At 40.9% G+C, this 123627-nt stretch overlaps 3 protein-coding genes across 6 annotated transcripts in view; 1 reads left to right on the top strand and 2 right to left on the bottom strand.

The window, feature by feature from the left end:
* tom1l2 (target of myb1 like 2 membrane trafficking protein) overlaps positions 1-11592 on the top strand; it is a 15426-nt gene extending 3834 nt beyond the window's left edge. Inside the window, exons 5-16 of one of the 4 annotated variants that reach the window (XM_034859893.1) lie at positions 323-457; positions 593-739; positions 1563-1679; positions 1803-1936; positions 2764-2815; positions 4297-4305; positions 5673-5841; positions 6295-6421; positions 6687-6762; positions 9132-9191; positions 11112-11148; positions 11267-11592. In XM_034859893.1, the coding sequence (XP_034715784.1) occupies positions 323-457; positions 593-739; positions 1563-1679; positions 1803-1936; positions 2764-2815; positions 4297-4305; positions 5673-5841; positions 6295-6421; positions 6687-6762; positions 9132-9191; positions 11112-11148; positions 11267-11415 (1212 nt within the window). In that variant the 3' untranslated portion in view covers positions 11416-11592. Of the gene's footprint in view, positions 1-322; positions 458-592; positions 740-1562; positions 1680-1802; positions 1937-2763; positions 2816-4296; positions 4306-5657; positions 5842-6294; positions 6422-6686; positions 6763-9131; positions 9192-11111; positions 11149-11266 lie in introns of all 4 variants that reach the window. The other 3 variants (XM_034859894.1, XM_034859892.1, XM_034859895.1) reach the window with 3 other exon arrangements.
* A 9031-nt stretch (positions 11593-20623) lies between these two features.
* Positions 20624-22937, bottom strand: foxl3 (forkhead box L3). The gene is made up of 3 exons (XM_034861049.1): positions 22688-22937; positions 21670-21838; positions 20624-21100 (listed from the first exon to the last, which is right to left on the bottom strand). Exons 1-3 carry the CDS (start codon positions 22792-22794, stop codon positions 20627-20629), a joined length of 750 nt encoding a protein of 249 aa, XP_034716940.1. The 5' UTR covers positions 22795-22937; the 3' UTR covers positions 20624-20626.
* Positions 22938-31665: 8728 nt separating this feature from the next.
* Positions 31666-80621, bottom strand: fam20cb (FAM20C golgi associated secretory pathway kinase b). The gene is made up of 11 exons (XM_034860581.1): positions 79306-80621; positions 78872-79047; positions 75509-75587; positions 41232-41324; positions 37674-37789; positions 36012-36192; positions 35485-35594; positions 35265-35346; positions 33725-33784; positions 33366-33516; positions 31666-32729 (listed from the first exon to the last, which is right to left on the bottom strand). Exons 1-11 carry the CDS (start codon positions 79815-79817, stop codon positions 32613-32615), a joined length of 1677 nt encoding a protein of 558 aa, XP_034716472.1. The 5' UTR covers positions 79818-80621; the 3' UTR covers positions 31666-32612.
* Positions 80622-123627: the final 43006 nt, after the last annotated feature.

The raw sequence follows: 123627 nt of genomic DNA, 5'->3' as shown, positions 1-123627 counted from the left end.
ATTTTGTGTAAAGCACTTTGAATTGCCCTGTTGCTGAAATGTGCTATACAAATAAAGCTGCCTTGCCTTGCCTTGTTGTAATGGCCCAGTTTAGCTTTAACCTGCCTATTGGTGAGAGTGAGAAGCCAAATGCTTTGTGGTTTGCTGACAACGTAGACAAGGCAGACAAACAGAAATGATCAGAGCACCGGCCTCTTTTACTGTTCTGACATCACTTGCTTTGTTTGCTGTGTCAGCCCTCCTTTCACCAATATTTTGTTTTGTCTGTTAAGTCTCTCCCTCCCATTCCTATTTAATGGCCTTCTTGCTCTGTCTTTACCAGGCATGGGCTGATGCGTTCAGGAGCAGTCCAGACCTTACAGGTGTGGTCCAAGTCTACGAGGAGCTAAAGAGGAAAGGCATTGAGTTCCCGACGTCAGACCTGGAGACCCTGTCACCAATAAACACACCTCAGCGGGTACAAGCATTATATGAAGCAGCTGAAATGTGTACACAAGTTTCTGTTCAAAGACCAAGCAAAGTGTGATTATGTTGCCAGATATTTTTTCCCTACATACTGTTGTGTACATTCTCTACTTTCTGTTGCTTTTAGTTGGCATCTGCTCCAGAGGGCGAAACCGCCCTACATAAATTGAGCACCATTCCTCAGCCCGCACCACATGTTGTCCCACCAGCATACATCGCCCCTCCTGTCCCCAACACCCTCGCCTCTGGATCCATTAATCCTTCACCCGAACAGGTATAATGTTACTCCCATAAACACACCAAAAATGATCAGTTTGGTTCAGATATATATTGGACAAACCCTGTACCACCTTCAAGTTCCCTCACAAGATCACAGGCGTATTTACCTCTGCACCTGTCCAAACAGACCAAAGGAAATGATTAACACTTCAGAGTTTGATTAGATTAGATTAGATTCAACTTTATTGTCATCACACATGTACAGGTACAATGCAAAGAAATACAGTTTAAGAGAGTTTAGAGAGCCTCCGAGCCGCAGCTAGTGAAAGCGCCACCACATGCCACATTGAATCCCCTAAGCCAACGTTTCCTAATCTTTACTGTTTGTGTCAGCGTTAAGGTTGCTTTGGAGGGTAGCCATTAGTAGAGTTGCAGAAACTAGATGTTCCAGCTGTTTACACATTACTGTTTATGTATTACTTTTTGCTGACAGCTTTAGCTGTTTATCCATTGTAATGGCTTACTATTCAAACAATTGATACATCACCTTTTGCTGAATATTCTTAATTAATAACTGTTTATTCACGCATGCAACGGCATATTACGCATGGTGTTGTATGTATGTGTTTTGTTACAACTGATTCAGGTTGATGGGAAATTATGTGTTATATTACCAAAGGTTTGTAATCCCTTTTGGCTTTTATTGTCTTTTTAATCAAATCACAAATTTTTATTTTTTAGATGACTAGAATTTTGAATTGAGCTTTCCATGTACCCCGGGTTGGGATTCACTGTCCTGAACAATACTGTCGGTTGCAAGTATATTTTTTAATGATTATTTGGTGTAAACTAGATTAATTTACCTCTGTGACACCCAGATTAGCCGGCTGCGCAGTGAGCTGGACATAGTTCGTGGAAACACTAAGGTGATGTCAGAGATGCTGACTGAGATGGTCCCGGGACAAGAGGATGCTTCAGACTTTGAGTTACTACAGGTACGTGTGCGTGCATGCCTGTGCGTGTCCTAAACATATTTAACTTCTCCGACAAGTCCAATTACAATTATGTGTGGCTCAACAGTATTGCTACCTTTCTTTTGTGTGTGCATGTGTGTTTAGGAGCTGAACAGGACTTGTAGAGCCATGCAGCGGAGGATAATGGAGCTCATCTCCTGTGTTTCCAACGAGGCAGTGACCGAGGAGCTGCTGCATGTCAACGATGACCTCAATAACATTTTCCTACGCTACGAAAGGTTAGAACACACAGAAAGATGCAGACGCATGCTGTCTATTAGTGTTAAATATTTTTTGTGAGTGTAATAAATGTATAAAGTACAAAAAAACATTTCATTGCAAATAGAGCTTTCTCTTCCACAGACAGCACTTTTTCGCAACTGCTTGAAACGCCTCATCCACATTTCTGTTTGAAATTCCTCAATTTGTGATGTTGTTGACAGAGAAAGCACCCAGGTTTTTACAAGCGATGCCTATAGGTGCTGCCTGAGCAAGCACAACCTGCCCATTGGCTTGTTCGATTTTGGTTGACTAATGACAACATAGTGGGCCAGCTGACCAATCAGAGCAGACTGGGCTTCTCAGGAAGGTGGGACCAAAGCTCAGACCCAGCGTTTTCAGACAAAGAAGCTGCAGCGATGGGCAGTATGAGAAACGGAGGTAACACTTTACTTGACGGCATCTACATAAGAGAGACTGTCATGAACACATGACACTGCCATGGCACAGTTATGACACATGAACAAAAACTATAACTCTAACTTGTCATGACAAAACCGAATGACACTTCCTAAAAGAAGCCTTATGTCATAAATGTTTGACTTCTTTATAATGTTTATGACACGTTCATGACAGTGTCATGTCACTCTTATGTAGATACCTTCAAGTATGGTGTAACCGAAACATAATGTGTTTTTGGAACATCATAGCATGTAAAGTTATTCTAGTAGACCCCAAGAGTACAGATATGTGACTGAAAATGAGTGGACCAGGTGGCTCTTTAAATTCACTTTGAAATTTCTTTTTAATTTGTCATTTGTTTGATGTTGTCCTTTCGTTGTCTCAGGTATGAGAGGTTTAGGTCCGGGAGATCCTCAGCTCAGAGTGTCAACAATGGGGTAAGTCACCAGTTAGTAACTCAGGTGGTTAAAGACCCAATGTTTGAATCACACTTCATATTCCTGGATTACATGTCGGAATCTTCTGACCTAGTTCTGCCATGTCATGGTGTTTATTTTCTGCTCATGTTGTCTCACTCAATAATCTGGTCGGCACCTTTCAGTGTCCGTAATGTGGACTCGCATGTTACCTTGCCAGTCAGGCTTTACTGTACTAAACCTTTCCCGACTTGACATGACTTACCAGATGTACATGCCTAATTAAATGGAAACCACACAAAGACTTTCACTATAAAATGCAAACCAAATATCATTTATTTCCATTTTTAGTATTCATTTTTGACATCTTGTCTTCCATTGTTTTTTTACAATGCAGTCAGGGCAGCAGTCAGGGTGCATTTAGGTCCTGTCCAGTAGAGGGAAACATTGACTGTGACAATACAGTAGTCAAAGCAAAATCATGGCATTTTAGGTTATACTGGAATCGAGCCAATTGAATTTAAAGATCCGTTTGTGTCGTCCACTCCAGAATGAAATAGAATCAACAGTCCAGTCACAGCTTTAGAGCAGTGTACGCCAAAAGACTTGACTGCATTGGTAAAAAAAAAAAAAAAAAACTACACTGAACTAAATTATAAATTCAACACTTTTGTTTTTGCCCTCATTTTTCATGAGCTGAACTCGAGATCTAAGACTTTTTAGACAGCATGATTATGGCACAGGTGTGCCTTAGGCTGGCCACAATAAAAGGCCACTCTAAAATGTGCAGTTTTACTGGACTGTAGAAATAAGCCCTTTGTGTACATATAAAAAGTCTTACATCTTTGAGTTCAGCTCATGCAAAAACAAAAGTGTTGCGTTCATTATTTTGTCATGTAGATCATGTAGAAATCTGTTTTATTTTATTTTTATGTTTTATTTTACTTTCTTTGTGCCTGATTTTCTTTATCTTTTGTCGAACACATGAGCCTCACTGTTTACTGATCAACTTCCCTTCTGCATTCTTCTTCGAACTGTACTGACATACATTCCTGCCTGTCAATTACTCAAACCTATCAGTGAAAAAACAAAGCGCTCAACATGTCTAAATCTAGAAAAAGGGCTCATTTTATAAGGCAACACATTTTGTCGCACCCTCTACAGGTTCATGTACTCGACAACACACTCCTGCAGCTGCTTACAGTAGAGGTCTTTGTTGCTTCATGCCTTTTGCCGTTTTCCTGTTTCCATCTTCATCTTTTTTTGTGTTATACACCAAAATCTACATGGACCACAAACATTACCCGGAATGTGATGAAAAGCGTGAGGCAAGAAAACTCTGCTGGAACATATTTACCTCTCCATAGTGTTTCCAGTTAATCAGGCATGCCTTATCTTCCGTAGTTATCATACCATTACATTGTGTCCCTGCCCGGCCATGTTAATGGTATTCACTGTCTCTTCCTTTCTGTTCTTTTCTGTTCCCCTGTTTCTGTGGCTAGCTGAGACAGGCAAGTATGAAAATATTGTCGACCTCCCTAAATGACCAGCGTCGCCCCACAGCAACTGTTGAAACATGGCTAAATAATATGGGTTCTCCCTCCACCAGTATCTGTCACCCCATACGGCATGTTTTGACTATGCAGCCCCCCCCATGAATACAGCCAATGAAATGCTGAACCTGAGGGTAGACTGACAGTGACACTTTAGCTTTAAGATGGCCCCAATGTGAATGTGTCGTGTTGTGTTTGCGCTGTCTCAAACAGACAGGGTTTAGGTTTTGCAAAATGGTCTTGGTATTAAGGTTGCATTATATTGACTCAATATTGTTATCGCAATATCCCGTTACGCAATATTTGATCAAAAGTGTTGAGATGAGTATGCACCATTTTGTTTACATTGTGGAGCGCTGCGTCCCGTCCGTTGGCTGTGGGGCTTATTTGTGTTCGATTTAGAGCCCGCTTGAAATGCTATAATGATCATCATTTCATTGGCCAGTTACTTTGCCCCTGGCACATGTTGGTGCACGTCAGCGCACGGGTCCCCCACGTGAATAACCTTATGGAGAGATATTGATAGAGACAACAGCACGGAACGAATCAGAGAAACAAAAGAAAAGTTGCGTCCTGTTCTCTGTATTTATTTAATTTTGTACAACCAGTAAAACGTGTCCTGTTCTATAGACTTGGTCATTATTTATATATTCATGTTGTACCAGTCGAGTATGTCAGTTGAAATAAACCTTGTGTTGTATTTTTTCATGTGTTTTCCCATAAGTTTTGTAATTTGACATATGTTTGAAAAATATTGAAACTAGTATTGCAATGTCACATATTGTCAATATTGTGCAACCCTACTTGGTGTATTAACTCCTCCAGAGCCCAAAGATTCAATCTTCCCTCTTCTTTTCTACCTTCTTAAGGGGATAGTTTTGTCCTTGGATTCCAGCACTTTTATAGTTAATAACAACATTATCACTAATTGGTAGACACCACTTTTAAAACTTATACATGTCTCTATTGTAGAGTAATATTCTTCGGACCCCCTTAAGAAACAGTTTTTTTTAGAAAAGTTACTTAATTTCCTGCTACATTTTCATGCTCTCCTGAAGCTGACCATGTTTTCCAAGATTTACTTCTTCGTATCATGCACCCTGCCCTTATTTATTTATTTATATTTCCACCACAATTTTTTTTGTTTTTGTCTTTAATTTTTTCCCCCAGACACAGTCAAGGAACTACTGTATAAACCTACCTTTCCTTAGCCTTCCACTAAAGGATTTGCTTTCACTGCTCATGAGCCAGAAACCCTAAATCTCAGCTCAGCTTCTACATTAAACAAAAGCAGTAGTGTGTCTCATCAGTTCTTTTTTCACCAGGTCCTGAGTGAGGCTACAGAGGACAACCTCATAGACCTGGGCCCAGGCTCCCCGGCCGTGGTCAGCAACATGCCGAACGCAGCCCCCACCAGCTTGCCTCCAACCATCACCGCCCCAGCAGGAAGACCCTCCTCTCCGGCCACCTTGGCCTCCCGCCTGGCTGGCCTCGGTACGCACACCCTAACTCCGACACCAGCCAAGATCTGGCTCTGAGATAACCAAAATGCTTTCTGATACAACATATTGCAACCGTCAACAATTATAATTGGCTTAAAGTACTTAAATTACATTTAGATGTTGTATGGCCAAAAGCTGTGGAGAGTTGGTTGACTTTCTGAACAAATGTAAGACACCAATATGAGGAGCTTTTCCTTAATTTGCCTGCTGGCTAGTTAGCTATGTACTAATAAAACCAAACTGAGTCTCCTTATGCTAGATGGTGAGGTTGCTAGGCAACGTGCAGAGATGTCAGTAAGCCACTGCACCTGGCTTCTGGTTCCCAAGAAATAGTTCCAGCTAGAAAGAATGAATGAGAAGAATGAAGTAATACTTTAGCTTTGTAGTTTTTGCAATGGAATTCTGTTTTTGTGCTGTAGACAATCAAGTGTATTTTTCCCTCCAGACATGGGCGCTGGCAGTGTGAGCAGCACCTTGAGCTCTCTGTCCAGCTGTAAGCCGCCATCTGTTCAGGATGACTTCGATGTGTTTGCTCAGACCAGGACTGGAGCTCTGCCTGAACCAAGCAAGATGTAAAGACGCATTGATTTTACTCAACATTCTTTTTTTACGCTTAAATGACAGTTTGGTCTGTTTTCACATGCAGATTGTAAATTTATTTTGTTTTATTAGAAACCGCAAACATTTTGACAATGAAAGAATAGATTATTAAAATGGTTGTACATCAATTTTCTTTCAACCATTGAATGGACTGATTAAATTCAGCTCTAGTCATATTTTCCACTATGAAAAGAAAAAAAAATGTTTTAAAAGTCCATCTTCACCTCTTGGTTTCAGCACTACAGCAGCAGACAGCAACGCCTCTGACAACCTTCCTCCCACTCTGGATGTCCAACAGCCGACTGCAGGAGCGGTGAGTCTCAGAGACAACCTTAATGTCCAGTGTGGGCTAGGATTTTCAGTCTGTGTTTCCATAACCACTCACAGAACATTTGGAGTGTGTGTTTGTATGTGCGCCAAGCAGTTTAACAGACATTTTTGCTCATGCCTTAACGTGCGCTGCTGGATGCTACTGATTGCTAATGGCTCAGTTAATTGCTCTAAGCGATGCCACGCGTTTTTTATGCTACAATATTTGATGTCATATACGGAAAAAATCTCACTCTCCGCGAGCTGCCTGAGCAGAACACGGTCTCTGTAGACAGACCACGCTCCACAAACACCAACAATGCTTTGGGGGTTAGGTCACAACAGAACAGAGGAACGTCAAAATATATTGACATTCTGATAAATACAATATATAAAAATTCCCACTTAAGATATGAAACAAAGTCCTTTGAACAAAAGCACAACAACAAAAAAATAAACGATTACAGTGTTGCCAACAGAGACGTTGTAGAGCACCCTCTTGTGGATAAACTATGCAACGCAAACACTCATTACATGGTTGACAGTCTTTTTTTTTTTTTTTTTTATGAAATTATAACGGACAGTCAACCATGTTTTGATTGTTGGGGTTGCATAGTTTTTTTATTTATTCTTTTTATCGGCCATTATAGATGCCGATTCTGATAGTTCGGGAAATGCATAATTTCGGCCGTTGATATATCAGTCGGGCTCTAGTTTTAAGTGTGTGCAGCTTTGTCTTAACCCTGCTAACACGACTGAACTGTCGAGCAGTAAAAGGAATAAACAGCAGTCAAACGTTGTTAATCAGTCGGTGGGGTGGGGATCACCAGAGGCCTTGTCTTAAAAACATTTTAAACATTATGTCCCCAAAAGGAAACATTGGCCACTTTATTTTTATTGCCGCAAAATTGGATTGTCAAGCAGACAACCTGACCAACACATATAAAATAATAGATTGATATTTGCCATCTGTGTATCAATACAGTATTGCCAGGGAAAACATCTATATCTATCCTAATACTATGCTCTATTGATTCCCACTGCTACTAATCGGTTTGTTTTGTGTGCTTTGTTGGTTGCTGACTGTGCCAATTGGTCAAATTAAATGATGAAGTTGGTATTTACTGGCTGAAGCGACCTGCCGTGCCGTCAGATATGCTGTTGCTCACTATATTCAACTTCACCAGCTTTACACTGCACCCCCATCTTAACAGGCTTGTGTGATGTGCTCTTTTTTTGTGTGTGTGTGTGTGTAAGTGTAAAAATTGATTCTCCCTCACATCGACGGGACTTCTTGTCTTCATTCCATTTCTTTATTTTTTCCTTTACGAAATAAGTTTAAAGCTACATTGTGTAAGAATTGCTTCCATCTAACTGTGAAATTGTATCTGACAACCAACTGATTACTTTCAACCCCCTCCCATTCTGAGCACATTTAAGCTCCTACGGTGGGCGAATGCAAAATGAGCGTCTGTAACAGTTCCTTCCAGTGTAACAATAGTTTTATGTTATTTTGGTACCATTTCATTGTTTACATCAGTTCAGGTTCCCAAACAGATGCAAGCTAATGTTAGCAATGCAATGTTTACAGCGTAGCAGAGAAGCAACGGAGGTTTGTGTGTTTAATATATTTCTCTGAGCGGTATGATCAATGTCAATAAAACCGAAATTAGCTCAAATTTTCTCCATTGTTTACACGCAGCTGTTCTAGCAATAGCTGGTCTGTGTTACAACTGCACATGACGTGAGTCTGCCAGGGAAATCAGGACACATGACTATGTTTCTGTTACAAGGTAGATAACCCTTGTTCATCATTGACGCGAGTAAAAGTATCCTAGAAGTTGTTCTGGCATTATGGACAACCATGCTTTAGATAGCAAGTAGCAACTGTAAAACTTAGAATTTACACAACTAGGCAGAATGACCTTTTAGAGAAGAAAAAAAGGCAACTTTGGCGTCCCTTTTAAAATCTTTGCTCCTTTAAGATGCTCTAAACAATGTCACGTGTGTTTTAGGCTACATGATTTTGTTGTCACATGAAGCAAACATCTCCTCACTATCCACCAAGTCGGTCGTATGTGTTCTGAATGACTCTGATTGGCAGATTCTACGCTTACGAGAATACTTTGATTAACTGGTGGAAGTAATTACGCATGAATGAGCACAAATTTGTGAAAGAACAAAGTTTTTTTGTTGCTACTAATCAACTCAAACAGTTACACAATGGAGCTTTAAATTGCATTTGAGTTAACACTGAAGTTCATTTAAATCATATATTATGTTGTTGGGATTTTTTTTTCTTCTTTCTGTTGTGGCATTGATGCCACCGCTCCCCCCCCCACCCATCCCCCTGGTCTTGATGCTGCTTCGTAGGGTGTCGGAGGCCAGTCCTCTGTCATGGATGACATAGAGGAGTGGCTGTGTACTGATGTGGTGAGCCCATCATGACTTTTTTTTATTTCTGCCTGAAGTTTTCTTTCCCTTTCTCTTTCCTTTTTTCAATTCGTTATGTCCCCTTCTCTCATTTTTAAAGTCTTTGTAGAGCCAGAAATTAACACATTTCTCTTACATTACATTTCCTCACCTTTTGACCAATCACACATTAATATCTTACTTCATTTTAAGTTACTAATGGTGTGTTGTGGGGACAAACTGACTGGACTAAATTGTGTAAAACATATTTTAGCCTCATGAAATAAAGAGTAGGAAATTTAGAATATTTCCACTGCTTTACCCTGCAGTCAGAAGGCCCTTTTCCAAACTGAAGCTGTTATCATCTATGCTTTTTTCAAAGCCGCCAGACTTCAACCTCAGACTTTTACGTTGCAGGACACAGGAGTTGCTTGTCTACCACTGCCTTGATCCGTTAGTTAGTGTGTGTTATTTTGTGACCTAGGTGTTTTTAAAAAGGTTAGGAACAAGCAAAACTAACAAACTAACCGTCGAGGCAGCAGTAGACCAGCAACTTCTTGTTTGCTAGGTATAATTTGTTGGAAAGAGGTTTTTCACAAGGCAAAGCAATGAAAATATTGTAAATATAGTACTATGTACTTAAAATGATTTTTTTTTTTTAAGTGGCTAAAATATGTTGTATTTGTGCCGGTATTTCAGCCTGTTTCTCTAAACTGGGGCCATCTACTGCTGGTAATAAATTATAGGTAAACGATTGTGGATAAATTCCTTCTACAACCCCACTTCAAAAGCTCCAAACTATCCCTTTAAACAACAAGTGTGTCTAGCCTAAGCTTAACAAACATTTTAATGTGACAAAAGAGAAGAAAGGCATGTGTAATATTGTTTTTGGGGTCCAGAATGACTCCAGCTGTTTGAGTTGGGAAACAACTCGTGGTTTTGTTCTGGTATTTATGGTATTTTTCTAAAAATACCAAATACCCAAACATGTATTTCATAAATAAAAATGGGTATATCCAAATCATTTGCACAATTGTGGGTGAGTGGTAATGACAGGTAAGTGGCTCTTTGTTATATAATAAAACCAATGAGTGTGTGTATATACCAAGGATTGACCGATACTGGTGTTTCAAGGCTGATGCCGATTATTAGTAGTTATTGAAACCGATAATCGTTATTTGGAACCGAGTAAAAATTAAGATTTTGAGATGTACCAAACTCCCGCCACAAACCTTTGTTTCAGTTTTCAGATAGGGCTGGGCGATATGGAGAAAACTAATATCACAATATTTTTGACAAAATACCTCAATGTTGATACTGCAACGTTATCGTAGTGTTGACTATTGGTGTTTTCAAAAAATATTTACACAATGAGATTTTTGTTAAATTATCAGCAGTAATGTAGATATATTGACTAAGTGGGTAAGGGCAACTAATTGAACAGCTAGAGCAGTTTGGTAAGACCAGAAAACAACATCATTTTATTTTTTATTTCATTTATTCCATATTACAATATTAAGATATCCATAATCTAGGACGGTATCTAGTCTCATATCACAATATCTCTATAATGCCCAGCCCTACATTCAGATAGTGTTGTCTGATATCAAGTCAGACTCAGTGGTGAGTGAAACCGAAGCAACGGGACAGACACAGAGCTGTAGTGCCCCTTTTAATTAATTAATTAACCTTAAGGGTTATCAGGAAAATAAAATGCTGATACAGGAAAATCTGCAAACTGCCAAAAAAAGGGATAAGTGGCCAGGGCCGATAATCGGTCTATCCCTAGTAGCTACAGTACAGGGTGTGTGGTGGTTTGGGGCAGAAACCAGGATCAGAACTGGGTTTGCGGTGGTTTGCAGTGGATTAGCTTTTGTAGAGTCAACTCCCTGGTGTGACAGTGTTGTCTTTTTTTTTTTTTTTTTTTTTTTTTTTTACTAGATAGGAGATGACGGTGAAGAAGGCGTGACAAGTGAAGGTAGGGCATCATCAATCTCTTCTTTTTTTTTTCAGCTTCATTTTGAACACCTTTCCTCAAATTCACATTCCCTTTCCCCCTTCTTTTTGTTTTACTTCCGATAATCCGATGCTCCCAGAGTTTGACAAGTTCCTCGAGGAGAGAGCCAAAGCTGCAGAGATGGTCCCCAGCCTACCGTCGCCCCCAAGTGGCGAGCCCGGCGCAACGCAGGGAACCCCCAGCCGCAAGAAGCCAGACAGGCCGGAGGACGCTTTGTTCGCCGTGTAGACCTTCCGCATTCTGACCGCCGATCCCCAGCCTAAGTCCAGACCAGCCGAGCAGCATCACCTAAGAAAAGACACTAAAACACATCCACCTCCGTTCTGATTCGCCACTATTCAGTTACACTACAGAGATACGTACATGCTCTCCTTATAAGAAGGGAATTAGTCATGTTCTTTGTTAAAGCAACACTAAGGAACTTTTCCCGCTTCGGTCCCAGTACAGGTTGGAAGCGGAATCCTTCGTTACTGCTGTCGTAATTTGTCATTTAAACTGCAGGTCCGTGACCTGATCTGGCAAACTTGCATTACGTAACGTAATGGACGCTTCCAACCTGTGCAGGGGCCGAAGCGGGAGAAGTTCCTCAGTGCTTTGATTTCTCACAAGGTAACACTAAACAAATGGCTTCATTTCTTGAAAAGCCACCAGACGATGGATCTCACCCACGTGATGATCGGTGTCAGAGACTATAAGGCAGCCTGCCCCCCCCCCCGCCCCGTTCTGTGTGGGTAAAGCATCTCGTTACGCCTGTTGGGGACTCCAGTGCGTCATGTTGCAGCTAATTTAAAAAAACAAAAAAAGTTTTATAAAAGAGAGTTCTGCTATGCTTGTCAGTAAGGACAAATCACTTTCTTACCCAACGCCCTTAAAGCATGCATTAACACGACCAGAGCAGCTCATTTAAGTCTTAACATTTAAAGAAACCCCAGCAGAGGCGTTCTCTTTCTCTATTCAGGACATGCCCATCACAGGCTGCAGCAGTGAGCATACCTACGAGGAAGTCGTTTCGGTGTTTGTATCAGTCCCTTTTGCAAGTCAGTCCCGAGTTGAATTGTAAATCTGTAAATGGCAAATGTCAAGTTTATCAGTCGTGTGTATATTTAAGCTACAGATGTATGAAAGAGATGTTAATTTAATATAGATATTTTTCTCGAGAAGGGTTCATCTTCCAGCTGCTTTGACGACAGGGATGTACCTCACTGGGCTCCGGTTTCTCACAGGAAAAGAGAAAAGCATTCATCTGATTATCTACAAACACAGATTTTAAAAGGAAGAAGAAGAAGAAGGGAATGCAGTATTTGTGATTGGCATAGTTGCGCAGCACACCCACAAATGTGTCTTTTTACCCTCCTGTAGGTTTCTCTTTGACTAACGTAACCGCAGTTGTTATTGAGATTATTTTGCAGAAATTTTATTCACCTCAAGCTGCCGTTTGAAGTTATGCAGGTAGTTGATTCCGTCTGCTGAAAAAATGCTTGCTGATTATTCCGTTCTTTGAATATTCCGTCTGATTTATGTAATCATGTTTTTACTGAACACACATGATGCTTTGTGTCATGGATTTACATGGGTTGAGTTTGCAGCGAGTGGTAGTGTTCTTTTGAACAGAATCCCAGTCCGAGTTGGTCTCGCTGGTATCTGAAGAGACACACACGCTGTGATTGGCGAGTTTTTACTCACTGACTGTAAGTCTGAACTCATGTTTGTGCTGTATTATTTCTGTCCTGAGATTGACTTTTGAGGACCAACATTGTGCACAGAACAATCTTGGATAATTTGGTTGTCAATACATAATTTGGTTCTGTCTTTGATTTCCAGCTTAAAGGGGTAGTTGGGATATTTTGAAGTGGGTTGGTTTGAGGTACGTGTCCATTGTCAGTGTATTTATTACAGTAGATGTCAGTGGGCATGCTACCAGTTTGGAGAAACAGGCAGAAGGATGTGGAAGCGCAATGTTTTTTTAGCCACCTACATTTTTTTTTTTTAAATCAGTTTAAGTGTATTCTATATTTAGAACAATTTGACTTCTTTACCATGCTGTCAGACAGCCCTTTCTGACTGGGAACTGAAGCCGTTATCTGTGCTCTGTTTAAAAGTCTTCTGCTTCCCAGAATTGGTTTGTGTGTAGTCAAGCTACTCCTCCACAGCGCTGCGGAGGAGGGTCTGGCTAGTCCACATTCCGGGATGGGAGAATAACGTGCTCTGGTTTATTGGCATTTCTTTAAACCAATCACAATTGTCTTGGGCAGCGCTAAGCACCGAGATATCCCGCGGTGGCGCTGCAAGATAGCCTTGCGTACGTTCAAATGTTGTTTTAGTCGTGCAACAGAAAACTCTGATTGAAAGGAGTGAAATCCGGCGCAATTTACAATAAAAACAAAGCAATCCCAGAAGTGGAACGTCAAGAATATAGACTAGTTATTGTGTTACACACTAGTTAAGTGTGTTATTGTGTGACTTTGGTGATCCAAGCTAGCCCCTTTAAAACCACCAAGGTGGCTAAAATACATTGAGCTGCTGCCGCTGTCCACAGCAGCACGTTTCTTTGCTTAAGTGCCGGTCACCATCTACCGCGGCTAATACGCTGACTTAGCAGTACCTCAGACAACCCCACTTCAAATAATCCAAGGATGTAATGAGAATTCAATATCACACTACAAAAGCTGTTGGCACCTTTTTATATTTGTGCATTTTCCACCTCCACTTTTTTTTCATGCTGACATCTTAAAAGGCCTGACCTTTCAACATGACATTTGTTTTCAGAAATGAGCCGGCTGCAGACACAGCGCTACAAATGAGACATTTTACTCCGTTGACGATAATAGATGCAACATGTTACACAATCACGACAAGCTCCAAACAAGCGTGCACTTTGACAAGCGCATTACCTTTTCAACCTGTACTGTAAATCAGCTAACACTTAGCCAGATGTAATTAAAGACAACTGTAAGGACATATTTGGCGGGGGAGGTGAAATAATTGATTAAGCACTATTATGTTTTTGCCTCCAGATCCATATTTTAAATCTTTTTCCAAAATAAAGAAGGGAAATGTTAAAGGGAAAGAATGAGAAATTCTCATAATGGTGTACGATTTTGGTAATGGAGTTCATTTTTTTTGCTTCAATACATGGCTAATGTATCTTATGTTTTATGGTTATGTGGATATTCTTGTTTGTTGAATGTGTTCGTACAAGAAGAAATATGGACATATAATACCCACCACTGATTCACAGCTAAAAAGAGAATCGCACCAGTTCTCTTGTTTTGTCTAATGAAGGATATATATTTTAATAGTTTCACTGCTACCGACTAGCACATGACAAAACAGAATCGATAACTTAATTTAGACACTTTTGACAAAGCATCAACATTGTACATTTTAAAAGGATATCTAATTTCTCCTTCAGTTTCCTTGTTTTAGTAGTCAGCGTGTGTCTGTCAGCTGTTCTGTAACGCAGGACCGTTTTATCACAGTTGATATAGAAAAAAAAAAAAAAGAAGCCTCTGTGTGTTTCTAAGAATACGTGTTACTCTCCTGTTTGCTACCACCCAGGATCCACCTGGTTTATATCGGTGTGAGCTCTGTCAGTGATTTGTAACTGAATGTCAGCATACCGGCGAGTCATCAGACCAGTTCTGCAGAGGAACAGTACGTTTCTTTGTACATCACTGGATGATATGAAAAGAGATGCTGATAAGAGAGACTGTGTTGTGCGACTGCTACTTTCCTGAGTTGCATCATCTCCCATTTCTTTTTGTGTTGTTTGACTTATGCATGAACTCTAATAAAACATTAGCAGTGTGTCCTCATCCGTTGTTTTTTTGTCTATATTTTGCAGTCTTGTTTTTTTTTCAGTATGTAACTAATTATGTGCTGTCCTCTCCTTGGTGTACCATGCCCTGTCTGGCTCCCCCTTCAGATGGTAATAGCTAAAGCTGACCTGCAGTAAACCCTCTGTGGATGCCAATGGGCTCCACACCAGGGGCTTCCCCATTGGTTGTCTGGAATCGCCTCATCCCACAACATGGGCCCCTCACATTCAGCCTCGGTCACTGGAGCGTTTTTTCCTGGTCAAAAAGGAAGGGGTGTGTCTGTTGGACAGTAGACTGGTATACACTAGTGCACAGGATCCCTGTTTGACTCAACGTGCTGCTTTTAAATGAGCAAGTGCCTCATAATCTCTTCAAAGTCACACTGCTCAAAAGAGGTGCTGGATTTCTCTTCAAGAGGTAAATAGATGCTTTTATGTTTTCAGGTTGTTTTTTTTAGAAATGTATTCTATTTCTTTAGGATGCACACTTGTTTGTGTGTTTGTGTGTGTGTGTGTGTCAGAGTGAAAACATATAAAGGCAACACCTCTGAATTTAGACAGTTGTCATATTGTAGCAAACATCACTTTAAACCAAATATTCTGTTGCAGAGGCCTGAGCGTGTGGAGCTGTTGGACTCGCAGGAATCTGTTTTTTGTTTTACTAAGAGCAAAAATATAGAGGATCCAGCTTTTCTCATGCTTCCACTCTCGAGATTCCAACCCCACCCTGGTGTTTGTAACCCCCCCCCCACCACACGCAGTTAGTTGGCACACTCTGGTGGTTCGACTACGTAGCCTGATCCGAGGGTACATTAAGTGGAAAAGGATCTGGGATGATTAGAAAAGAAACTGACAACAGACAGCAGCATCCCCATAAAGTACCCCCCCCCACACCCCCAACAAAAGGAATCCAACAACACCAGATTACAACATCTACCAAATGTACAGAGTGAGAGGGAAACACTGGCCAGAGCTGTGGTGCATTGTAGTTGCATTGCATGTAATGCTAACAGTGCAATGGGGCTGCTTTGCAGCACAGAACTCGGTCGTGGATCAACCATGAGCATCAACAAGCATGATCGAAGCATAAACCAATAGTGTACAACTGACATTTGTCACTTAACATAAGAATTCATCAACATTGTAAATACTGTTGTAATGTGAGGGAATACACAAAGTTACCCATGTATTCTGACTACTTAGATTACTGTTCCTTTATTGACCGTATAGATCATAGGGATAACCTGTCAATATATGTCACGGGAGAATTGCATGGCTTTTATTAGATAGTTGAAAGTGGATGGATGATGCATTTAGTTGGTGCTTAATCCTCTGAAGCTGTTTGAATCACCCCCGGAACTTCTCTCTTTTTTTAAGTTTTCAATATGTCAAGAGGAAATATTTCCACTCCTGTGATCCAACTACATCATATTTTTTCTACTAGCCCTATCTACTGCCTATCTAGTTATCATTTTTCAGTGGTGGAAAATCAATACATACATTTACTTAAGTACAGTTTAACTGTGACTTTACTTCAGTATTCCCATGTTCTGTTATTTCATACTTCCACTTCACTACAATTCTGTCTAACTTAACTTAATAGTTTCTTTTCTTTGCAGATTCAGATTAATTATATAGAAACATTATTATGATGTATTATTATTGTTATTACTATGGTAAATTCACAAGCTACCTAGCAGTAAATACAGTATTTAAATTCAACTTTAAATTATTCAGCTTTACCAGCTAATGTACACGTTAATACATCAGTATTTATATATTTGTACATTATTTTGAAATGCACAATTCTGCATAATGAGTACTTTCCCTTTGATTAAGTGATATTTTGCCTGTATTTCAGCCTGTTTTATTGACATGAAATGTATCGCAAGGTGTTACTGTTAGTAGAGTAGTATTTGGCTGCAGCTGATATCAAACAGTGGTTCAAGGGTCAGATGATGGCCCTCTGGTGTAAGAACCATAGACTGTATTTATTAAGAACCTTTCCTGAAGCTTTAGCACAGGTGAAGTGTTCAATGAGAACTGACAAATTAAAGCAGATATCTGACAGATTTCTGATTTATATTTTCATTTGAATGGCAAGCCCTTTCCTTTATTAAATGTCCTATTTTCCATTTTCTTTGTGGAGAAACCCCTTGTGGTATTCCTAGCAGGGACGTCCCTCTAACAGGCCAAATGTAAACAAGTCACCCAACTGCCATTGATTGACATGCCGTGGTGATTTTCTCATTACTGACCACCACTTGAAGCCATTTAAAGAAATAATAGCGTATTCCAGCCTTAAAGTGCATACTGGCTGTATACCTGCAGATGTGTGAATGTCAAAGGCCTCAGGCTGTTTCACTGATCGTCATTAGCTGGAGGCTCATACTGTCTTTCCGATGTGGATCATTCATATGCTCCTCCAACCACAAAGGAAGAAAACAACACTAATTATCATCTTCATCGCCATAATCCTCACCACAGCCTCAGTGAAATCCTAAACAAGCACTCAAGATTAAATTACCTATCTGTGTTTATAATTTACTTTATATTAACGTTGCAGATCAATGGTTTCCCAATTTCCTCCACCTGTGATGTTGCTGTTTCTCACCCAGAGCTGCTCATGTTACCCAGCAGTATTATAAAATCTCAAACAAAACACATTTCCACACTCCTATAAATGAGATATTTTACAGGAAACGTAATTATAAACAATATGTGTGAAGCATTAACTAATAATGAAACCATACTGATGAATTTAGAAGAGTTATTTTAATGGAGGCCATTCATTGGGGCACTGTGCCAGTAGCTACAGTCTCACATATTCATCAACAACATCATATGTGCATTGACTTTTCGGGCCTGACTGGTGCTTTGCTTTCTCTTTAGCTGCCTTAAAGGACCCCCGTAGCCTTGGAGCACTTTATGCTAAGTTAATTTACCCAAATATATCCGCGGCTTCACGGCAGCAGCAGCCCCCGCTATTCAACATCAACAACTTTGTTAATGGAAACTTGCTGATCCATAAACGTTTGTGCCGTCGCAGACGTTTGCTGGGGGGCAGTTCACAAATGAATGTTAAAAACCCCGCAAATCGATGAGGGGCATTTGCAAAGGAGGAAAAAGGTGTGTTTAATTATAATTGCGTCAAAAGGGTTTGTGTGTGTTTGTTGGGGGAGGCACTGTTGTTGTAGGAAGGGGCCTCTGTATTTAAATAGGGTCACATCTCAGGCCTCACCTTGCAAGTGTTATGCTATATTAAATGCCACTCATGTTAAGTGCGTTGAAACCCTCCTCTGATGTAGTCAAGACATAATATAAAGGTTAAATTGAAAAATGTCCCTTCGACGGCATAGGAACGCGCCATGATTGATCTCCCTTGTACAGGCAAGTAAATGTTAGCCAGACCTATGTTTCGTTAAGCCTCTTTTAAAGTGTGTGAATATGATTGGTTATAATAAGGAGTGACTGGATCAGAATTTAAGTGTCAGTCAATCAGGATTTTCAAAAGGTCATTGGAAAAATTAACAAAATATTTGCACAAAGTGGGTCTGAAACGACTGATACATTTAGAATGAACCTTTTTTTTTTTTTTTTACAACAGCAGATATGTCATAGTAGCAAAAGCATTACATTACCATGGCTCTGTTCTATTCAAATGTTCCAGTAAGCCAATGGCAGGAACAGCTGGGCCCAAATCCATGCTCCATACATTCTAAGATTGTGTGTTCAAATTGGAAAACTGACAAATTAAACTAGACAGTATGCACACTAAATTGGATTTTACTGTTAATGGACACTATTCTTCCACAGTGCAATGCACAAAGGACCAGGAGCATCTGGGAAAAAAATGATTTGAGTGCTGAGAAAAAACACTGACTTTTTTGTAATTACATGCCACAATCTAATGTAAACTATACACTGCTTGTTATACTATGGAGTTTAAATGCCGTCAGCATACTCAATTAAACATAAAGTCAAGTTTTTGTTTTCTAATGAGCCATCACCATCATCTGCATCTAGTTTTAATTTCTTTCTGCTGTGAGCAGCTCCTCCATTCATGTGTGTGTATTGCAACGTGGGAGAACTACATTACCAGCATACCCATGATCAGGTGTGTTTTTTTAGTGTGCATACTGTCTGTTTTGCGTGAAACCGGATTAGTATGCAGGATGGAGACACAGTTGGACTGAATGAATGACAGCATTGCACATCCTCTACCATTTCCTTGTAAAATAAATTGTAAAATATGTTTTTTTTAGTTTTAGTGTTTTTTTAACTGCTAAAACGGTATACTTTGATGTAGTATGCAGCGTACTGTATAGTATGTTGAATAAGAATAATGTTCTAGGGATTTGGGATGCACAGAACCCTGGAAGTGGAGCAACTGAATGGAATTCAGACATCATTAATTCCATGCTTTACCTAGTGTGACATGTCAATAAGGTCTGTTGCCAACTTTGTTAGAAAACACTTGCAGAAAGAGAAAAGGTAAGCAGGCGTCACGTGAATAAACACATTTTGATGGTTGTTGCTCCTACTGTGTGTGATATTACACTTTGAATTGTGGGAAAACTACAAGGACGTCAAGCTAAGTTGTAAAGCAAATAATTTATTTTTTTCTGTTGAAATTGTTTGTCATTTTTAGAAAATGAAAAATGTGATTTCAGTATTAGTGCTTTTATATGGATGTCTGAGCATCCCTGTGCAGGATGGCGGATGTGCGAAGTTTGACACTGCAAAGTTGTCTTCACTATAATTGCATTCATCTGCGGGAGGACGAAACAGGATGTGAAGGTACAAGAATGACTTTGTGACATCACAGCAACCATCGGGAGCCAACCATGGTCCATTATGTAACTTACACATTTCAATATGAACATTGGTGAATGGACTTTTCAGTGAAGTAGGACAAAAATATATTGGCACGTTGAAAAGTTCTGCTTTTCTCAATGAGGGAAAGGGAAAAGATAGAATTTTAGTTTTTTTAGAATGACATATTTATCGAGAAAATTTATATATTTTTTGTTTTTGTTTGTTTCTGTTCAGAAGGGGATCATTGTCCAGCTAAACTCGTTTGTCTTGACATTCACTAAACTAAGGTAGGAGAAATAAAATGAGAACGTACATAGATACACACATCATGTTCAGGTTTAACAGGCGGCCAAATGAATAACGGAAAACCATCTGAACAAAGTCTTTTTTTATGAAGAACAACCAACCAAGTTCTGATCTGATGATAATCCAGTGACACTTGTTTTGCCTGATCAGAATTTGAATGCATTTTTAAACACGACATACGTGTGCTCACAGCTCCTGTGTATATACATATAGAAAACCTAGTCTATGTCAGCACTGCACGGACAGTAGATTGAGAATATGAACGCTTTACTGTATTCTTCCCTCTAGTCTTTTGACTGTTTTCCATCTATACCATCACACAATACTGTACCTCTATACTTTCTTCCTCATTTATGTTGTCATTCTTTTCAAGTCATTAAAATTCCTCCTGTGGAGTTGTTTCCTCTGTGTTTCAGTGTCCTTACAGTATTTCCCATTTTTGGACACCGACAAGAATAAATTAGACTGAATAAATTCAGTCTCTGCTTTCCTCTGTTCTTACAGAGTCCAGAAGTGCAGGTTCAGATGCTGTGGCTCCAGGACATGTACGGGAGGTCCTGTGGGGCCTATGTGAACGGGGCCGTGGGAGGATCTGAACCCCGGCAGGGGTGGATCTGGAGTGGACAGGATGTAGTCAATGCTAAACTTGATCTCTGACTCTGGTTTGCCCTGCTGGGTGGGGTTAGGGTTGAGGTGGTTTTGCCGGGGGCCGGGCCTCGGCCTCTCAGGGTTCAAAGGGCAGAGGGTGGAGTCGGGTTCCGGGTGCCGAGCTGAGGGTACGTGCTGATTACTGTGGCTCTCCAAAGGGTGGAAAGGGGTTTCTCCTGAATCACGTAAGCCGATTTTCATGTTCCTCCTGCGCCGGCGACGCCGAAAATTGCCGTTTTCAAAAAGGTCGAGCATGGATTCACAGCCGGTGGCATAAGTCCAGTAGTTTCCTTTTCCCTTCTCATTGCCCTCTGCCCTGGGAACCTGTGGGAAACATCAAAATCCTTAGTAATGATTAAGAATGTAAAAAAAGAAATACTATAATGATTTTACTGTGTCTGGTGTCTTGTCTTGAGTTAAGTTCTGCATTGTGCTCTGTTTTGTTGCATTTGTTTTTGCTTCTGCTGTTTTGTGCCAGGTTTTGTTTTACTTGTCTTTCTTTTTGTCTTTTTGTATTTTAAAAAGTCTTTTTTTACATTGAGGGTAAGGGACCACAGATGAAAATTAGCTTTGTGGCTAATTCTGGCATTTTTAACCCATGTAAAATCATGCTTATGTTGATTTGCCCTTTCCCCTTTTCATAACTAAAAATAAACTGGATTGAATTTCTTATTATTATTATTATTAAAAGTAAAAAGAACACTACCCTACAACAATCTACTTGTTTTCTACTAGATACAGAGCTAAAAAGATTTTTTTTTTAAAGGGAAATAATTCAATTAATTAATAGTTTAAAATTGATTCCTTAAGTCAATTGTCCTCTCACAGGCGTTTGTGCCTATATTACACTTTAATATCCCGTTAAGGTGAGATCATTTCCCCGTGTGCCCTACCTTGATGAAGCAGCTGTTGAGAGACAGGTTGTGTCTGATGGAGTTCTGCCAGGCTCTTTGGTTGGAGCGGTAGTAAGGAAATCTCTTCATGATGAACTCATAGATGCCCGACAGAGTAACCCGCTGCTCGGGACTCTGCTGGATGGCCATGGCTATCAGAGCTATGTAGCTGACACACACACACACACACACACCTTCATCAGCCAACGCATCATGCAGGCTCGTGACCTTCATATTTTGTTGACATTCATGTGAAAAAATGTTAACAATTGCCAAATCTACCAATTATTTCCCTTGAATATTTTTTCTTTTCTTCTGACCTTATCAAAACCCTGTGTGTATACACACACACATATGTATATATATACATATGTGTATATACACATGTGTGTATATATATAAAACAGAACATTATGGTTAACGTAGTGAAGATGGAATGGAAGGTTTTGAATATTATCTTTGAACAGATGCATGCAGTCACAGGAAACAAGGCTGCTGTATAAAGACATATTTACATTTATATTGTTTTACAACTCTAACAAAAGTCTGTGAAATAATCATGAAAATCAAAATATGTGAAATGAAAAGATCAACTGGATAATAACAGAAAATCCAACAATAACAGAAGATCAACAGCGCACCACTGAAGGGAAACAACACAACTTACCAGAAATTAAACCACTGTACAAATTAGTCTCAACAGTACACTTTCAATCTAACTGCCTCCCTCTAAAAGCAAAGTATTAGTGTGAGTAGTTATGTTTTGAAAACTACTTTATTATACAGAATGTACATGTTGTGTACACCGGTAAAACTACAAAAAAAAATGTTATTTTGTCATAACTTGAGGAGGTAAAAAAAAAAGCACAAATCAAACGGAAAACACATTTGAAAAGAAAAATAGAAATACAATTGCTGTATATGAAATGTTTTAAAACTTAGTGGATGTGTGTGACGCACGGGCAGGCAAAGTTACATTGACAGATGAAGTTACGTTCAAAATGAACATGGTCCATACCTGTAAGCGGGTCTACACATTTTCTTCTCTTCGTCCGTGCTGGAGGAAGGGTATCCGTCTCCATCGTAGTTAAAACAGTTGAAGGGGTAGTTGGAGTTGTCAAACATAGCTACACTTTGAGGAGTTGGATGTGTGATCCGAAGTGTTGGGCTCGTCAGAGTCTCCTGGCCAAAGCCCAGCAGCAACCCCCTGTCCTGCTGCTCTGCTCAGCAAGCAGCTGACACCCATATCTGAGCTGTGCTGCTGACGGCTGCCTCCAGCCCCCCCACTCCCCTCCACCATCAGGACCACCTCTCTGACGCCCACATTTCACATTTCACATTCACAAATCTCCTTTTGTTTTGGATTGCTGGTCTTATGTTTACTTTGTCACCAGCTGATCTACTGTATGTCATCTTTCAAATGATGCTGTTTTGAGCAGACAATACCAACTTTAAAACCGTAATATGCTTTAATCTTACATTAAAGTGCATTAAACTCCAGCATTTAAGTGTTTACCTAACTGAAACAAAAAGTAGGCAATCAATCCCGACAAAAAGAATCAGTGTTAAATTATTGCCAAGGACAATTATTCAAATATTTTAGACGCTGTAATTGTGCGACAAGGCTTCATTCTCTTATCTTTATAGACCATGTTTTTTTTCTTCTACTGAAGAGCTATTGTTTGGTAAAGCACCAACCATCACCTACAGCTGTTTTGTAGAAGAAGAAGAAGAAGAAGGAGAAGGAGAAGGAGAAGAATGTTTTCCCTCTGAAGTGTAGATCCAGCCAACAGGAAACAGCCAGTGGGCTTCAGTGCATCAAAATTGCCCTCGGCCAATGTACATGTAGCTGTTGGGCTGGTCAGGCTGAGCAGGTTACTTTGTTCCCTTTCATATCTGTATTCTCAGCAGTTTACATCAACTCTGGGCTGTGGGGGCTCTTGGCCCTTGTTGAGCACTAAATTGAGGCTGTGTTTGGTCAGTTTCCAGATCCTGATCCGAATCAGACAAACTCTTTAAAAGCAGCTCCACAGATTTAACATCGCACTTCTGAAATGTTGTAATACTCACAATGGATAGCTGATGCAACAGAGCCAGAGATACTGTTTTTTTTTTCATTTCACACTTTCTTCTTCCTTGCAAACTTGACACCTACATTACCCACAATGGTACTTCAACTAAAAGACTGGGGATGCAGGTCTGTTGTGCTTGTAGCTATTAATGTAGCCTTGAGACGCTAGCATCAAGCAGAGATGGGGAGTGGGCTACAGAGGTCTGCTAAACTCCACACCTTCAGTTAAAAAAAAAAACGTATAGTCTTCAGCCACAATTGCCGCTTACTCAGATGACGTGAGAAAAACCTATCAGATTTCAGGTAGCTCCTTCCGAAGCAACAAAACACTTTATTTCATTTTGTTTTCATGCATACCTGCACCCCTCCACACCTGTAAACAGCCACTGAAGTAAGATCAGAGTGCTTTTTAACCTTGACTGGACTAAGCTTGGCCAGGCAGTCTCACAGTAGCAGCCAGGTCATCATTGTGCTGGTCAGGATTCTGGGTGGTCTGCTGGGCCGCCTTCATATTTAATTTGGCCTCTTTTATAGCCTAATCTCTCTAACTGTACTTAAAACAGCTATCCCCAAACCAACAAACAAAATCCTTTGCATCTTTGTGTTCTTTTTATCACTGTTAACTCTTTGGTGTGTGTGTGTGTGCGTGTGTGTGTGTGTGTGTGTGTGTGTGTGTGTGTGTGTGTGTGTGTGTTTGTGTGTGTGTGTGTGTGTGTGTGTGAGTGTGTGTCCACGCTGGCAGACGTTTAGTCAACAAGGGGAAGTTTTGTAGATGCTATCTATAATGCTCTATAATGGCTATAAATTGTTTCCGTGTCTATGAAACAGGGAGATGTGTATTTTGAAGGGATCTAAACGAGGCAATTGGAGATCTCCCGTGAGACAACGGAGGCCGGGGAAACAGCCTGAGGTCTATCAGGCCTCTGTGTGTGGCCCCGCTGGTGCAGGAGGAGCCTACAGGCGCTACATCTGTCTGCACAGAAAACATTAAAGCTATTCTCTCTTTGTTTCTGACAGACTAATGAAGCAGCTGAAAGGTCAGCGCTGTCCTACATTTTAGGTGCAGAACCAGATTTCTTTTTTTTAAGTGGCTTTATGCAAAGCTGTAGTGCATGTCGAAGCATAAGAGCAAGGATTGACATCAGTGTCGTCTTGCATCCATCTTAATGATTTTTTTCCTATTGTCTGACTGTATTAAGTAATAATTTGAGGAACTTGAGTAATAATCTTTCACAGCACTTAACACTGCACTACAATTTTAAGAAATACGCAAAATTCCAAATGATTTATTTATTATGTCTTTATTATAATTAATAATTTGACAGCTACAGTATAGCTTTCTTTACAAATTAAGATTTGACATAACCAAAATGTGGTGACTTTAAAAAATATGATGCATTTGTTTGGATTAAAATACAAAATAACAGTAGCCTGTACAATACCTGAAAGTACAACAGAAACACTCTGATGGAGCAACAAAGATCTAACAAACAGTGTGAGTGTTTTGTAAGTGTTCATACTTGTACTGAGTTGTACTTGTACTGTACTGTACTTTTGATTCTTTCAAACATAAAGTCATAACATTAAAAAAGTGTTGAAAAATGTCAAAGTTCAAACCATAATAAAGTCAAGTAGTATAGTATGTTGAAAAACTGATATAGTACAGTATGTCTACCAGCCCTTATGGAACTGGCTCTTAATTATGCTGTTGTAGTTTCAGACTGCCGGGGGACTTCCTTCCTTTGACACACTGAGCTCCTTTCTCCTCTCCCTTTCCATATGTGTGCTTCCATGGTCCAGAAATGCTTGTTACTAACCTGGCTCTGGGGAGCCTATTCCCCGGAGCGCTGATGTTTTCTGTCCCCCAACAGCTTTCCTTGAATCAGGGTGGTCCCTAAATCATGGTTGAAGCTTTCACCGTGGTCCTGCTCCACGCCCTGCCATGCCCTGCTACATCTTCCTGCTCCACCCTGTGATGCCCTGCAGTGCCCAGCAATACCATGAACTACTAAAACTACTATTTCTAGTCATAGTTCTATTATCTTTATTTTGCCTCTGTTCATCACCTCCCCAACCGGCATCGTCAGACACCGCCCACCAAGAGCCTGGGTCTGTCCGAGGTTTCTCTCTAAAAGGAAGTCTTTCATTGTCACACTAAATGCATGCTCTTGGGGAAATTACTGTAATTGTTGGGTCTTTGTAAGTGTTGTGGAGTGTTGTCTAGGCCTGCTCTGTTTGTAAAGTGTCTTGCGATAACTCTTGTTATGATCTGACGCTATAAATACAATGAAATGAATAAAGAAAAGTCATAAAAAAGTAATACTGTGGCACGTTGAAAAAAGATTTAAAAAAGTAATATTATTAATTGTTGAAAAAGTAAAGCATAGTGTGTCAAAAAAAATAAAATAATAGAAAGTCATTCTAAAGTACATTTGTACCTGTCGGCATTTTGCCAAAAACTCACAGAGGAAGACTGAACGCAGGGACTCCTCCCTGCGTTCAGTCTTCCTCTGTGAGTTTTTTCCTTTCTCCTTTTCCGTGTTTCTGTTTTTGTTAATAAATTCTCAACAAAAATCTCTCTTCCCTTCCTATCTAGCATTTGGGTCATCAATTCCCTAATTTGTAGCAGTATTCTAATAAAAGTAACAAAAAGTCATAGTAAATAGTATGTCCAAAAAATGATTAAAAAAAAGGTTTAAAAACAACTTTAATTGATTTTTATTAGGGTAAAAGCTTGGAAATGAAAGAATGCAGATGATTTGATCAAAGGTCTTAAGAAGGCAGTTTTACTGATGTGAAATATGCAGGTGACGGTCACATGATCAGTTCCTCTCTCAGCGGGGTCAGCTGAACAGTCTGCTGACCACTAAATACAGACATTTAAAGTGATAACAAAATGTGCCCAACCAGCCAGTTATCTACCTCGACCACCTGGGCTCAATGGGATTTCTGTGTTGTTTCTTTCCTCCTCCGCCCATGGGGGTGTAAATTTAGAAATTCGCAAGTTGATGCTCCATGGACGATGTTGTAAATTCTCAAGTTGGAATTGACACGGACAGCTTTTTAGAATCACAAGGTTGAACGTTTTCGTTGTTGATCACTAGACCATCTTCCACTCTGATGTACAGACGGGACCAGAAACTTTTACTCTGTAAACCTCCGGACGGACACCTAGTCCGTCAAAGGAGTCATGGTATAGTATGTTGAAAAAAATAGTAAATAGTATAATATGTAAAAAAAAATCATTAAAAGTCATAGTGCATTATGTTGAAAAAAATGTACAGTCATAGTATAGCATGTCGAAAGAAAGTTATAGTATAGTATAAAACAATCTAAAAAAGTCATAGTATTGTAAGTCAAAAAAATTGTAAAAATCATAGTATAGCCTGTTGATAAAAGTCAACGTATAGCATGTTGGAAATAGTCAAAAAAAAATGTATGGTATGGTGTGTTGAAAAAAACGCATAGTCATAGTATAATATGTCAAAAACGTTATAGTATAGTATCAAAAAAAATCTAAAAAGGTCATAGTATAGCATGTCGAAAAAATCATAAAAGTTGAAGTATAGCATGTCAAAAATTGACATGACAGTCACATTACAGAATGTTGGAAAACGTTACAGTTATGTATGCCACAAAAAAGTCTTCAAAAGGTCATACTAGGGTATGTTGACAAAAAGTCATGAAAAGATCATAGTATAGTAATTTGAAAAAAATTATGGTATAGCATGTTGAAAAAACATGAAAATTGATACTATAGTATGTCGAATAAAATCAAAAAAGTCATAGTATAGTATGTCAAAAAAGTCAGTATGGAATGTAAAAAGATGTAAAAAAAAAAAAGAGTCACAGTATAGTACGTTGAAAGTAACATGAACTTTGTGTTAAAAACATTTTAAAAAGTCAATAATATGGAATGTCAAAATATTATAAAAAATTTCATAGTATAATATTTCAAAAAAAGTCACAGTACACTACATTGAAAAAAGTCATAGTATATAATGTCAAAATAGTCAAAGTATTGAATGATTTAAAAATTCATATAAAGGTTATGGTACTGTATGTTCTAAATTGTTAAAAAAAGTCATAGTATAGTATGTCGAAAAAGTCATACTATAGTATGTTGAAAAATGTCATGAAAAATGTATATTATAGTATGTCAAAAAAGGTGATAGTACATTATGTCGAAAAAATCATTAAAGTCATATGTCAGCCAAACAACATTAGGCAGGGTTTGAACTCCATCTCAACATCCCCAGTCAGTGTCCTTAACTTCCACTCTCAAACCTCCTGACTGACACTTAGTATGTGGAAAAAAGTCATAATATAGTATGTAAAATAAATCATAAAAAGTCATAGTACAGTGTTTTCAATAAAAGGTATGATTTTGTTGAAAAAAGTAACAAAATAGTTATGATGCACTGAATCAATATGTAATACATTGTAGTTCGTCGATAAAATCATAAAAGTCATAATATGTTGAAAAACGTACTGGTAAAAGTAAGTCATAGTTTAGTGTGTCAAAAAAAATCTAAAAAATCATAGCATAGTATGTATGAAAATAAAACCATAAAAAGTCACAGTATGGAATCTCGACAAAGACATAGTGTACTAGTATGTCAAAAATGACATGAAAAGTTATGGTATAGTTTGTTGAACAAACAAAAAGTAATCATAGGTTGAATAAAGGTATAAAAATGTTGTTGTATAGAATGCTGAAAGCATAGAGTAGTATGTTTTAAAAAGTCAGTATATTATGTTAGATCTTTTTTAAATGGCTCAGGTGCTGCCCATATTCCACCGGGGGGCCCTGATTCTACCTTCCGCTTTCTTTAATTGGGCATTCTTAACTCGGGTGGATTTATGGAGACGATAGTTGACCTTTGAGAGGTTAACCTGTGCTGCCAACCGCCCAGGTTTCCCACCTATTTTTCTACCACCCCACTCTAATATAGCTGGCTGGACCTGGCCCTGAAATAGACCAACAGAGAAAGGCATTACAGAGGAGAAGACGAGGTCAGCGTGTTAGGTTGGTCTGAACTGAGATCAGATAAGCACCTCATGGCTCGCTCCCATGACGAGGCCTCCTTTGGCGTCCTGTCTGCGCCAACCCGGCCTCCGTGATTACAGCCCTTAGTTCTCCTCTGGTCCCTCTGATGCTTGTCTCAGACTTCCTCCGTTCACAGTCCGCCTGTGTGTGTGTTTGTCTGCGCGCATTTGCGTGTGTGTGCACGCATTTATGTAAACCAACAAGTAGCTTTTCCGGGGGCTGTTCTGCAAGGAAAGGTTATCAAAACACAACAGTGCACTTGGAACTGTAAACAGGCTTGTGCACAGAGCTGGGGCTGAGGGCCATTTTCCTCTGCACTGTACTGCGCAGCCATCCTCACTGCCACCATTCTCTGGTGAACCAGAACCAGAAGAGGCCTGTAATCGCCTGCACGCAGCAGCCAAACCACCAGCCACTCTCCATTAGAGATAATAACACTGTACAATGAGATAACCGTTGTTGTGAACTGGCGCTTATAAATAAAATTGAATTAAATTGAACATGTTGACATCCATGTGCTGCATTTTTCACAAAATAATGACTTTTGCTAATCAAATGCTTGATTTCCCATTATTTTTGGAGGACATGAACTCCAATTTCCATGAGCTGAAAAACGTTACTTATCTTTAGTTTGTACAACCAAACAGAAAAATGGCTCTACTTTTCAGTTTGAGTTTAACGTTTTTTTTATTTTTTATTTCCGTTAATTCTTTTACTTGGTTCAAAAGAAAATAACAAAGAAAACAAAATAATTGACAAAATCTTATTATTATATATAATTATCCACAAATTTGACAATTTGATTGTGATTTCTTCAAATGTGAAGCCCCCTCATCACTAAACAGTGTGTTTTGTTTATTATGACGGATTTGGATGTTTGAGCTTCGCAGTGCAGGAAGATGAAGACGAAGATGATGAAGGTTTTAACATCCATCTATTGAAGGGGAAAGTTTCTCTGAGTTTAGGGAATGTACATAGGAGATGATTTAGTGACATCACAACTAGTTTAGTGCCAATCGTGGTCCAGTATGTAATTTACATGATGTACAAACTTGACTAATTAAAAAAACTCTTCAGAAAACAAATTACTATTCAAACTTGGTCAAAAAGAAGATATTAAATACGTGATTGTCAAAAAATTGACTAAATACAGAGAATTTTTATAACAGTTCCTTAAAAATGAATAAGAAAAAAAACTGACTCTGATGCAATATTCACAGGAAAGAATCTGCTTAAAACTTCATCCAAATCACTCCTACAGAAACTTCCGGCAGTTATCATTTGGGACAGTCTTGCATTGAGCACAGAACGACGGTGCCACTGCAAAAAAAGCCTCGGGAAGGAACTTATTTTGGTGGAACCTGTACGTTTAAAAGTTGTTTAAGTCATGCAACAAAAAACTCAGATTGGACAGATAGTTTAGCTAGCTGCCTGGATTTATCCTGCAGAGATCTGAGGAGCAGGTAACCAGAGTCCTCGGAAATCCACCGGAGTTTAATTACAAATTACAACACAAAGAAAAGTGGTAACGTAACGGACATCTGGTCCGAAAAGGAGGACATACGGCGGAATTTCCGGCGGCAACGGAGCAAAACCGGAAGTGGAAGGTCACGGATACGGACTGTGTCAAATGCACAGCTTATCAGTTCTTCTGTGCCATTATTGGAAGTGCATTAAATATAATATGAAATATCCATAGTATTTGTCACTTAGTCAGGCGTTAGTCAATTTAGTCCCTGATAAAACAGGGGCCATAAGGACAAAGGTGGGGACCCACTGCTTTCAAGGGTAGATGTCCCATTTTACATGTCCAAGTCAATTTACTAGTCATTAGATATACTATGGCTCCTTCCTTAGGGATGTCAAAGTCCAGCTAACCCCATTTAACAGCATCCTCTCAATAGTTTCCTCAAACACTCAATCATGAATGATTTCATTTCAATATATCGCTTTACAGGCTGTAAGGACTCTGTGGTTGAACTACTGTACACAGATTATCTCCCAAGATGGAAAATGAAAGATGTGTATTAAACAAATATGATGATTAAAAAAATCCGACACACAATATATTTTCTGCCTATTTTTGTTTTATTGCACTTTTACCATGATGCAAAGAACTGAAATAAAATTCCACTTAAACAGAGTTGAATAAAAAAATGAAGCATTTTCACTTTAGGAACATCATCTCAAGGTTCTCCGTGGATCCACACACACACACACACACACACTTACACACACACACACACATACACACACACACACACACACACACACACACACACACATACACACACACAGTACTGACCTAACACAGGACCATGGAAACGCTGACTGTAGAATAGAACCCTTAATGGAACAGATGGAGTCAGCACACACATATGTGTAGACCTCCATGTCTCACCTGTACCTGGTACCTGGGAGGAGTTGAAACCTTTCCGCTATGAAACCAGACATTCAAGTATTTCTATCATTGCACAGGCACTAGATTTTCCTACTGTATACATTAACTTTCAGCCAGCGACTGAATCGTTAACAGGTAAAAGCTATCAGCTGTTTTGTAATGAATGAAATATACATCCTGAAAAATAATCTCTCCACAACAGCAACATCTGTACATCAAATATATTACAAAGAAACAATAATATAAAACTATAAGCGTCACATTTGGCTTTTGGTACCATAACTTTAACCTCATATCTGTTGCACTCAAACTCAGTAGGATGAAAATGGGTCAAATGTCTAATCAAGACTTGTGATGGCTTCATTAAAGCAATTAGAAAGCGAGTTTGATACTTGGAACGGAGAGGGCTAACTTAACAGAGAGGCACGGACCTGGCAACTACTTTTCCTACATGTGCTCAGTTTGCCCTCTAGGGGACAAATGAAGAAGTGCACCACTGTGATGTCAATTCCACAGTTGCCATTGTCAACAGAAATGGACTAGTATTCATCTCAAAGAATAAATATGACTTTTAATAAATACTCTCTCAAGTAACATTTATGGGCGAAATTAACAGACAAATCCAGGAGTAAACCTGCACTCCAATAAAAATGTTCCATCTTGAATCCCAATGGTAGAAGCTCAGCAGAAATCAAAGAAGAAATAAAAGACACTATGCAATAAAACATTTTTCAGCGAATCAATAAAACACTTTTTCATCATTAAGACAACAGGAAATCAACCTTCACCTCCTCCTACTCCACCACCGGGAATGTTCAACCGAAACACTTGCAATACCACTGATACGTATAAACACATACTGTAATTCAGCTTGTGAAGAGAGAGTTTGGGGGGTGGGGGGGTGGGGGTGGGAGGATCGTTGGGAGGCTCTTTACAAGTCCCTCAGAATTCACTGAATTCAAAAAAAGGGTCCTAAACAAGACAGAGAGAAGGCGTCTCTTGCAAGACTTTCATGGTTTGGTAGTGCTGCGGTGGGTCCGAGTCAGGGTTGGATATTTTAAGGAGTCTAGGTGAGGCGAGAGAAGGGGGTCGGTTCAGTTTAGTTTGTAACCCGGCCCCAGATCCATCCAGAAGTGTTTGACATCACCTGCGAGCATCTGTGCCGTTCAAGTCATTGCACTTGTTTGTCAAAGACCAGTCCTATCCAGCAGGCTTCCGCTTCCAGACAGCTCATAATAAACCTCAGGCAGACGGGCGTCCCTGGCAGTTCAGCGAGAAAGAGAGAAAATCAAGCCCTCTGAAAGGTTCAGTCCAGATGGAGCTCCTCTGTGTTACAGGATGTCAGTCCAGGTTTAAGAGAAAGACTGGATCTCCTACGCCCAGGAAGTCAGTCCCATCCAGCCGCCAGCGCCCCCAGACAGCTACCTTCGTCGCGGTCCGGTGTGGGCGTGGTCTGTCCCATGGTGGCCCTGCAGGTCGTCCTCTACAACGTAACTGTGGCCCTCCTTCTCGATGCATTCAGACAGCACATTCAGCACCTAGCCACAAGGAAATACCACCAGACAAGAGAAAAGGCATAGGTATTGAATCGAGAAGAAATGGGTTTGTAGTCAGAACACAAGGTCACAGAAGGTTTAAAGAGGAACAATGAGTGACATTTTATCCCCCGAAATGTTTAAAGGAATAGTTCAACATTTGGGTTATTTAATTTCTTGCCAAGAGTTCCTAGAGTACCTTACTCTCGGCAGGAAAGTGACCAAACACAGTGCCGCAAAGATGAATCGTTTAGTTGTCAACTATTAATTTAATTGCCAACTATTTTGATAATTGGTTTGAGTAATAAAAAAAAATAAAAAAGGAAAATTCTCAGATTCCATCATTTTAAATGTGAATATTTTCTAGATTATTTACCACCATATGACAGTGAACTGAATACAATTGAGTTGTGGTAAAAACAAGACATTTGAGGACGTCATCTTGGACTTTGGAAAACACTAACAGACATTTTTCAGCATTTTCTGACATTTTATATATCACTCAATTAATTCACTATAAAAAAAACGTTGCAGCCCTAATACATAATCCCAAAACTTTGAACTATTCCTTTAAAGGTTTGAATAAAAAATAAAAAAATCCATCAAGGCACCCTGTATATATGAGTATGGAGCACTGACCTGGCGTAGTCGTCGGTCCATGGCATCCAGGTGTGGCTGGATAAGGATGGGACTGAGGCGGTCCCTCACTAGGGATTCTGCCATGAGCGTGGACAGCTTGTATTCTTCCTTAGCCAGCAGCTGCAGGCGCAAGTGGGTCGACTTTCTTACCCTGCAGAAAGAGCGCAGCGAGGGGGGAAAACAGTCAGTGTGGCTGTATGCACATATACCGTATGCACGGCAACACTCACATTGGTAAAAGCCAACTGATCACATGTAAAACCCTTCTTCTTTTCTGCACAGAGATCAATAGATCAATAAAGCCCCTGCATCCTTCTTATAAAGCAACATGAAAAAAACACCAGCAAAGAAGACCTTACCTGCAGCACTGGGTCAACGGCACCAGAATGGATGTCTCGTCATGGGAGTGCTTTCCAAAGCTAGGGGGGAAGATAGAAGCATCCATGGTTTAAAAATATTTTCCTCTGTTGTTGAGCAATTTGCTGTTTGCCTGCAACTTTGATAGAGTCTCGGTTTTGATCGGTGATTCAATTCACTTGATTTTTCAGTGCTTTTTTTGCTCACATGTAACTTCAAAAGTGCATGCAAATAAATGTGGGGTGGCAGTAGCTCTTGTGTAAGGATTTGGGAAGGGAACCGGAAAGTTGCCGGTTGGAGCGTGGATTGGTAGCTGGAAAGATGCCAGTTCACTTCCTTGAGCAAGGCAATACCCGTGTGTGTATTTCAGACCTGTGGGTAATAATTATACCAAGCAGAGGGAAAATGTGAACTTCCTCATGTGGGATTAATAATTTTCTTTCTAATTGATTTACATGCATAATAGTGTGCGGTTTTTATAAAATGTTCAGCAAATTTCTGAGAAATCAATCAACCAATCAATTAATTTTATTAGGTCCAATTCCACTGAAATGTAATCCTGTGAGCTCCTTCAACTTGTGCATGATTCATCACAAGGCAGCGTGTGTGTGTGTAAATGTAAAGTATTTATATAGCACTTTTCCAGTCTTAACAACTGCTCAAAGCGCTTTTACATCTACAGGAAACATTCACCATTCATCAGATAAACATTCACACACATTCACACCCCGATGCGCAGCACCGGGGGTAACTCGGGGTTCAGTGTCTTGCCCATGGACACTTCGACAATGACTGAAGGCCCGGGGATCGAACCACCAAGCTTCCGATTGGCATGCAACCGCTCTACCACTGAGCCAACAGCCGCCCGTGTGTGTGTGTGTGTGTGTGTGCGTGTGCGTGTGTGTGTGTGTGTGTGTGTTGATTGTTGTTGTGAATACTGGCACTTGTTGGTCAGCGTGCACAATTTAATGAGATATTCCTTTAAAAAAGTATTTTTTAAATGCTTTTTTAATTATCTAGATATTATCAGCCATTGAATAGGTCAAACTCAAAATTAAAATGTTTAGCATTACAAATGTAAGTTCATTAGGATGACATTTATTTTATTAATTATATACTGTAATGTATTGCCCCATTCACTCCCTATGCATCTATAACTTATTAACCTTAATGTGTTGAGTTTTCAAATGATTATAAATCATCCAGTAAGTCTGCAAGTCACCATGAGCAGCATAGCAAAGGTATGTAGGTAGGTTTAATGCTTAATTGCATCTTTATCAATGAATTTAGGCAGTATTTAATAAAAGAAAGTGTTATATTTTGATGTCGTAGACGGCGTCCTAAATGATTCAAAATTTCTGAACCTTGAGAAACCTGCACATCATGGATTTGGTTTTATAATTCTCTCATTGGTTGTTATTTGTATGGAGGTATACACTACACAGGAACCAAGCAGCGGAATAATGAAAATAGTACAGTTCTGAATGACAGTTTAAAAATCTTTGCATTATAACCTCTTTGAATAACAATGCAGGGGCTCACCCTCTGCCGTTGTCCAGATGGATGATAAAGGTCTCATTTCCAAACTTTTCAAACGTCTCATAATGGTGGCGATCCATGTTTCCTGTGTTGGAATACAAGTAAACAATTCAACACATATACTGCAGTCCACCTACTGTGTGTTTTATGCTGTGTTACCCAGTATTCTCCATTGTTGACCTCTTAAACGGTGCTTAGACCACCATGGGACATAGCAACTCACCCATGAGGAAGTCAAAGATGGTCATGTCCATGATGTCCAGCAGTCGTGTCCCACTGTCATACGGTGGAGTCTGTTTGACTTCCTCGCAGTAGTCCGGGTCCACCTCCCATCTGAAGAATTTAAAAATATCACATAAACATTTTGTACACATTTTTTAATTCATTAGAATTCATGCGTCATCAAAATCCAATTTGTTTCGCCTTTTAACATGTTTTTTTTCCTCCAATTTTTTCTTGATATGATTTTGGGAAAATAACAAGATTGCAATTAAATGTTTTCTTCCGTGGCATAATCTTTACAGTTTTTTTTTTCTATTCGGATGCCAGACAGCTTTACCTTGATCTACGTGATATTACACACACTACAGATCTCTTGCTCAGCTCTCATGAGTTATTGTCCCTGACACAGCGAGTGTAATAAATATCCTCTGAAAGCCGGACCTACAGGAGTCAACAGTCAATCCCTCTGTGTCTGCTTCATTCAGTGAACGCAGCACTGTCTGTCTGAGTGAAGGGTCAATCTCTTACTCTGCCTTCTTGCGTTTGTGGTAGGAGCGTCTCCACGGGTTCCTCCAGGTCTTGCGTTTGGCGAGGGCTAAGTCTGGGAGGAAGGCGGCCAGAGATCCTTCTATCTGGTCCGGTTTACCGCACAGAGCGTGCTCGGTAGAGCAGTAGTACGAACACTCTCCGTAGAAACACACGTTGTTAGCTGAGATTTGGGGAAAGAACAAACATTAACACAAAATGACTTTTTCTAAAGTAACTGTTAGATACATTCTAAAGTACTACTCAGTGTTAAATATTTTAAAGGTGTCCTGCCACACGTATGTCATTACTTTGTGGTAATGTCTGAAGTTCTACCATGTACTCTGTAACATGTTTGCCTTGATTAAAAATTTAAAAAAAAAATGCCTTGATTACCTTGTTTCAAGCCATTCTAGTGTGGTATAGAAACCCGGCAGGAAGACTCAGCTCCAGTTGTGCCAGTTCTCATTAATATTCAATGAGCTAAGCTGATTGATTCTGATTGGCTAACAGCTATCCAATGCTATCAGCAGCCTTTACCCAGCACAACTGGGCGAGCTCATGAATAGTTATGAGCTCATGCAACATGACATCAGACTGACCAGCTTATGTTATTGGCCTGATATCTCTGCTTATTATTTTTCAGTGGCTAGATCTGACAAAGGAGGTAGCAGTTCATTTTTTTACATTCACGACATAACACAAACACATATGGACGTAACATATTTTAAAAAATGCAAGAAAAAATGGTTTTGTGTGGCAGGGCACCTTTAACATGACCAAACGCGGTTTCTGCCCTTTTGAAATGCACACCACATATATTTAAGGGCCAGTTTTCACAAGATTAAAATTACCTGGAGACATTCAGTGACTTTTATTAATTGCTGAGTTTTTCAGTCATTTTAATCCTGTGAAAGTTTACCATGTGTGTAATATTTAAAATGTAAACGTTACATTGCTAATTAAGTGCACTTTGGCACAAGCCAGAGTCCCTTGATAATACTAATCCCATGCTAATTAATATCCCAGTAATTCAGGGCACAGAACTAGCTTCGCTCCACATTATGAAGAAGGCAACTGTTCATTTTTGCTCGGCTTTGACTTTTGCATGATTATTTTTGTTGAAGACTGCACAGATAGATAGATAGATAGATAGATAGATAGATAGATAGATAGATAGATAGATAGATAGATAGATAGATATTAATTGATCCCAAGAAATTAAGGTGTCACAGCAGCAAAATCAGTCACACTGCACAGAATATAAATATAAATGAAATACTAGGAAGAATACACATACATACAATACACATGAAATAATAATAATAGGAATAAAAGAAAAGAAAAATATTTGAATATATACAGGATGGGAGAACAAAATGTGCAACTGCTTAAATAATATGCTAAAATGTAAATTAACCAATTGTTAGATAGCATTTCATTATTATCTTTTCTTCTGAGATCACCACATAATCTTAATATTTGTTGTAAAATGGTGTTCGTCCCGCAGTTTGGGGGTACACATAACAGGAACAACAAAAGAGAACTGAACTGGCATTTGTGCAGCATTTTTAGCAAATTTTTAATCTAATGGTATATTGATTAAAGTTTTCTCTTCTAGATGTGTCTCTTAAAACCTGATAACGGCCCTATTTCAATTTGTACCTGGTGAAATGAAGAAGGTCCTCCAGAGCTTTTTGTCTCGTGTGACATCTCGGATTTCCTTTGTCATGTTGACAAGCCTGCCGGCCACAGGAGGGACACGGCGGAAGTCCAGGATCCTACAGGACAGAGACACATACCGAGGGCTTACAGTCTGTCTTTAGAATACAGCAGACGTTTTCAAACAGTGGCTGTGACACACAGCTCATGGAGGCAATTAACATACTTTAAGCAAACTGCTGCTCAAAAATCCCACTCAAATTTAACCACACAGACACGACATACATATTTTTAGATACAGTTTGACTTACACTTTTATCATGTATTGTAAAGGCCTGTCACAAATAAATGACTATAAATCAATTAAGAAATTATAGAAAAATACACTACATAAAACTCAAGAACTTGCTTGAGAATTATGACATTTTTAAGTGTTTTAAGTAATCCACTCATAGCTATCTGTACAGCCATAGGTACATAGCAAAAACAGCAGGAACAGCTAATAGATCATTTGGCATACTTTTAATGGTGCCAATTTGTCAATAACCTCGGTTGTGCTTTATTTCCCATAATTATAGAAAGTTTGAGAGTGTAACTGTAAAAGATCACCTAAAGAGCTATTTATGTGCTTAACAACTGTCTGTAGAGTGTTGGAACAAGTATGAGCTGCTTGTAGATTTAAGAAGAAAAGAAACATCACCCCAGATGGGACTCAAACCCACAATCCGGGGCATAGGAGGCCAGTGCCTGATCCATTCGGCCACTGGTGCAAATCCAGTATATATCTATGCTCATGTAATTCACTGTCACTGCCAACAGGGGGCACTGTGACACAAGTCATGCCTTGGCTGTTACAGCACATGGTGGTAAACCTCTGTGGGTTTTATGGCTACTTTTCTGCATCAAACACATTTTTAACTTCCACACAGCTTTCTGGTTTCATGTATTTCGAGATGTAGGTTACACTGAATGATAGCGTGACTGTCTTCCTGTATGCGTGCCACATGCCTATTTTATGCATGCGTGGCTCCTGTTGTCATTACCACCTGGCTACAACATCAGCACAGGTTCTTTAAAAATGTATACCCCCTGACAACACCTAATGGCCTAGGCCTGAGGACAGAGAGAGACACAGAAAGAGAGAATGAGATTAAAGATGGAGCCAGTGGAATAAGAGGAGAGAGAGAGATAGACGTGGTGGAGAGAGCTTGTCGTAAAAATGATGCCATCAAGTAGAGTGGGGGCGGGTGGAATGAGTCTCTTTCCTCGGACACAGGACGAAGCGCCGCACTTCACCGTCTGGCCTGCTGGGCCTGGGCCTGCTGCCATGCTATAGGGAACAGCTAGGGCTGGCTTCAATTCTATTCATCACTCACACTTTTTCTTCCATCTTTGATAAACCCTATTCCCAATGTGGCCATTTAAAACTTGAGTTATATTCAGGATGGGACAGAGAGGCACACTAAGAGCTGCGCGTGAACAACAGTGGGAATCATCATTTCATATATTCCCGGCAGAAAAGAGTACAAGACACCAGTGGGAATTCAGAGCTATTTTGTTTAATATTTTAAGGTCAGATCAGTCCTTGTATGTCTTTATATCTGCTGACTGCTTGCTCTTTTTTCCCCACCTAATGCAGCAACACCAAGTGCACATCCCATTTAAATCCAATCACATAATTAATGATGCTTACAGCGGTGTAGCCTATATAAGAAAAGACAGTGGCTCTGTGTCTGTGTGTCTGTGTGAGTGATGTGTGCACACGCCGGTGCGAATGCTGCTTTTACAAGAGCCTGTGTGTGTGTGTGTGTGTGTTTGTGTGTGTGTTTGTGTGTGTGTGTGTGTGTGTGTGTGTCTGTGTTTGTGTGTGTGTGTGTGTGTGTGTGTGCGTGTGTCTCTGTGGGTCCCCTGGGAGGCAGTGTAGCCTAAGCCTCTGCACCAGCAGCAGCAGCAGCAGCAGCTCTAATTTAGAACAGACAAAATAAGAGGGAAAAATAAAGCAATGCTTTTGGCAAACCCTGCCTGGCTTATATTTAGAATGGGCACAGGGCCTTTCATGCCTTTGGTTTTCTCCTCTTCCCCTTAACCCACACATATGCAGGGAGTGTGTGTTTTTCATGTGTGTGTGTGCATAGAGGAGGACCAGATGTGTAGCAGACTGGTGAAGAAAGCTGCTGCTAATGCAATTGCTGCTGAACTGTGTCATTGTGCCTGAAGGAAAAACAGATACAACATCCCTACCTGCTGTGGCCCCGGCATGTGTGTGCGTGTGTAGATGTGAATGAACACGTGTGTGACCTCGGTATAATCAGCAGTCTCACTACAACACAAGCCCTCTGCTCATAATACCATACATCTACATTGATGTCAGCTCGACTTTAATAGCTACACCGGCGCTAAAACTCATCTCTTTTTCTGGTCGATCAGAGAGCCTCATGAGGTTTTCTCATTTCATTAAAGTCTCTGAGGCAGGCCGGCCAGCCGTTAAGGGTTAGCCTTGTAAAGGCAGTGAAGTCAGAGAGCGTGGTGGTTAGCTAAGCAAGGAGGCTGCAGTCATTGTTCAGTCAGATGCTAGCTGCGGGAGGGCGGCATTCATCCTCTATGACTCACGGCCTCTCGGAGCTCGCAGCCTCTACTGTACAGGCTCACACTGCTCGCTGTGTTTGAACGAGAAGAGTTTCTGAGGGTGAAAAGGAGAAGCACATGTACAAACAAGCGCAGAGAAAATGTGTGTGAGTGCATGGAGGTTAATGCGCACAAGAGAAATGGGTCTGCCAGTATTCACACACATGGATCTGTGTTGCTATATTTAAGGAGGACCTTGCTGCAAACACATCATCTTATCACATTAAAGCTGGATAACAAAAGGGGACCCAGTTCTAGCCTGGCATTCTGCAGGCTTTTTTGTTCCTCCTTGGTGGTTAATGACCTGACACGATGAGAAGCAAATTAGCAATCAGGGAGGAACACAAACCTGCAGGACAGCGGTCCTCCAGGATGGAAAGAGGCACTTGGGCTTGAAGGAGTTAAAGCACATTCAGGAACATCAGATTTCTTTTGGGGGGGGGGCTTGATTTAGTTGATATGTTTGTAGCGCCGGGGCGTATCTGGACCGGACATCCACTGCTGCCCCTGAGGGTAATTTAGCCACCATGCTTTGACAAGGAAGAAGAATGTGTGGAATAAAGATTATATCTCCGCTTCTACTGCATCAATTTTGATTCTTTAAATAAATCTAAATCAAACTCATTCCACCGTAAGTCCAGCAGTGTTATATGAGGGCAATTCTAAAATACTAAAGTTTAAACCAAAAAGCAGCACGGTAGAGGTTTGTTCACCTGAAAAATGGCCCTAAAATCAATGCAAAACAACAATTTTTGAAACCCAGGGTAGCCAAGCTCACACTTTTAAAGGGTATTATTGAAATTCTTTACAAAATTCTTTACCCCTTCAGCTGGGGGGGCCTCTGGCTACAAGATAAAACAGGCCAATAACATGGCAACGTGATGTCCCAGATATCATGTATCACACATCGCTGAGACTGGCACTATGTTGACTTACTTGTCCAGATGAAAGGCAGCAATCTCTGCGTTGTGTCTTTCAAAGTCAGAGAAATAGAAGAAGTCTGGTGGGGTCTCCTGCTCCCGGGTCTGCCTGCAGAGGAACAAGGAAGGCAAGCATAGCGGTCAGGTTTAACTGTGAGGCAAAGCAGAGGTTTTGACAGTCAGCAATATGCAAAAGGTTCTGTGTTAACCTGACAATGCAACATATTAATAGACCTGCTTTTACAGAATAAAGCAAGTAGCGGGTATGCAAGACAACAAACAATATGGTTACAAATTGATATTTAGGTGCACTGGATTTAAACCAATCCATGTCTTAAACGCAACTTCTAATTTCCAAAGACGGCTCACTGCAGAGGTGATAAACCACTTCGGCTTCACACCTGTGTACCTAATACGGCGAACAGCGTTTGTGAGCAATAACGGAGACACAATAAACTTGTGTCCTTGCCTCAGAAAAATGCCCCTGTTCGGAGTTACTGTGGGTGTTTTGTGGGGCGACAAGAAGCGGGGACAATCGGAGGTCAGAGACTTTCTCCTGAAGAGCCCACTCCTGTTCTCGATCTGTACCTATTTCTGTCCAGCTCTGATCCCTACCCAAAAAACTGCTGTCCACACACTTTCTGCCTTAAAGCTCTTGCTGAAGGGAAAAGAGGATCTTAAAGTCTTAAATCCCGGAGGTGCTGGAGGACGGCCAGGACGGGGCAGCACAGTAAAGACATACCGGGGTGAGGAGGTGAAGTCAAAGGAAGTGGAGGTGAGAAGAGTCCCTGAGATGGTGCTGCATTTAGAAAATTCATCTTTGATAAAATACAAGGTTGGCAGTGAATTCCATCATCAAATTGCTATCTTTTGTATATTTGAGTTGTTTTTCCTTTTATATGCACTTCCTTCTCTTTGCTTTTTTTATTGACAACAGTAAATACTTTCCAGGAAGGCAGCTGAGTGTAATTATTTGGACTGCAGCCTCTGCCATTTCTGCTTCAGCTAGTTGAGCGAGGATGAGAAGAATGGAAACTATCTGGGCAACTTCTCTTTCTCTACTTCTCTGTCTATTCCCTCCGGATGCTTCTCTCTGTTTATTTCGCTCAAAAAGCCTCTGTCTCACCTCCTCTGCTTATCCACTCTCCCTCACGCAGAACTGCTTTCTCTACTTTCATCTTAATACTTTATATCTGTGTGCCTCTCTCTCTCTCCCCGTTCCATCCATCGCTGTCTTCCTCAGCTGGCTGGCTGATTGTAACTCCACAGCTGCGTGGCTGACATATGCACCAGTCTTTAACTAACCCAACATGGAGCCCAGAAACACACTCATCCCCGATCTCCCTGCAAGCATTTGACAGACAGCCACATGCAGATGGATGGAGGTTTGACCAAAGTAAACCCAAAATTATATTCTGATGCAGTGCATTTTGTGTTTGCACTTATCAGAAAAGTAGTTAGATCCCATTTTCGCAGTAGACTGCTACAATCAGCATCAACATTTAACCTTTTCCTCTTTTTTAAAATGTCTAAATCTCAGTCCCATCACCCCTCTCCTGCTCATCCCTCACTTCCACACGGTCATTGGCGGTAAAGGCCGAGCACCGTCTGTTGATTGTATCGCTCTCTTCTCCTTGCTTCAGGGAGACTCCTTCCACATCAAGGGAAAATGATACTGCCTTTGAAAGCAGAGAGAAGTGTCTATTTTACACCAGTGCAGCTCAGCCCCAACAACAGGAACAGCATCATTCAGTCCAGCATGTGAAGTGACTACAACAGTTTAATCGAAGGGGACAGCTGAGGCAGGGCCTGAAGTTAATTCCTGTCAGAAACAGTATAAGGAAATTATTCTTTGGGCGAATAACGCAGTGAAGCTATTTGGAGACCAGAATGATACTCATGAAATATTTGAAAGGTTATGAACACCAAGTTTAAGAAGCTCTTCACTCTCCATTAAATGTGTTTTTATCCAGTTGACGTTGGCTGGTGTATGGCAACTTTGAAGGAATAGTTTGACATGTTGGTAAATACACAAATTAGCTTTCTTGCCGAGAGCTAGAGAATAAGAAAAACACTCTCATGTCTGTACGCTAAATATGAAGCAACTGCCACAAGTAGCGTAAAGACTGGAAACAAGGGGACACAGACAGCCTGGCTCTGTACAAAGGTAACAAATCCTTTAGCACCTCCAAAGCTCACAAATTAACACTTTACATCTTGTTTGTTTAATCTGTGAGAAAAGTGAGGTGTAGAAATGACAACTTGTGGCGTCTTTTTATTAAACAGTGTCTTTTTGTGCAACACTGGTGCAGTGGTGATTTAGTCAGTCAAATTGTTATCAAAAGTATTTGCTCAGCATACATGTAGTGACACCCTGGATTTACATGAATACCCTAAAAGCCCAATCATTTTTGTTGTTACCAAAAATAATAATAATAATTATGTTATGTGTTGGACTATTTCTTAGCGAGCAGGGACTGTCTTGAGTCTTGTAGTCACTTTGAAGTTGCTAGGCAACCAGTGGAGACTTTTACAGTAATAAAGTGAACCTTAGAGGTGCTGGACAGATATTGTTCGGACAGAGCCAGGCTAGCTGTTTTCTGTCTTTATGCTCTGCTAGGCTAACTGCTAAGGGCAGATTCATGTTTAACAGATAGATTCAAAAAAAGCTGTATCAATCTTTTCATCGAACTCCTGGCAAGAAAGTGAATAAGTGTGATTCCTGAAAATGCCAAACTATAGCTTTGAATTAGTGCCTGACTCCATGATTGCAAGCAAATCTTAAGTGAAATCTGCTCAAAACCCACAGGATGATATAACCGACTTGTTTTAATATGACATAAAATCAGAAATAAGCAAGGCATGTACATTCTTGTGTAAACCCTCCATGGGCATGATCTCCTGCACTGTCTGTCATCATCATGCATTGTAAAATAAAGATGATATAATCACAGTTAGATAAAAAACGTACAGTTATATTTACGTACCACAGACAAGATGTCTAATATTGGAGCTCTAACTTGCCAGCTTTTAATGACCGTGCTGACTGTACTGGAGCGTCGTCATGGAGATTTCTTGGGGAAAAAGCATGAGCAAATATTCTGGTGCAATGATTCATGGCCGTTGAGCTTTAAAGAAATCCAAAAGCATACTTCACATAGTCCTACTACATTGCTGTCTCTATAGGGGAGAGCACCACAGTAAGCTGCTTTATTCATGCTTCTACTCTTAAGCTCCAGTACGCACCAGAACACAACTCAATGAGGCGTGCATGTTATGTGTCACTGTTTTACAGTGAATCAGTGATTGCTAATATGAGTGAGGAGCATGTGAATTTTGCATTTTAGACAAACTTCTTGGCATGTTTACCGGCTGCACCGACACTCTCCTCTCACTGCATGCCAGCCAAGAAGCAGGAAGGCTGGATAATTACCTTGATCCATATCCAATTCAAATGTCAATAAAGTTATTTAGAGCATGGCACAATGCCCCCCACCCCCCCCCAAAAAAAAAAACAACACCAAAAAACTGACAGGGAAGTAAAAACAGAGGAAGAGATAAAGTGTGACAAAGTCACTGGAGTTTTATGGGGAAGATTACCAGCGACAGTAAAGAGGACAAACGCTACAGTAAAACGCCTCTTAGTGTTCAAATAAGCAGCTGTTATGCGTTTATTAACATTATGTCTGAATTCTCTAACAGCAGCACCTGTGTTCATCCAAATCTGAGCCTGTTCTGATCAAGCAAACCATTAGAGGCATGTTGTTGCACGGAACCTGCGCTGCTAACGCAAGGCTGGGGGAAACATACATAAATGTATGACCACATTATAAAGTCTATAAATGTTTGAGTACACAGTATGCACTGAGCTCAGAGAGAACCGAGACGACAGTGGTTGCTCAAGAGCTACTCGTCCCTTTCACACTGGACCGCCTGGTTAGGCTTAACCTTTAAAATATTTACAAATCACAGCTGATTTATGCTGAATGATAAGTAGATATCTTGCACCAGGCTGCCAAAAAAGAAGCATACATTTATTTTTCTCCTCAGCAAGGCATAGTAGAAGTGCCATGCAGGAAAGCTGCGTTTGGGGCCTCTACAGAGCTTTTCATTACTGTATGTAAGCACAGAAGATATAGCGTGTTTTTAAAGGATCGGTGGTAGCTCTATAGCCGGCTGTCTACACGGACATCAGATCCTTCATCATCGGCAGCAGGTGAGACATACTGAGTCGAGCATGCCCAGTGTGACCCTGGCCTTGCTGTAAACACATAGTTTACACTGGGTGGCCAGACAGTTTCTTGGCTCCTCTCCACGCTCCGAGGGGCCCCGGCAGCCATTGGGACAGCGGAGGTCTAGCAGCGAACACACAGAAGTGTGAGAATATAAGGGAAATGAGAGCGGTGCATCTGGAAAATCTCCCTGTGCACACAGTGCAGAGCTGACCTCTGCAACACCAGCATAAGAGAGAGAGAGAGTGAGAGAGAGAGAGGACGGAGGGAAAAAACGGAAGGGACATCTCCTTTTGCTCTATTATTGACATCAAATTAAAGAAAAGAAAAAGATAGTTCAACTCAAGCTGCAAATAAAAATACACTCCAATTCACTCTGTCCAAATAGACATCTGGCGTTGGTCACTTGGATTTAGGCAGATTAAAAAAGTGGTGAAAGATTGTCAAGAGGCACGTCGTATTGTCCCTTATTTTGGTCAAGCACCAAAAAGCCAAGATACTACATATCCTATAATGCAACAAAATAGCTTTCATAAGACTTGCCCTGCCTGGAAAATACCCATGTCTTTCAAACTCCATGCCCGTTACTTAGCCAGGCTTTCTGTTAAAGATGTGTAGTCCTCAAACCTAAACCCAGATTATCCTGGTGATGTCATCAGAGTCATTTTCAGATTTTAGGAAGCTCCTCCAGAGAGACTAAAAAATGACTCACCTTAGTAGAGTAGTAAATTGGTGGGGTGCTCCTCCCTGCTTACGGTAATTCCATCCAACAACATGTGACGTTAAAGCGTAGCGTCTTATTCACCTTGCTAGCGGTTTCATGTCTTATTATACATATTCAACAAAACTCTAAATATGTACAAAATGCTTCTTTAGTCAGTACCAGTGGCAACAAGTGATCCATTGTGAAGCGTCTAAAAGTTGTGAAAGCTCAGCATTACGCACAAAGCAGTTTACTGTGAATTCCTTCCACACAACTGAATATTATTTTCATTCTCTTTTCATCTTGTTCACGGTCCAACCTGTTTACTTTTGAATAATCCTCACTCACGCTCCAGTATCTTTCTCCAGTATTCTGTTTCATATGAGCTGAATTATGGAAACAAGGCATCACAATGTTTCATTTGAATTTACAATAAGAGTGAATACCCAAGGTGACGAATAAAAAAGTATCAGCGTGTTGACAGTGCAGTCGGGCGAAGCATGGCGGAGAGATTTATCTAGTTTCAAAGTCAAACTGCCAATCGATCACCATAAGCCTATAGCCACAGTACAGGCCGCAGCGTGCACACTGGAGGACTGAAAAGATACGCTGTAAAATATAGAAGGACAAGGGCATCTTCCAGCCCCAGCGGGTCCCCACCAAAGGGCTGACTCCACACACTTGTCACACATCATCCGTCAAACCCACGGGCATGGCAAAGAGTGCACGCCCGCACACACACGCAAAAATGACACGGCTATACCCATACACAAATATAGGGTCATACTGCGCGCGCACGCATGCACGCACACACAGCAGATTGTAATAGTTTTTTAAAACCCCAACAGATGGGTGATGAGCTGCGAGGAGGCAGGTGAGCATTCAAAGCATGAGAGGGTAAGATGGTGACTCCCATCCATGGGTCAACGAAAAGAAAAAGAAAAAACGCCACAGGGGGACTTGAGATGCGACGAGGGCGGTGCATTGTTTTATCTAAAGCTTGTGAAGGTTGACCTTTTGAGCATTGACATTTGATAAATTGAGAAAAAACAAGCCCTTCACAGCACATGAGACAGGCGTACCTGCGTGTTTGCACCAGACGACACGCGTGACCGTTTACCTGTGTCGCTGCTGTAACCCTCGGCTGTAATCTCACTTCTGCATCAAGGATTTGGCATACAAATGTGAAAGATTGAGAGTTTATATATATATATATATATATGTCCAGTACATTTATTTAGAAGTAAGTGATCTGTTGATGTTACACAGAGATCTACACAGAGAGGCATAGTTTTTGACTGTGAAATGATAGTATAAAAGTGAGACGGAGGAAAGCAAGAAAAGTTAGCAGGAACTAGAAAGAGGGAGATAAAAGAAAGAAAGGTAGAGAAGGAAGCAAAGACAAAAAAGAGAAGAAATAAAGAAGGACATAGAAAAAGAAAGAAAGAAAGAAAGAAATTGTAACTGTTGTTGTTGTGACGGGTTAGTGAAGGCTCCTCCCTGACCACAGCAACAACACAAAACCATCCATTCAAACAAAAAGCATATCCGTTAAATGCTTCATTGATTATCACCTATTGCAAAGTAATTCTTCATTAGATGCCTACAGTAATATATCCCCAAACACTAAACACAACAGACAAAGAGTTTAGCTGAGCAATGACGGTTGTTTCAAAGGCTTTTTCAAACCGAAAATTTGAATCTGCAAGAAAGAAAAACACATATTTATTGAAAACATCAGCCTCTGTCTTTAAACGGTAGTGTGCGTGCAGCCATAATGGGGAAAAAAGCACACAACACCCAGGGGCTTTCAAAACAACCTTCACACCGGGATCCAGGTGTGTGTGTGTGTAGTTTGGGTTACGTGTGTTGCAGTTTCTGAGTCGTGTGATGACTGTCATAGCTCCCCGGGGCACTGCAGTGCCATCCAGCCTCCTCCTTCTCCTCTTCCTTCTCCTCCTTTACTCCCTTACCCCTTCAGATTCTAGGCCTGACATACAGAAAGACAGCTGTTTCCTTCTAGCAAAGCTTACTCTCTTTCTTTGACACACACACAAACACACACACACACACTATGGAGAGACAGATTAGGGTAGACACAAGAGAGAGCAACAAATAGGAATATATAGACAACACATAGACACATTCTCACAAACACACATTGGTGATAAAAGTATAGAGAGCTAGGATACTGACAACTAAAATAACACACACAACCAAACACACCCGTTGTAAAAACCACCATTACGGCCTTCTAGAAATTCTCCATGGACAACACTTTCGTATTCATGTTAATTGCACCCCGCATCTGAGACCAATTCATGGACATAACCATTATTCACATACACAATGTGTATGAATAAAGATAATAGCAACATAATGATTTATGCAATGGAGAGGATTTTAAAAAGAAACTACATCCTTTTTCAAGTCCAGCCTGCAAGTCCTCGAGGGCTGCACCACGTAAATGAAGGCATCCTGAATAAACAGGCAATGCCTTCACAACACAACAGACTTTTTTTCATTTTCTTTTAATCTGGAGGCACTTCAAAGAGGCATGTGCTTCCGTAAAGAATAATTCCTAGATGCAAATCATTGACCAAAACACAGCTATTTGGGGTGTCAAGACACCATGAAGAGTGTTGGCTGTGGAAGAAGGATGTTCAACTAGACTGTTATTGAGAGGCTTTTTAGATGATGGCAAGAGACAAGGGACAGTAAGGGGAAATGTGTGTGTGTGCCATTACTCTTCGCATTAATCCTTTATGGAGAGACACGCCTACATACAAGCATGTAAACACACATGAAACCATCCAGCCGCCGCTTCCTCTCCCGCTGCATGAGCTGTTGTCATTCGGCCTGTTAATATCCGTTGCAGATAAACAGGCTACAAAGATCAAGCCATCATCTCAACATAATCTGAGACAGATATACTGCAGCAGGACGCCTCGTCCCAACAGTAAATATGGCACCACCTCTGATCTCAGCAGCTCTATCTTCCTTACGATCTCTGTAGGGAAAAAACCATCAACCCCCCTACGTCTCGCTGTCTGATTCTCTCTACGTACAGATCCACCGCTCAGAAAAAACAGGAGCATGCCAGGCCTGATTCGGTTTCTTCCTTTTTGGATTATATTTTTTGTGGTCTGACTGGGCGGAATGAGAACAGCATCTCTTCTACATGAGAGTAGACAATCACCAAGGCACTTCCAGGAGTCATCCTTCCAGTGATGGAATATTTCCAAGGAAATTTCCAATCAAATTTCATTTCAAATGCATTAAAGCCAGCAGGAAACCAGGAAGTTAATTAAATTGTCTTGGATTAAAACACAATTACAGTAAGCATTACAAAACGCCTAATGCCATCCCTGTACTTGCAGGGTTGAACAGAGTGAGACATGGATGGATGGATGGGTGGATGAATGGGGGGATGGTTGGATGAATGGGTGGATGGATGGATGGATGGATGGGTGGAAGAATGGGGTGATGGTTGGATGAATGGGTGGATGGATGGATGGATGGATGGATGGATGATAAAGAGACAAGAGCATTTCTGCTTAGCCTTTCAAATATTTCGGAGATGAAATCCCATTTTTCATGCACCAAACCAAGAAATGACACATGACACAATGAACTGTTTTCTAATCTCCATTTCTAAAGCAGAGGTGGATTACACATGTGTGTGTCTCGGTGAGCGGGAAGGGGAGATGATGAATTTCCCCGTATGGCATAAAAAGATGTTCCTTAATCTGCACCGTTCATTCAGCGATAAACAAACAGCATCGATGTAGAGCTACCATCACAGCTTCTAAGGAGAGCAGCACGCAGGGCTGCACATTGAACAGATAATCACGTTATGCTATACAATTATATGGACTGTGAAAGTACCTATAGAGAGCTAAATAACGACTTGGAAATATATATTGTGATACATGGGTTGAACTTTCACATCTTAAAATGAGCTAAATTAAGAAAATAAGACAACACTGCAGTTATGGTTTGCACAGTTTGAGTAAATCTGAGATTTTTTACTTTGATTTAATTTCATCATCAACCTGATGACTTTCACTCCTAATTCCTTTTAAGGATACAGTTCCAACTGTACTTGTTTTGATTCAGAATTTGAAAAAAAGTATTCAGTAGTCTGAAAATGAGGGTTTGAGTTCCCTCATCTTGAAATCATTGGGTTTTTTGAATGGGTTTTGGGTTTTTGCCACAGAGCTTATTTTATGCAAAAAAATCTAAGGCGATAACTTCCGGTTGGCTAACACCATAGTGGAGGAGACTGTAATCAAACTGAAAGGAAACAGTTAGCTTAAAGATACAGTAGGTGACATACATATTTGATGAAACTGACCCTTTGTTCAAGTAGAACTACATGAAGCAGGTAATTAAAAAACTAAATCCAGTTCCTCTGGCATCATCAACAGCCTGTAGTGAGACTGTGTGTCAATTACTGCTCATGCGCACACATTCATTCTCCCTTGTGGGGGGAGGGGCTTAGGAGGCGGTTTGGGCTTTAGCAGAAAAGGGGGGGGTGGGAAGTTATCGATGTTCAAATTCTTTGGTTAAGTCCTGGATCTCCACAGTCTGCCTACAGCAACTTTAAAGTGATCCATTACTTTTTTTCGGCCATTTGTCACAATGAAAACCAAATGTTCCTAAATGATGACTACAATTACAGCTGCAACAACAACAATTTCAGATGACTGATATTGCAGTTGACAAGGAAGTACAGTGAATAAGACTGTTTTATAATGCAGACCTATAACGCAGTAGTAGTTTTCTACTACTATAAAGCAGACCTTTGGTTGAACAAGCTTTTCTCTGAGGCAGAAACTATTTGATTGTTCAACCTCAATGGAGGAGAGAAAGCTGCTACTGTGTTATTATACAGCCTCACTCCCTTGATGAATGCTAGACATGTTTTGATCCGAGTTATTTATTTGCCGAGCTAGCACTCTGTGGTGTTGGCTGTGCTCGTTTAGGTTTAACTCAAACACTGAGATTTGCTGCCTTGAGTATTGTTAGATTAATTTAAAGTCCGACCTGCTGCCATCACATTCATATTTTCTAGTGGTGAACGACAAAAGAGTGTCAAACAGCAGCAACACGCTACCATGGTTTACGACAGACAGTGAATGCGTCATCACATTTAATTATCCACAACTGTAATTGCTGCATATTTGACTTTATTGGAAGTGCTTCAAGTGCCAGTTTGTAAAAATAGCCTCCATTCAGAGTAAGAATCTCTACTGGATGATTAGGGGACAGGCTGGGCTAAGACTGATTGCTGTGGCCTTTCCAGGGCTATTCTGGCTGTGCTGAGTGTGTGCCTTCCACTCAACATTGATCTATCGACCCACAGTCCAGTAAAACCTCAAAAGGTGAATCTCATTTCTAAACGCACACACACACACACACTGTCGCAGCCCATCCCACGCATACACACACACAAACACACAGACTAACAAGCATGTTGATTTTTGATGACAAGATTGATGTAGCCTCTCTGAATTCTCCTAGCGTCTACAATAGCCAGCCACTCTTGCTCTCCAGTGCGTGTGTGTGTGTGTGTGTGTGTGTGCGTGCGCACGGTCGTGCGTTGTTGAACATGCCTTGTAGGCTTTGTGACAAAGTTGCAATCACCTCAGTGTAATTGGAATTGAGCAGCTCATCCACGTAACTGTGTGGCTCGGTGGATAGGTAGGGTTAGAAAAAAAAACGATTGCTATTGTATGTTATAATAAGATGCAGGTTAACGCCTTGGGGTTAAAGGTCAGATATAGAACATGTCAACACACTAATGGGGAAAACTGCCTGGATCACCAAAATGCACTGCTGCTTTCAGGGGCTTTTCTTTTTGTCCCTCATCTTGTAAGAAAAAGAATATTTTTTTACTTCTGTTTGGTGGTTGTTATAGTCTATCAAGATGTATGTCTGAATAATTCCTTTTTATACACAGTATTATTATTTTAAGACAAATAATGAAAAAGATTCTCATTAAGAAGCGTAAATCTTAAAAGAGAGCCTAAGTGAGAGTTTTCTTTGTGCAACCGGCCTGCTGTGTTCAACTACACTGCAATTTTCTCCATCATATGAGCTCAATCACCTACACTGAGCTTTCCTCTCCAGCGTGCAACAACAAAAAGAATACGGCCCTGGCTTTTATGTTACTACATACAGGGCTGCTGCTTTACAGCTCTGTCAAGGCCGTTCTCTCGCTTTAAGTCTTCATTTCACCTTTTCTTTCTCTGCCCACATCCTTTGCAAGGCAGTCAACAGTGCAGAAGGAAAGCCTGCTTTTACAGCTTTGTATTTACAGTACACATTTTAGGATTTCCTAAGGCTGCTTACATTGTGTACGTCTAAACGATTTCGAAAATGCAAGTAAATATACAACTCTATGGAACACACGTTCAGACCTGAGTGGCATGATGTATGGTCTGACATCCCAGAAGTATCACACAAACCAGACCATCAGCAGATTCACTACAATTTAATTCATAGGATATATCTCACCCCCTGTGAAAATGCATCAAATGAAAGTAATTAACTGCCCTTTACGCACTTTGTGCCCACTGAAGCCAAGGAACACTCATCTTCACATGTACCAGGAGTGCTCTCCTGTTCTGGAACAATACTGCATCCAAATATGTGCCCTGATTAATATTACTGTACCTATTTCTGTCAATGTTTTGGTTCTGAACGATCTGTCGGCCCTTCAGCTCTCCAAAACTAAAAAACGTGCTGTATTAGCTGGACTCTCGGCTGCTTAGAAGATGATTGCAACCCATTAGAAACCGCCTCATGATGTGTCTGTTCGTACATGGATGTATCAACAGCTGACATTACATTTATTTTAGTTATTTAAATTATTTGTACATGCCAAATTTATATATATATATATATATATATATATATATATATATATATTAAAGATAGAGAAGCTTCAACTTCCGCCACACAGAGAGTGTAAATGCTCCTACATTATTTGTCCTTTTGTGAGAAAACATGGAGGGCGACACATCGAGATGATGGTGGTTAAAAACAGACTTGGCATTCAAATTTGACATTTAAGAAGTGATTTTGTTCTAGCCAACTGCAAAAGCATGGGTGAAACTTTTTGCAGACTAAGCACAGTATGTTTTTTGTAGGGGGGGGGGGGGGGGGGGTCTACATGTTTAATTTTCACATCTCTAATATAGGACCTATCTATTGTGCTGTACCTGAGAAGCTACTTTGGTAAGCATATCATGAATGAAAAACTATGTGACAAATGATAAATACATAGAGACAGTTTCAGACGGTCCACAGAAGATGAATCAGTCATTTCTTCTTAAATGTTAGAATGTGTGTTATTTGATTGTTATATATTAGAGTAAACTGAATATATTTGGACTGTTGTTGAGACACCCGGTGACATCACCTTCTATGAAACTGCGCTTACACTCACACACAGGCTACGTTTACATTGCTAAAATTTGATTTAAAAACGAATATCTTTGGCTACGTTTGCATCTCACATTCACGCTGCTCAAGCGTTTTATGGACCCTAAATCGGAGAAATTTGAAGACACTTCTTGCCCTGTTTGACTTTGAAATCTCCGGGGTTGTGTTGCAGTATCAACGGCCGCTAACAGAGATCTTTGACAACACCGACACTGACGGCAATGTTTTGCCGCCTTATTAGTTTGAGACGTCTTGTTCTCTGAGACTAAGCTACTAACATTACCATGGCAACCACCAGCAACGGGCGGAGTATATATGCTGCCTCCTGTTTACCCTAGCGTGCCCAGTGTACAAGAATGTTCATGAGATATGCGGTTTACTCTTACTGATACTTCTTGTGGAGCTAAAAACACCTGTGTGCACGGAGTTCGCCTTTGACTCAAAACTCAGCTTGAAAACCCAAATGTAGCAATTGAGCCACAGACTTTTTTTATATTGCTGGCATCACATGAAATATAACATAAAATCATTTCAAGCGGAGAACAGGAAAAACTCTTCGACATAAACAGAGCAGCACCTGAGATTAAACCCAAACCAATTGCCTTTTTTTTCCTCCCTCCCTGAACAACAATTACTGTTAATTATCAGCTGCTCTGCCCTCCACCGCTCCCGCCCTTAGCACTCAACGCACGTAGTACACATCCATCCGCTCATGTCTCAGGCCATTCTTCTTCTATCTCCCTCTCCAACTGCACACACAGCCCTCATCTGCCTGCAACCAAAACAGCACAGGAGGATCCTGGGGTGTCGCTGGGCCTGATGGGACAGCGTGAGTTCTGCTGCTTTTCATTATTCATGCCCGGCCCTCCTCGTTCGCACTCTTGTTCCTTCCCTCAATCCCCTCATCCGCCCTTTTGGTCTCGTAGCGTGTAATGGATTTATTAGGAGGCATTACAGAGAAGGCCTAGTGTTAACCGTTCTTACGTTCTGACGGACCCAATGCAGGAAGAAGAGGAGAGAAGGGAGGAAGAATCGTGAGCGCTAACACGACAGCAGCACTCATGAGTGGAGCTTTCGGGTCTAAAAAGTGATATAAAGAAGTGTCTTACAGTGTTCTGTCTTTTTTCAGCAAGGGACTAGTCCACTTGTTGCAAAAAAGGCCTGCTTGAATAGAAGTCTATGAGAAATTAACTAGTCCTTCTAGTAAACATTTGTATAATGAGTTTATTGTCTCAATCACTAGTTGATTATTTAAAAATGTTTTAAAATTGAACAATAAAGCAGGGGATGCTTTAGGGTGTGGCTACATGCCGACCTATTGTTCATGATAGAAGCTTATCCATGGCACTGTGTACATCAAAATATATTTACTTCATCAAAGTTAATTGTAACATTTTGGACGCCTAAAACTAGCGTTAGCTTTTAACTTAAGGAAAAGTTTGTGAATTTTGTACTGCTAAACATGTAGATGAATGGCCAGTACCCTGACGTCTGTGTTTACCCTGTTTTAAAACTCTGTTGGATGTTGAAGGCTTGAAAATCTGCAACTTTCTCTATTTAACATTAAGCTTAGGCAGCAGGCTGCGTTCACCATAGCATTGCGTCATAGGAGTGAAGGTTGGAGTCACTGACTGCACACACACACAAACACACACACACACACACACACACACACACACACACAGTCTCTAGGTTTGCTCATTTATGTGTGTGCACATTTATTTTGGTGTTATGCGTGCCATTTGTGGCGTTGAAAACACCCCGCAAAAACACAGGCCACTCCTAAGCTCATTGTCTCTCTGAGCTGATGGACTGCAGCTTACTGTAGCAGCAGCAGCGGTTTCTGCTACACTACAGAGAACAAAGCCACGGCTCTCTGAAACATCATACACGCAAGCGCCATCCACATCCCAGTAGAAGCACTCCATCGCGGGCGCTTCATTGTGCCGCCGACTTACCATGCCGTCCCTGAAAAGGACGCGCTAATAGAATTATGAGGAGGAAATGAAAGGAAGAGATAATGGCGCCGATGTTTCCGTTGAGAGACGATTCATTTCCAGGAGTGCGGCGGTCCTGCGGACATATGTTGTCGCCATTGTGCAGACTTCAGTCAATAAGGCTGCTGACACTAAATGAACTTCCAGGCCCAGAGTAAGAGCAGCCAGGTGAAGTGCATCCACATCTGGGACTGGGGAGCAGGCAGGAGGAGAAGAGAGGGAGAGAGACTAGTAGTGCAGGAAATGCCATTTCCAGTGAGGTTTGATGCTGAGTGAGCAGGTGGACAATTTCATATCATACACAAACACACACAGGCGACCAGCTGTCTTACACACACACACACACACACACACGCGCACACACGCGCACACACACACACACACACACACACACACGCTGACTTTTCTAAAGCTAACAGCTTAAAGACACAAGCACATATTCAACAGACGTGCACGCACAATAAATAGTGTGTGTGTGTGTGTGTGTGTGTGTGTGTGTTTCCCCAGGCGAGAGGCCGAGGCCAGAGCAGTATGATAGTCTGGAAACAGCTGGACACGTTCGATCAACGCTGGTACATGGCACAGAACCTCAAACCGGGGTTAATCAGCTCAGCAGCGTGACACCGTGTGCTTTAATAGTTTATAGTGCACGAGGGGACCTGTCTCACATTATTAACTTTTCCATAACGTGCTTAAGGTCATTTAAAATGCATTTGCAGGCCGTATATATGGCTTAAAATGTCTGTTTCGTAAATGGGTTTTAATTCAAAACAGCGATAAAGAAGTAATAAAAAGTTCAAATTAAGAAACGTACGTGTAGAAAAAAAAATGTCTGTGTCATAATCATCCAAGTTTTGATATAAAATGGGGGCCATAAAAATTAAACTTGAACTCCAAAGGATAATTCTCTTCCCAGCAGGTAGTACATCTTTGCTGAGTCCAGCTTCCTCTCCTACAAACTGCTCGCTCGCTGATATTTATTAAGAAACAGCTTTGCATTTTGCTCTTGAGTTCTCATTCATCAATCGTGCGTGCTGAGAAGATTTCCCACCAGCATTAATAATTTGGGCAATAAGGCTAAATTGCAGCATGTCAATTAGAGGGGACAGCGTGTTCTCTTCTCCATTGCAACCAATAAGATGGGTATATTTTTTACACAAACATAGAGTCTAGGGATTTTTTTTTTTAATATTCTATTATATGTATATATATTTTTAAATGGACTGATTCAAACCATTTTAATTTAAATGCAGTAATTTCCTTTAAACTGAATCCTTTAACAGTCTAGTTTTTCTCAGTAGTTTGTATGCACCTCTATGTTTTTATGTGCAGGCAGGGAGAGTCCAGGCTGCCATACAGCACTTATATTACTCAGGTTGACGCACAAATGGCCCCACTGGGCACAGACTCCCATTGTGAACTGGGTGGATAACAACATGTCTGCACTTTGAGCACATTCTCAGGTTTTATAAGGACACACGGATACCCTTGGGGACATGGATGTGCCTAATTGGAAATTTGGTTATGCGAGCATTTAAAGAAGCCAGAGCCTCTCTGGAGGCCAATTTCATTGGCGGATATTAATCTCACTGGGCGGAGACAAAGTACCACATGTTTGTTGGGTTGATAAGTTTAATTGCAGACTGAAGCAAAGAAAGAGCTTTAATCCAAAAAAAGATTTTTTTTCTCTTCATTCATTCATGACATGATATTATTGAAACTTACGATAATTTTCTAAATTATTCGATAAATAGTTTTGTCTATAAAACATCAGACAACTGTAAAAAACAAAATGTCCATCGCAATATCCCAGAGCCCAAGGCGATGTCATGAAATATCCTGTTTTGTCCGACCAAACAAATATATTTAATTAACTACATTGTAAGACCAAGAAAAGCAATACATTCTCCCATATGCAAACATGACTTTAACGATTAACTGATTATTAAAACAGTAATTGTGCAGCTACACATTTATGACTTTAGGGGTTCAACTGACACATTTACACAGAATAAGTCAAGATGTAGAGTAGTGTCACTAGTTTGGTTCACCTACAGACTAATAAGATCTTGGAAAACCAATTTATTCCAATTTAGTATTACTAAATTGCATTACTGCACAGCGGCTAGCCAGCCAAAAGCCGATTTTGTTAGCTATGGCAACAATCTCAAAATTCTCATATTTGATACATTTACAGTTCCATCAAAAAGCACAAAGTGAATTATTCCATTTCCATGATGCATTATTCTTCCAATAAATACCACGTGTCTTGTTTACATTACACATCTTTTTTTCAACTCTTTCAAATATGAGCACACACTCAACAGACTCTGAACACATTGTCTTAGCGCAGGTTGTACTATGACTTCTACAACCATGTGTAGCTTCATGCACTGTAGCTCAGCTGCTCCAGCTGCAGGCAACAACGTAACACAAACAGCACAGCAACCCTTCTGGCTTCAGAGGGTGGAGGAAGGACAGAGATAAGAGCAAAGATACTGTAACCTTCCTAGTAACTAAGCATTATCCAGATCTACGGATGAGAGTTGTGTGCTTGGAGGGATGTGGTGATTGGATCATCTGCACATGCCCCCCAGAGCCTTTCTTTGTGCTCCAAATGGCCTGGCTACATGTAGATGCCATCAGATTGCCTCTGATTGGGGCTGAAGTCATTCCTCTTCTCTTCTTGTCTTTCATGTTGCTACATTAGTGACAGGAGAGTAATCAAAGCTGCCATTAATGCCTGGCCATTTCCTCTGCCCTTGTCATGCATCAGGCCCACAGGGCAGGACTAAGCTACCACTCCAGCAAAGTACATTGTTGGGGGGGGGGGCAAGACGGCTAAAACCACCCAGCTAATGGATTTTCCTCTTTTCCTGTGGCTTTGGTCTTGAAAGAAAGAAAGAAAAGATCCTGGTAAGAGTAGTGAATGGGACTATCTTTTACTCACAATGAACTCAGCCCATCTTAGACCATGGCTGTGTATTTATGTATTACATACATAAAGGTCTATACGGCTGCAGCATTGTAAAGTCTTCTCGACATTTTCTAACATAAATAGATAATAAATACAGTATAGGTCAACATATTTACAATTGACCTGGATTTAAATTCTGGGGATTTCTGTTCTTGAGTATTAAAAAAACTCAAGAACTGTCAGCCTAAAAAGTTAAAACTTACATGAATGCCTTTATTTGCGGTCTTGCTGAGAGTTAGAAAAACAATAGCCCTACCCTGTCTGTGCGTTAAATATGAAGCTATAGCCAGAGATGGTTATCTTAGCGTATCTTAGCATAAATAACAGAAAGAAGGAAACAGATGCTACAATGCTAAAAAAAGTCCCCCCTTCCAACACCTCTAATGCTTACAAGTTAACAGTTACACCACATAACTGCCCGTAAAAAAACAACTTACTGTAGTTACATATTGGTTTGTTAATTAGTTGGCTTTAGAGTTAGCTTTGGACAGAGCCATGCTAGCTGTTCCCCTCGTTTCCAGTCTTTAAGATAAGCTAACTGCGTCCTTGTTCTTTTTTTCTATTTAGTGTACATACATGAGAGTGGGGTCACTCTTCGAACAGTTAATGTAAAATGTTTGCTTTAACACCAACTGCATTCATATGAATAAGTTGTCCGTTTTGATGACAACTTCAACCTGATTGTGGGAAGTATAATATGTCAAATCCATGTCCATGTTTAAACTATACTGTATATAAAAGTCATTAGGATGGGATGAAAGGATTTCCCTGCCTCGCCTCATTCAGAATGGCTGACAAAGAGGACAGAGTGGAGCTGAATTAGACATGAGAAGATAAACCATTCATACATCCGTTAGCAACGTCCCATTAAATCCAGTTGAAGTGGCTCATTTTGCCAGGCAGCGCTTCATCCTGTCTCCCTCCCACGTTGTCTACATCTCTCTCACCCTCTCGTTCTCTCTCTCTCTGTACAGTATCTCTGAGTCACACCACAAACTACCAAGGTGCTTTTTTTATCATGTGGCTGCTGCGCACAATGTCATTTAACTGATCATCAACTTGTGAGTTTTGCTTTAATCAAAGCTGGCTTAAAATTACCCACCATCCACCACTGAATCAGGCATTAAACATATGTCATGTCATGGCATGAGTAATTAGCAGTATAAACCCCTCCCCAAATTCTTTCATGTCTGGATTGAAATTTATTGCTGAGACAATTAGTCTAATTATACAGTTTGCAGCCTGGCTGGGAAGGCGGTGGCATGCCACTGTAACAGGATCCAACTTGTGTGCTTCATGTTGTCGTAAAAGCAGAAACACAGATTGTGTAAAAAAAGTGACCTGATGGGATTTGGCAACATGCTCCGGTGGGCGACTAGCACGTCTGATTTATGACACACAAATCTCCGCGGATCACAGTTCACGCCTCATAGCTAAATTAATACACACATGACGAGAATAACAGAGGAGAGGAGTATTCTCTGTTGTTTCTGGAGAGAACCACCGAGGGGCAGCGAGGGCCTCAGAGCTACAGTATGAAGAGAAACCCCCAAAAAGTGGGTTAGCGGAGAGAAAGGGAGACGGTAGAATAAAGAAATAATACAAACTGGGTGGTGAAAAAAAAAACATGACTCAGCAACAAAAATCAAGGGATTTGGGATACACTTTAGTAAAAAGCAGCAAATGAAAGAGAGAGGGAGGATCGGCATCAAGGTCTGGCAAGCTGTGAGCGACTGCAGCCAGGGCCTGTGGTGTCCTGAAATCCAGGGGCTGTGTCGGGTAAATTGTTGGGTGGGATACACGGTGGCTGTTGATAAGCAGATAGAACACAGATCTGTGCCTATAAATAAACTATAAATACACATAGGGAAACCCTGGAGCTATAGGACTAGTATGGCAAGGGTACAGAGGCTCCAAACTAGAGAAAAAATATCCAGGGGAAAAACAGGAGAGGGAGGGAGAGAGGGGTGAATGGAGAAACCAAAGCACTGAGATGGAATGAGGAAGGTATCTAGGAGATTTAACCACAAAACATACAAGCAACAAACTTTATCAGATCCCAGGAGCACCATGATTCAGTTCATCTGTTTCATAAGAGTCAAATGAAGGGAAAGGCCATCTCGTATTCCTCAAACCTCAGAAGAACCAACCTCTTTTTTTATTGCAGTGCTATTATAACCTCACAAATAAGAGCGGAAGCCCAACGGATGCTGGAAAGTACAATACAAAACTGACCTTGTTAAGCATTTATAAGGACTGTCTGGGAGGCTTTATGAGCTGGGAAAAACAAATTTTGCAAGAGGAGGAACGATAAACGTCAGATTCAGATTTTCCAGGGAGGGCTGCGAGAGTAAGCAGAGGGAAGAAACTCAAAGGAGGGGAGGAGAGGGACAGAGTAAAGTGAGTGTGTTTCTCCCAGCTGAATCCCTCATATCATATCAGGAGAAATTGAGAGCCCAGAGATGTTGTCGAGGGGAGCAACGCTCTCCTCTCGCTTTCTATTCTCCTAAGACTGAAGATTGAGAGGTGTGGCTGGAGGAAGAAGGAGTGATGGTGAAAAGGAGTGACGGGGAGAGAAAAGGGACGGAGAAAAATAGGAAATAGCCTTGGGTCGGTTAGAAAAAGCAGTGAGGTGAAAGAGGAAATAAAACATGCCAAAAGCAAGTAAAAAAGGATGTGAAGCAAAGGAAGATGAAAGGGGCTGAATGAATGAGCCGATGGCAGAGCGGGATCATGCTGACAGCTTTAAGATATTAAAGGATAGCTTCTCGTTTTTTTCAAGTCTCTTTTTAAGACAGACTAGAACGGCAGTTTTCACGTCTCCGAAACAGAAAGTGGATCAGATCTACACAAAGAAACTGTCATGTGAAGAGGGAGATGCAAAAAAAAGAATGTAGCAACCAACCAGCCATGGAGACACAAAACTGACAAGCTTAGTTCCTTAGTTGCAGCTAGCAACAGCTACTTATGACGTACATACTATGACAGATGCGTGCACATTTAAATCAGGGAATAAAAGAAACATGGCCAATGTTAATTTGCATATTTAAAGTGTCTAAACCTTTTCACTTAACTGCAGCTCTTGCATTACTGCACTGCAGAATAAAGGAGTGAACAGGGGCTGAGAGCTCAAACAAACTGCTTTTAATGTTTCCTTACACGGACGGGGTGACAGACGTGAAAGCCTCTCTTCAGACCGACTATGAGTTTTACTCTTGTAGGAGAGGGAGTGTTTTGGCCACCGCATACTTTGCATGTTTAAGTGGTCTGCCTGCTTGAGTTGTGTGAACAGCAAATTAGGGGAGGACATGTGGAATTAAAGGTGAAAGCAGTGGCCTGTTCCATACGCTGGGCTATGATTTTCAGGGATCATTACTTTGAGTGATGAGACAGCCACGCCCCCTCTGAAACTGGCTCGTGCTTGGACAAGAACTCAGACTCCAAAGCTCATATTTGAATAAGCGCTGGACAAACACCATAGATGCCCCCCCTTCCCCCTCCCACTTCAGCACCGCACGGAGTTAACTGAACACACAGCACAGCATCACAGTTGGTAGGAAAGCTCTCGCAGCACACTAATCCGTGCGGTTTTGCCGAGCTGCTTTCTCCTCGCCGGGGCTAACAATGCAGAAGTCACTTTTCCTCCCTCTCTCTCTCTTTTTTTTGCAAACAACAACAAGTCATAATCCTTCGGCGAGCGCAGCCATATGGTCTTGTCTTCATTCTTTCTTTATCCACACCCCACTGACATTAATAATCTGCAGGACTGGGAAGATGGTATAGGGCCAAAACACTCCCAAAATTCCAATAATACCGCTGTAGTTTTTTGTACTTCTTTTAGCTGAAACCGACATTGTCTTTGAAATGCCAATTGTAGCCTACATTAAAGCTGCAAATCCGTTTTTTATATTTCAATTACAGTGGTTTAAATTACTGTATATATGTAAGGTAGATAATTATCAGCTGAAAATGCAGTTATAGCATCATTTAATGAAAAAAAGGTTTGTTTTTAGTGAAAATTGTATATGCAGACAAATACAGCTGGGGAACACAGTGGAGCATTTAGCAGCTAAAGCTCATATTTCCCCTCAGGAGTTGGTGGAAAGTAAAACAAAGCTAAATAAGGGTGGAAATATTGAACCTACATTAATCAGCTGGCCAGAAACATGACTCCAAAGCTAATGCTAACGTTGTTCTGTATCTACTGGGTGTTTAGATAGGCAAATGTTTGATAACAGCTTTAACATACCGACCAATAAAACCAATAAAATCAATTAAAACTGCTTTCAGTCTGCACCATAGGCTGTGAAAAAATAGCCTTATTTTTACAAAAAGAAGCATATTTTATGTTGTAACAGTAAATGACATAATGTTTGCTATTTGAGTCCATGTATAATCTGTTATTTGATGCTTTTAGTTTCAGCAGCGAGTACATTTGCATCTTGTGCCAATAAAGCACCTATAAACTGTAATGAAACAGCATTGTTAAAAACAAATAAAATTAAAGTGTGCCAATAAACAAACAGGCAACTCAGTCTAAGTATAGTGTTGTTCCAGTTCAGCAGCACATCAACAAATCACATGCTGTCATCCCTTTTAAATGATGCCCATCTCTATGAGTTGCTTAAGAAAAGACTGATTGGTACAGTCCGTGCAACCATTTCCATCCTGTTTCATGTGAGGCAGCAAGTCATGTTGGGACTTGGGCGTTTTAGATGGCTTTTTAATCTTGCCATCTGAGGTTGGTTGCATCACTTGTTTTGACTAACCAACCTCCTTCTTTTCCTCCGAAGAGGATGTCAGTGGTGAAGCTGGGGGTGGGGGGGTGGGGTAGGATATGCAGATATTGAATTGTAAAAGCAAAGCTTTCTACTTTAATCAAGCTCATACAGTATGCAGCCGTGTGGAACAGATGTTATTTAATCCGCATCTATAACATAGCCGGAGCATGGACAGCTGTGGTTCACACAACCTTTTTCTCACCGAAACCTTAGTCGCTGCTCTGCTGTTTGTTAATTACGTATCACAACATGCCCCGTGTTCCTAAATGCCCCCCTCAAAAGGCAATTCCTTTGGGATGGAAGGCAAGAGAAAGCCCAATTAGACCAAGTGTCCATCTGCTGAAAGGGAGAGGTGGAAGGGGGAATAAAAGAAATGAGATAAACGCAGTCAAAAAATGTGACGCCCCAAAGACCTTGCGGTGCTATAATTAAACCTGACAATCAGGAATGTTGGAGAGCGACGGGTGAACATGGTGTTTTACCTCCTGCTTCATTACAGTCTAATGATCCCCCCTAAGGTGTTTTCCCCGACGCTAACCACAGCTTATAAAAGGGATCAGTTTCAGCGTGAAGAGGCTGCAAGCTTTAATGGCTGGTGAAGGTAAAGACAGAAATTAGGGAGAGTAAAAATCACAGGAGAAGCTCTGCAGACCAGACTGAAGCTCCGACACATTATAAAACGCTGGATATTTCTGGAAAACCAGAGCTGCCCTGTGGCAGAATAACAGATATTGTGTGTATCTGAACCGCTGAGCATGGCGGCTTCTTCAGGCCATTGCAGCTCTCAGATCAAGAAAAGTGAAAGCACCGGTTCACTTTTTTTAAAAGTATGTTTGCCCAATACAGAACATCTCTCTTTAACCGCTAACTCCAAAGCACATTCTCCCTCCACAAGTCATGAGATTAACGATACTTTCAGCATAGACACATTCAGGGCAGTTTCATCAAACTCTGGGAGCACTTACAAGCTCATTTGACCGGAACATTCAGGCTAAAATAACCAAACCAAGACAGATGAAAATGCTTCTTCTAACATGAGTGTGGGGCTGTTTTCTTAGATGGAAAAATGTAAGAATAACAGGAAACAACCCCAAAAATGCTAAGGTTTGAAGGATATGCGAAGACAGATGTTGACATTTGATAGCCGGCAGCCGAGCAAAACAAGCTGCAGTCAGAACGGATGCTCACGCTCTGCTATTCCTTCACATGCTCTTAAGCACAGAAAGTACACAATTCTTGGCTAAAGTTGAAGGGACTCAAGTTAGATTTGTTTGATTCAACATGCTGCCAAAATCTCCAACCTCGTGAGATGACAGGTTTCTAAAACACTCTCCAGTGAACAAGCCAAGTTACTGTTATCATGCAGCCTAAACTAGCATAAACTAAATACATTTTTTAAATAAAGTTACTATGGATTGGCCCCCGGTTGGTGTAATTAGATCTTTAAAGATGTCATCATCGAAGTTTTACATGTTTTTTTTTAATGTGAGGTTTATTTTTAGCCTTGTGTCGTGAATATTCAGCTTGTAACCAGAGCAAGAAAAAAAGCTTCACTAAAGTATGTGATCCTAAATACAGGACACATGACACTGTCACACTCTCTCTTTGTTCATTGACTCTGTGAAGACAATAAAAGTCTCATTTCCAGTCATGAAACACTATCTGTGCCTCGGCTTTCAGCATCTGGTCCTCAATAAGATTGGCAGCGTGTAGGGCTGGGCCCGGGCCAGATGAGTCAACGTCTGTCGCGATTGTCACATTAGCTGTTGAGGTGTGCTGTGTCCGGACAGAGAGTAAAGCTTGGATTGAGTGACAGCTCCTTCAAAGAAAAGAGACAAGTTGACAGATGGTATCAAGGCCTTGCATTCCCACAGAAACAGCGAGACGGATCAGCTTCTCTGAGATGTTTACGGGCGAGTAATTAAGCTTCTTTTTTTTGAATTTTCTAAGAAACAATGATTGAGTTTATCGGGGATGAACCACCACTGGGGCGCGGCCAGGAACAACTTGCCTCTGAGACTGCGGAGAAATGGCAGCACAGCATTTCAAATCCACGCATGTGTGTGTGCGTCAAGTGTGCGCACACACACACACACAAACGTGAAGTAACGTGCGTGCCCACAGAGATGGCCGGGGAATTTAGCCAAGGCTTTGATATGCAGATTGGATGCCGGCTTGTCATTTCTGCTGGCTGCGACACTGTGTTATCGTTCGTTCAGCACGGCATTAGAGCTGATAACATTTACCTGAAGGGGGCAGTTGGCTGATAATATCGTCAAGACATTTCTGCTCCTGGAAGGCGAAGGGCTGCATGGAATGTGCCGTAACAGCATTCCTGCCAAGTGTTGCTCATACGCACATGAGCACAAAAACAAACATGTACACACAAATCAGCACACAAAGACAAAGAAATACGACCAATTTCTGTCTCCTACAACTACAGTATGAATACTAAGACAGTTTGGAACACATGCATGTCCAAAATCATTAGAAGTGGCAGTAAACAGTGACACACACACACTCACACAAACACACACACACACACACACACAACTCATGTGCAGTGACAGCAGTGCAGAGTGAGGAAGTGGTGAAAAGACTGGATGCTGATGTTGACTTTTTAGAGAAGAAATGGATGTTAGCACGTCAGGATTGTGCTGATCAGCTACACTAATTAAAACTGGCACTGTGTGTTAGAATACATGACTTACTAATATCTACATTCTACATAAATCCTGATGGTAGATTGCAGAACGCCAATAGTACATTAACAGATTACAACAGTTCCTCCCCCATCCCCAGTGGACCACAGATTATTTTCATAAGCTTCTGCTCATAGCATTTTTTTCCATAGTTCGCTGAGCAATAAGTCTGCACTGCTTGTTGTCCATTACCATACCAACTTCAGCCCCATATTAAGAGATTTTTTTATCAGAGCCATGCATGCCATTATTTAATCAATTTGCACTGAAACGCATACAATTTACCAAAAAAACAAGTCTCTACGTCTGTCTAAGTAAATGTACACAACACAGTTTTGAGCCTTGACCGTCTGATTGAAGCAATGATTTCTGGTAACCAGGCCACTGAATAACACAGTTTGCATCAATAACCTATGGACCGACCTTCCAAAATCTAGCATTTTCAAGGTCTCATATTGTCAAGTGAGACTTCCAAGTCTGTTTTTTATTATAAAGCAAATCAAGACGCTTTAAAAATACTGTGAAAGTCTCAAAATGTCAATCCCCAAAGAATGCACACAGTCCGTATTCAGAAGCGGTGCACACGGTGCAACAATACAATTGTAATGTCACAACTCTACTATACATAAGAAGAAAGTGCCGCTACACTGCCAAGACAGAGACAGCTTAGAACCGAGAAACCCCAACTCGGAGTAGTTTCCTGCATCAGTGCCACGCCTCTTTAGGAGACTAGCGGCAGGTCCGAGTGTATTGATTCCAATGGAGAGGGAACGGGAACACAGATTATGAGAGATTCTTTTGCCCCATATAGGACCCATTTCTCACAAGCCACATATCTCCCAAACATTATTATTTTTTTTTTTTAAAGATTATTTTTTGGGGCATTTTAGGCCTTTATTTGATAGGAAAGTTGAGGATATGAAAGGGGAGAGAGAGGGGGAGTGACATGCAGCAAAGGGCCACAGGCTGGATTCGAACCCGGGCCGGCTGCGTCGAGGAGTAAACCTCTATACATGGGCACCCGCTCCACCAACTGAGCAATCTGGGTGCCCATCTCCCAAACATTCTGATACTAAATTGGCATTTTTCATACGGACACATCAAGAGAAAATGTACTTTGTTTAAGACTTGTTGCTGTCTCAGGACCAATCTCTTGCAAGTTCTTGCAAAACTAAGAAGCCAACGTCAGCTTACGTTCGTGAACGCCCTGACAAAACTAATGTTCGTGATGCAAAATATGTCTTTTAGCACTGTTAATATCTAATGTTAGCAAAAGAACACATCAATAAATTATTTAAATATAACTTTCCATCCATCCACAGGACGTTAACTACATGTTCGAACGAGGCCGTACCCCTTTAGGGGACAAGTACAGTTTCATAACACTGGTGCCGCTTGAAATGCTCTATGATTGGTATAACGGATCTTTGGCCAAGAGCAAAGATGCGGAAGACCCGGAAAACTCTGTCCAATCACAGAAGACTGGGCTTTACTGGGAGTGGGTCTTAAAGAGACAGAGCGTTTCAGACAGAAGATGACTACAGGTATATTCAGACAAAAATAACATACATTTTTTGAACATTAAAGCATGTAAACATGTTCTAGCAAAAACCCAAAATGCGTATAAGTAAGAACCTCAAAATCAGCTTAATATAGGACCTTAAAGGGACTAAAAATAGGCATGATAATTTTTCCTTCCATTTCGAACACTGATAATCTAACAAAATAGCAGCTTTGTCTCACTCTTTGTCTCACAAGTTACAAGTTTAAACATTTTTCTGACATGGAAGTTATTTAAGTATCCTCCAGCAATGGAACGGAATTGTAATTTAAAGGTACTGTTGTTATTGTTGTATTCTTGTTAGTTATTGTAAGACCTTAAGAGATTGTTTGCTGTATTTGCTCTGTACATCTATTTACTTTGTGATGGTAAGATTTTGTGAAATAAGTGGCAGGACCAAATTAGCTATTTTCCGCCTGCTCCTTCTCAAACTAAGCCTTTTTATGTATATTTTTTGTCTTTTTCTGTAAATTTTTAATTGGTTGTGTTTTATTTATGGTTTTAAAATCTAGTTTTGTCTTGCTTGTTGATGCAAGATGAATGAATAAATGAAATGAATGATTCTCTGTTAACACACAGACTCTGCTATTTTCCCCAATTCATCAGGGATGAATTCAGGTATATTATCATTATGGCCTTATAGGTTAGGCCTGGTATTGCGTGTCACTGAAGCTAATTGGTATTAAATATCTAGCATTGGGATGGAGTTTACCATTTTTGCTTCAACACTTCGCCTCCATTTCAAGCTCCAACAAACGAACACACATACACACAGGGGAAAGCAGTGTGATCCTGGTGGCCTGCAGTGTGATACAGTCTTGGCAGGGAAGACAGTAAGGGGGTCAGATAACTGAGCCTCGGGGCTCCATTGGATCAGTGAGCACTTGAACACACAATTTTTTTTTCTCTGTTCCTCAAAAAGTTTTGCTTCTGCACAAATAATACCCTGGTGTAACAATTATGACATAGGGGGAAACAGTCAAATCATTAAGCAGAGAGCAGTGCAAAGCCCAAAGGGCTGCTAAATAACATCTCACAGTGGTTGTAATTTTTTATTAATTATTCAACTGTTTTCTCTAGCAACAGAACAGCAGAAATGAATGAATTGATTGAAGATATTTCCTTAGGTGGGCCAGTGTGTTTACAAGCAATTATAATAGTCTGTGATTATTCATGATCCCAGAGTGCTCTGTTTAAGATGTGGGGAATGTGCAGGACTTATTGCATTTACAGTTTAAGTGGGCCCATATTTTGGGCTTGGAAAAACACTATTAATTTGGTCATACAGGGATAACTGTGATTGTTTGAGTGTGTATAAAAAACTGCTTATATGACAAATAACCTTTATGTGAATTATGAGCATGTAATAAATGCAAATAAATTCAAAGTGGATTTCATGCATGTTCTGCTTATTGTATGCCACAAGCATGTACAGCATAATTACTATGTGCTTTATACTGTATATCCAATTATTCTTGTAAACATTTTTAAATGCTTTATGTCATGCGTCAATGCTGCTGCCGGAGTGTTTGTTGCACCACAGATACGTTGGCCAACAGTTTTGGGAGTTAACATGGTTCTTTCTACCCACTCAGCTCTGGCGTTGCAACTGCGCTGCTGTGAATTTCCTGTATTTCCAAACAGAGCTCCTCTCATCATCTGTGCTCTGAATGATTTGTCCTGAGGCAGTCCATCCCTTTATGTCTAAACTCAAAGTCAAAGCACAGAAACAGGAAGACCTTGTGAATATTATATCACGCAGCAAACATGCACACATGTTGACAAAAACACCAAAATGTAAACAAAAAGTGAGGGGCAAAAACAGAGGTTAGTTCAGAGAGGAGTGTACGGGAACATTCGCTGAATTGTCCTGTCTTTTATCAGTCTCTTGGTCTTTACCTTGTACGAGGACAAATCTGGGCAGCTTTAAGCAAGGATAATAAGGGTTTTTGTTGAGACAAGCCCTTCCCATTTTCAGACAAAGCTCCCTCAATCTCATTCTTTTCACCTCCTACGGCTAATGCAGCTTGATGATACAACATCATCTCCTCTACGCAGCAAATTTCCCACTTATATTTCACATTTAACACAGACATTTCCTCCAGGCTGTTGTTAGTGCTGCAGTCAATATGTTATTGACACAAACGAGGTGACATTATGTGGCTCCCGTCTCCCAGACATGTCAATCAAAAATTACTCATAGCCCAGATATAGATCGCTCAGTGGGGAGGAGCAGCGGAAAGAGCGGATATCTCTTCTAGGAATACTCAGATTGATTTGTGTGCGACTGAGCCAACAGTTGGCTGATTGACAAGCGATACAATTAAGTGGAAGTGAGAAGGAACGGAAGACCATCATTATATCAATCATTAGTCCTTACCGCCGCCTTCCTTTGTCGATCATCTTCTCTCATCACCTAATGGGCTTTGTGCGCTCCAAGAAGATTTCCACTGTAAATATTACAATCATGTTCCTCGGTTCACACCAGCGCAAGTCATGATGACAGAGAGACAAAAGGAAGGAGGGAAAGACCAAAAAAGCCTTTCACTGTCAGTTTTTCCATCCAGACACACAGGTTCAAAGTAAGGGTGGAAAAAAAAACGGATTCTTAGATGTATTGCGATTCTCTCTAGCACGGATCAATACTCGATTCTGATAAGTTAATAATAAAAAAAAAAAATTACTTGTTTATTTTTATTAAAAGTTACTGTCTCCAGACAAGTACAAATTAGAAAACAGAGTGACTGAAAGGGAATGGAATAATGGACAACAACTTAGAGCTAAGGTAAAAGTGCAGGAAGAAAACACACCAAAATGGTCAAAGTAAAAAAAATAAAAAAAATACACATGATCAAATAAGATAAACATAAAATAATAAGGCGATACACGTACAGGCTGTTCATCTACTTTATCACATTACATGTGACCACCTCATGTTTCATGTTCTAAGAAGCCAATACTCCACCTTTAAACATGACTGAGCCTCTGACATGGAAGATACACAAAAGTACTCAAACTTTTTCATTAAAACCTGTCTGTAACAAATTTGTACATGTCAAAATCTTCCCACCAGATTCCCACCCCTCAGTTCAAAGTGCTGTTAAGTACGACCCTACAGCTAGGAACCTAACACACTGTACCGCAAAGGTCTATTTCAGCATGCAGAGGTTCCTTGTGCTCCTTAAGGTATTACATACATACCTTTTCATTGCACTAAAGGGTACATGGGCGTGTCTGACAGCAAAAGGCACAATATATGTATTAGCATTATTTGAGCTTGAAGGTAAGCTTTTGAAGGTACAACATGTTTTGTTGCTGGAGGGTTCTTCCCAAAGGGACTGTACCTTTTTGAAGAGCAATGTTTTTTTCCTCATAGCACAACAGAGTGGGTTACCGGTCCAGTCTCAAGCTGTAGTTATTTTCTCATAGCTGCTGGCCAGAGTGATTGGTAATTGGTGGACCTTTTGGAAATTGAAAATCAAGGTAACAAATGTGAGTTATGATTGAGGGTGACTTACAGGTTTGTTTGTTTTTTTGCAGAGAGTTTCACCTGTTAGGCAACATAACCCTATGATTGGTGGAGGTGTCTGGGGCATACAAAGCCACTGTACAAGAATTTAAGAAAAGACCACACCTTTATGAATGCTCAAGGGGTGTCCCTCAAGGTTCTATGTGGGCCCTTTTTTATTTAGAATTTATATTTATGATCAACCATATCTATCTGTTCAGAAGTTAATATAAAAATGTATGCGGATGACACAGCAATTTATATACATGCTAAATCTAAATAGCAAATGTTTTTATATTGTTTTGCATTGTCAACTTTTTGGAAGTTTTACTTTTGGTCCTAAAAAAAAGTTATATTTTTACATTATTTATATTTGACTCAGCCAACCACTTTACTTTTAGAAACAGTATTCTATCATTTTCACCTTTAAAAACATAACAAGCTACAGCATACAGTAGCTGCACCATAAGAATGATCTATTAGGACACCTGGGACTATTTTCTTCTTGTTCTACAGCATACCAAAGCATCAAGGAGCATTTTTGCCATTTGAAGATAGATTTCAGGATAAGTCTTCCAGATGTCTATATGTTGTATATTTTTAGGGCTTATGTGTAAAATCAACATGTTTTAACCCACATATGTGTAGTAGATGCTCCCATGCTGAAAGCATAAAATGTCCGTTTACAGGAACAAAAGCAGGAATTATAAAAATGCCGCAAGTTTAGGGGTTATTTCAGTCCGGATCACAGCATGCAGAGGATGACGAAAGTGATAATTGAGCTTAGTCATAAAACTTAGCTTCATTCAGGTTTAAATGTTGTGAAAGAGAGTACAGCCATGATGTTTTCATCAGTCTACTCAAGCAACAGAGGGATGGGCATCAGTTGGGATTTTAGTGCCATCCCTTAAAGACTCTCTGATCTCACAAGACTTGTGGTCTTAAAAAACCCTGCAAAACAAGTCTTGAGTTAGATTAGAGTAGTTAAGACTGGGTTTATTGAATGTCTGGAAAAGTGGACTGCAGACAGTTGAGCTGATTCATCTATGTTACATCATAGCGGACAGGTACTCTAAGCCCTTTGGTGGTGTCTCAAGACAGTTAAGCTGATTCAATCTCTGTCATATGAATGGTTAAATCATGCAAAAATGTGTTTTACTTGACCCACACATACAGAGGGTTCCTCTGTATGCCATCACAAAACAGAGGTACTGATCAGTTTCTTTCTCTCTCTGAGGGAATATGAAACAAATACGAGAATCCTGGTAATGGATTTCTTCATCTGTGCCATTCATTAAAGTAAGGGCAAGAGAGAAAAACAAAAAGGCAGAGTTTCAGACACAGGGGATAATGATGGAGAATACTAAGAATGAGAAAGAGACCGAGAGGCTGATAAACAGCGAGAGCAGGTTTCCACAGATATGGATGGTTTGAGGGGTCAATCGTTACCCAGACACCGCATACATGCCTGCCTGCCTTTGCTGCCTGATTGACTGGCACACATTTGCATTAGAGTTGAGAGGAGCCGTGCAGAAGAGCACAGCCAGAGAAGTCTTTGATCTCTCAGCCCCTGTCTCTTTGATGCACCATGTGGAAACACACCAGCAGATTTGGGAACCAGGAGATGATGTTGGGTGTTAGGTGGATATATGCATGCGTGCGTGCGTGCGTGCGTGCATACGTGTGTGCCTGTGTGCACATGTGTGATCTTTGCGAGGGAATGACACCGCAAATCTTTCAAGACCTTTATTGCTGTCCAAATGAGCAAACACACACATGCCATGCCAGCATGGGTTGCCCTATTTTGTTAAAGTCAAGTGCAGTCAAGCAGGAGGGAATGAAAAAGTCCCCCTCCCATTTCACTCTCGCCATTTTTCAGGATTATCACACATCACGGCGGCTCTGACAACCACAACTGTCAACCATCAGATTTACGTCCAAGCCCACCATCCCATGATTTTCTCTAGAAATGTAATTTCACCTTTCCGTCTGGGTTCAAATTCGAGGCAGTGCACCAAGATAATCTGTGGATTTTGACTCTGTGCGTGTATTTACAACACTCTTTGCCCGCGTCTCCTCGTCTCTGCATCTCTACTATTCTCTCTAGCTCTGGCCCGCTCACCTCTCCTCCCTCCTCTCTTGCACTCCACACTTCCCCTCTCCGCATCCCTTTCCTCCTCTCACCTCATTCTCATCTCTCCTCTTCCCAACCTGTCAGATTTCTAGCCTGAATTAGTGTATTACGATTGAAGCAGTAATTACAACAGTCTCTGAATAGCTTTTCCTCCCACCTCACTACCTATCATCCACAGGCTTAACCCCACTCTCCATGCTGACATGCAGGGGCCAGACAACAGTCTTGTGTAGAAAAGCATTAACCCACAATTAAATTACAATCACCATAACAAAGGACGGGTGACATTTAAATCCACCAATCGAGGAGGGATAAGGAGCAAAGACCGCTTCTCTTGGGATGCATTATTGTCTAATTATGACAGTTTAGATAAAGGAAATAAGAATTAATCCAATATTACACACTACCAGTGTGGCATTTCTTTTATTACTGGATCTGCTCTACAAAGTTAAACCAGGGTGCATTACAGGGTGTGTCGACGTAAGCACAGATGTGAGACATTGATAATAAGCTACAGTTCATCAGTCGGATCCTCTCATATCCCAACTGGAATAGGATTCAGAAGGAGATGAGACAAAAGACAGAGGTGTTGGATTACAAAGCTTACAGCAATTACGCCTGGCACCGTTACAGAGAACCAGCTACAGAGAAATATTGACAAAAGATGTAGCTCCTGGGTTAGGAAGAATGATGCCTGTAGCCACGTCTGTGCAGTGGGAACCAAGCCAAAAATACACACCTTAAATAATACCTAATCCTCTTTCAAGAACCAATATGGGTCTTGGGACAAAGTTAACAAGACAACCAGAGTCTACAGTCACGCTAGCAGCTGTTTGAGGCTGTACAGTATGTTTGGGCACAGTTGTTCTTTGAGCTAAATGCTAACATGTTCCCATGAAAGTGCTAAAACGCTGATGTTAAGCAGGTGTAATCTTTACCACATTAGCTATCCCACAGTGATTTAGTTTGTTAGAGTGCACACCAACATTATTACAACTAGAGTGATAATCAGGCCCAAAATAACCCAGACCCAAACCCTACGTGAACCTGTGTCTCTAAGCTCAAACTGAGCCTGAACCACTGCAGCAGGTTTGGGCCTGAGCCCGATTAAAACCCCCAAATTTCCACTGTTTTTTTCTCCATGCAAATGGAAAGAGTTGAATAGATAACCAGAAGACAGCGATCAAACACAGCTGTGCACACCCATACATTATTCATGACATTACCAGGCTTTGAGGTCTTAATTTTAAACAATTTAAGCACACACAAAAAACAGCTGGAAATTTGAGCAAACCAGACCGGATTCAAGTCTGGGATAATTTTGAGACATTATAGCCTGGTCCAATCAGGTACGAGCAGAGAATCCAAACTCATCCTGAAGGCGACATAAATGTGTGTACCAAGTTTTAGCCTTAAGATGTTGAGACATTTAACTCAAAAACCACAACCTCATGGTGGCCCTATGCAAAGGCAGAAGATCACCAGAGTTACTAAGACTCATCCATGGGCCACCATAGATATTTGTTCCAGACGTCAATCCATCTAATAGTGTATGAGATGTTTCAGTCTGGACCAAACTGGTGGACCGACCAACCAACCAACCAAACAACCAACATGCCCAGAGCCACACCGCTGGCAGAAACTGCAGCTATAAACAATTAAAAAGTCATGGTTTACAAAATTGGTTTCAACCTCATTGGGTTATTAACACTTCAAGCTGAAGTAAGCAAGGCAAAATCACATTTTGACAACAAGACAGTGACATTCAGCCAACAAGATGGATTGACATTATCACAACACAGATAATTGATCAAATGAATCAGTCATTAAACAACACAGCCAGCATTGCCTGAGGTGTGAGGCCCTTAAATATGGCCATTTAAGGATGTGTTGTGCCACCTGAAAGCCCTGTGAGGTGAAATGCCTACTCAACATTTGGCTCTGACACAGCAGACTGATGTCGGCCTTCAGTCGAATATCAAGGTTGTGCTGAAATGAAAGTAATTTGATATAGCCAGAGAGGAGAATGAGGAAATTAGATTGATGTTGTGAGGAGAATGAGTGGGTAGTAGGCTGAAAAAAGGAAGTCAGTGGAGGTAAAGAGCTGCATATTGGTGTTTTATGCTGAAATGGCACTCAAGCTTTAACACAATACTTTTCTTAAAGGTGGGTTTCCTAAAGTCAGTTTAACCAGAGGAACTGTAGAGATAGTGGGAACTGTTTTTTTTAACATATACAAGACTTACTTCATGGGTTTAAAGAGAGCCTGGCCGTAGTTCTGGAAGGTCATGATGAGTTTGAGCTGAGTGCCCCCAGACTTCATTGCTGTCGAAAGCAAAACAGACAACACTTCCGTTAAAAAATACATTAACCGAAGGCCAAATTACAGACATTCTGCATATTACCCGACCAGAAGTGTGTTGACCAGTGAGTCATATGAGTAGAACCAAATGCATAAAGCTCAGAGATAAGAGCCCAGACATAAGTCCACATACACATGAGGAAATGAGCCTGTTTTTCTGTTCATATTAACCATTATGAAATACTGACTGACATTGATTTGATTTCACATTGTATGTCATGTTGGTGAAGCACTGTTGTGTACTGTGTGTGTGTGTGTGTGTGTGTGTGTGTGTGTGTGTGTGTGTGAGAGAGAGAGAGAGAGAGAGACTGAAAAGGCAGAGCGCTGATGTCACAGTGTTTGTTTGATGGGAAGGGAGAGTGAGGAGGTGAAGGACAGCCAGTGCTCGCCCGACGCTCTCTGTTCCTCCCCTGTTTACTCTTTCTTTGTATTCTCTGGAGGGTCCATCTCTCCCTGTCTCATTGTGTTTGTATCCATCCTTGTATCCTTCATGTTTTTCCCCCTTTTTGTACATGATAATGCAGTCTAAAGGCACTCGTGGGACCGGGCCAGGGACTGTGGCGAGGACTATTCAGGGCCGAAAAACAGCAAAACTCGCAAAAAAAACAAAAAACAAAAAACAGAGCAGAGCAGCCACCGTGCCTGTTCTTTCATCAGCTGATCGATAGAAAGCAGTGTTTCAGTGGCCTTTTGCCAAAGAACAACCTTCTCAATCAATGCTCTCATTTATTTTTACATATGGGAATCATGAGGACAAGAAAACTGTTTACAGAGAAAGAATTTACAAGTGAAAAGATCAATGTCCGCCTGGTCTCACTTGCTCCTGTGTCAAAAGAGTTTTCCTGAAGGATAATCCAACTGTAATTGATAGGAACTGTATACAGGGACCACGAAAAAACTAAAGTTACAGACCCCACGTATCATCTGTAATAACATTTATCATATCTGCTGGTTTTGCACATCATGCCCTTATTGATGAACGTTGCTCAAAAGAGGTTAGAGCGTATAATGCATCCGAGCTGTCCTATCCTTGAGTTTAGATAATAACCTACTGCTATTGGCTTCTATTGGTATTCTGCCCCTGGCCTGTGTTAAGGATCTGTAATTACTGAGCCACCATGTATTTAGTTGGCTAGAGATACTGGGAACTGCTTCCTCTATCCACCCATAGCCCGAGAGACAGCAAGCAAGAGGGAGAAAACCAAGGAACACGTTGAGCAGACAGACAAAAAAGCAAGAAATACATTCTTTCTTTAGTAACCAGGCAGGGATACTAGTTTTATAAACAGTTAATCCTTCTCCCAGATAAATATTTAATCTTTTGTTAAAGGCCAGTTACAGTTTTGGGATTGGCAGATGAACCTGAAATCTGCAATCACTTATCACAGCGAGCGCAAGATGGGCGACTTTGAGTCGACAAGCACTCTTGGAATGCGGGAGCTGGACTGAGCCAAAAGAGGAAGAATCTTTTGAAAAAGAAAAAGAAAAAAAATAGATTCCATAAAACTGGCGAAGCGTGGATTATTGCCTCTGTCAGGTATCTACTTGCACTTGCGGCGTTCTTCAAAAAAAGCTGGATTCCCCAAACACTTGCTAATCAAATTAAAAAGCCACAGCGTTAGTTTTGACTCACACCGGGATGTGTAGCTCGTGAATTTGCATTGAGACCAGGTGTTCTGGGGCAGAATGGTGGCCTGATGGTTGGCACTGTGGACTCACAGCAAGAAGGTACCTGGTTTGAACCCTAGACGTCCCGACCTTTCTGTGTGGAGTTTGCATGTTCTCTCCACTAAAAATACATTCCCCTTCCTCTCGACGAGGATGATATGTGGTGAGTGCCTGGTGTTGTAAGGTTGCCATGCATCACCCAGGTGGGTGCTATACCGGCACCCCCTGAAGTGCTTTGAGTGTCTATGATAAAGGGCTATGTAATGAGTTATTATTATTATTGCTGTGGGGATAAATGGGAGGAGATTGTGGGGTTTTCTTATTACTCCTTCAGCCTCGTAAATAAGAGAGGAGCGAACAGGCTGAGCAGATTCGGGGCTGTAGTATGATAACCTGCAGCTGACATCCATCTTCATGCATACTTGTGTGTGTGTTTGAGTGTGGGTTCATGTTGTCAGTACCTGTGGCATCGATAGGCATAGTTGTCTGTTAATTTGCAGCATCTCCTCTCAGTTATAACCAGTAGGGCGAGTTACATTAGAGGCACACATTACTGTTCCACTGACACTCAGGGGTTGCCAGATGGAGCTGTTTTCCACCCAATTGGGCTGGTAGAATTAGTTTTCGGCGGCTGGTGATAATTTGGGCTACGTTTTGTGCCATTTGGGCTCTTTCCCCCGATTGAAACCGGTCGGCCGTTTCTCCTCTCTGTGTGTTGTGATAGGGCCTGAAATGTCATTTCAGTTACAACTAGGCGGAGTCTTTTCCTATGCAAACTGTTATTCCGTTACAAAGTCACAACTGTGTGATAGAAGATCCTGTAAGAGCGTATGTCTGTTCATAAAAGTTGTAATATCACGTCATCTTCTTGGTGGAGTTGATTTATAAATTACTGTAACCATGCTTTTGGCTTTGCCTAATTGAACAAAAGAAACTCATCATTTGTTACTTTTCTCTTTTCTCTAATCACTTGTCTTCAGCTGCAGAATAAAAAACATACCAGAGAGGATCTGAGGGGACAACTTCCTGTTTCACAGGACGAACCAATGTTACAAAGCTATTAAGATAAAATGTTCACTGCTGTCTAGCTGGACAAAGAGCTGTGTGTGCGTTTGTGTCACACATCCCTGCTCTTGAGTGGGCTACTTGGTGTCCGTCAAATCTGGCAACACTGCTGCTGACACCATTTCTGATATTTGTAAATTGAACTTTGACCTGTGTGGCAAACAGAGACACTCAGCAACTAGATAATAAAAATAGCACAGGTTTAATCCATTATATGTGTCCATCAGTAGACAAGTGGCCTGTCAAAGTGGCCCTGAGCTTGAGATGTGGGTCATAGGGCAACCAGCCCTCAACATGAGCACACATTTGTTACACCATCCTTATACCTCAACAACACACACCAAAAATGCATGTCATGATGACTAGTGTCAGCTTAAAAAAGAACCGGTTCCCTGCTTTATAGACTTGGGCTTCAGAGTGAAGTGTAATGTTTACCCTCTGCCTGTGTAATGAAGCCCTCCTGCTGGCTGTTAACCAACCAGTCAGCCCCTGCCCTGTGGTTCTTATGACTCACCGACGCTGGTGATCCTCTGGGTGACCAGGTCCTTCAGCAGGGCGTCGATGACCGGGTTGTGTCTGGAGTACAGCTCGTATCGATTTATTCCAATGTGGAAGCGGAGCCAGTTGGGGTAGGAGTCGGCCGTCACCTCCCCTGTTGGGCTGAACTCATCCATGTTGCCTTCAGTGTTCCTGGGTGAGGAAAGGAAATGGTAAAGGAGGAAGTCAGATTTTTTTGTAAACAGTGACAGGTGTTGTGCAACAGCCCATGAGCACATGCAGCATTACCATAATGTGATTGCACTGTAAGCCCTCAGATGTGACGTTCTGGTCTCATTATGAAATGTTTATTTAAAGCTTTTGTTGCATTAGAGTTGACTGTGAAATTTCACAGTCAACCCTGAAAGCATTTATGCTTTCAAATGTGACTTAATGAGCCAAACGCTTTACCATGCCTGATCCTCTGCAGCTTTGGGGTCAAATCGGATGTCCGTGTTGACGTTGAACAGCGTGTCCTCGTCTGTCAGGGGTGGCGGGGATCTTTTATATAAGGGGTGGTCATACAGAGCCGACAACCTTGAACCCTTAACCGGCATGTTTTTGGCCACTGTGACGCCCTGGATGAACTGTCTCTTCCTGTCACCGCGTTGTCCCAGATGTTCCAGCCTTCTGAGAGCCTGCGTTTTGTCGCCTGGAACCGGGATCCTTTCCAGGGAGTGGGAGGAAACATTAGAGCTGGGCTCGTTGCTGAAGTCTTGGAGGATCCGCAGTGTGTGCTTGTTAGGCCAGCCCTGCTTCCCCCAGCTCTGAGGCTCCTCGCTCGGCGTGTGGGAGCACGAGCAGCCGCTGTTGCCATGCCTCTCCAGCTTTGGTAACAAGTCTATCATTATGTGCATTGAGCATGCGATCAGGAACACCATGAGGATCAAAACCCGGAATTTGCGCAAAAGGATCATCTTCATGGTCTCCCGTTTGAGCAGATGTGAGTATTTACTGCAAATGATGAGCACGCAGATGAACAAGCTGACTACATCGCTTATGATGTTTATTAGACTGGACGCCAATCTAATGAAATACACATTAAACACGTAGGAGCCATCTTCACTTGCCGTCTTGAGTAAAGGATTCAGTGTTCAGCCTTTGTATTTTCAACATCAAAGTCCGAGCTGCTTTGTGCGCGCGGGGGTCCAGGAGAGATTTTTCAGAAGCGCAAAATCATCCGCAAGCGTCCAGGTAAAACACGTTGAGTCGGTTCAGACCAACGGTCGCTTCGCGCAAGCCACATCTTCTTCCCACTGCCACCACCAAATATTTCAGAAGAGTAGCGAACAAGTGAGTAGGATCCAAAAGCAGCTGTGATAAGCGGGGGGAAATGGTCCGTCAAACGTGCGTGTCCGAGAGGTTGGGCGCGCATCGGTCTCCCCGTCCAACCTCGACCCTGTGCGGGGAAGAGTAGCCGTGGATCAGCTGGGACTTCGGCCCGGGGAGGGGAAAAAAAAAGTAATGTACGGGAAGTGCAACCTATTCACATTTGAAGTGCTTTATGGGAAAGTCCCCGAAAACTAACATGTACTCTTATCCACCTCGGCGATCCAGGATGCGTAATTTTTGTCACATCGAGTCCCCGACTAATCACCGAGGCGAGCCTCCGCAATAAACTGCACAGGTAACAGGAGACAGAGATCCTCCCGCAGGACCAGCCAACCTCGAGGAGGAAATGCACCTCCTGTAGCATGTGTGAATCTGGGTGGGTGTGTTAAATATGATGATGAAGCCAAGACTAGATCCAGCCTTTGCGCAGCGTCACTGTGCGCAGATTGGCAGAGAAAGAGAGAGAGAGAGGGAGAGAGAGAGAGAGAGAGAGAGAGAGAGAGAGAGAGAGAGAAAGAGACAGAGAGAGAGAGAGGCTACAACCACGTGAAGCATATAACTGCTTGTCTGTGTTCTTCTTGGAATAAATTCTCCCTGCACATCCAGGCTGCGCAAGAAGAGGGCGTCTTTTCACTGGCCAATATTCAGCCTGGCTTTGTTAAACGCAGCAGCAAAGCAGTTTTTTTTCTTCTGAAACATATCTCCTGGAATCCCTCTGAAAGGTCTCCTCCGAGACGGCAGTCAATCCATCGATGATACATTAGACAGGCCTATTAGACCGCTCATCACTCTGAGGATCCAGTTCCATCCTGCGCTGCTGCCACTCAGCACCGATCACATCTCAAATATGTTTAAAGGCTGCATGGAATGAAAACCACAAAGCCCCTTTCAGCGGTGGTGGAACGTAACTTAGTACATTTACTCTAGTAACGTACCTAAGTGGGATACAAACTCAATGTACTTTATTTTAGTGTTTTCTTTTCATGCCAGTTTCTACTATTACTCCACTAGATTAATCTGACATATTTAGTTACAAGTAATTTATAAAAATTAAGATGTTTGCACACAACACACATGTAGTTGAAAATGTACAATGTTTTATTATAAATTATACTGGCCAACAATGAAAAGGCCTACAGCTGAAGCGATTCACCGATTAAACACTTAGTCGATTGACAGAAGTGTTTTGATCATTTCCAGTTTTTAAAGTGTAAGGATTTTTCTGCATTGAGTATTTTACTTTTCTAAGTAATTTTTTTTCTGATGATACTTACATTATTTTACGTCACATTTTCAATGCAGGACTTTTACTTGCAAAGGCAACATGACATCATGACTTCGCTTAAACGTACACGCTGACTTTCTTAAGCCAAGTGGCGCGTTATCTGTACGCATTTAAAGCTATCTGCGTGTATGTCTACGGTGTATACAGCGGACGTAAACATACACGGCACTTGCCGGGTCACGTCGCAAGAAGAAAGCGACGGTTAACTTTACGAAACGTGACACGTGGGTTGGCTTTAGAGTAAAACGTTTAGGAAACATGACACGATGCAATTTTTTTTGACACTTGTGACAGAATCCCTGATCTCCTGGGTGAAAGTCCTGTGTTGTAGCCATCCACCACCCCGACCAGTCTCCCTATGTGGATTTTCGCCCTTTCATACTACTCGCTAAGGCGTTAATACACACGCTATCGGAAGGTAATGTAAGTCAGTGGAGGCCAAATGGCGTTGATAAACAGGCTAAAAAGCCAGTACGCGTGTTGGTAACACGCCAATAATGGTATACAAACTGGCGTGTCATACCTACACCATTTCATGAGATCAAAGACTATTTTTACAGTGAGGTATTAGTACTTTTACTTAAATAGCCTAAAGGATGGAAATACTTCTTCCACCAGCGCTGTGCTTCCTAAAAGAAAGAAAGAAACTGACTCCACGCTCTTCTGCTGGCCCGACCCCTAACCTATATGCCACATGAAGCACTTACAGTACTCCAACCTGCAATGAAAGCACTCTCCAATATCCAGTCAGTACACTAATGTTTCTTTTTTATGGCTAATTGGCACAGCATCATGGCTACATCCATGCTTCCTGGTGGCTGTAAATAGGCAGGAGAGACAGGGTAATAAACTGCTTGCATTTCATAGTATGGCATATACGCTTGAGTAAGTGATCATGCTGTCTGTGATTACCTCTCTAGATTAGTTCATAATTAAAAAGAGGAGCACAGAGAGCGAGAGAGAGAGAGAGAGGGGGGGGGGGGATATGACAGAGGTGGCTGTTGTACTAACACAGAACAGATTTCTAACAGAGAAGAGTAAAGATGGATTAAGATAGGCTCTGTGGGGGGATTTACCCAGTGGAACAAAACATTAGTTGTGAATGTTAATGGTGCTGATATAGAGGAAAAATAAAAACAGCAGCACAGACGTCTTTGCTAATCTGAAGCTCTAAGTGATTTTAGGTGTGTGTGTGTGCGTGTGCGTGTGTGTGTGTGTGTGTGTGTGTTGGGACAGTAAGCGCAAGGTGATTCAGGAAAAAGCATCAGGTGTCAAGCGACTAACAATGGATTCAGCTCCACTGAATTGACTATGGTGTTGGACATAGAGAAAACCTTTTTAGAGAAAGAAGGAATTATTCCCCTTAAATTACTGTTTAATGGAGGGTTTACATAAATAAGATACACTGACCACTGACATTTCAAGGCCCCTTAACAGGGATTATTTCCCAACAAAGCAAAAGGTCCATCAGATTGCCTCCCCTGGTGTTTGATGTCAGTGATAGTGCGAGCGTGGAAGACAAAGTGATGCTTGTTGCCTGTCCGGATCTAATGCCAGCCGCTGTAGCCTGTGGCCTGCTAGCCTGAGGTGAAACAAGCACAGATGAATGTGTATTGATGTCAGTCAGACATGGATCACAGCAGCTGATGGGTCAATGGTTACTCACAAGGCCTGTCTTGTACAATCGTATAGCCCAGCTTTTCAGTATCAACGAGATAATCCTGCTGTCGCGCCATTGTGCTGAGACGTCAACACTTTTTTTTTTTTACTCATTTTATATGCTGTCAAATAACATTAGCACTTAAGATCTGGTAATGGAAGTGGACTGTTGTGAGATGACAATTTGCAAACTCCAAATGAGTAATCTCAGTCTATTACTGGACAGAAATGCGAGCTATTATGACAAAGCGTAATACAAGAAAGAAAAAAAAAAATCCGCAGACAAAGGAACCCAACTCTAGAATTACAAGTGTTCCACCCTTTGTTCCCCCGCAACATTTATATGACCGAGCCTTTTTAAAGGTTGGGGTCGCAATATGTGAATACAACAGGTTGATTGAGAAACACCATCCTTTGATATCCCATTTGACAACAGCAGGCTATTGAAAGCACCTAGACGTTGCACAGACAAGATCTGGAAGAGGAGGAGGAGGAAGAGGGCAGGGCATTCTAACAGCACGGGTTGTAAATACACAAGATTTATGTCCTCTACACTTCACAGTGTCTCTCAGTGAGATAACATGGGGGGGATAGCAAGATAGCACAATCTGTGTTCCTATCTGCACTATTACAGTGAAGGTGGGCTTTGCTACTGTACAACGTCTTCCAGATGGATTCAAGCAAAAGGTTATCCAAGTCAAAATGAAAAATTACGTTTTTATTATGTTGGCTAATATTCTGTATCATAACACACCTCCATTTAGTGTAAAGAATGAATAGCAACCTGTTTCATAGTTTCTATTAAAATAGCATTTTTTTACCATCAAACAAACCGGTTTGATTGCATTCCAGTGGTGTAGGTTTATCCATTTGAAAGTTTCAGCAAGAGAAAGCTCAATGCATGTAAAAAATAAAATACATTATGGATTATGGCTCACTTTAACTTACCGTTTCAATCAGATTCCTTTATTTTTATTTTATTTTTTTCCCCTGTTGTAACCATGGCAGCTTTGGGCAAATTGTAAAAGGCTTTAGGAATGCACATGAGGTTAAACTGAAATGGGAAAGTCACTGAATCTGCATGGATATAAAATGCTGACAGTTGTTTAGTATTGTACGAAAAGGAGGTCAGGGCAGGTTGGTTTGCATACTGAGGCATGGACCTCTCCGCTTCACACTCCTCCGCTGTTTCTGCGATCGTCTGCCATTCATACATCCCTCTGTATCGCCAGGGCTCCTTATGTATTGTCTGAGTAAATTAATTTGCCTGAATTTGCCCTTGTTGTGACCAAGGCTGAGTGGGGGAACACGACTAATTTCCATCCTCAAGCAGCACCGCACTCACTGCATCTGATAGGGAACATTTGAATGGATATTACTGATAACAATGCCCTCTGTTGGCCCCAATAAGCCTAATGCGGCTCTCGCTGCTCCTCCGACTCTTCCTCTTTCAGCCCCTCCTCACCTCCATTTACAGTTGCTCGGTTCAGAAACCAGAAGTGTTAACACAGACACATTTAAACTGGCATGTTAATCACTTCTAGGAAGACATCCACAATCATAGAAGAACATGGTGACATTTAGAAATGTTTGGTTCTGAATTGCTCTCACCCACAAAGCAGCCCTTCTTTTATTTTCTCTCTGTATTCTTGATACAGTTTGTATTTTTTTTGTTTTGCCTTTCCATCTATTTCCTTATAATGTTTAAATGATTGTTGCGTCTTTTGTTTACACAATTATCACTTGTGGGTGTCAGCACAAAGCAAGGTTGACATTCTCCTTGATTGCATATTAGGGGCGTGTGAGAGAGATGGGTGTTCTCTTTGTGATCATTACTCGGTTCTTACTCACAGAAGGATGGACGTTGTTGATAAAAAAAATAATTGGCATCTCATTTAGAAGAAAATGTAATATTCATAGAGAATTTGTTGTTCCTCAAGATGATGCCCAAGGGCTTAAAAACACATCTTGGCAGCTCTTTACAGATCAGTAGCTTTACTTCCAGTAATAGTGTATCTATAAACTGTACAATGTATTCCTTCATGAATAATAATGATAAAACACTAAACTGAAGTGGGCTGTTTTGTTTATCATTAGTATAGTTACATTAGTATAATCACACTCAGTGAGTTGAAGCTACCTGTTGCCCATGTTTTATGCCAGTACAATGTATATGGCACAACATTTTACCAAACAATACATTAAAATAACTGAAATAAAACATAAATAATAGTGAAATAAAATTAAAATGTCAAAGAAATTGTGTTTCCCCCAAATGTCTTTTCTTGCAAGGTGGAAAACACCTGTGAATCATCATGAAACCCACCATTAACCAGACTACAGAACAGCCTTGCTAGCTGCACAAGTCTGTGCTTGGGAACAGTGGTGCATAATGTTTCCCATGTTCGCCATCTTAGGTTAGCATGTTAGCATGTTAGCATGCTTACATTATCTACTTAGCACAAAACACAAAGTACAGCTGAGGCTGATGGGAATGTTAGTACTTATAGGTATAGAGTGTTGCAGGGATGACGTATTTTGTAGGCCGACCCAGTAGTTATTATCGCCCTAGTACCCGCGACAAAAAGCCAATTGGATATTTCTAGTGGACTTTGGATTGAAAAGCTCTGTGGCAAACAAAAGTGTATGATACTTACACTTTTTGTTCAGAAGTAAAAAAGCAACAAAAAAAAGCATAAGTAAAAAACATTACGCTATAAACAAACTACTGTACACCACAGCGACCAGCAAACTGATTTACTGATCATACCCTAAACAGAATGAATGATCGCAAAGGACTACAACTGAAGGAGGCCCTGAGCTTCCTACAGATTACCAAATATCTAGTGCGGAGGAGAGGGAGGAAAGGATGCATGCCCATCGAATCAGGATTCTTAAGTGGCGATACAGGCTCCCCAGGGTCATCTCTTAAAACATCTTAAAAGCCCAGACTGTCTGTGGCTATAATAAGGTGTTATTGAGAAGAGTTCTCCTGACCCTGTCTGCCTCACTCTGCTATCAAACTGCAGGGCTGACTTTCCTTGCGCTCCACCATGGGGTTATTTTTAAGTCTGTTTGGGAGGCACACAATCGGCACTATACTTACCCAGGTATATGTCTTGTTTGGCTTGCGCGTGTTAGTTCAAACTGAGTGTGTACAGCGTTCTATGGGGAGAGAGAGAAAGAGAAAGAAGAGTACTGTGTAAATTAGTGTTTGGGGTTTGTGCAGGAGTGCACTGTGGGTGGATACCTGGGTCACTAGGTACAGTGATCAGTGTGTTTTGGGGCAGCTGCATCCAACCAGAGGCCCTTGCTGTGTTTGTCCTGCTGGCTACCCTGTAATCCTATAATTAGAGCTTGGGCGGACCACTTTAATGAAGGCAGGCTTGGATGGATGAGTGTTCCTGTTTGGATCATTTCAGTAACAGTGTGTGTTTATTTTAGTCTGCGGCTCCGTCGACCACCAGGCCCCCCCAGCATGGGGCCCGCTGCTCAGGTCCAGATATAGCAGCGACCCTTAGCATCCTCCCCTATCCTAGACAAATAAAAGTCATCTGTGGTCAATTTGTTAGTTAACTTTTACTCTGATTGCATGAGATGCTCCTTGACCTGTAGGCTCACCTTTGACTTCATGCTGCATTGTGAAGAGACCAGTGTGTTCTTAAAGAACAATTCAACATTATGCTTTTTTGTTATCTTGCTCAGAGTTAGATGAGAAGATTTCTAGCTACCACTCTCATGTATGTATAGTAAACATAAGTCATAATAATAAATAGTTTTTTTTTTCATCTATGGACAGAACCAGGCTAGCCGTTTCCAGTGTTTATGCTAAGTTAAGCTATCTGTCTTCTGGCCGCAGCTTCATATTTACCATATAGATGAGAGAGTGGTATTGTTTTTGTCTCGTCTAACTCTGCAAAAAAAAAAGCAAACAAATGTTTGTGAAAGGGCTGTGTGAATTCGATTTGTGTGTTATGTGTTTTTTGCAACAAGTTTAGCTTTAAGCTAAGCTAACGTAATCATATAAGATAAGCTAACTGTCTCCTGGCTGTAGCTTCATGGTTAAAGGTCCCTTGACATAGAGATCTTTGGATGCTTTTATATAGGCCTTAGTGGTCGCCTAATACCATATCTGAAGTCTCTTTCACAAAATTCAGCTTTGATGCAGAATTACAGCCACAAGAGCCAGTAGTAACGTTAATAAAAACCTTATACTGTAAAGTGAAATTTTCATTTCATGGGACCTTTAATTGCCAGATATGTGAGTGGTATCTTGCTTTGGGCTAGCAAATAAGTGTGTTTCACAAAATTTGAGCAAAGGTTTTGATAAAATACCAAGGTTTGCAATTAGTTAGCAATGTTAGCTCTGTAACGCGATAAGATGATCAACAAAAAATGAACAACAATCATTTAAGCAATTTCCAAGGGTTTGCTGCTTTTCTGTTTTATTTAATTGGGAACTAAATACCCTCAGGGTTTTGGACAGTTGGTTGGACAAAGTAAGCTACTTCAAAATGTCAGCTTAGTTTTGGAAATGTCCACTATTTTGTTTTTTTAATCATAGCCAGATTGAATGAATAATGACAATAGTCAATAGTTGCAGCGCAACTTTCAGTACTTATGTAAGCAAGTGGAACTTAACTGAAAATGCCTTTAATCAAAAAGAATCTGCCTGCATCAAATTCCAGTACTTTGATTCAGTTTTTCATATTTTAACTTGAGTGAATTTAAATGAGGAATTTCTTACTTTTCACAAAGCCGAATTTTACACCAATTGTATTGAACCTAATTTAAAGTTATATCCGATGGTAAGTATTCCTGCATTTCATTTGGAGGATATGGTACGTTTTTGTCTATCTTGGCTAAACTGCGTATTCTCACTCTTCTATCTGTACTCTTTATTCTGAACGATATTCTTCCACATTCCCACATAGTCAATTTCATGCAAACATTTGAATTCATCACTGTTACCACCAAAATTCTTATCTTATGACATTCTCCTTTTGCTAAACACATTTTTGTTTCCACTATGCTTTTACATGACCTCTTTTACAGATAGCGTCTCACAAAATCAACATTTATATTAGAACATTTTATGGGTTTAGTGCAGACCGCCTTCACAAGTAGAGGTTGATATGCAGGAGCAAAGCCCTGTGTTGGAACCTGAAAATGATATTAACATCCTGATGGCTTGAAAACACTGAAATCTCACTATTAATCCAGCCGTCTGCTTGGCCAACACATGTTTGGGTTGCTAAATGCAGTGGGAGTGGAGGAGTAGCTCTGCAGTAAATCTCAACAGTTATGACAGCCCAGCTAAAATAGAGCTAAATGGAGACAGATCCTGAAGTCGTTAAGGCATAATGAGAGAGAAAGGGAGATATCTCAAAGATTTGACTCAGAGCCAACACCATTAGGAGAATGATATATGAACCTATTCCATCTGGGATCCTAACTCATAGTGGACCACCACACACACACACACACACACACTATACCAGCGGATCTCACTTAGGTACTCCCACACACAGGTCTCCCGACTGCTGACTTTGCAACTCATGCCTCCCTCTTCTTAACTTTTATCAACCTCTTCTCTTTTTAAAACACTCCCAACTGTACTGTCATGGAGCCCCTATCCTCTCATTATATTCTCACTTCTTCTTCCACATATTATCTCATCCCTGCTTTTCTCTTCCTTTAGCTCATATTCTCACTGCTGCCGCGGCGTGTCAACAAAGTCCCGTCACTGTCAGCCAGAAACACAAAATGTCTGCATAAACATGAGGTTTTAAGAGGTAGCGGGCTCTACTTGGCAACACTGTCTTGGCTTCTCAGTGTGTTGCTTACGTGTGTGTGTGTGTTGCTTAAGTTTGCGTGTGTGTGTGTGCACTCACATGTCCATGAGTGTGTGGGAGGATAGCCAGTCACAGCGACAGTGAAAGAGGCACTTGTCTTTGTTTTTCTGCTGGAGTTACAAGTATGGCTTTACACACACACACACAGATAGTGTGGAGCCACAAAGCTTCCTCAAAGCCACAAGAGGGATTGCCATGGATAAAGTGTATTTTGGGGATATTGTTTCAGCAAGTTAGTGTGCTTCTGGGTCATAAAGCCATACAAAAACACCTAACAAAATGTTATATATTGTAGCCCCTTTATGATCCCTTTTACACACCAGTGGATTGAAACAGGCGCTATATGATCAATGATGAATTGATCAACAATGCACCATTCATTCAAGGATCTGTTTCACTGCCAACATTTTATCTGAGTACTTGCTGGCTTGCAGTTGAATCAAGATAAACTTTGTGTTAGAGTGCCTTGTTACAGGGAACTCTAGTATGTGACTAAAGGGAGATTTACCTTCATTGTGACTGTAATTCACAAAGGCCAGCAGACCAGTGGTGTGTGTAGTAAGTGGGGAGTGATTTAGCAACAAATCTGACCCCAGTCCAACATTCAAGTGTAAAGCAGCCAGTATTCTCCAAGAAGCTTTGGAAACCCCCCACACCTTTCTGGCATTTGAACTCCTCTCTAGCTCTCTTTCTCATTCTGAAAACACTTGTTTCTGTTACTTTTTATCCCCCGATGGATAAAATAACTATCTCACTTCTCCCCTCTCTCTCTATGAAGCCGTTTTCTGGCGTTGTCGGACAACACAAGGCTCGTTCTTGATGAGCCAGGCCTGCGCAGAATCGATCACCGTCCAATTCTCCACCCAAATGCTCTGACATCGTGTACAAGCAGGCAATGATAACCTCATGAGATCAAGGCAGCCACAGTCAGGCAGCCAGGCGCTGCAGTTGCTTTCCATCGACTGCAAGGCCCAGGGCGTGACAGAAACGCCTCTCTCTCAGCTGATCCAACAGCGGATTGGTCCAAAATCAACACAACATAACATTTAAGATAATCTTTTTATTGTTTTTAAATTTGAGGGATTTTCATTTCTTTTATTCTGATTTAAAGGCTTATTCTGTACAGAACACACATTCTGTGGTTTATCAGAGAGACTAAATCTGATCAGCTTATCGGTTCTGTGTGTGAATGCCAAAATCTTAAATGTTCAAACTTCACTGTTATGTGTCTCTTGTGTAATCTCTACCAAATAGGTTAAATCTTTACCAGTTAGTTATGCCTGCCTGTCACTTCCATGTAATACCCATACTTGTGTATTGAATTTCGACAGCCTCCAATGTCACATGGCTGTTATGCACTTACCGTAGATGGTGATTGCATCATTTGACCACGTCTTCTTTTAATTTCAACTAGGTGGAGAATTTCTGTCATCCATTATCACCCCCCAAAATATCTGCCGGCTTGTTTTCTGTTTTCAAATTTATTAAAACGCCAATATTAAGCTTATTTTCAGGTACATAATTGTATTTTGACATTTTACCAGAGTAGGTTTACATTATTTAATTTTCAAAAAATACCATATTTTTGGTGTACTGCAAATTGCTGCAGATCCTCTTTTCAGCCTGTGTGTTTAGGTCTCTGTTTCAGCTACAGAGCGAGACATCTCACTTCTTTACTTCATTTGTTGGGAGTCGCACATGCGCAGTAGGTACTGTTTCTCTAAGTTTGGTCAGTACATGGCAGGATGAGCTGGGAGACTTCTTCTAAACAAGGGAGCACTTGTGGAAGATCTGCAGAACAGGCTCATGGAAGTAGTTCTTTTGTAGATTATGGTGAAATAGTGTGTGTTGTAGCAGTTTTTTGCCATTGAGAACAAGGTAGCATGCTAGTGCTAGCATGCTACGGTTAGCCACCTCATCTTGGCTAGTGCCGTAGAGAGCCGTGCAGATTTTAAACAGCTCACCTAGAGACTGAAGGCAGAGGACATTCAGAAACCTGTATCTCATTCAACACAGCATGGATAGTTTTTTGTGCTCCCTAGTTGAAAATAAGGTGGAAATTACACCGCTGGCATATGGTTTGGTGTTCGCCGGAGCAACCACAAATGCTGCAGCCTCCTCTGTAGCTATTTTCAAAAGTTTGGTCGCGGCCCATCCCCTATTGCTACTTAGACAAGATGGCGACCACAGTGGGTGAGGAGTGCCCAGTGTTGTCCACATTCAACTTTGTGACAGCTATGAGTGCAGCACCCAGGTACTCACAGAGCAATGCATTTTTGCCATACTTGTCAAAGTGAACCCACTTGTACACTCAAAATAACAAATTTAAGTAAAATAGAACGCAAACTGATACACAGCACTAGTGGAGCTGTCTGTTGAAAAAGATATCACTAAAAACCACAAATGTCCACCTCATGGTGTCAGGAGATCACCAAAGTCATTAGAAGACCATGAAAGGCTGCACAAGATATTTTTGTAACCCATTTAGAAAGGTGCTATATAAATATACTTAAATGTTAAAGTTGGGTGTGTTAAAGAAAGACGCATACGGAGCAGTGACAGAGTGAAAGGGCACTGTAAATGCAAAAGACACAGGTTGCATTTCTGACATCACCAGAGTGTTGGATGCCCATCTATATTCACACCGATCAAAAGGCCAAATGTTGTTCTGACATTCTCTACACCTCTGGAGCTCATATCCCCCTACTGGGCCACGGAAATGTTATTGTACAAGAGATGATAGCAGGACACAGCCCAGTATGGCACGGGAAGTGTGTTTTCTGAATGGAGTTTCCATGAGATTCGGAGAGGCTTGACCTTTAAGTGATAGCCTCAATGTGAGGTACTTTCCCCTCAGGGTAAAAAGAAAAGGCGCGTCTGCTGTTCTCCTCCCCTCAATGGGAGCTTTATTGAACGGGGGAGTGAGAGAAAGAAGGGCGGCAGTTTCTCCTCCACTTTCCTTATCGAATGTCAGGCAAAACTGCGATAAAGTCTGACCCTCATTCATTTCCCAACCTTGAAGAGCAAACTGATTTGTTTTTGTGTCTTTTACAGAAAAAGTCTCACCATGCAAATGCATTAGGGAAGGCAAGTGTATTAAGGATTGAAACCTTCAGGGTATGTATGTCTGTACAATGTTCTCCCTGATGCTGGGTGATATGAGCCATGAAACATGCATGCCTTTATGTGTGTGCATCCATAATTTTATTGTTTTTGTGATTTTATACTGCAGCTTATGGAATTTTGCTTTACGACAACTGTTGCAGTCTAGAAAGCGGGGGGATATGATCAGATGGGATAGAATAGGACGAAGCTCAAAGTATTACTGCTTCTTAAATCATATACGTCAGACACTACTACTGCTATCACTCTCAAATGGGCAGTGGATGCCAGACCTCTGCCGTCTGTGTTTTTGCAATTCAAAAATTGATTTAGCTTTACACACAACTGTTCCTGTCTTATTTCCCTCAAGACTGCACTCACTAAAGCCCCTTATGCTTGTGTTGTAGATATTGAACCGTTACCTTTAATAGATCAACACGCACCTTTGACTCCCTCCTCTCAAGACCACAACCCATAGGACACTTCATAAGTGGAATGGAACTTCACGTGTGGAAAAAAATGTAAATTTTTCAGCTTGACAGCAGTTATTTTCTCTTTGAAATGGTTTTATATGCTGGAGGGTGTTAGAGTCTCTAAAACCAATAACGAGCCATACAATCCTTCAATTGAATTTAAAACATAAGAAGAGTTTCTACATGAAGGCGAAATGTAATAGAGCTTTGAAATGAAACGCTGGTGAATTGGTTGGGCTCATAATCTGTGTTTGACTACTTTTACATTTAGTTCAACATAAAAAAACACCTGCTCTTGTCATTCTACATTCCTTCCAATCTCTCATTGCTTCATTCCACTTTCCAGCCTTTCTTAAAACAGAGGCTCTGTGTCTTTGTGCGTGTAAAGACAAAAGCGCTGTTGTAATAGGTGGTGGTTTGCGGTGGCCGGGGCAGGTGGCCCGCATTGATTGCATTAGACGGCTGACAAACTCGAAACGCCAGAGGAGGAGAAAAAAAGCACAGGGTTTGTGTCCTGCCACCTGCCAGTGGTTTACCAAAAGAAGAAAAAAAACTCTAAAAAGTATGTGAGATATAGAATCGTACGAGGGAAGGGATGGAGGTGGGACTACAAGATGCAGCCAGATGAAGCCGAAATAGACATGATGGGACTATCAGCACTTGAGAGAACCTGATGCTTTATTCAGGAAACGAATGGCAACACATTCCACTGCTAATTTCCAACACAACATGAACAACAAAGCCTAACTTTTTTTGGATTCCCTGGATTACCGTGCATCAGTGTATCTCAATGATTTCCCTTCTGTTGTCTGAGCTCCCACGTGCCTGCCTGGGCGTCTTTTGCCGGAGCTTTGTAGTCGGGCCCTGCAAGCAGCTTAATACCTGTGGCTGATCTTAAACCAGTAAAAGCCTCTCTCTTCGGCCTCCCGCTGCAGGTAATTTTCTTCCGCCGACAGATCTTCGCAGACAAGATGCAAACCAGACCACTAAAAGGTGAAAGATGAATACAAGGTATTAACAAAAGGTGGATAAGTGTGAGCCACCAAGGTCGCAAAGTCGATGTATCTTCTTTTGAATCCCAAGTGATCCAAGAAGGTCTGTCCAACTGTTTGGATGATCACGTGTCCATCTAGCTCCCTGCAGTGTTTGACACCTCTAGCAATCCCCTAGGTTGAAATGTTTGTATTAAATTATAGATTCAGGGGCCTGTTGTTTTCCATGTCCTAGACTTTCAAATGGCCTTGAATTCAAAGCAATGGATGCTGGGCCAAGGTGAATATGCTGGAAAGACCATTCATCTAACCTACATTAAATGGACACCACTAAAATGCAGAGTCTGTGTACAATGACAAAGTTGTAGATGTACTCTGTGGCCAGTGATAACAATCAAGCCCAAAGACACTAATACCCTCTGTCTCTATCTGCCATTTAGCCCACTTTAAGCAACGGAAAACAATCCAGGGCCTCTGAATAGATCGCGGTCAAATGGGAGGGAAAAGTAAAGTGGATTAGTAGTCTTCAATCATTCAATCCCACTATTGATCCCCAGCCAGATGAAATATCTGGAGGGCTGCTACAGGATCCAAAGTGGGATTGATTGGGAAAATGGGATGGGACAGAAGCTGATTTAGTTTATGCGTCTAATCACTTCCACAAAAAGTTCCACAAACACAAAGTGGCCCCCTATGTTGGGCCGGAAATACACACACACACACACACACACACACACACACACACACACACAAAATTTAAATAAGACGGTTGAAACTAGAATTGCATATTCCCTTTCTTACAAATTAAAAGTGTTGAGTGACAGGGGAGTTGTTGATGTAGAGTAATTAGTATTCCTGTTGTTCTTAATAGTGACAGCAGTGTTGCCCCCCCCCACACACACACACACACACACACCAACACCACAATCGACTGACATATCACCACGCAACGGTTAACAACGAGTCCTGCCTTTAGCATGAAATGCAACACTGCATAGATCAATAAAACATTCACATTCTAAAAGATATGTCAATTTCTCAGCATCTTGCAGAATATGACTCCTGATCATAGCAGTATGATCCACAGATGCAAGTTCAGAAAGATACAGGAGGACTTTGTGTTCTTGTGAGCATGCACTCCCACACATGAAGACACAGTTGGAAATTACTGACATTGAATGAATTTGATGGCTAAGGGGTTGTGGGTTCAATCAAGACCAATTCCACATTTTATATGTTTACTGGAGTTGGGTTAAAACTTGATTTTGAACTTAAAATGCAGCCATCCAACCTAAACCAATGCAATTGCCTTCATCAAACATCTTTGATCATATAAATGCAACTACAGGTGACTGAACATGAAAAATCAGCTGGACACACTAACTAAAACCATAATACTATTGTTTGTACAACACTCTTAAAAACTTAAAATATCCACAATATAAATTCCAACATAAAAGAGCTAACATAACTTTATTTTCCTTCAGTTGCGGTTACAGAATAATAGCAGACAGCTTAAACCATGCCAAGACAGTATTTTCCTCAACCACTAAAACTGTCATCAAGACATTCAAATTATAGTATTTACAGTATTTTGGCAGAACAATCCATAATCCACAAATGGTAATAATGGTGCAGCATCCTATTATAAGTTGGATCTCTTTCATTTCATTAGCCACCTAGAGAAGTAGGACATAAACCTATTGGCATGCTCTGTGCACTATTAGCAGTTAAAGGGCTGATCTACATCCTCCAAACCAGAAAGAATTTCAGGAAAATCAACAGAAGCTGCATTAAAAAAACAACAACAGGGGTTACGATTATTAAAGCTGGAACACAACCAAAATGTTAAGTCGGGGGCGATACATCACCATGCACAAGAACAACACTGCTGTGCTCAGCTTTGCTTTATGGCTGGAGAAAAAGGGTTTTTAGCCTACTGAGCTGAGTAGTCATTGAGTCCCTGGTATTGATCAACAACTCTTATCAACCCCCATCGGTCATTTTGTTCTATGAGGCAATACAAGTCTCACTCATTGGTCCTTTTAGTAGAATTAAATGATCTGACACTATAACAGATCTGCCAGTTACTACTACTTTTTTGCTCGATTTCTTAAGTGCTTCCTGTTCATTGTACAGAGGAGGTGAACTGAATGGACCGACCAGTTGAGCTGCAATCAAGACCTCCCATATATCTTCGGCCTTCCTCTCTTGCTCTATTTGTGTCTCAAACTGTTCATTTTAGTTGAAAAGCAGCCAGGCAGCACAAGTTACACACACAGCCTAACACACACACACACACACACACACACACAAACATACAGCTAAAAGAGCAAACATAATTATATTGGTTGACATGTAGGTGAAATCCTATCTACTGTATATAGTATTATTCATTTGCTGGGTTGTCAAGAGTCAACCCAGGTCTCCACGTTTTTTTTTTAGAGGTCTCCACGTTTTTTTTTTTAATCTTTAATTTTCTACTCTTCTTCAGACCTTCCTCTCCCCCACATCTCTCTCTCTCTGTCTCTCTCTCTCTTTCTTTTATGACATGCCTCCTCTCCGTCTTCACAATTACGAGGGTGTGATCTGGCGTTGAAAGGGGAAGCGACTCGATAAGTCATTTGATCTGGCTGTCAGCATGTTTTCCCCAGCTGTTGTGGGGATGCTGCACATGAACGGGCCTCTTGGCGTAGCAGTCACGGAATGAAATGACCATGTATGACATTCACAAGAGCACCTTTAATGCACAAATAAGGCTACGCATTAATTTCTCCAGTTGCTACCAATTAAATTAAACTTTAAGGCCCTTGTTTTTGTCACGATCTTGTCAAGTGGAGATATTCTGGTGAAAAATAAATTAAAATGGAATGGAAATAAATCCATGCAATGGTTTTACTCTCAGGATGTGGATTATAGATCCTCGGATTGAAAGAAGTCCAGAGGGCTGAAGTGCTTTGCTGAATTAATTCATGTCAATTTCCACCTTTACTATAAAGCAGTGATTGCTCAATTTATCTTTTGAATTTGCAACAAGAAAAATCTCCAGACCAGTAGTAACCAATGCTTTCATTCAGCGTGTGGCATCTGTTATTTGAAAAATAGATGCATGGACATTGTGATAACATACATGAAATATTACCATCGTTATTAGCCACCCAGCACATCTGACAGATGGCGCCCATCCCAAAATGTCCGTCATCATCTTATCTGGGCAGCTGCAGATTGAAATGTAAATGAGGCCTTTTGATCAACAGCAGCCTTGCCCGTCAAGCTAGCCTTTAAACTGATCGGTACGTTTGTCCAGAGTATGAAAAATCAAACGGGTCTGATGACATCTTAGTAGAATTAAGAGATACAAACAGTTTTCTGTTGATGCCTGTGGTTGGTTTCTCACCTACAACAGTGTGCATGTTTTGATTTAGCCTTGAAAAGAAAGACAGAAGAAGAAGGTCCTTGATGGGAAAGGGGGATTTGTTCAAGAAATCCCCAATGGAGATGAGTTTCAGAGGAATGAAAACTGGCAACATCAGCGAGCAGCAAAGAGATTTAAGCCTAAAAGAGAAGCAGAACTGCCAAGAGAGAAAAGAAGGAGATTGAGAGGGAAGGCTGGAATATATTCATCCAGAGTTGACAAGGAACAAAGAGCAGATCTTTGATGTTTCTCAACCTCCATGGTAACAATGACTACATTATGACTGACAATAGAGACAGGGATGAATAGCTCTAGCATGTGGCTATCATCACTGACACCACTGAGAGGGAATGTTAATGCGAGTCCTGATTTCAAACTGGCCCCCAGAGAGTAATTTGTGACAAAGTCTCCCACATATGCAGAAATCCTGTTAAAGCATATGTATACCTTCTACTGTATACATTCAACAGTTTGCAGGTGCATATATGCTGATATTTCAATGGAAATATTTCAGTCACATCTCCTCAAACATTATGCTTTTCCTCATTTCATGTGCAGTTGGTGTTGTATGTATGCACCGTATGTGGTGCCATCCTTCACTTAACAGATTGTGAAAGCCATAGTGATTCCCAGATGGAAAGACACATCTGCCTCATTTAGAAAACAAGCGCTCATTTTCTCCCATCTCACCAGTGGCAAACACTGTGCTGACGGGAATGTATGAGGTACTGCGACAGAGGAACAACAACATGTATACCTTGGGGAACGGTAATCATAGGTGAAAGAAGAGAGGGAGCGCGTCAGTGAGAACAAAGCTGTGAATGAGAGGAATAAAATGTTACTTTCTGATTGTTTCATGGGGGTCACGTTCTAAGGGTGCGTTCATACCAAAGAAAAGCAAACCTGCAATTCACCGCAGGGTCGTACAGTGGTGCAAGTGTCACTTAAATGGCCCCTTTTTGTGACATCCTGTTTGGTTATTTAACCCCCCAATGTACTGTGGCACAACGGGACTTTGTATTTCACAATTATTGTTAGTTAGATGGTTTCTAGATCTCCACAATTCCAACCTCACATTTCAAAGAGAAGAGAGGCAGAGGAACTGCACTTTGTTGTTGCAGGAAACAGTCAGCTGTTACACAAACTCTGTGCAGTAAAATGCTTGTGTCAATTCTTTTGTTATAGATAAAATTATATTGCACTTCACATGATATTTGTGTGCTCCTACCGTATTTAGTTGTTTGGATGCTCAATGGAAAGATTAGGTGGACATGTTAGAGGGTTATCAAACTGGCACTGGGTACAATTGAATTTAAACCAAAGACAGCACCCGAGGGCTCAACTGTACATTCTGCTACCACAGAGCCGCCGCTGTCCCTGCTTATTAGACCTATACCTGTCCACATCTACACTACCCCTGACACACTGCACCTATACATAGTCTACCACGTGTTCACACACAGTGAGCAATTTGATCACCCTGTCACTGAAATTCCAATTTTTTGCTGTAGAGAAACCCACCAAAGGTCACCCATTCTTCATATTGTTTCTGCTTGGTGAGAACCTTGGGTAGTTTTTCGTTTTCCCTTAAACTGAAGGATCCTTTGCTGCTTTGTGATTTGAGAAATATTTGGTTTAACGATTCTTTCAAACCCCACTAAATAAACTCAAAATGTCTGACATTCAATCATGGTATAACAATAAACACACTTATTTACAGTGGATAAATTCAGTGTCAAAGGCCAAGCTGTAAATAATAATGTAAGTTTATGTTATATTCCTTAATTCTGCATGGACATACGCAGGAGATAAAAAAAAAATAAGTAAAGTTAGCAGACAACAGCACATGTCATTCCAGCCGTCTGAGCAATCTCTCGGACAAAGATCTAATCAGTGGCCCAAATAAATATATTATAAATTGAATTAATGCCATTCAGAAATATTTAAGTAGGACCTCTTCAATGCTGTTGGGGACAAGGGTTATAAGGAAAATAACGGCTGCAAGTGCCCCTTGACTGCACATCTAACGTCGCTCCATCATTGTTCCAACATGAGATATACAATGTCTCATTTATCTCACTGTGCTCTCCTCATTAACCATGCTACACTCTGAGACCGTCTCTGGAGGCCTAATAGCAGCAATTAGCAAAAGAGCTGCTCTGTAGCTTAAGTATCATGACACACACACACACACACACACACACACACACACACTGTCAGAGGAAATCGTGGCCCTGGTGTGTTGAGTGAGAGTAAGGTGGAGGGAGAGACAGACCCAGCAGGCAAAGGCAGAGTGTTATGCTGTGGGTGCCAGGCTTGATTTCATTGGCTGTCAAGTTGAGGACCACTGGGCCTGGATTAGAACTCGGGGATAGAGGAAGAAGAAAAAAAAACCTCACTGAGTTTTAATGAAGCCTGTTTTTTTCCTTCCATAATAGTACCTCCATTAGTTCTGTTTTACCCACTGATTTCATTGAAATGGAATCTCAGCCCTGGTAGATAAACAATTGACTTTGTGAAGGCCTGTGGCACAGATTTTCCCTCATTTTAGTTTAATTACCTATACCTCATTTCACTAAGTGTTTCTAATATAGAGTAAAGGAAATGTACAGGTCTGAGTGGGAGCAGGGATGTAATGTACTCAGATCAGTAGCCTGTGCTTTTTAGTGATCAGTACTGTTAATTTTTTATGGGTGATTGTTGTGTTGAGCCATCATTTGGTCTAATCAGTTGATTTGTTCTCACATTGCTATATTTCTTGCTCAGTTGTGCATGCATTTGTTGTATACATTAGTTAATGTATTCATGTATTTATTCAGTAAATAATGTATTAATTGTTTGACACGTCAACTTGTGCATGTGGCATGTACGCCCCCTCCTCCACTGCAACAAATGTCTTTAGGACTTTAAATGGACAGAGGTTATGTTAAAGTGTCAATTATTTTCAAATGTAGGGATTTTAGTTATAGTGAATATTAACCTAAATGGATACTTTCAATCTAGCTCTGTGTCATCTATGTGTGTACAATGTGTTTAACAGCATGTGGCTTTCCTTCGTGGCCACAGCGCACCGAGTTTGGAGGTGCCAAGGTTTACTCAAATCACGGAGGTCTCCTAAGAGTCGCCATACGACGCAATTCCGCCGGACCTCTGTGACGCGTTTTGATTCCTTCGATTGGTAGGTGTGTTTCTGATCACTCTCCTGTTAGCTCTGTTTGTTTATCTCTACCATGTATTGAGGAAAATATCTGTCTTTTGCTGCTAAATGCTTCCCTATGTTCTCGACTAGTTGCTAACGTTGTTACTTGGTGCTGAGCATGTTGCGTACAGTTTACTCTGCCTTAATGAAATGCTGGTTTTACTAGTAACGTTTATTTGAAGTTTATTATTTTATTGTTACATACATGTATGTCCATGACAAGTAAGATTGGTGGGCAGCCACTGTTACAGCGTCTAACATACATTCGTTTGGTAGTGGGAGGAAACCCAAGCGAACCTGGGCAGAACATGGAACCTCTAAAAAGTTTCAGGGATCAAAGCCAGAAACAGACCAGAAACAAGGGCGCCAGATCAGCAGAACTTAAACTCAAATAGAGGGATCATGTATCAGGCCTTCCGTACAGTAAGTCTCGGCCACAAAATGCATCACTGGACTGGACAGAATCTATATTGGTCTTAGTGCGAGCTGCAGCTCTCTCTATGAGGACAGCTGTCAAGGTCTTACATAAAGGAGAAGGATAGGCTGATAGTGATAAGAGGAAATAGAGGATGATAAGGAAGGAATGATGAGTGACAAGGATGAGTGGCTGTAGTCCATTTCTGTCTTCCTGAAACGTTTGCCAATATATACACAATACTTGAAAAAGGGAAGCAGGAGGAGAAGATGAGGAGACGGATGGAGAGAAAAAAAGGAAAACGTAAATAAAGTAGGTGACGGGGATTGTGACAAAGAGGGAGTCGGTTTAATTGCTTCAACAACTTTACCAGCCGGGTTTACAGCAGGATCGGGGAGGAGAGAAGTGACTGAGAGGCTGATGGGGACAGAACAAGGCACAGCAATCTAGCGGAGAAGCTTCTATTATCTGCCGTGCTGTCTCCGAGCCGAGAGCCCGATCCCTGGGGTACAAGCTCGTGCCTCTCGTCAGACACACACGGGCACACAGGTAAACCCACAGCTATGCGCAGGAGAACGACAACAGACAGACAATCTGACAAGCAGGGAGACACACATGCAACCATGCAGACAGACGGACAGACGGGTGGGTGGGTGGATTGGGGCAGGGAGACAGGCAGGAGGGCAGGTCGGCTACGCTCAGGCACCCAATGTCCCCAAGCAGCTCGAGATATTGCCGCTCCACTGAACAGCATAATGACAGTCTCTTCTACTTCACATGGGCCGGCCGATGAGAAAATCTACTCATGGTCGTTCTTTGCTTCAATTTCATCAAGAGAATGCACTGCGGTGGGGGCCTAAGAGGAGCACACATGGGAGTTACTGGCTGCAGGGCTTAAGGAGGGGAAGTTGATTTTGGCTAAGTAAATAGATTCAACTTTGGATGGCGTCTACGTGAAGGTAAATGAACAGCAATGTGCAGTTCCTCTGTTTGAGCTGGCTGCAGTGTGTCTGAGGGGTTGTGCAGAGGGGCAGATCCATCTAGGTGCAGACGAGACTCTCACTACACTCCGTGGCGCTTATAGAGAGGAGAAGTCCCTCCCCTACCGATGGGACCTACTTTCTTATTTTTTTATTTTTTTATTGAACATTGATAGTACAGGACATGTACATAGAAACAACATTCACAAAAGGACAAGTGCTCACAATATTATTTTGTATGAGGTATTACCCCCCCCCAGAACATGTAGGTCACCCATCCAGAAAGTAGAAAGGATAGCAATAGGAACAATGACAACACTAATAATAATAATAATAATAATACTAATAATAGTAATAATACTGACAACAGTGACAATAATGATATTAATAATAATAATAATAATAATAATGCAAAAATAAAAGGTCAAATCTTTCTGCCATTCTTGCTTGCTAGCAAGCTAGATAGCTTGACTATGTTCCACAACACGTGTAAAGCATGGATCAGGTAAATATTTGTCCCTCCCTATTTACTACCGTTCATATTTGTAAGGGCCCATGGTTAAAGAGACTTTACCTCTCTATAAGGGAGCGTGGTGAAGGCACACAACAAATCCTCGATTAAGACAGATGAACAATTTTTATTAGCGGCTGCTATGGCTACTGTGTCAAACCAGCTCAAAAGGTTTGAATTATAGCTCTGATTCCCTCCGTAGTCCATCTTACAAGATATTCAATAAACAAAATGATAAACGCAACACTTGTTTTTGCCCCCCATGCTTAATGAGCTGAACTCAAAGATATAAGACTTTTTCTATGTACATGAAAGGCAAGTAGCAATTAGCTAAAGAGCTGTAGTAGATCTTTCTCTCTCTCACACACACATACACACATCTCGGTCAGTCACTCTTCATTTAGTCATCTAGATGATTCACAAGGAAATTATGTCATCTGGCGCAATGATCCAGACTTTGGAGTGTGATAGCGTGTTTTATTTGGTCTGATAGGATGGCAATTAGCCACGTAATGGATGGGCAGCCTATCATACAAGGCTAATTAAACAAGCATTCATGCTACAGTAATTGTTTTTAGAGAGCCATCCAACCAGTTTAGGTTTGAGGTGCAGAAAATCTTTGACCGTACAGGGTGCCACATTTATTTTTTAGTCATGTTTTCACTTTTTAATTCATTTTTAACGAGATCCAACACTACAGCCCAGTTTGGTTTGAATTAGCTTCTTTTAAGTAATCTGTGTTTACCTGAATGCATATTTTCTTACAGGGTGGGTTTCTTGAAAGGAAAGTGTGTACTTGGGCAATAACTGTAGAGCTGTGAAATGAATCAATTAGGAAACCCCAGATGGGTGAATGTGACTTTGTCTTTGTTTGAATAAAAAGAAATTCTGTGCACAATGCCTGAAGGCCTTTATTTTTCATTTTCAAGATTGCATAGTGGCTATTCTGGTTTTTAAAATACAGTAGTAGCGTTTTTTTTTGCAGCACAGACTCCAACTTTTAATGCACTATTCATTAATGTGCTTCTTCAGCAGATAATTCGATGAAGATAACCTCAGTCACTCACAGCTATGCCTCCTCTCCTTTTGTGAGGGAACCAAAAAGACAAGAAAGCAATTATATCTCTACCACCACACTCATTTTCAGGTTCTCTCTCTCCTGATGACAAATGGTGGAAGAGGAGCAGAGCTCCAGGTGTTGATGGTGTGTGATGGTGTGTGATGGTGTGTGATGGTTGTGGTGGTGGAGGATAGGAGGGCGGGAGCTCATGCTTCATTTCAGCTGATGTTATGGTGGAGAAGCAACACTGACCACAAGCAATGACAGTTTTTAGGGCTTTTAGCTGCCACTCTTCACCTTAACTAAAGTCAAACTTAATGGCTACAGTTGAGAGAGATGCAGCCAGCGGCCGGTCATACTCTGCTTCCTGAGATTGTTTTCTGGTTGATCTGTGCACCCATGCTCAACAACTGACCGTGCAACTGACTGTCTAAAACATAGACTGTATATTAATGGACAAACCATCCAGTTTGGCGAAGTGCTGCAAATACAGAAGTGCCTTAAACCTGCATTCTATCTGGACTCCAGCAGGGGTCAACAGGTGCAGTTGCAAAAGGAGGTCAGTTTCTATGAGAAAGTGACCCACTTTTCCTTTGAATTATGACCTCAGTAAACAATATCATGAGTTTGTAGGTCTCAATCGGTAGTTTAAGTCTTCGGTAACACAGAATGATGTTCATTTTTTTCATAATCGTCTTGTTGATTTTAAAATCGATGATAAAGCAGGAGGTGTTTCAAGGCAATGCAAGGATGTGATTGCCAGTGAAAGTGTGTAACGCAGACTGTAAGGGCTCCTCCCTCACTCCTCCCTCTCGTCTAAAATCGTCACATCCAACCACAATGGTTGCGCCAGTAACCGCAAACTCAACGACTCATAGCAGATCTCCACAAACCAATGGGTGACGTCGCACATGTACTGTTCATCACAGTTTTTTACGATTGCTATGACAATTTTTCACAACTTCTAACAACTTTCCCAAACTCTTAACACAGCTAGCACAACATCTGTTTGTGTAGTCTATGCAAATTATCTTGTTGCTTTGACACAACATGCATACAGTTAACACAAAATTTAAAAAGCTTGAACATCTTTTACAAACAAGCTCAAGCAAGACCAAAACAATGGACAAATTTGCAAATGCTTTCTCACTGTATGTCAGAACAGATTATATTATGTTCTAAACCTAACTTATAGGCTAAAAGTCAAAGTGAACAGCAGATCATATTGTAAATTGAAACACAAACATATCCCCTGCATTTTACGTGTATTCTATTGTTAATGTAAATGAGAGAAACAGCTGATTGAAGTTATGCAAATAGGTTAATCACACTGATTTCCATCTAAGAAACACACTCAGGGGTTGAGGTTTTTTTTTTACAGCCTTCTTTATATGTTACAGTATGCGAGTGTTGTACTTTGAGAGCAAAGATTACAGTATCCAAAGTTACATTCCTTGTTTATTTACGCAAACCAAAGCTGATTCTGATATGTTACAGTAGTACACTCAGTAAAAGAGGAAGAATAATGGAGGAATGATACAGTAAAGATGATCACAAGGAAAGTAATACAAATTCCTGCACGAGGGAGAGGAAGACGAGTACCAGGACCATTCTGTCTCTGGTTTCCTTTTTTCATAAACTGTAAATTCTGCCTCTGCCCGATGTGAGTCAAGTGTAGTCTGAAATTTGTGAAATCCATGAAAAAATAAACTTCTCATCACAAACAGAAGATGGAAATACTTTCAAAAATGTTTTAGCTATCTATGATTGATTGATTGCTAACGTTCAAAACGCCATTCAACTGAAAGTCTTTGTTTTGATTGATTGCTAGCTTGTAGCCAGCAGTGAACAAACTTTTATAGTAGGTCCATTTTGACTGTACTGACTGTTTGTGTAAGTGTATTATTGTATTTCTAAAAATAGTGTTAGACCTTAGTTTAAAATGTGTGATTTTGAGGATCAAGTTAGCTTTGTTGCCAGTTGTGTGTTGTAGGTGTTTTGGTGCGTTAAGAGTTTAGAAACATTATTAGAAGTATTGAAAAAATTGTGATTGCAATCGTAAAAACTAATATTAACAGTCTATGTTCTAAAGTCCACTTCAAGGTCCTGTGTTACATCCACACTGCAGGCGCGTGTTGACACGGACCCCACACTGTAGCCTGACGTGCACCTCTCAAAATATACCTACACATCGCGGTGACGCAGACTGCAACAACTTTGATTGGTCCGCTTGGTGGTGGCTACTGTTGCATTTCCCCCGACTTATTTCCTAGGTCTTCATTCTCTGTAAACACGAAATCAAGGAGAGGGTTAACTTTTCCTGCTACATCTTCACCACTTTGGTCAGAAAGCAAAGGGGACACACTTTGCTTCTCTCGCTGTGTCTCTAGAGCCGGTCCTCACTCAGACGCTAATCCCGTCACACCAGCGCACAAGTATAAACCTCAGGCCATTTACGTAGGCTACAGTGTAAGCTCTACGTAGAGCCCCCGCAGAACTGTAAATCCAGCTTTGCTCATAACGTTGCTAACAGTACATAATCAACACTGGGCTTGCTGGAAAAAAGGGTACAGATGTAAAATGGAATGTAAAAAAGGTATATACATTGTCTAGCTGTTAGCTCTATTTAACAGAATAGATTTATCACTTCTGCTACAGGTAAATTAGTTATGTTGTAATAGCACTGGTACATGTTGGAAATAATGCCTTCCAAGTCTATCCAAGTCATAAATATGATCATAATACCTGGTCTTATGAACATCAGCATGCTCTCTGTGAGTATAATGGCTGGAGAGCGGGGTTATGGTTTGTCATTATGTTTCCATGGCAGCTCATTGTCTGCTTCGGGTAAGGATGTATTGTTAGAAACTGAATGTTCTTCTCAGACAGAGGCAGGATACAACTATCATACTGCTGATCTTAACACATTCAAAACCTTGGGAGAGTGTGTGACAGACATTTAGAGCAGAGGTATGGCAGCATAGAGGACAACACTCCTGAAAGCCCCATAACACGTGGCTGTAGTGATTCTGAGCAACTGTTACACTTGACCTATAAATTGTTGTTTGATAGTTTGAATGATCTGATCAACATAAAGATTTGTTCACACTTGACGGGACTGTTGGAATGAAGCCTTCACTTCACTACCATGGATGTATAAAAGAACAGGATCCAGCATTGGAGGTGGGCCATATTCATTCCTGTGAAAGTTTCACATTGGAACATGAAGCCAAAAGAAATGTAGCGGTCGCGTCTAAAAATCCCCGGATGATCGGAACTGCTTCTGCACGGTTAGGCCCATAAGCAAGAGCACTACAGACTTCTGCTGACAAGTTCCTAAATTTTATCCAACCAGATGGTCATGTTGTGACTCTGAAAATAAATATATCCACTCATTTACATTCTCCTTTTGTATATTTACAGGGACAATTATTTCTGGGTTCCATAGCATCATGTGGCAAATACAAAAGTTGTAATAAGACAACATACTACCATTTGTCCACTATGACAAATTGGCTTCACATTTCACATTTCCTGCGGGCTTGGTCACTACTAATTCACCCCACCCCACATTCAATACTTTAACCACACCCCTTTCAATTCTCATCAACAATGTCTTCGACTGTGCGATTTTTTTGTTTTAAAAACTAATTGAAAAGTCAGCTTCAAACAGTTTTAAACCAACTTTTTGGCATTCATATTAGCTTAATCTAGAGAGCAACAGCTGTCATAATTTCAGCTGATGAACTCCACAGTTGTCTACTAAAAATACAAAGCTTTCGTTTAATTGTGCATGAAAACAGAAGACCCATTGTTTAAAAAGATGAAGTTTGAATGGTAAATCTGCCGCCATTGTTAATGTATCAATCCAGGAACGTATTGTACTTGTAGGATTCTTTGAGTCCTGTACACACGTATAAAGTGACTGAGTTAACAATGTGGCTTTGTTGGTGAATAATAATAATCGTGAAAGATGGTTTCTGGCAGCTTTGCAAGCATGAGGGGATGCTTGCTGAGCTGCTGAAGATTCAATGTATTTTATTCAGACAGACGCTCTATGCCAATACTGTAGAATACAAAGCATTTATCCTACAGCAGCGCTGTGTTATTAGGAACATAAAAAAGATACAAAATATCAAACACTCCTACATTTAAGGAGTCAATTGCTTTTCATATCACTGCTAATGTACGTGCAGTGATATTCTGCTGCTGGAGTCTCGAAAGGATTTAGGAAAGATGAAACAATGACTAAATTAAAGCAATGTCTTTTTTTGTGGCTTTTCCACTCACTCCTTCTCAACTCTTTCACTCTATCATCTTTCAATCTCTGTCTGTTTTTCTGATTGATACACCCATTTCACAAAGATTTCACGCTTGAGAAATCCCAAATGGGTCTCCTCTCATGACAAACAGATCAATTTTTATAGACTTGAAAGTTGCTGGTCTTGAAAATTGTTTGACTATCTTCAAGACACCACAGAGGTTTGTTGCTGCACTTTCTCTCCCTCTCTGAGTTACGGGCTTCATATACGTGTCACAAACCACTCATAATGTTGCTAATATTGCTCATCGCCTGGTATATTCACACACTTTCGTTCACGCTTCGATGAATTTGCAAAGGTGAACTACAAAATTTGTCAAAATGGATCAATTGCTGAATTTTGAGTCTGAAACATTGTTAAATATGATGAGACAAAGGCCTGCATGATATGCCTTATGGTCTGTAGTGTAAACAGCAGATGGTTGAGTCCATCTGCAATTTTAGACACTTTTTATGGGGGCACAAGCCCCCCTAAAGAAGTTGGTAATTACATGGTGAAGATTAGAACCAAAATTGAAACGTAAACCAAAATTGCTTAATGTTAGAACATTGTGTTAAATTGGTAATTATTACTGTGACTTAAAGGGTCAGGTTTAGGCTGAATCCCATTTCTCTATCTTACCCCTACCCTTTAAAACCAAGTGGTAAGGGCTAGGGGTGGAAACACACCCCTATGAAATGGGACACCACATGGTTACATCACCAAACAGTATTGATCACAAACTCCCGAGATGCAGTCTGCCAGTGTGTCTACGTTGATTGTGTGGGTTTTGCCAAGTTTCGTATGCATTCATATATTTTATAGTTATTTTCTGTTCACGTTGATGGCGCAGAGGCAGAGGTTATCTGTGTAGTACTTAGGTCTGTTTGCAATACTGATGTTTACACTGCTTGGTGTTGTATCACTGTTTCAGTTATCCCCATTTTGAATGCCATTGATGTTTAGAAAAACAAAATCTGTCTTTATTGCCCAATAAATTGATTATATTAAAATTATATTGTATATATTATACATTGTATTACAACCTAAAAAAAGACAAGACTACAAACAAACAGCTATTCTGATACTCCAGACTAGTCTGATGCCTGTTGGCCAGTAACCCTTCCCTCACTTTTCTTTCAGTGTCCCATATCATTACCAACAATTATGACGATGTACAAGTGCATGAACAGGAATTAAAGATTACAATATTACAGTACCAATACAATAATGTATGGCTACAACATGAACACATGATTTAAGAAACTTCTGCTCGTTTTCAGCCCGAAAGTGGATCAGCTGCTGTGTCCTCCTGCGTCCCTGTGTGATACAGGACGGTATATATATAAAGCATCTATCCATGTCTCCAAAGCAAGTAGTGTTGTCCACTGATATCAAACAAAATTCTCTGCTAATAGTTAAAACTGTAGACGTGCATTGAGTCCATTAAAGGCAAATCCGCAATGTAACAATAACATTAGCCGTTAGCGTTAGCATAGCAAGCTAGCGATTTTTTTAAAGTTTCAATTATCAAAACTGTTGTAACTTTTAAATCAATTATTTAACCTGAAAACACATGTATGGGTCTCTCTGGTCGATCTGGCAGCCATTTTTACCAGTTGCACAATGTATGATACCCCTTGGTTTTATGTAAACTTGCGTCCTTCCTTGATTTTTTTCTGTAACTTTCTGTCTATGGTTTCAAGGGCCATACCCCTACCCTTCGATCAAAATGAGTATTGGGACAGCACTTAGTCTCGCGTGACCATGTAAAAACAAGTGGAAGGGGTGAGACATAAATGAGATACAGCCTTAGTTCATAGTGTTATTGTTTTCAAAAAACGTTAGCTGAGGTTATTCAGTAGTTTAGAGATTATCAGATGATTAATTTACTAATTTGGCAGAGGGGGGTTAACATTTTTGGAAGGCACCGTATCCGTGTCACATTCTCCATAGAGGCTGAGCTAGAATCGCCCCAGGTTGAGCCACTGCAAAAAAACTAACATTTGCTGCTTCAAAGAGATTCACCTGTCACTTGAGCTTGCTAACACATGCACACACTCTGAACCAAACCCACAGGCACGGAAAAAAGAAATGCTCGAATGCAAACACAAAATATGAACACAAAAGACATGCATTCACATCTGCGAGCACACACAATGACCCTCATTCATCAACCTTACGTAGAAACCAGCGCAGAAATCCTCTTACGACAGGCTTCATGTGAGAGTCATCACACATTCAAATCACACCAATCAGAGCTAAGATTGGTCGTACATTGATAAATGCCGAGGCCGGAAACGACCGTAATTTAAATATCACGCCCCAATCTAGTTTTTTTAGTCCGTTTTTAGGGCCTTGCCCCTACCATAGACGACATGGCCAGACGTAACCTGGCTTAGAAGCGACACTTTTCAGAGGTTGAGATTAAAACCTTGACATCTCAGTTTAATTTGCGGTAATGTCTGTCCTATGTGGCAGCCTAAAAACTGGTATTGAAGGCTATAGGAAAAAATAGAAAAAGATCACTAATGCAGTTAGTGTTGCCGTAGTAAATCGGACTCCAGCTGAAGTTTAATTTATACATCCTTTATACATGCCTGTGTGTGTTGCTTGTCTTCTAAAAGAGCCAGATCTGCCATTGTCGATGAGTGATTAACTGATGACTTCGTCTCTTGTTATATGCTGCAACGCAAGTCCACACTGACTCGAACTTTTCGCAGCCTATGCTCACGTTAAAATGCGTACGCCCGTCCTACGCCTGTTTTAGGTTGTACGCACGTTTCCTAACTGAGGGCCCATGTGATTAAAATGCCTGTGTCTCCACCTAGAGCGATATTCTTCAGATCAGATTTTCACAGTGAGTAGAGTCATGTCTCTGAAAAACATTTTGATCACAGCAGGATTTTTGCATTAGCAAGGTGAGCAGCACATTTACATCTCAGTCACAGAGTACACAGCAAGGTGAGCCTCCTTGCCTCACTGTGTGTGCGTGTGTGTGCATAATCTATAGGTCTCCTCTTGTATGTATGTGTGTCTGCACCAATCCCAACAGGTTTTTAGGAGCCATTTGTTTCACAATATTTTTATTTGTGCAGATGCATTAGGTATTGGCAGATAAAAGTTCCACTCCCAGCAGGCCTTATAGAATAGGATGCCATTTCTCTCCCATTGACTATCTTCCTTAAGTTTGAAAACCATATCAGTTACTTTTGTGTGGAGTTGGCATTTTCTTCTATTGCAACAGTACCAACATTTCCTTCCACTTCAGACTGCATACTCGCTTGTTTTCTGATCAAAAAAAGAGTCCTGTAGAAAAAAAGCACCAGATTATAAGTCTCAAATAATGACTTATCGGATGTAAATATTAACAGTTTATTGAATGATATATGAACAAAGTGTAATGGAAAAGAGTTAATTCATAATACATTTTACATTATCTTACTCAAGGGCATTTTTGCACCCTTGTAATTTCTCACACTGTGTTTAACTCCGTGCATTTCAAAAAAAAAAAAATCTTAATCTGACTCCACCTGTGTGCACGAGACCGCGTTGAAGTGTGCTATAAATCTATCTGCCTAACAGGAATCTTCGACACGAGAGATGACAGAGGCCTTGAGCGTGTACTTCCAATGACATCATTTACAAGTCTACTAAACGCCGAGCAGGCAGCCACATAAGCAGCCAAGAATGGTTGATTGTGCCTAGGAGAGCAATGACTCGTAACACCTGATGGGGGGGACAGTAGGTGGAAGGACAAGTAGAGCTTGATTTACTTTTCGGCCAACAGCGGAGACGCTTCGCCTGCTGCTGACGTCAGTCTCCGATTCTGGCTTTGGTCTTGTTTGCATCTATACAATTATTTTGCATTTGTCTCTGGAAAATGTACACATTCCGGGGAAAAAATAGGAAAAAAGGTGAAATGATTTGAAGGCAAAAAGAGGGAAAGAAAGATGGACAAACCAATCAACTAACCAGCTAAATGAAAGTTAAGATGCATTTTCACTTGGCAGAAGAAGCAGGTGCAGAGCCCCGTGGTGGCAGTCTGCAGCCATCCAGGTCTAAATCAGAGCAGGTAATGATGCACTGCCCAGTTTGTCCAGTCCCAGACGGGGCCGAAAACAGGTGAGTCTGATTAATCAGGAAGCAGCTCCACTGCTCTGATGAACACCAAACAGACACAATTCATATATCCCTGCATGATTGTTCTCAGCTGGACCGGATGGAGCTCATTCACCCCCAATCATTTCTGAAATATGCCCCTGTTGGCACACTAAGATTCAGTACAGAATACATAATCTACAACGCGAGACAGGTGCGTCGTAGGGGGACAAGCATCTCAAAAGCTGCAAAGAACTCCCACACACTGTCTAACTTGCAAAATTATAAAAAGTTTAATAGTAGGCAACGTTTCGGTACTAGACTATCTTGAAGCAAATTGCCTTTCTGCGCAGCATGCTAAGATATAAAATCCCTTCAAAGGTTTCTGTGGTTGTGGAGAGGAATTTTGTCTAATGTTTGGAAGCGTTGCTTTCAAAGCGTAACTTTGGAACATTTTTGATAATATTTTCCCATCATGCAAGTTGGTTCGCACATAACTGCTTCAGAAGCCACTGACATGCAATACTGTCCCTGAAGGGCCAAGGTCATTTTTCATAAACAGTAAAAGCATGTCTTCAAGGGCATCCCAGTCTCACGGTTATTTAATCTATTGATTTGTGTATACGGACACGTTTTTTTCTTTTTTTTGTGTTGTGAGCACGGATTTTAATCTAATGTATTTGAACGGGAAGCATGTTTCATGATTACAGCATGACTACGGTAGAGAGTACTACGAAAATCCAAGTAGGGGGGTAAACCCAAGCGTCCCGTTGTTGTTGTGCGTAACCCCAGAGACCGCGGCTTGTGTCCCGGCGTGTGACGTGTCCTTTCCGTTTTTTCCTAAACCCAATGTCCAGATAGATGCTTCTCTTTATTTGCGGAGCACCACAAAAAAAGAAACAAATTGAACTACATTAGATTTAAAAAATAACGTGACAATTTCACAAATTGCCGTGAGACCGTGTTGCCAAGTGTGAAAGCCTACATGGCATATCAACAGTGTTTCATTTTTTTTTAAATCTCAGTTTATCCATGAGCTGACAAGAGCCGAGCCTGTGCTCACTGGTCAGAGGCATATCTCATTACAGAGATAACATCAATATGTTTAGGAGACGTAATTTCTGATTGATTATGTGCTGTATAGGAAAACAATTTCACATAGGCAGGCTCAGTCAAATGACCGATTTGGACAGAATCGATTGGTGTGATGGAGAAAGGTGGAATAGGTCAAAAATGACTGTTGGGCCAGCTCAGTATCACTCCATCTTCCAAGTTTGTCTTTATGTCAAGAATACGAGTTGCAGATTAGACACAGGAGTACAGTAAGAAATATGTAACACATCTCATTTCATGGTGATGTTATGTGTCTGTTCATTTGGAAAAAGGCTGAAAATGTGCCTAATTTTCTTTTCTGGTATAGGACTAATGACATTTCTTTAAAGGCAATTTGCTATTGAAAGATCCCATACACTTATTCTGCAAAGCTCCATCTCTTCACATTGACTACCTTGTAAAAGTATGTCGGCAAACATCTTACAAACCCCATGGGAAAATGATGGGGTCAAAAAAACTACCCTGTGGAGTTTTTGCCCCCAGTAGCGCTATGGAGTAACATTTTTCACAAATGGGCCCCTCTTTTGTTGGTACTTTGTGTATTAACACAATTCTGGACACATATGTATATCCATCCCCACCTCTTCCTCCATGTGTGATAACTGTGCTGTGATACTTGGCCGTTGGGTCGGTCAAGTGCTGACAGCAGGTGCAGGAAAACGAGGAGCAGCAGCCCCTAAACCCATCACCTCTCTGGATGCAAAGCACATTTGTCTGGTTTGTATCTGTAGATGCAGAGGCCTGAAAAGAAAACTGAAGGTTGTGACACAGGCAAGATAGAGAATATGAATAGTGCCGTTTGAGAATGTATTTATTTTTCCCAGAAAAAAAAAAAGAAAAGTTGTTGCATCATCGGCAGTATGTGTACTCCTGTAACTACAGTGGCAGTGAAATCTCTACATTACGGGATACTATACAGTATATGTGTGAGCTCGAAGAAAAATGCACCGGCTTTAGATAAAAGTGTCGGCTTTTTGAGATCAAGATCAAGTCAAAATAACATGAAAGTAGGTTTTTGGGAAAAAGAAATTGCCATATAAGCGTTTAATGAATCCTCCCCACATTGTCCATACATGGTTATTATCCTTGTGCAGAAATGACTGCTCTCCATTTTCCAACGATTTTCTGTCCACGTTGGTGCATAACACGGCTTCCATTATCTGCTGAAACTCAAGAGCTCGACCATAAACGACAAATTCACCGATCAATGCGGTAATTTCATACAGGCATATACAAGGGGTTACAAATGGGGTTACAGAGAGGGATGTGTGTGTGTGTGTGTGTGTGTGTGGGGGGGGCAATGTTACATTTTATCCCCAAGACACGCCATGAAAGCAGACAGGACCTGTCTGGCGGCGTATGGTTTTACTAGGAAAATGGACAACTGGACGCTTTTATCTGCTGGCTTTGATGTTGAGGTGAGGAGGCTGATGGAGGTTCAAGGACAATTGCAACGCCTTGGGAGAGCGGGGGCCAAGGAGGGGTGGGGCTGATGCATGGGATAGATTGGAGCGAGGGGAGAAGGAATGTGAACATATGCTAGAGAAGTGAGCAAAGACAGAATGAGATGAAAGAAAAAAGGGAGTGAGAAAGGAAAAGCAACCGTTCTTTAAACATTTACCTGTGCCTGGCTATGCTGAGGGGAGAAACGGCTGTTTGATTCCATTACACTTCTATTACAGCTGTAGTTAATGGCTGTGTCACAGTCTATTAACTGCATTCATCTTTGCCTCTGATATATAACAGGACATCAGCGTTGAACAAAGACAGATGAATGTGGCTCCCTGTTTTGCCAATTACAACTCATACCTTATTTCCTTGCACAGGATGAGGTAGACACACGCACGCGTACACAGGACATTGACCACAAACACAACGGAAACACATGTTGCATACATTCTAATCTACTGTACAATGTACCAAAAAAAAAAAAAAAAACAGTACAGACATTCATCTTTTGGTTTCCACATTAACGTAGCAGTGACAGCCAGTAGTCTGGTGCGATAAATGGGAACAGAGAGAGATGGTTTAATCTAAATACCTCAGTATCTGAGATCAGTACACATGACAGTTCGCATATATTCAGCTGACAGACGACAAACAGCAGGAAAGATGTACACAAGGGAGTGTGAGCTTCTGTGTGTATACACATTTAGCTGCAACTTCATTCAGACGCCTGCTTTTATCTGACTGTTCTGAATGACCGATATGTTAAACATTGCAAGCTAATTTATTTATGTGTTGAAAAGATGTAGGAAACAGGGATGCAGTATAGATCACATGCTTTTACTTTATTCAAGCACTGAAACCTTATTTATTCTCATGTGCTAATATTGTAGGTAAATGCCAATCCACCAAAATAAGTAATGTTAATCATAATTTAATAACAGTAATAGATCAAATATGTAATTTCTCTGCGCTGCAATAATTTTAAGATAGGGAGTCTACCCACAAGTCTAACAAGAAAGAGAAACATCTATACAGACTGAGGATAAACTACTAATTTGACTGCAAATGAGCTTAGTTACTAAAAGGCATGGGTTTGTATGAGATTCCGACAGCAAAAATTAGGGCTACACAATTAATCGCAATTGTATTGAAAAATGGACTAGTGCAATATCTAAATCCAAGGGGGGAACAATATTTGTTAATGGCAAAATATGTGTCAAACCATTCAGAATTAAGTATTGTGGTGCTGAAGCAATGTCCCGGCGAACAAATTGTATCCTACAGACTAAAGAAAAAAATTAATTTGGTATAGATTCCTCGCAAAAAAAAAATATATAATCATTTTCATTTCTTTCAATGTTAATTTTCAATGAAAACAATCATTCTTCCAATATTGTGAATCATACCACAATCTCATTATCAGTCAAAATTATCACAATTATATATTTTCCTCATATCGTGCAGCCGTATGTAAGTTATTATTTTTGAAATATCTGGGTAAAAAAAAAACGTTTCCCATTGAATACAATGCATTTTATTTTGAAAAACACTGCACACCTGCAGGTACAGGGATTTCTGAACTGCACTTTCTGTCCTTGAAGACAAAAAAACAGCTCTTACTGCAGGAACGATGTGGCGGAAAATGTTAGTGGTTTAAAAACTGACTTTTTAAAACCTTGAAACCCGTAACCGGCCCATGTCTAGTTACAAATCCTAGTAACAACGAGGCAAGTGTACATGTTTTATGTTTAACGTGTCTCTGCAGCTTGAACACTAAGTGACATCCAGTTCACAATCACACACCGAGCAACGAAAAGTCCCAGTGTGACAAATTGCTTATTGCTATGGTAATACTGCAAAATTTCAGTTTCAGTTATTAAATACACTTGTGTGAAATTACTCAGCACTGTATTTTACAGTCTGCCATTTTAGTGCCATTAAAAAATTCTACAAAGGTATGAATAAAGTACATAGCATAATACACTACTGTTTATTAGATGAGTGATGACGTAAAAGGACAATAATCTTTAAATGTCTAAGATCTCATTTTACTGCACAATATAGATATCTTACTATTGTACAGGGACTATAGTCAATCTGTGAAAAGGAGAGAGATTCAGGACACAGCCTTAATGTAGGCTAAATTTCCAACATGGTATTGAAAAACTACAACTCTGTGCATCTTTTTTCGCTGATGCTAAAACATCCAACCTGCAGTAAATCTGGTAGGGGGGCTCTTGGACTGTCAGCAGCAGTGTGCACATATCTGTATTTGTATAAGACAAAGGCAGACATTGATAAAGAGCTCCTTCTACGTTAATTTCATAAAGGGATTCTACATGGTCTCAGCAGTGCCTTCAAATGAGCCGCTCTGAGATGAAGCTCTCGTTGCTGCTCTACTCCCTGCTGGCTCTCGCTACCCAGCATTAACCTATTTAGGGCAGCTTTTAGGCATCTCCATCGCTCCTATACAATTTCACAATTTATGAAGCCTAATCAATACAGAGTGGAGCCCCTACATGAAAAATGGTTCAGTGGAAACTGCACAACAAAGAGAGGCACCCTTTCCCTTCAAGAGATACCACTTTCCAAATTCACAGAACCTAATACACAATGGGAGAGCCCAGACCCCACAATAAGACCACAGTGCCCAGAGGTTAATACCCTGTTAGAGCAGATTTATTTTACCCACTCTCTCTCCTGCCTTCATCTACACCCCTGTCATAAAGCTTTATCAAAAGCTAATTATGCTTAAAAACAATGAAATAACTCATAGGACGGCGGCCTGTACAGCGCTTAATGTATAAGCCTCTTGGCAAGAGTACCCCGCACAAATGATATTGTCACTTACCTCTTAATTAAGACAAGTTTGCAGGCACTCTTTGGTTCATTTTAATTTGTATTAATTCTCTGTCAGCCCTCGTTATAGACATTAATGAACTGCATCCGGAAGCAAAACAAGGCTTTTGACCTGAGCAGGAGTTAGAATAAATCTCTCTATCATTTTAGCGTTGGCTGTGGGCAGACAAAAAACAGAGGGAGGTATGGGAGAGGAATTTAAAGAAGCTGGCAAAGTTTTTAACACATATTTAAAAGTCTGTGCTAAATACTTTATGCCATTCAGTACCGATCCAAAGAACAGAATAAAGCAGAATTCAAAAGACAACTTGGGTTGCATATTGCAGTGCAATTGTACTGACCTAGCCTGATAACAGACCTTTTAACAGGTGACATTTTGACATCACATTAGGAAAAAACAGGTGTAAATATAAATAATTAAGGCTGTATTCTATTTAGTCACACAGACATGGTTTACTGGGACACTTTAATATACATAGTGTTATTAGCAACACCTGGGACTTTCCAACAACAAGTCAAACTGTGCTGTAAAAAAAGTCAGACTGAAATGCTATTTTATTTCACTTTATGCACCAAAAGGATCGCTTAACAAATTGTGCCAGGTTTGCACCGGCTGCTTGTAAATCCATTAAGTTTGTGTGTTAGGCCCTTCTAAAGTTTAGAGTATAGGTTCTAGCTCAGGGTAGTGATTACCAAATCTGGTTACATCATTAGAATTTTAGATAGCAGAAAGATTTTAGTAGTAAAAATCGGCACTGCAGCAGCACAAGGCGGAAAATGGCTGGAAAATGACAGTTTAAAAGGGGCCAAACGATAAACAGAACTGTCATTACTTTGTAAGACATGTTTACCTACATAACCGAAAGAAATGTACTTTAAAGTTAGTAGAAAGCCTAGTCATGCTGTGAAGAATGCAATTTGAGAAATAGTGTTATTTTCGTGACTTGCAAATTCAAAATCTCAGTTTGTATCATAATTAAAAAAGCCTTTTGTGTCAGGTCAGGTGTGTTTAACATTACAATTTATTTTACTCTTTACTTTAATCCGTCAAATCTACTAGCAAGCAAACTTTAGTTTTTTCAGTTTGCTTATTCAGTTACTTAACTTATCTACTACTGTTCTTAACAGTAACATTAGTCTCACTTTGCCAGCCCATCCACACACTGCGAACCGGAGGGGTGTCTGGCTATTCCACTTAGCAATCCGGGATGGGAGAAAAACATGCTCTGTTTATTGGCATTTCTCTTAACCAATCACAATTGTCGAGGGCAGTTGCTAAGATCCGCACAGTGCCGCTCCAAATAACCATGCGAGAGAAAACTCAGATTGACAGACAGAATAGCTAGCCCTTTCCATTTAACATCTAGAGATGTGAGGAGCAGGTAACCACAGTCCTCATAAATCAGAGTTTGAAATTCCAACAAAAAAACACGAAAGGAAATGGAAAATACATGTATCCGGCTGAATTTCCAGCGGCACTGGTACAATCCCGGAAGTCAAATGTTTTAACCTGGTATTTTATGGTCCACATATTCAGTAACAACTTAATTTAAGCATATGTTTCTGATTATTAAATATTTACATTAGAAAGAGAAGTTAAACCTTCTGAGCAGGTGATGGAACAAGCTCCAAGTAAAGACCATGGTTCCATTGAAACAACTGTGACGTCTTTGCTTTACAAAAAGCTACAGATATAAATTAAACACAGAAGAGAGATATCAATTTCCCCAACCACATTCATTAAAGATATACAATAACCTGCTGTTTTGCTCTTACTGTGCTGTCACAATTTCCACCTATGCCTACCGCACTTAACTTTAAGGGATCTATTATAAGAAAGCCAAATCTCTAATGTATAAGAGAAGGTCATGGATAATGTCCACTGCAGAAACTCTGCATCATAACACTGATTCTAAGAGAATTAATGGGCAGCGATTGGCTAATGAGGCTGAAACTGCACCATTCCAGTCAATTTAACCAAACAGTCTGCCCTCAGTTGGCATTTTGATCACGTAAATTACAAAATATCCCTCTTGCTACTCGTCATGCATCCTCCAAAGCTCAAGGTTTTCACTGTGAAGTTCACTGGACAGTAACTGCTATTTCATCAGTAGAACCTGTGCACCTAACCGAGACACACCTCGCCATGCTCAATCCTCCAGTGTTCACAGTTGTCTTTCTAGGAGCCATATCGGCAGTTATGGCCGCTCTAGGAAGACGGACTTATTGTTAAATGATCCATTCATTCTATGTGGCTCCGTTGGCTCGTTCAGAGAAACTGGTCAGTGGAGAGTTGCTAATCTGCCATGCTGTCTGTGTGTGTAGGGCTGTAACAGCATTGACTGAATGTTAATTGCATTCCCTACACAGCAACCTACCTACTGGTCTAATTGTCTGACTGCTGGACTGACTGACCACCTGTCTGAACACCTGATTGTGGCTGTCTGACTGCATCAATATCCAATTTCCGAAATACGCCAGTTTGCTTGACTCCCTGAACGCCAGAACATTTGAACACCTGACTGTGCACGCCCGTCTCTCTTCCTGTCTGTCAATAGCTGTCTTACCTTTGAGAGTGAGTGACTCGCACACGATCGCACCGAGTGATGTGAAAGGGAGATGAAAGAGACATCCAATATTGACAGCGGTTTTTATTTTTTGGAAAATGATCACAACCTGCCATCACCCATCAAATGAGGAAAATGAAACGGTACAAAGTAGAGTAAAATCTGAATCTGGTCGAGCTTCTCTGTAAACACCTAATGATGTGTTATTCACTGCAAATAATTACTTCCAAACTTTGTCCTTCAACTCAAGTTATTAGCTACTTTAAGTGTACTGCGGGAATGACTGGACATTCAAGGTGAAAAGCTCAGCGCCACTGTGATAATCAGAGCGAGGGAAACGGGCCACAGCCAGCGCCGAAATGATCTCTCGCCAAGGGAAAAAAATTGCATGTGGTGCATTATTATTATTTTATGTCAAATGCTTTGTAAAGCATTTATTGCAGCAAGAGGCAATAGCAGATATATTTCTCACTGGGATAATGTGCACCAGAGCTTCTTCCTCTGAAAGTCTCTATAAATATTCAGACCCACGGTCCAGGGGTCGTGTTGGGCGAAAGGAAAGCACTGGTTATTCAAACAGTGTTTTTGCTGGCGTGTTGCAAAAGGTTGATATAGGTCATGTTGACTGAATGACCCCACACCCTGCCTCTTTTCTTCTGTACATAATATTTAAAAGTATCCTCTATTTTACTGTCCCTTTTTTTATCTAGCTCAACATTTTTTTCTCATGATTGTTCCCCATTTACCTGCATTTTTCCTTTCCTGTCATCCATCCATCCATCCATCCATCCAACCTACCTCTGCATCTCTTTAGGAGACAATACTCACACAAACCAAAACCACATTGAAACGTAAATTATCCCCCTGTACACCACCGTGCTCAGAGCCCTGGTTCCTGTCTTTATGCTAAGCTAAGCCCCTGCTGGCCTTATGTTTACTGTACAGGCATGAACATAAACTCCCAGCAACAAGGCAAATAAGTGTATTTTCCAAAATGTTGATAAGATAATTCTATTAATTTTGTTGGCCTATTTTAAGAGTTTTGGCCATAACTTCTATTTGACATGATAACTTACCAAAGTAATAGATGAGATCTGGGACAAGGCTGTATTGCTAGAGTTCACACACGCAAACAATTCAGCCAATTTATCTATCTAGAAATAACACAAAATATATCCAGAAAGGTTGGTAATAATCCATCATGGCAAAGTAATGCTATGTGCGTACACAATTAAGCATTTATCTTTCTAATGTTAAGTTTAGACAACCTAAGGTTTATTTAAAGGAACAGTTAAATAGACTTTTTACATTTAAAGCTTCAATAAAGGTTATCAAATCTAGCTTCGAGTTTGTTACAATCCACATACAGTTTGTTGAATTAGATGTAAAAATATGCTTTCTCTCTCTGCCATTGCTGGCCTTTTTGTGAGAGCCCATGCTCAGCGCAGCTCGCTCTTCGGAGGCAGACCATTAAATCAGCATCTGAGTGATGAATATTGATTTACAATTTGAATGTCAACATTATGAATGAAGCTTCGAACTATTTGGTACATCCCTATCTTAGTTTAACATTTAACTTATAAGTTACCTGTTAAAAAGTAATCCAAAACTCAGCAAGAAGGCAAATACATTTTTCAAAAAAAAAGTCAATTCCATCCATCACATTTTCTCTTTCTCCCTGCTTTAATACTTATTTTACTTTCCTCTGTCCTTGTTCACACATTTGGATGGATTCACTCCCTCCAAGAAAGTATTTTTCAGGCAGCAATGTGCAAAAATAATGAAGGTCCACGTCACTCAAAAAGCACCGCATTTATCCAATATTAAGTTTGATACTAATAGTATTAAACTGATATCAAAAGTTTTGTAAGTCACAACATGATGCTCAGTTTGATGCCATGTTCAGATTCCCAGAATCTGCTTCTGAACGTATATCCCACCTTCTATTCCTCCCTACCTTTGTCCCTCACTCAACTTTTTTTTCATCTCCTCTATCTCCATTCTGAAAGCCTCAGCCCGTTCAATTAGCCATCTGCTAGCCTGGCCGGCAGCAGCAGAAGCAGTGTAACCAGCCACTTTGGTAGTGCGACCCCCGGGGATCAGGACAGGTGAGTGGGTCGCAATCAGCCACTTTGATTACTCCCTCAACCACTGCAGAGCAACCAATTTACCACAGGGTTACCACTGAACCCATTAACCTGTTAGCGTGCACAGCCACCCACGAGGAAATTGGAAGCTGGAGGAAGGATGCAACGTGGCGTTTTCTAATGGAAATAATGTCATGTGTGCCCTTTAGGTAGAGCAAAATAAGATCTAAAAGTGGTGTATGTGTATGGGACTCCATGGTTGCCTGTGCTACAGACAAAGTTTTAATCAGGAACATAAGAGAGGGACTACTGGCACTTCAGGCTCTTTGTCTCAGATCCTCACATTTTAATTAAGTTTCTGTTCACTGATAAGTGTTTTTTGTAATCCAAACTCATTAGATGATAGTCTCTTTTCAGTGCATTGGGAAATACATTAAGCCATATGGACTGTATCTCAAACATGCATCAGTGTTTACCTCGGAGTTTGTGATAGCACGGTCAGCAGGAACAGGCAGCAATTAGCTGCTAGTATGCCCCACTGATTATGCTGTTAATTGTTTTTTTTCCCCCTGCACCTTTTTCCTAAACATGTTTTTTCACCAGTGGGGATTATTTGAATGTTCTCTGCTAATATTATTGTAAGTCAGTTCACAAGTTTATATTCCTCTCCCCCCTTACAGATGTATTGCTGTTGCTAGATGCATGAATGTTGAGTGGTTAGTGAACGAGACACGATCACGCATGTGAAACAGGAGAAGAGTTGGCTGTCAAGTGGTTGAACTATGCTCACGGCTCATGGCAGCGACAGCTTGCTGTTCTGTGCCTGAGCTGGAGTCCACAACCCAGCATAACTACCTTCACTGAAAATGGCTGTATGTTCAGTACTCACCTGCTGATGTAAGTAGTGTTCACAGACGGCAGATCCCGTTTTCGTGTGAAGTGATTTCCACCCAGGGACATCCAGGCAAAGTAGCCTGGCTAACTTCCGAAGCTGAAAGCACGACAATATTAAAGACCAACATTAACCAAATGGTGTTGCAATGATAATGTAGTTATTACTAAAGGAGAATCGTACAGGGCAGACTGTTATAGCTTGCATGGGTATAGTAAAATAGTAGCAATATACACCACCCTGGTATAAAATATCCATCAGGAGTCAGAAATAGCACACATTAGGGTGTCAAGCCGACCGCCCTGTAAATCCATGCAATGATGCAAAAAGAAGAGAAAACAAAGACTTTTCATGCCATTTGCCTGCTATAATGCTAGGAATTATGGAGCTACTGTGAACAATTTCCGCTCTACTTTGGAGTCAATTCCACTAGGCTACACTCCAATGGGATAAATGAGACCACAGGAGGAAAGGATGTGTGAATAGGGATGGATGAAAGAAGGGATGGATCTGTTAGTAGCAACAGACTTTCCTCAGATCAATGCAGTGTGAGATTTCTTTAAATACCAGATTAGTTAAAAATATACACTCTTTCTACAGTTCTAACAAGGTCCTGGAGCTATGCAATACGCATAGCTGTTTGAGGACTATAACGTTGTGGTGCACGTTAAGTGTTCAAAGCAGCAAACAGTGGTTTGTTTGGAGTAACTGTAGGAAGAACTGGAAAGTCTGTGAGCAGTGAGGGTAAGAGATGGAAAAGACAAAGAAAACAGCACCACCCTCAGAAACTCCAACTCACACAGCAACTTCTACAAACTGGCAAAGAGTGAGTGAGTGAAAAAGCGTTGATTAATTACCTGCAGGGCTGATGAGGAAAGTGGGAACAGGTGTGTAGATGGGCGGGGCTATCACATGAGACTGAGGGCATCGGGTGGACGGAAGGCCAATGGCAGTCAATGGGCCGGGCGAATATGAAATGTGACTAGAGAGGAGGGACAGAGAGACAGACAGTTACGTTTCAAGTCAAACTAACTCAAACTGTTAAAGGATGACAGATGTGGGCAGGGGTGGACTGGGTCAAAAATG

This window comes from Etheostoma cragini, chromosome 21 (genome assembly GCF_013103735.1).
Source record: "Etheostoma cragini isolate CJK2018 chromosome 21, CSU_Ecrag_1.0, whole genome shotgun sequence".
NCBI classification, from domain to species: domain Eukaryota; kingdom Metazoa; phylum Chordata; class Actinopteri; order Perciformes; family Percidae; genus Etheostoma; species Etheostoma cragini.
Note: the sequence above shows the minus strand (reverse complement) of the source record. Positions and strands in the feature narration are given on the sequence as shown.

Excerpts from the sequence above, each read along its gene's own strand:
- foxl3 (XM_034861049.1), bottom strand. The coding sequence starts at position 22,794 with ATGTTTGACAACTCCAACTACCCCTTCAACTGTTTTAACTACGATGGA. Across the intron at positions 21,839-22,687 it reads ATGTGTAGACCCGCTTACAG|CTACATAGCTCTGATAGCCA; the intron begins GTATGGACCATG and ends TGTGTGTGTCAG. Across the intron at positions 21,101-21,669 it reads TCAACAGCTGCTTCATCAAG|GTTCCCAGGGCAGAGGGCAA; the intron begins GTAGGGCACACG and ends TGTTTCCCACAG.
- fam20cb (XM_034860581.1), bottom strand. The coding sequence starts at position 79,817 with ATGAAGATGATCCTTTTGCGCAAATTCCGGGTTTTGATCCTCATGGTG. Across the intron at positions 79,048-79,305 it reads GCTGCAGAGGATCAGGCATG|GAACACTGAAGGCAACATGG; the intron begins GTAAAGCGTTTG and ends TTCCTCACCCAG. Across the intron at positions 32,730-33,365 it reads TGGACCGACGACTACGCCAG|GTGCTGAATGTGCTGTCTGA; the intron begins GTCAGTGCTCCA and ends CCTTGTGGCTAG.